We start from the raw sequence: 144,179 nt of genomic DNA, 5'->3' as shown, positions 1-144,179 counted from the left end.
GGGGAGGGCAGAGCAGGGGGAGAGCAAGGGGAGGGGAGGGGAGGAGAGGGCAGGGTTGGTTGGTTTATGAGTTTTAGGCTCAAAAGCCAAGCACTGGAGCATCAAGGGCTATTCAGCGCTATAAATGCTAAAAGGCAGATGAAAGCTAAAAGTTCAGTGATTTCATTAAAAAGATAATAATATTAAAATTGAAAATTACAGTGAGTTATAAGAGGTGATAAAACTTGATAAGCTTTAAAAATCTGACCACACAGGCTACTCCACAGATATCATCAAGCAAGTCCATCATGAACTTGCCTGTGATTGAACATGCTCGTCGTTCACGTTGACAACATATGCACTCTGTTAAAAAGTGCTGTACTGTAATGTGAGCCTGACATGTACGGCAGAATGGTACCTGCCGCTCGTCGCCACCTGTCATTAAAAAACTGTGTGTCAGATGTGTATGTCTGATTCGCAATCTGGTCAAGATGATGCTGTTCCTTCTATTTGGGCAATTGGATGATTCCCATTTCTTTATGAAGGGACAGATCTTTTTTAGCTTCAAGTTATCAGTTAAGGTATTCCATCTATGCTGCCACTTATTTTGTATATGAGTATGTATAATCTCCTTAAGGTCGCCATGGGGGTATATGGACGGCAGTAGTCGGCTGTAGATCAGCTACTGCCGACTTTGAAGCTTTATCTGCCGTTTCATTCCCCATGACACCGGTGTGACCAGGTACCCAACAAAAGTTCACCTTGGTATGTTTTCGTGAGTGCAGGAGGACCAGCCAATCTTGCACTTCTTGCACCAGTGGGTGAGTGAGCAAAAGTTGCCGAAGAGAAGCTAAAACACTGTTGGAATCTGTATAAATAATTAAACTTTGCTCATTTGAGCAACTGTAGTAGATCTCTTTCACTGCCAGGAGTATTGAATAAGCTTCTGCTGTGAAATTTGAGCAAAGAGAGGGTAATTTACGTTTAATCATTTTTCCATTAAAAACTGCAGCAGAGCCTACACCTTGCTTAGACTTAGAGCCATCGGTATAGACAGAGATAGAGGTGTTGTGTTTAGAGGAGTGTTCTAAGAATTGCACCTTGACAGCCTGAGGGTCGTGGTGTTGTTTACCACCGGTACAAATGCAAATCTCCACAGGGGGTTTACACCAAGGAGGATACTTTGTTGGGCCTAATTTGGCTATAGTAGAGTCATAGAGACCGATCTCTCTAGATTCCTTCTCCAATCGAACCTCCAGTGGCTTAGGGATACGGGGCCTATTTGGAGAGACGTCGTAAGGGTTCATAACAAATTTAAAGCTGGAGTTATCCTTTGATGTCAAACATTTGGCCAAATATTGTAGTCCCAGCTCCTCTCTGCGTAAGGAAAGAGGTGGCACACCTGAGTCCACATATAGGCTGTCCACAGGGGAGGTACGATAGGCACCCGTGCAGATTCTCAAACCCAGATTGTGCACAACATCTAATTTTTGCCTCCTTTACCTTTTGCTTTACTTTTCTTTTCTTTTCTTTGTACCTCTCATATGACTCCCTCGTCCTACTTTGTAACCAATCTGTGAAAGCTCGCTTCTTCTCTTCTACAACCTTCTTTGTTTCCTCATCCCACCATTCACTACCCTTCCTTCTATTTCCTCCTGTCCTTGTTCCACACACCATCCTTGCACACTTTGTGACTCCCTCCTTGAACCATCCCCATTCCTCCTCCACACCTAGCACTACTCTATCCTTCACTCCCTCCCACTCCTCCTTCAGCTTCTTCTTGTACTCCTTCTCCTTTTCCTTTTCATTTAAAGAGTTCACTCTAAGCACCTCCCTACCTTTTGTCCCTTCCCTCTTTCTCCATCTATCCTCCACTCTCAACATACCTTCCACCAAAAAATGATCTGATATTCCCCCACCGCAGAAATTGATTACCGAAATAAAGCAAACAATTTTTACATTTTGAATTAAACTTCTATATTTTTTTGATTTACAGAAATAAATAATACATGTACATAATTTTGAAAATTATTCTTACAAAACTTGGTGCACCCTTAGCATGGCTTCAAAACATAAATCTACCGTATTTGAACATTTTACATTAACCAGCGATTTCAAGCATTATGTATGTCAGTGCATAACAGGCCGAGATGATGAACAACAACTTCGTGTTAAAATTAGTGCTTCTAACTTAAAAAGACATTTGGAGTGCTGCCATCCTGACATCTTTAAACTTGTACAACAGAAAGACAAAGGCTCATCTGGGACACTAACAGGAGCATCAAAATCTAAAACTTTGAATACTGAAAAGAAACCTGCTACAGCATCTCTGACAAGTTTTTTTTGTTAGTGATAAAGTAACTATATCAATGACTCCAGATCCATTCAAAAGGAACATTGTTAAGATTACTGTTCTCAACGGCATTTCCTCGAGATTCTTTTCTCGGCCTGAAGTATTAGCACGGATTGGTGAACTGGCACGAAAACTAGGAGTGGCTCTAAACAGAGATAACATAAGGAAACTAGTAATTGATGAATATGAAAGCCAAAGGGAACAGCTAAAGAGAAAACTAAGCAACAAGTTTGTATACTTGAAAATGGATGCATGCACATGCCATCGTGTTAATTATTTTGCTGTTAATGTTAGATATGTGGATGAAGGGAAAAATATGTCCAAAACATTAAAGACACTGAAGCCCAACATTCCAGTAACTTCTTAAAACAATTGGTAAATGGAGTGTTGCAAGACTTTGGCATTCTGAAAGACCATGTATTATGCATTGTCACAGATAATGCGTCCAACATGCTGAGTATGGTCAAACGACTGAATGAAAGAGAAGATTCAAGTATTACAGAAGAATGTGCAAAAGAAATTGAGGAAGAACAACCTGGGCCTAGTCACAGTAGGCAGCCAATTGACTGGGATGACTTAACAGAGAAGAAAGAAGATTTAAATTTTTTTGAAGGGTTTGAGGAAGTACCAAGTTGCATAGACGAGTTTGCTGATGTAGCAGACTTTAAAGAGCATCGTTCCAGTAATCTTATAGCCAAAGTCAGAAAAGTTGCTACTGCAGCAAGAACACCAAAGCTTGATGCCATTCATAAAAGAGCTGGAAAAGGAGCTATAATAGACCAGGTTACTCGATGGGGTAGCACTTAACATGGTAAAACGGGTCCTGGAGCTGCAGCGTCTACGTCGTGGGACCACCCCCCAACCCCAAGAGTTGGGGGCCAAACGGCAGCAACTACCCCTGGCCACCGGCTCTACGCAGGTGGCACCGATCCCCAAGAGGAGCTACGCCTACCTTGGGGAGTACCACAATCCTTTTTCCCAACATGCAATATTACATTTTTTCTGCACCAAGGGGTGATTTTCCGGCGATCACCCCTCTTCTTCTACTTTTAGCTGGAGATGTAGAGAGCAATCCTGGGCCCACCACAAAATACACATGCCCAACATGCTCTAAACCCATTACTTCGAGCAGACAGACAAAGGGCTCAGTTCAGTGCAATATGTGCAAAAACTGGGCCCACCTCACTTGTACAACACTTGCTGACACAAACCAATACACAAACACTTGGACATGTTCTACCTGCCCTCCAGTAACTCCACTCCCACCTCCCCAACCACAGCCAGCACCCTCATCCACTCACAATTTCCCTCTGCCCTTACCCCCGATTAGTACTCCCCTTCCTTTGTCCCCGATCTCTCCTTTCCCCCCCCTCTGACCCAGATCCTACACCTTCCCCACTACCACCCCAACCTCAACCCCAAACGGCAACATACAACACATACAAAACTCACAACATCAACATATTACAACACAACATTGACGGTATTAACACGAAAAAAACTTGAACACTTTCTTTAACAACACAACATACACATTGCGATTTTACAAGAAACAAAACTAAGACACTCACACAAAACACCATCATTTCATAATTACACCACCATCAGACAAGACCGGACTGACGGCTATGGCGGTGGACTCATCACCCTGATCCACCACTCCATCTGTTTTGTGGACACTAGTGCCACAACCAAAATTCTCCTCCCTACCACAGATAACACAACAGAAATCCAATCCATTCGAATCCGCACAGGCAACAAATCAACACTGACAATAGTTAACATGTACATTCCCCCCAATCATCCCCCACAGTTCCAGACACCTTCAGGCCTCATTTTAGCCAACTAGCCTCAATCCCCAACCTGATCATGGGTGGAGACTTCAACGCCAAGTCGTCTGCCTGGTATGTCGACAACCCTGACACAGACAGAGGGCTTGATATACAGACTCAGTTTGACTCATTGACTATCATGAACAACACACATAATCATACACATATCCCACACCAAGCCCTCTACACTCCCTCCTCTCCTGATATCACCTTTTGCTCCCCCTGCCTAACCCCAACAACATCATGGAGAGTGGTCGGAACCTTTGGCTCTGACCACCTTCCAATCATCATCACCACCAAAACAAGATGCACCCCAGTCGCCCACAGACACACTTACACCAATTACAAGAGAGCTAACTGGGAAGCTTTTACTGAAGAGACAGAACATTTTGAAACACTTAACAGTACACCAATCACAAACATAAACAATGCTGTGCACACTTTTAATACAATCATACAAAATGCAGACAAGAGATACATCCCTAAAGGCAACAGAAAATCACACAACCCCAACTTCACACCAGAAATCCAAAGCCTCATCAGACAACATGACACACTTAAACACGGTACCCCCACACCTATCCCTCAAAACATAGCAGACCAACTACAAACACTAAACACTGTGATTGCCAATAAAATACATGAACAAAAAACACAAAATTGGCAAAACTTTATCAATACACTTGATCACTAAACAAACACCAGCAAATTGTACAAAACACTCAACAGCATTACACTATCCAACAGTAACACTACACGCTCTCACGCAGCAATAATCACAACAACAGATAATCTACTCTCAAACAGACAACAAGCAAACGCAGCCATACGTCATTTTGCACAGACAAGCCATCTCACTTCTCACCCTAACGACCGACGCACCATTCGACGTAAGAAAGAGTTTCCCACAGACTCAGACTATATACCCTTCATAGACAGTCAGACAAAACTCATAATACATAGTCTCAAGCACTCATCTGCCTGTGGGCCTGATAACATAAGCAACATCCACCTAAAACACATTGGACCACAAGGTATACACGCACTCACAAACATTGCAAACTACAGCTATTCACACAACACTATACCCGACATCTGGAAGCATGGTAAAATAATCACCATTCCAAAACCGAACAAAGACCCAACAATCCCAACATCGCACCATCCAATCACACTTCTCTGCACCCCCTCTAAAGTCATTGAACGCCTAATACTTAAACTTGTCACACCACATATTCCCCTTGCTGACTCACAACACGGTTTTAGGCCACTACACTCCACAAACACTCTTCTGACAAACCTCACACAAAGAATTTTAGATGGCATCAATTCAGATAGGCCCCACCAAAGAACACTTCTTATAACATTAGACATTAGTAAAGCTTTTGATGCTATCCCCCGCCACAACCTAACAAATAAAATATATAACACAGACATGCACAATAACACCAAAAGATGGCTGGCCAATTATCTGGCAGGTAGGAATGCTTACGTATCATATAATGGCCAATCATCGCACATCAGAAACATTAAGAACGGAGTACCACAGGGCTCGGTTCTATCCCCCACACTATTTAATCTATACATGCATGACTTACCCACACCAGACACCTCAGAAATACAAATCTCTTCCTACGCAGACGACATAACAATCACATGCACACATCGTAACACAGACAAAGCTGCAGAAATAATCCAGCCATACCTTGACACACTCAACACATGGTTCACCACAAACAGACTCAAAATAGCTCCAACCAAATCTACAGCAACACTTCTCACCAACTGGACAAAAGAACACAAATACATACCTCATCTCTACATCAACAACACTCTAATACCACACACAAACACACCAAAAATTCTTGGTGTAACATACGATACATCCATGTCTTTCAAACAACACATCACAAACATAAAAAACAAATGCACACCCAGACTTAACGCACTTAAGTCAATCACTGGAACAACATTTGGACAAAACAAAGAAACTAATATAACAATATACAAACAATGCATACGCTCAGTGTTGAATTATGCGAGTCCTGCATGGGCTCCTAATCTCAGTGAGACACACCACAACACCCTTCAAATCATACAAAACAAAGCCCTAAAAACAATTACAGGCTGCACAAATACAACACCTACAGACCATTTACACCATGAAACAAAAGTCCTCAAAGTCAAGGACCACCTCGACATGCGAGGCACACAAACACTTGCCGCAGCCACCACAAACACATTACACCCGTTACACTACATAGCAGAACACCCACACACACCAAGAAACATTAAAACAACACCCAAAGACCTTTATCACGCACAGATACTCTCTTCTCTTCCTCCACAACCACCAAATACCAGCCTCCGGAAACATATTCATAATCATATCACTCACCGCTCCATTAACACACTGAAAGACAACACACTGCTGCATGCCAGACCCCCTGATATCCACCCTTCTGAATCCTCTCTCCCACGAAAGGACAGAGTCCACTTGGCCAGACTGCGGTGCGGTCACCACCCAGCACTTCTAAGCTACCAGAAGAGGCTGGATGACCGCGTTGTGAACAGCTGCCCAGGATGTAACACTTCACCCCATACCATACAACACATAATGGAAGACTGCATTATACACAATCATGCACGCAAACAACACAACATAAGCTCTATAAAGGATTTGTGGGAAAACCCAGTTTCAGCTATGGCATTCCTTGGGGAGACGGGACTGCTCAGACAGACAGTCTAGGGAACGACAACAACAACAACAACAACAACATGGTAAAACGGCTTGTTGAATTAAAGCCTGTTCTTATCGATATGGCAAGCACAATGGATGGAACTTGAAGAACTGGAGGACCTTCTTAACCTTCCTTTTCAAGTGACAAAAAAAATTCAAGAAGAGGATCTCTGTGCCACCCCTCTTTTGTCACCTCTGATTCTTTTCTCTTTGCTGTCTTGTCCTTCTTTCAGTAATTTTCTAGTTAATTCGTAAGTTCAATCACTTCTTAGAAAGTAGGCCCCATGCCTAGTTCTCTTGAGTTTTTTGGGTGAAATAAAAAGGGGTGTAAATTTCCTGCTTCTTGATCTAACGGAATACACCCAGAGAATCCCCCATTTGAAGTTCTCTCCATTATGTCAAACCCAGATGTCAGTCTTTCAGAAGCGCAATGGATGCAACTTGAAGAACTGGAGGACCTTCTTAACCTTCCTTTTCAAGTGACAAAAAAAATTCAAGAAGAGGATCTCACTCCTGGAATGTTCTTGAAAGAGTGGAAAATGTTAGAGCATTCCTTATCCAGGCGTGGTTGTTTGCTTGCAGAAACAATGTGCGAGTCAATGCATAAAAGAGAAGTACAACTGCTTAGTAATAAAATTCTACTGGCTGGAGTATATGTAGACCCAATGAATAGTGTTGTTATCTGAAATCCAGAAAGATGAAGCAAAATCGGCACTTTGTGACCATGCCGTGAGGATTTTGGGCTTAAATGCAAAGGCATCTACTAAAGATCCAGACACTATTTCAAGTTCCACAGACTCAGAGGGAACCTGCAATGAAGAAGATTTTGAAAAGTTACTGGATCAACAAGATCATAAAGCAAGGTCAAAGTGGCGTAAGCTAGAGGAAACAGCTAAAACTCCACCTTCAGTGAATAAAGGCTTAGCAATAGCAAGTTTCAAGCTAGACTTCCATGATGCATTACAGCAAGTAGAACAAATAGATAGAAAGTCAAAGTTGAATGTCCATGAAGCTATAAAGCAATACCCTGAGATGGTGAAAGAGTCTGCTCTGTTGGCAGCAGCACTTCCTCCAACACAAGTGAACGTTGAACGTCTGTTTTCAGCGCTAAGGCTAATTAGGACAGACCAAAGGGCTTCAATGAAAGAGAAACTCACTGACGCCATCTTGTTTTTGAGAGCAAATTATTAAATTTTTATTTGTAAATTTCAATTGAGTAGTCTACAAGTTCAATAATTATGAATGAAGCCTATTTTTTTAATGTTTACAAATAAGAAATTTGTATAGATTTTAGCTTTAACCTCGTTATTAACTTAATAATACTGGTAGATTCAAATTGAATTTTTAACCTAGTTATCAACGTAATAATACGGGTGTATTCAAGGTACAGTACATATTGTTATATTCTTGAAAGCTTTGTCTGCATTTTTACCATTACAGTAATTGGCAAGCCAACAATAGCTGTAAAATACTGTCTATAGATGTGCACTGTGAAATAATTTGTTGCTATTGCACAAATAGAAAGCAGGTCTCATTATTCCAAGTTTAAAAATCTAAAAAATTTGATATGTTTTGTGTTGAGAAAATTTAATAACTTTCACCTCCCTTGTAGCCACTGTCACCACTGTCAGACCTCTCCCTCTATTCTGTTAGTAGTCACTTAATTTCCCCTTACGTCTTTTCTTATAAGTTTTCCAGTAGTAGGCCCCATGCCAAGTTTCCTTTAGTCTCGCTAGTTTCCAAGTTCATTAGGCCCCATGCCTAGTTCTTGTCATGTACTTCAAATCAGTCCTGGGGTAAAGAAATTGTACTTTTCTTCTTTCACTGTAATTTCACAGTCTTGTTACACTCAGGATCTCTCTCTCTCGTCTGCTCAGACCGTCCCCTGAGATGCCAGTATCCTATGCTAAGCTACCTTCGTCTGACGTCACTAATTTTTCTAATCCAATCTCCTCTGACTTCTCAAATAAATGTCACTCCTTATGGGCGTGACTTTGAATTCATGCACCAATAGTTTTTTCCTCCTTCTCCACCTTTTCTCCAATCTGGAAAGCCGTTACAATGTCACTAGCAATATCGTTTACCTCAGCATTGTCAAACGAAGAATAACTTGCACTTACAGTTTTGATTACATCATCGATTATAAAACAGTCACCACCGTCGGCGTGTTTACATAGACATAACGTCGCCTTCGATGTTATCAAACAGCAGGCGAGCAGGCGTCGAGTCTGAATTGTTGACTCAGCATGTATTTCACCTGATTACCATTCGTACAACTACCGGCCTCTTACAGGGCTCGGCAGCTACCGTTGGTCGTCCCGACCAATTTCTTATTTCCCTCTTACAGGGCTTGCTAATATATTTCTAGAATAAGCTAATCTACCCTTGCGTAATTGTTAAGCTACCCTCCAAAATACATCATTCATGCAATAAATTGGGAATAATACATAAACATAATACCTAAAATTGTGAATAACATGCATGTCAATATATAAGGCACTAAAATCGTACATATAATGAATTAAGCGGTTACATGGTTGATTTGCCTTGACAGAGCCAACCTCCGGAATACAACAAAGGCAATCAGTGCTGCCACTAACACTGAAAGCAAAGGTATGATAAGGATTGGTAGTATATGTAAATCATTTGAGGGAGATCTTGACAATGGTCTTCTCTTAATTTTCAAGGGAGGAGAGTTTTCAGGCAATGTGAAGTTGAAGGTTGAAATGTAGGTGTCATCAGTTAAATGCATTGTATTAAGGGTATTAGAAATGGTGGAAATAGTGTCTGCATGCAATTCGCAGTTATCTTGAATAGAGACAAGACCTTCAACCAAATCCAATTTAGGACTCAACCCGGAAAAAACAGGTAATGAGATCCTTGTATGTTACAATGAGGGATCTGGTCTACCAAAATTCGTTGGTAATGACAATTGTTCATAACAGACACATTCCTAACCAGAGAAGCCTCACATGAATTTTTCAAAGCTTGACGGAACACAAACATGGAAGAATGACAGAGGTAAAGATTCCTATTAAATCTTCTACACTCCTTCAACTTGTCTAGAGACTCTGCTCTCCTTCAGATTGTCTACAGAAAGGATATAATTGATTGGGTCCACAATTGGAATATCTACTTCATAAAATGAACCATTTACCTTCAATGGGAAGGGTTTCAATTTGAATAAGTTAAATCTTAGGTTGGAAGAGAACGGGATTTCAATAATAACTGAAGTAACATTTAAATAAGAATTAAGCAATGGATAATATAATGCTACATTAGCTTCCTCAAAGAAAGGTTCAAAGTTCCAATCCTTCTTTGCTGACTTAATTACCTTTATAAGTTGAGGTATTGGAAGGAGAGAAGAAGTTACTTGACCCGAATTTGCCATAACTAAATCCTGTACAAAAGATTCCAACTGAACTTGCATCTCAGATAATTTCAAATGCATAGTATTGAGTAACAAGAAAAGTTGCATTGTATTCTCTTGTTCACTTTGTTTCTTTGGAGATAGGGTTGATGAAAGAATATTAGGATGGTTTGGACACATGGAAAGAATGAGTGAAGAAAGACTAGTAAAAGAGGTATGGAAGGCAGATGTGGAGGGAGTGAACATGAGGGGACGTCCTAGGATGAGGTGGATGGATGGGGTGAAGGGGGCTTTGGGGAAGAGGGGAATGTCTGTTGAGGAAGGAAGGGAGAGGACGGAAGACAGAGGTAAGTGGAGAATGGTTGTATATGGATGATGTTGTGATTGCATGAGGAGGAATGGGCGGGGGGGTGGGGTAGTATGTGTGAGTAAATTTTGACGCAGCCCGAAGGGATTTCTCCCCGTCCTCGCCTTATATGCAAAGGGGGACGGAGAGGGGGGGTCGCCGATTAAATGAAGCGGCCTTGCTGTGGATGTACTGTGTCTTGCGACACTGCTTCTGACCCAGGGCGGTGGGCAGGGTGCAGGGATGACCCGTCATCCAGGAGGTGCTCAGATGAGAGGGAGGGTGGGAGGGGTGTGGAGTGTATTTAGGGATGAAATGGGTGGGAGTGTTTTTTATGCCTTTCCCTTTTTGGCTACCTCACTTGGAAGGGGGAAAAAGCCTTGGTATATGTATGTATGTGTACTTTGTTTCAAGCTGAGATTCTCTAAGTTATCTGAAATATCAGAGATCATTTCCTCAATGTTTTTAATGCTTGTTTGTAATTCATCAATTTTTCCAACTTTCTCCTTAAATGTATTTATTGAAAATTTCAAGTCAGCAAGGAAGGCAACATTGGCAATTCCTAATCCAGCAAGAGCTCCTAAAGCCACTTCTATTGCACTTCTCTTTTGTCTAACATTGCTTTTGAAATTTGAACCTATGATGTGCAATTTATCCTATATTTCCTTTATTTTGTTTTCAAGTCTATCCTTAACATCTTTATTGGAAATATTCTGTTTTAATATTTGCAAACTATTATTAATGGAGTCCACATTTTCTTTAATTTTGGTTACATTTTTATAATCAAGAACTACTCTTACTACCTTATCCACCAAGATTAGGTTACCTTGATGATGTACCAATGCTCCAGGACGAATCGGATTCCAGTCCATGGCACTCACCAAACTTAATATTATTAATAAGGCAGTTTTCATCTGTAAAATACATCAAGATTAATTTTCAACTCTTGAAAAATATCATTATAATATTCTCCATATTCTCCAAGGTTATTAATATTTATGCACAAAGTATTACTATAATCATCTTCATAGATCTGCAAGCTAATTTTCCTTATGTCATCTAAATGTCCTATCAATTCTTCTCTTGATTCTAAATGTTTAAGTTTAAACTTGTTTCCACCTGCAGAATCAATTACCCTATATGGACCAGTGTACCTTGGTGAAAGTTTATTATTGGGTGAAGTTAGTTTGACCATTACTGAATCTCCAATTTTCAATTCTAGTTTATGAGCTATTTTGTGTTGTTGTTCCTTCATCTATTGTGAATAGACCTGCATATGTTTCCGAACTCTTTGGTGAATACTTTGAAGAGTATTTATCCTATTTGATATATAATCATCCATATTATATATGGGTTTTTGCTCTGCAGTCAACATTTCATATGGCAGAGTTTTGTCCTCCCCAAAAATGATAAAATGAGGTGTATCACCAGTTGCTACATTAATTTGATTGTTCAGGGTACACTTAACACAAGGAATCCAAGTATCCCAAGTTACACTATGAGGACTTATTAGGGTTCTACGACATATAATTATCTTTTTGTTTAAGGGACTGTGGGAAGTGCTTATAGGTGAACGTGTCATAAAAGTTGTTCAATTTCTTTGGTGAACTTATGTATACTTACTCTATCGGAAAGAGTATTATTGCATACTAAATTGTTTTAGTAACATGTATATATTACGTGTAGTTAATTTTTTTCTTTCTTTTTTTTATGATAGTATCTGTAATCATTGAAGTATCCACAGGCATAGGTAATCAGCCTACTATGTAGGAAATGAAAGATTAGAGTCTTGGAAACAACTTCATTGAGTTAGATTTTTTCCTACTCTCTTTTATTCTTTTTTATGATTTTTTTATTTTGAATAGTAGAAACTTCAGTGAAAATCTGCTATGATAAATTAAACAAAAAAATTAAGTTACAGTTTCCTTTGTTTTTTTCTGATCAAATTAAAGAATTACTCTTTCTCTTTACAAATTCGAAAGAATGAATGAAATCGGACAAAAAGAAACAGAGATATGGCTATTTAAATATAAAAAACATAAACTTTTCAGGAGAGGCATTTAAAGTTTAAAGGAGCGCACCGGCATTTAAAATCCTCCGGCCGCGTACTCACTCGTGACATTGTCTATTTTTTTACGTTTCTGTTTAAAACTTTAAACAAAACTGAACTGGCTATCGAAAATTTGACTTAATTTCAATATACAGAATGTTTTTTCATGCAATGGGGTTGCCAGATGTCGCCAATAATTTATCTATTTCATTTTATATATAAGAACAGAAACGGAATTGAGCTGTAATATTTGGTCGAAGTGTTACAGCCATCATAGAGAATCTTTTGAATACCTGTTGGTAGAATAAAAGATAATACGATCGCATGCATGACTGGTAGGCTAACAGATACGCGACAGGGCGACATCCTTTCTCCTTTAGCTTTGAAGAGATACTGAGATCCTTGTGGTGATTGACGATTAGTGTTGGGCAAGTTGCCAGATATCTCCATATATATTAATTATAGTAAACAAAACAGAACTGGGTATCAAAATTTTGACTTTATTTCAATATACAGAATGTTTTTTCATGCAATGGGGTTGCCAGAGGTTGCCAAAAATTTATCTATTTTATTTTATATATAAGAAAAGAAACGGAATTGAGCTGTAATATTTGGCTAAAGTGTTACCACCATCATAGAGAATCTTTTGAAATGTTTACCTAAAATTCGTTGATTTTCCAGAATTTTTCGTGTTTTCGCGCCCTACAGTCCCTTAACCTTTCTACTACTCCATTACTTTGGGGATGGTTAACGAGTATATTGACTTTCTTGATGTGGAATACACTACATAAATTTTCCAAGATTTTGTTATTAAATTCTGTCCCATTATCTGAAACTAAGATATTAGGTGTAGTAAAATTACAGATTATCTGATCATAGATTACGGAAGCAATAGTTTCAGCTTTCTTATTGATAATGGGTTGCAATATACAAAATCTTGAAAAATAATCAATAGCAACAAATAGGTATTTAAAGCCGTTCTTGGACATAGGTAATTCTAATGTATCAATGTGAACTCTTTCCCAAGGTTTCTGTGGAATGGGATAGGTGAGTATAGGAGCAGGTTTTGGTGTATTTCCCTTCACCTTTACACATTTTACACACTTTTCTATATAATCATATATAGTTTTCTTCATACCTGGCCAAAAGTATTTAAGTTGTGCTTGTCTATATGTTTTATCCTTTCCAGGATGTGAACTACAATCACTATCATGAAGTAACTTCAATATCTCATTTACCAGAGTTCGTGGTATAACCAACTGATTTACTTGACCTCTAGAAATGACTTTCCCATTTACAAATGTTTTCCTATACAAAATTCCATTAATCAAATGAAATTCCTCTATCTTCCCCCTTTGGTAGCTTTGGAGGATCTCCTCTTGGGTTCATCAAATACTTGATTATTGAATCACATGTCTCATCATCTCTCTGTTCTCTTATTAGCATTTCTTCATCTAAAGTTACTAATTCTTCTATACTACAAACAAAATTAATCAACCCAGTCCCAGTCATTGGTTGACTAATGTTTCTAGAAAGTGGATCTGCTACATTCCTTCTATCCGGAATATATTCAAATTGAACCTCATAGCACTGGAGTATCGCAAACCATCTAGCAAGTCTGCCTCTAAGATTCTTATGCTTAAATAAGTTCTGAATAGCTGTGTGATCAGTCCAAACTCTGATGGGATACCCTAGTATCATATCCCTAAAACTTTCTAAAGAATAAATTACTGCTAAAGTTTCTCTTTCTGTTATAGAATAGTTTCTCTCCGCACTATTACAAAGTCTGGATGTGTAAGCTATGGGTTTCAAAGTTCCATTTCTCTCTTGCATTAGTATGCCTCCTAATCATATGTCAGACGCATCTGTACAAAGAATGAATTCTTTTTCATAGTCGGGAAAAATTAAAATAGGTGAACTCGTGAGTTTATCTTTCAACTTGTCAAAAGCTTGCTGTTGTGCAGGTCCCCACATGAACTTTGAGTCCTTTCTTAACAATGAACTTAGTGGATTAGCAATGTCAGCATAACTTTGAATGAATTTTCTATAATATCCTGTTAATCCCAAAAAGCTCCTAACCTTGTCTACGTTGGTCGGAACTGGAAAATTCTTGACAGCGTCAACCTTTGAATTTACTGTACTAAGTCCGTGTCTGTCTATCTTATGTCCTAAGTAAATGACACTGTCTTGCAAGAACTTACATTTTTCAAGTTTTACTTTTAACCCTGCTTCTCCTAGTCTTGAGAATATCAAATCTAATTTCTTAAAGTGCTCCACTGCAGACTGAGAAACTATTAAAATGTCATCTAGAAATACACTGGCAGTGTTTCCTAACAATCCATCTAGAATAGTATTCATTAATCTCATGTAAGTTAATGGACTATTACATAACCCAAATGGCATTCTCTTGAACTCATAATGTCCTGTTGTAGTAGAAAATGCTGTAAACTCTCTTGAATCTTCATGCAACTCTATTTGCCAAAAAGCTGATTTGATATCTATAGTACTAAAACATCTATTCTCAGTTCCCAAACTTCTCAAAATGTCACCGATAATGGGTAATGGTAACCTATCACGAATGGTGTGCTTATTCAATTCCCTGTAATCAATAACTGGGCGCATAGTCCCATCAGACTTTGGTACTAAGATCAACGGAAAATTCCACTCACTTTTACTATGTTCAATCATATCCTGTGATAACATTTCAGTGATGAGTTTATCTACTACAGCTAATTTAGAGTGAGGAACTCTGTAGGCTGGTATGTAGATAGATTGTTCCTGGTTTTAACTTAATGTGATGTTTTAAAACAGTTGTTTTGCCTAAGGCGTCCCCCGGCAAAGCAATTGCTTTTTTATGTTTCATAAGCAAAGCAAATAAAGCTTCATCCTACTCAGAGCAATTAGTTGATTGTAATAATTCTTTATATCTATTTCTTAAGTCTATTCCTTCTTGAACTGAACAAACTGATGAAGTTGGTAATTCCATCTTCTCACTAGTCTTATTTAAAATCTTCATAGGTTTAGTACACACCTGAATACATCCTATTTGTGTAACTTTCTTTAAAACTATCTCTTTATTCATAGTAATTACTAATACTTCTACTCTGTTCTTATTTGTCTTATAAATCCCTGAGTCCCACTTCAATCCTTTAATTTTAACTGATTCTGGGACTGTAATTATTTCAGAGTCTACATTGATTCCTTTCAAACACACTTCAACCTTATTAATTGACATGGGATGTAACAATGTCGACCTTGTTACTCCGCAATCTGCAATTCTCAAGGCTTCTGTGGTTGATAATTTAGTAATCTCTGGGATTTCCTGAACTTCTGAGTTGGGTTTACAAATTGTTTTACCTTATGTAGGGTTGGACCGCTCGGTAACGCTATCTAAGGATTCATTGATTCCTGTCACTGGTCTTAAGTCTGGTTGATTTAAGAATGGGATTAACTGTGACTTCACTAAAATTCCTAAGTCAGCAGGACAAATTACCATGTTTTCTTTTCTCATAGTTGCAAATCCTATCAATAAATCTCCTGGAAAAACAGACTCTTCTACCACTATCACTGGTATGTACAAATGTTCATTTGTATATAAGGCAACTTCTAGTTCCACCTTACCTAATGTTTTTAACTGATTTCCAGTTACACCTTGCAATGTGTAACGGATTGGTTCCAACATTTTCACTCCAGGGTTCAACTGGTTTAAAACTTTACTAGTAATTACATTAACTACAGACCCTGTATCAATAAAAATTTGAATAGGCTTATTGAACACTTTACCCGCAATGAGAGGTCCTACAGAAGTTTTACCAACAGTAATTATCAGTTTGTCAGTTTCTTTCATCTCTCTTGCATTCCCATATTTAACACAATACCGCCTATCGGTATATATATGGGGAGGTCTGAAATTGTTTATTCTGTGTCTGGGGGTTTTCCTCTTAGACCTGGGGGTACCCGAAAATTCCGGCACTCATGAGTCCTATGACCTATTCTATTATGATAAATACAGAATGGAGGGTTCCTACATTGATACTCATGGTGTCCTTCGTATTTACAATTTCTGCAAATAATCCCATAAAAACATTCTTGTGCTTTGTGTCCCCATGCATTACAATTAAAACATAGGATTCTGGTATCCCTAGACGGACTTCTAGCATGCCGCCTATGTCCTACTTCTGTTTTATTAAACTCTCTAGAGTTCCTATATTGGCTTTGTTGATTTATAGGCATTACATATGGGTTTATAGTTCTGGTCTCACTGTATCCTTGAAGATAATCTACTTCTCCTAAACTTATATTTGATTTTAGATCCTTGTACAGCCTTTCTGCTGTTAAGTCATCAGAATTCTTTGCCAATAAGCTAAATGTAATCAATTTGATTACCTGTGAGATTTTCATCTTCTCACTAGATCTTTCTATCCAGTCTGAATCTTTCAAGATAGAATTCATGTCTTTTGACCATCTATCTAATCTAGCTAAGTACTCTGTGTCAGTTTCACTTGTCATAACTTCCTTAATCATTTTTACCAATGACCTAATAGGATCCTGATCACATTTGGACATGAAATGTTTGAGGAGGGCCTTTTTGTAATTCTCATATTGATTAATTTTTTCCATTTGCTGGAAGTTAATGACAAACCTCGCCCTTCCATGCTCTGGATCTATATTCTCCTTGAGAATCTCTATCTTACGGTTCTCATTAGTAATGTTTTTACTCACTATAAGAGTGTCTATTAAATTAAGAAATTTGTTTACACCATATGTGTTAGACACTCCTGTGAATTTTGGAATAGAGACATTGGAGGTATGGATTTCGTGTCTCAACACGTTAGAATTCTGAGGGGTACTCATACTAATACCTTGCTTTATCCTGGCTGCTTGCGATGTCACTTCGTAATGTCAACTTCTATCTTGACGTCCTTCTACGGCCTTGTCATTCGTCAGCGACGTTGTTCCTCAGCTCCATCACACACTGCCTTGAAGACCGCCTTGTAGATGATCACCTTGAAGAATCTTGAAGAATGCTTGTTCCAATCGTAGCAGTTACTTGTAGATTTCTCTCGTAGTCGACCGTCCTGGAACCAATACACTCTTGGTTGTGGTTGCCTTATTCCCGTAGACTTCCTCGCACCAGTTCTTTGTTCACCAGTTTATCTAGCACCACTTCTCTTCGGAGGTGTTTAACACTCAGTTCGTTGCACCGCTGTTCACCACTTTCACCTCCCTTGTAGCCACTGTCACCACTGTCAGACCTCTCCCTCTATTCTGTTAGTAGTCACTTAATTTCCCCTCACGTCTTTTCTTATAAGTTTTCCAGTACTTTTTAAGCAGTAGGCCCCATGCCTAGTTTCCTTTAGTCTCACTAGTTTCACAGTTCATTAGGCCCCATGCCTAGTTCTTGTCATGTACTTCAAATCAGTCCTGGGGTAAAGAAATTGTACTTTTCTTCTTTCACTGTAATTTCACAGTCTTGTTACACTCAGGATCTCTCTCTCTCGTCTGCTCAGACCGTCCCCCGAGATGACGTATCCTACGCTAAGCTACCTTCGTCTGACGTCACTAATTTTTCTAATCCAATCTCCTCTGACTTCTCAAATAAATGTCACTCCTTATGGGCGTGACTTTGAATTCATGCACCAATAGTTTTTTCCTCCTTCTCCACCTTTTCTCCAATCCGGAAAGCCGTTACAATGTCACTAGCAATATCGTTTACCTCAGCATTGTCAAACGAAGAATAACTTGCGCTTACAGTTTTGATTACATCATCGATTATGAAACAGTCACCACCGTCGGCGTGTTTACATAGACATAACGTCGCCTTCGATGTTATCAAACAGCAGGCGAGCAGGCGTCGAGTCTGAATTGTTGACTCAGCATGTATTTCACCTGATTACCATTCGTACAACTACCGGCCTCTTACAATAACCATCCAGTATAGAATAGTTTTATAGCTAGTTACAGGATATATACCATTTATAGAAGTTTCCAGAATGTAGTTTGCATTAATGTTTCATTCATTCTATACTATGGGAGTTATAGCCAGTGGAATGTATTTCTATTTTTAATAAATATTCAATATATATAATTATTAATTCAAATTCCTGAATAATTTGTCAACTGTCAAGTGACAGATGATCCTTATCTTTAAATAATTTAACTAGCCACTTTACCTTTGTTGACAGCCTAATTAATTCAAATTATGTTAACATAATGGTGGATAAAATTGGCAAGGGAAATTCAAGGATTTGCTGATACAGGTAACTAGCAAGAGTTTTATATTGCCATAAAAAGAGCATATGGGCCACAAAGAAACTCAACTTGCTCTGTTAGAAGTGTAGACGGAGCCAGATTTATTATAGACAAAAAAGAAATACTGGACCGATGGGCCGAGCATTACCAACACCTCCTAAACATGGGCGATCCCACAGACCCCACTGTGTTTGACACTCTCCCAGACATTCCCTCACTACCAGAATTAGACAACATACCCACTCACTGGGAAGTGCATAAAGCAGTAACAAGCCTTAAAAACAACAAGGCAGCTGGTCCAGATGGCATCCCTGCAGAAATTCTCAAATACTGTGGGCGTGCTATTACCGACTGCCTGCACAACATCTTCCAGAAAGTCTGGACCTCTAATTCCTGTCCACAACAATGGAAAGACACCAACATTATTAGCATATTCAAGAAGAAAGGCAACAGGGCTGTGTGTGGCAACAGCAGAGGCATCTCCCTCCTTGCAACATCTGGCAAGGTGCTAAGACCAGGATTCTTCTCTTCAGGCTCCTCGATCACATTGTTAAAGAGGTTCTACCAGAATCACAGAGTGGCTTCAGAAAAGAAAGAAGCACTGTAGACGTGGTGTTTGTTGCTAGACAACTCCAAGAAAAGGGCCATTGAACAACAGCAAGATCTCCACATGATCTTTGTTGATCTAGCCAAAGCATTTGACAGTCAACAGAACCCTGCTGTGGGAAATACTGAGGAAGTTTGGCTGCCCCCCTACCTTCCTGGCAGTACTTAGATCCTTCCACGATGGATCAATGGCCAGAGTAATAAACTCAGGTTCAACATCAGATCCGTTTTTTGTAGGAACTGGCGTAAAGCAGGGATGTGTCATTGCGCCCATCCTTTTCAATCTCTTTGTGGCAGCAGTCATGACAATTGCTAAGCAGAACATCTGTCCTGCAGAAGGTGTCCACATCTCTTACTGTTTAGATGGCAGTCTATTTAACCTACGTAGATTGCAATCCAAGACACTTGTCACCGCGGAGGCAATACATGAACTGCAATATGCAGATGACACAGCTTTTGTTAGCTCTTCTCCAAATGGGTTACAATGAACTATCACTGCTGTAGCTGAAGCATATTCTCGATCAGGACTAGTCATTAATGTTCAGAAAATGTTAGTCCTCAATGTGTGTCAATCACCTGCTCCCGAATTCCTTATTAACAACCAGCCTCTGAGAAACGTAGAAGAGTTCACTTACTTGGGATCTGTCCTAAGCAGCACAAATGATCTCACAAGTGAAGTGCAATGGCAGATCGGACTAGCTTCTGCATCTTTTAGGAAGCTATCTCAGAGTTTTCATGAACAGAGACCTCACTATCACCACCAAGATCTCTGTATATAAAGCAGTCTGCCTATCCATATTGTTGTACGGAAGCGAGTCATGGGTGCTGTACTGAAGTCACCTGAAAAAACTGGAGGTTTTTCACATTAACTGCCTCCAACGTATACTGGGTGTGAAGTGGTGGCATACAGTTCCACACAGAGAAATTCGTGGCAGAGCACGCATTGACCCAATTGAAAATATTATATCTCAGTGTCAACTTAGATGGTTGGGTCACACCATCCGAATGCCTGCAGACAGACTCCCCTGCATGATACTTTATATTGTGGTAATTGTTGTTACGGGAATGGCATTGTTTATCTTGAGCTACGGCAATTTCCCGAAAGCTTGTTTATTTTCGAATCGGGAATCTTTCCTGTAACTTCGTACCACACTATCGTAATTTTAATTATTATTAAACTCCCCTCCCTCTTTATTATTTATTTAAGCCTATGTTGTAATTTGATTAACAAATCGGGAACTTGAGAACTTACTTGAAGTATCAGTTGTCCCGTGGCTTCGAAGCCGTTTTGAAGGCTCGTTAGAACTCCAGCCGAACGAGACTAAGTTTTAGTCACTGAACGCCAGACAAGCTTTAACCCTGTCACCAGAAGGACAATCAAATCTCGGCTATGGATTTCTACAGACATCGAAGCCTCAAGAATTCTATTAATTTCCAATGATTAGTTAGAGAACTCAAACAGGTAAGTTCTCTAATGTTCTCAGTTTGGATCAATTAATTGATACAATAGCAAAGTAGCTGAAGGTACTCGCAGAGTAGGAAAACCCCGAAAACGATATAAAGATCACATGAAAACTACTTTGAAAAAAATGTGCTATCACTCCTTCAAATCTTGAAGACCTGGCCTCCAACAGACAAGGTTGGCGTAACATCTGCCACCAAGGAAGTGAACAACTGACCACCAATATAAACAGGACTGCAGAACAACGACGTCTTCGGCATCATGCTCCACAAAATGCAGAAGGACACTTCCCTTGTAACATTTGTGGTTGTACCTACAAGTCAAAATTGGACTAATTAGCCATCAAAAGTCCACTGACCATAATAAGCCACAAACCAAATTCGAATGAAATCACCAAAACATTGATATATCTCTACTCATCTACCATCAATCAAGACATGGAGTGAGGTCATCGTCGTCTATGGACTTCTATAAGCAAGCAAACATGTTAACATCTAGAACTCCATGTACACACGTACATGACAGTGTAGACAATAGTAAATATCCACTATGTATGCACTAGAAAAGAGAAGTAAAGCAAAAGGTAAAGGAGGCAAAGAGGAGAGCAGATGTGAAATGGGGTAGGAGTATGACAGAAAATTTTGAAAGTAATAAAAAGATGTTTTGGAAAGAAATTAAGAGAGGAAGAGGAGGCGAATCAAGTAGGGAAGAAAAGGTAAAAGGTACAGATGGAGAGTTGATAATAGAAGAGATGGCAGTGAGGGGAAGATGGGCAGAATATTTTAGGGAGTTGCTGAATGTGAAGGAGGATAGGGAAGGAAAGATAGCTGCAGTGGGAAATGCGAAGAAAATGAGAGTGATGAGTGAGGAGAATGGAGGAGAAATAAGGAAGGATAAGGTGAAGGCAGTTGTAAAGATGATGAAAGCAGGTAAGGCACCTGGTCTGGATGGATGTCATGCAGAATGTCTGAAAAAGGGAGGTTCAGTGATGGTGGACTGGTTGGTGAGGTTATTTAATGTTTGCTGGAGAGAGGGTAGAGTACCGGAGGACTGGAGTAGTGCCTGTATAGTTCCTCTTTACAAGGGAAAAGGGGACAAGTGTGAATGTAGTAATTTCAGAGGGATTAGCCTGTTGAGTGTAGTAGGGAAGGCTTATGGGAGGATCTTAATTGAGAGGATTAGGAGAGGAACAGAAGGAGTAATTGGTGAGGAACAGTGTAGATTTAGGACGGGTAGAGGTTGTGTAGATCAGATCTTTGTGGTAAGACAGATATGTGAGAAAGCTATGGGAAAGGGGAAGGATGTTTTTTGGGCTTTTATGGATCTGGAAAAGGCTTATGATAGGGTAGACAGAAAGGCACTGTGGGAGGTTATGCAGATTTATGGGATAGGAGGAAAGCTTTTGGGAGCTGTTAAGAGTTTTTATGAGAGTAGTAGAGCATGTGTTAGGATTAGAAATGGAGAGAGTGAGTGGTTTGAAGTAAAGGTGGGACTTCGTCAAGGATGCGTTATGTCGCCCTGGCTGTTCAACTTATACATGGATGGGGTGGTGCGAGAGGTGAATGCTAGGGTAGTGAGTCAGGGATTGGAGATGGTTAAAGAAAATGGAGAAAAGTGGGAGGTGAGCCAGCTGTTGTTTGCGGACGACACTGCGCTTGTGGCAGGGTCAGAGGAGGGATTGAGGAAGCTGGTGGCAGAGTTTGGGAGAGTATGTGATAGAAAAAAGCTAAAGATAAATGTGGGTAAAAGTAAGGTGATGAGATGTACAAGGGGTGAAAGTGGCAGTAGACTGGAAGTGAACATTAAGGGAGAGCGACTGGAGGAAGTGGATAGTTTTAGATACTTGGGTGCAAGTGTAGCAGGAAAAGGTGGAGTGAAGGTGGAGGTAGAATGTAGATTGAGAGAAGCGAGTAAATGTCTTGGTGGTTTAAAGAGTGTAATGAGGAATAGACATTTGGGAATGGATGCGAAGAGGAGACTGTATGAAGGAGTGATTGTGCCAACAGCACTGTATGGGGCAGAAACGTGGAACATAAGAGAAGAAGAGAGAAGGAGTTTGAATGTGTTTGAGATGAGGTGTCTGAGAAGTATGGTGGGGGTTACTAGGCTGGATAGAGTGAGAAATGAGGAGGTGAGGAGGAGAACAGGGGTGAAAAAGGATTTGGGAGATAGGGTTGATGAAAGAATATTAGGATGGTTTGGACACATGGAAAGAATGAGTGAAGAAAGACTAGTAAAAGAGGTATGGAAGGCAGATGTGTAGGGAGTGAACATGTCAGGTATGTTACATGCTGCAAGGGGAGGGGGAGGGGGAGGGGGAGAGCAAGGGGAGGGGGATGAATGAATGAATGAATAATTGGGATTTATCTAGCGTCGCAACATCAATAGTCATTGACGCCGGAGTATTTATGATTAAGAAAAGGAAGTGGTAAAAAGCTTAAGAAATAAATAAAATAAGAAAAGATTGAAATCTAAAGATTATTGAAAAGATCAATAGCACTAAGAAAATTAAAAGTAGAATTTATATTGCAGTTACATCCCAGAACATTTCGAAGGGACAGATCTCCTTCATCTCTGTGTTTTGACAAATATTGTTGTCTTTCTGCATCATAACTGGGGCATTCCACCATAATGTGTCTAATGGTCATAGGAACAAGACAATCATTACAAAATGCAGGAGGACTGCCCTCCATAAGAAAGCCATGGGATAATCTAGAGTGACCGATCCTCAACCAGCAAAGGGTTACTTCCTGTTTTCTGTTCAGCAATGTATACTGTAAGACCAAGGATGAATAGTATCAGTAATCTCTCTCATCTTGTTACCAGCCTCAAGATCCCATTGGAACTGCCAAAGAGATGAGATCTCGGCTTTGATTAGAGGGATATAATCTTCATAAGGTATAGGCCGTAAGCGAGGTAAGGGTGAGAGAGCGGCTTCCTTGGCCAATTTATCGGCCTGTTCATTTCCTGGTACTCCGACATGTGCTGGAACCCAGCAGAAGTTTATTTCATTGCCTCGACTCTCGATTAAAAAAAGCCATTCTAAGATCTTTAAAACTATTGGGTGCCTTGAGTCGAATTGTTCTAGAGACTGCAAGACACTCTTTGAGTCACTAAAAATTGTAAAACATTTGGCTCTCTTTTTCCCGTCAGTTCGGCAGTGAAATTAGATGCTGTATTAGGCAAGGAGCTTCCTCCCCTAAAATTTCTTTAAAAGATAAATCTGTTAAAAAATTTGCCCTGCACTTATTAGAGAATGCAGGGCACTGAATTAAAATGTGTCTTATTGTCAAAACTACTTGGCAAGTGGGACATTGGGGGGCCAGCCGTTCTGCTCCACTTGCCATTAAAAACTTATGAGTAATGTAGGAATGACCAATTCTCAGTCTTGTCAAAACAATGCTTGCCCTTCTGTCCAAAGGAGGACACTTCCAAGGGTTCACTAAGGAGTGAATCTCTTTTAAGTTATAACTACCGTCCAGCCTTGTCCATTGCTCTTGCCACTTCTCCATTGTATAACAATGGATCACTTGTTTCAAGTCCGTATGTGGGACTTTTTGGTCTGTTATATGGCTGAGCATAGTGGCGGCTTTGGCTGCAGCATCGGCCTTTTCATTTCCAGCGATACCCACATGGAACGGCATCCAGCAAAAGTTTACTTTTATCTTCTTTCTGTTGTTGATGAGAATCAACCATTCCTGTATTTCTTGGACTAAAAAATGATGAGGCAACAAATTATTCATAGAGGATAGAACGCTCATGGAATCCGTAAAAACAACAACGTTCCTACCACACGGAACAGAATTAAAAACAAACTGGAGGGCATTGCAGACTGCCTGCAGTTCAGCAGTAAAAACAGAGCTAAAATCAGGCCACTTTCTCTTTAAAACTGTGCTATTAGATACAACAGCACAACCAACACCATCTTGGGATTTTGATCCATCTGTATAAATAAAAATTGCATCAGTATGTACTGATAAATGTTCTAAAAATTCACTTTTTAGCTCTACAGCAGTTCTATTTTTCTTCTTTTCAAAAGGACATATTTCAGTGGGGCATTGGATCCAAGGAGGGAATTTGGGAGGCGTGATCTCAGCAATTGTGTTAGGAACAAGTCCTACCTTCTCTGTCCCAACTTCACATCTCACTTCTAAAGGTTTTGGCTGAGTACTTTTCCTTGGAGCTCTGTCTACCGGCTGCTTTACAAATTTGAAGTTTGGATTCTGTTTGGATGTCAAGACACGAGATATATATCTAAGGCTTAATTCCTCCCTGCGAATATACAGGGGAGGAATTCCTGCGTCCACATACAAGCTATCCACTGGAGATGTTCTATAGGCTCCCGAACAGATCCGTAAAACCATATTGTGGACTATATCAAGCTTCTTCAGTGAACTTTTACATGCCGATCCATAAATTTGACATCCGTAATCCATTTTACTAAGGCACAATGTTTGGTAAAGCCTTATTAAAGTTACACAATCTGCTCCCCAGTTGAAACCAGACACTACCTTTAGTATATTAAGTCGTTGTTTAACAGTGTATACAACCTCGTTTATGTGATTTGTGAATGTCAACCTTTTATCCAAAACCAGACCCAAGTATTTTACTTCATCTTCATACGGTAATATGACACCCTCTAAGAATAGTGTTGGTATTTCTTCCTTGCGTCTTAGTCTGGAAAACCTTATGGCTTTGGTTTTTTCAGCAGAGAATCTGAAGCCCCTGCAATTAGCCCATGCTGTTGCTAAGTTAATAACCTCTTGAATCTTTTGGCCCGTTTCTAATGTTGTCGATTTGCTGCACACAATAGCGAAGTCATCAGCATAAGCCAATCCATGAACTCCTGTGGGAACTTGTTCTAATAAACTATTAATGGCTATGCTGAAGAGTGTAGGACTCAGAACATTTCCTTGGGGAATCCCTTCCTCTTGAAGATATGCACAAGAGAAAGAAGAGCCCACTCCGACTTTTAGATAACGGTCAGACAAGAAGTCCTTTAAACAATTGAACATATTACCCCCGATACCCCACTCTGCAACTTACTTCAGAATGCCTCCCCGCCAGGTAGTATCGTAGGCATTTTTCAAGTCAAAAAACACACCAATGCTAGAGTTCTCAATTGCGAAGCCATTCTCAATCTCACGAGTGATAAAAAGTACGGGGTCCAGAGTGCACTTATTTCTTCTAAATCCAAACTGTCTGTTATATAGCAGATTTTTAGATTCCAAAAACCAAAATAAACGTGTATTAACCATTCTTTCATAGATCTTACAAATGCAGCTAGTGAGAGCAATAGGTCTGTAGCTTTGTGGGTCATGAGAGTCTTTTCCTGCCTTTAAGATTCCTATGATGATTGAAGTCTTCCAAGATTTAGGAGAAGATCCAGAAGACCAAAAACCGTTCAGCACATTTAAAAGGAATTTCTTCGACGATATGGATAAGTGACCAACCATGGAATAAAGAATGTCATCCTCTCCAGGAGAGGTTGGGGAGGATAAAGATAAAGCATGATCCATTTCTTCCAAAGTGAAGAGAAGATTATATGCCTCTGAGTTCGTATTGGTAGGAGGAATAATCGTTGTCTTGGCTCTAATTCTTCTGAAATCATCTGAATAATGTAGTAGGCTTGAAATATCAGCATAATGTCTTCCAAAAGCCTCTGCTACTTCTCTTGTATCCGATATAAAAGAGTCATTTATCTTCAGAATGGGTAAAGGAGATGGAGTAAACTTTCCTTGTAATTTTCCAATCCTATTCCATACTAAGATAGGGGAAGAGTCATATTTCAATTCACTAATATATTTAATGAAGGATTCCCTCCTTGCTTTCTTGAAGATTTTCTTCTGCTTTGCTCGAGCTCTTCTGACGTTATCTTGTCGACTAAAAGGGTATCTCCGATATCTCTTATAGCAAGTTTCTGTAATCTTTCTGCTTAAAGCACATTCATCGCTCCACCAGGGGACTACTGGGCGTTGAGGTTTACCAGCTGTCCTAGGAATGGAAGAGAAAGCACCAGAGAGTATCATGTCTACCAGGTAGTCATATGCATCAGAGTTACTACCAAAATCGCTAGTCTTATAATTAATCTCTGTGGATCTCCTAAATAATTCCCAATTAGCCTCTCCTGTCTTCCATTTAGGTAAGCAAGAGGAGGGAGTGTTCTTTGAATATTTGATATGGATAGGCCAGTGGTCGCTACCATGTAATTCTTCATCTACTGACCAACTGTAGTCTAATCTTAAGGATGATGAACAAATAGTTAGGTCTATAGAAAAACTTGAGTTGTGAAAGACATCAAACCTAGTTTTGGAACAGTCATTCATCAAAATGACATCGTTATTATCAATAAATTCTTCAATTATATTGCCCCATGGGTCACACCTTGATTCACCCCATAGAGGATGCTTGGCATTAAAGTCACCCATTAGAATAAAAGGCTCAGGGAGCTGGTCAACCAAAGATTGTAGGTCATTTAACTCAAACCGACGGGGGTGGTTATATATGTCTACGAGTCGATCTTCCAGTTCAGGTTCCAAATACAAAGAACATAAAGTGATCCATTTAATGGTAAAGATTTGTACTGCACAAGCCTGCAACACCGAATGTAGGTGGACACTTCTGTGGTTTACACATTTCTTAACAATGATACCAGTACCTCCATGGGCACGGCCCCCAATCATAGGAGATCTGTAAAATTTATAATTAAGTCCAACATTAGGGGATAAATTGCCAAGCATAGTTTCTTGCAGAGAAAAAACAGACACATCATGTTCTTTAAAGAGAATCCCAACCTACTCTCGATGAGAATTAAAACCTTGAATATTCCATTGAATTATGGACATTATACTGTTTTCTTTTTCATTTTTGGGTCTACTGGTCTGGTAAGAGAAGTCTGGGAAAGAGAGGGTTTACAAGATGGGTTCTTTTCTAATTTCTTTGCTTTCACGGGTGGCATCCTCCTCTCTGACAATGGTGAGTCTGGGTTATTAGTTTCTTTCTTAGATTGCTTATCACGATTTGGGGAAGATGGAGATGAGGGTGGACTGTGGAGTCTTTTACTGCGCACAGCTTCAGACTCCATAGCTTCGCTTCTGTGTGCCTCAACTGAGTGAGGCACATCAGTCCGTGATCCCTTTATTGGGGAGCCCCTCGAGTTTGGAAGTTTGACTGATTGAGAGGAGGCTTTATTAGAGAAACCCTGTGGGGTTTCAGCAATGAGAACTTTAGGTGCCCCTCTAGATGGGGCAGGAGACATTCCCTCAACTGGGGATGGGAGAACCTCCGCAGAGGAGGGTTCAGGAGTACTGCATTTTCCAAGATGTGGAGAATGACGATTTGGTCTAGTAGTGACTCTTTCACGTTGAGGCTTGGGTTCAGCATTTAGTTGATCCTCATTGCTTCTGTGCACCTCTACTGAGTGAGGCACACTAGTCAGCAATCCCTCTACTGGGGAGTCCCCCAAGTCTGGAAGACAGATTGCCTGAGAGGAGGCTTCATTACAAGAAGCCTGTGAGGTTTCTACAATAGAAACCTTAGGTGCCCCTCCAGATGGGGCAGGGGACACCCCTTCAACAAGGGGTGAGGAAACCTCCGCACAGGAGGCTTCAGAAGTACTAGAAATTCCTACTTGACAAGAAAGACTATTAGGTTTCATAGTAACAGTTTTACACTGAGGCTTGGGTTCAGTGTCAACAGAAGAACTCATTTTGGCAATTTTATTTCTATTGCCTTCTACAGTTGGCTGATCCACTTTACTATTTGTTTTAACAACATCACTGTATCTTTTGGAATTACAGTCGTACCTCGGTACTCGACCGCCTTTATACTCGACCAAATCGGTGCTCGACCAAAAAATTCGAGTAGAAAATGCATCGGACCTCGAACAGATTTTCGGTACTCGACTAGCTCGAACAGCGGGTAAGCGTCAGTTCGACTCAGACCGCCAGCAGAGTAAGACGTACGCAGTTTGTTCGAGTATTTCTTCCCAGATTTAAACTTTTTCGTGTTGCTCTAGCCCTTAATAATGGGTCCAAAGAAAGACAGTGATAAGGGGAAAATTGGTTTCGGTGTTCGAACAAATCGGTGCTCGACCACCACCTCAGAACGGATTATGGTCGAGTACCGAGGTACGACTGTACTTAATAGTCTTTTAGCATGTCCTTCACTTATATGTTCTGCATGAGCTTTTAGTAGTATTTCCTGTTCCTTCTTATAAATTACACATTTCTTATTTCTGGCATCAGGCTCTTCTTTACAATTTATACAAACATTTGGGCGGGAACAATCCCCATGTTCAGGCTGAGCACATATCAAACACACTTTGTCCCTTGCACATCTGCGGGAAGGATGGACAAAACAATAGCAGTTAAAGCACTGAAGGGGACGGGGCTTAAACTGCTTCACATAAACAATCTCTTTTTCTATCTCTACATAATGAGGTAGATCTTCACCACAAAAACTTAGGATAATCATAGAAGAATGAGGGATTTTAGCAACCTTCCAAACATTAGTTGGGCACATTTCTAAAATTTCTTCTTCATCAAAGTCATACAGATCTCTATTAACTAAAGGTGTAGTGGGGTTCGACTTCCTTAATGTCCGATTTCTGTTTCAAGTTAAGCACCATGGCAGCTTGTTCATAAGATTTTACATGAATTAGGAGGGAATTTCTTCCAAATCGTGATACCTGGGAGTTATTGAAATTACCAGAGCCAAGGTGACTCTTCAAGAATCTTCTAAACTCGAACAAGTTAGCACATTCTTTTGCAAGAGTGACAATAGGCCACTTAGCTGGATTGGGAGGCCTCTGCACACTTTCCTTCCTTTCCTCCACCAGCTTTTCTGGATAAAAGATATCCAGGTTAGGTGGCGCTCTAGCAACAAGTTGGGCTGAAGATTCATTCTCATTACAATTATTATAATCCAAGCAGGCAGCAGCTGCATCCTGATTAGAAAGAAATGAGATCCACACTAGCCAAGCTTTAAAGTTGTCAGTTAGTTTAACTCTGATCTCTTTAATTTGTCCAAATTTACGGAACTTTTCATACAAGTCTGTATACCTCTTATCAAGAGAGACATGTTTTAAATGTAAGATTCTATGACTATTAGGGGCAGTATTTGATTGATTGATTTCACCGAAGTCCTTTTTCAAGCCCATGTCATCAACTGGGGTTTGTATTTTTGCTGAGTCAATAGCATCAACATTAGGATTGGCAATATTAGGAGAGGGGTCGGGGGGTTTAGGAGGAGGATCAGGTAGTGGTGGAGGTTTAGAATAGTCAGTTTGAACAGACGCCATGATCGTGTATATCTATGAGGCCACACCATATATTAAGAAAGATCAATGCATAGAAGGAGATACTGCATTGCCTGATGCCGCAAGCAATAAAAGAAAAGTCTCTGCAGAGTCGGGAGGTTCCAGAAACGACTATTTACACATTCAGGGCCTCGGTGGTGAGTTAGAGACTTTGTCAACCCGGGGTTTGTCCTCTTTTGTTTTGTCCCATTTAGGATGGGTCTGGTGTAGTCACTCTGCATGTGTACTGGATAGGGAGAAAGGAAGTCGGTAGCCTAGTACCTGCCCCGCAAACATGCATTCCCCAGTCGGTGAGCTTTCGGCCCTCGCAGGGAGTAGTGACCTCGCAGTATACATCCCCACTTGACTGGGTTCAGACATGTAGCTTGGGAGGCACCAAGATACCAGAACCTTCCTCAACAAGTATTAGAGAAAGATGGTGAAAAAGGAGAGTAGGGTAGCAAATATGAAGGATAGGGATAAGGGAGTTCACAAAGGAAAAGGGTGAGGGACCCCCTATCTATTCACTACCCAAAAAATCACTACCCCAAAATAAAAAGAAAGTTCTTTTGGCTCAGTTTTCATCTGGTAGTTCGGGGCTGACCTCTCCAGTATGGTTGCACCTGGCTGGCACAGCTCAGCCCGTCCTTACTACATGGAAGCCCCCCCACTACATCAAAGTACTGGGCCTCGGGGGGGAAAACAAACACAGAGGGTTGGTGGCTAAAAGAATGTTCTAAAAAAAAAAAAAAAGCATTGCGTAGTTCATAATCCTTGAAATCACGCTTACAACCGTTAAAATATTTACAGAAAGATACTGTGGGCAGTCTCCATGGGGGAACAACCGAATATTTAAAAGGGAGGATGGGAATCTTGGGAAGATTCATGTCCTCTAAAATCCTTTTCATCCGGTATCCAAAAGGCTTTGGAAGTCTGGGGTGATTGTTGAAACAAATGCTGTTAAAATCTGCTTGAGCTGTTCTAAAAGCGACAGTTGGGAAGCCTCTGCAATCTATGCCAGTATCTAATAGATGAGGTCTGGCGAATAAGATCTAACGACATTTCCCCTGCATCAACTAATAAACTTGGTATTGGGGAAGACTTGAAAGCACCTGTGGCCAAACGAACTCCACTGTGGTGTATCGTATCTAAACTTTTTAGTCTGGATGGAGTGGTCGATGAGTAAAACTCGCATCCATACGATAGTTTCGATAAAATAAGGGAATGATGTAACCGTAAAATTGTTCTGCGGTCAGCGCCCCATGAGGTATGTGCTAAAACTTTTAAAATTTGCATTCTCTCTAGAGATCGTGTCTTCAGGGTTTTCAGGTAGGGTACCCAAGAAAGGTGCTTATCGAAAATAAGTCCCAAAAACCTGGTTTCGTCAACACAAGGAATCTGGTCATCCTTTAACCAAATAATAGGGTCAGGATGCAGACTTCTTAGTTGGCAGAAATGTACGACGACAGTTTTGCTGGGTGAAAATTTAAAACCATTATTATCGGCCCATTTAACTATTTTATTGATGTAGAGTTGTAGTTTTCTTTCAGCTATTGCCATGTTACTAGCTCTAAAAGAAATGGAGAGGTCATGTACAAAAAGGGTGGCAAGTATATCAGGAGGAATCACAGATGTCACCCCATTTATAGCTAAACTAAAGAGTGACACTGAGAACACACCCCTGAGGTACACCTTCTTCCTGTTGTCTTATTTCAGATATGATGTTCCCAACTCTTACTCTAAAAACACGATTTGCTAAAAAGCTCTTGATGAAAAAGGCCATTTCTCCTCGAATGCCAATAGCATGTACAGCCTTAAGAATACCATGCTTCCATGTGGTATCATATGCTTTCTCTAAGTCAAAGAAAACACTGATATGATGTTGCTTAGAGACAAAGGCTTTACAAATCGAAGATTCTAGTCGAAGTAAGGCATCAGCAGTGGAGTGCATGCGACGGAAACCACATTGAATATCAGATATGATGTGGTTTCGTTCAAGATACCAGACTAGTCGTGCATTGACCATTTTTTCTAAAATTTTGCACATGCAGCATGTGAGGGCAATAGGACGGTAATTTGATGGAATTGAACCATCTTTATTAGGCTTAAGAAAAGGTAAAATTATACCCATTTCCCAAACACTGGGAAACGAATGTTCAAACCACATCCTATTAAGAAGTGCAAGAATAAAACCTTTAGTTACTGGAGATATATGTTTCAACATGGCATATGTAATGTCGTCAGGACCTGGAGAAGTATCACTGCAGGAGTTCAAAGCTGAATCATATTCCTTTTCAGTGAAAGGGAGGTTATAGGATTCTTCATGAGGGGCAGTGAAGTCAAGATTACGTTGTTGTTCTCTCATTCGGTATTGATATCCAGGAGAGCTGTTGTCTGGTTTAGATATATTAGCAAAATGATTTGCTAAGGCATTACCAACATCTTTAGGATCAAAAACCAAAGAGCCATCTCATTTTAAAACAGGTGGAGGACTAATGGTGTATTTCCCCGATATTTTTCTCAAGTATTTCCAAATGATCGATGCCGGTGTTCTATAGTTGAATGATGATACAAATTTAGCCCAAGACTGATGCTTCGCTTCTTTGATGGTACGTCGAAGTAATGCCCTGCTTTTACGATAAGCAACTAAATTCTCATCATTTCTATGGCGATGTAATCTAGTCAGAGCTCTTCGTGTTGCTCTATGTAGATTTCGTATGGTGTCAGACCACCATGGTACAGGGCGTCTCCTAAACTTTCCAGATTACTTTGGGATGGAATTAATACCAGCAGTGTAGAGTGTGTCATTTAAGTACTCCAGTGCAGCTTCTACTGAAGAAAAACTGTCAATACTGTTCTGGACAGTACTCAATTCTTCAAACTTGGTCCAGTCGGCTTTTTCAGTGCACCAGCGAGGAATACCATCTGTTGGAGCACCTTCCTGTGTATACAATACAGTGGGATAGTGATCACTGCTTCGTAAGTCATCAAGGACTTTCCATTCAAAGTCCAAAGCACAATTTGAGCTGCAGATCGATAAATCTATACATGATGTAGAGCCAGTCTGAATGTGATAATGAGTAGGTTCACCAGTATTTAAAACAGTAATGTCCTCCTGCTCCAAAATAGATGAAATTAGATTTCCTTTCTGATTTGAGGTAACATCACCCCATAATGGGTGATGAGCATTAAAGTCACCCATACTGACGAATGGCTGAGGTAACTGTTGAATAAGATTCAACAGACTATCTTTGGTTATATTAGTACTTGGTGGTATATATAGGGAGCAGACTGTATATCTGCAATTCAAGCCGGCTTGTATCGCGACAGCTTGCAATCAAGACTGAAGAGGGATGGGAACATGAGGTATATCTTTACGGATATACAACATGCTTCCCCCATGGATACCAATATCTGGATCATATGTAGTATGGTATGCTTTGAAGTCTTTAGGGTATGGGGTGAATGAGTCTAACATTATTTCTTGTAAGGAAATAATATTAGGTTGCTGGTCATGGATTAGCAGTTTCAATTCCTCATACTTGGCTCTTAGTCCCTGACAATTCCATTGGAGCAGAGTGAATTTATCTATGGTTCAGGGAATGTTGGGGGGTCTTGTTACCCGACTTCTTGGTCTTAGATTGTGGGATTGAATGGACCTCTGCTTTAATTGGAAGTTTTGGTGGTTTAGATGATTGAATTCCAGGTTTAATTTTAGTAGGACCTTCTTTAGGTCTACCAGAGGTGGTAGAACTTCCCTGTGGCCCTACAGGTACAGGGGGAGGGACTACTTTCTCTATAGGTACAGAAGGATCTCCTGTTGATCCTTCTAGGTTGAGGGAAAGGTTTCCCACTCCCCTCTCAGGGGTGGAAAGAGGGCCACTATCTGGGCCCTTGGGTGATGGTGTAGGGCCTCCCATGGCCCCAATATGGGAAGAGTTGTTAGATGGCATTTTGGATACAGCTGTTGTAGAATCTCTATTCTAAATTTTGCCACTTGGGCAATCTAAAGAGTCTGAACTCCATGTTCGCTTATTGCGAGTTAGTTGGTCAACTGATTGGTTGGTTGATTACTTGCACTTTATCTGGTGTGACTGATCGGTCTCCATTTTATCTGTATTAGGTTGTGTTTTAGTGGTGAGGTGGCCTGTAGGCTGTAATTTGTTGCCAAGGGCCTCTGAGTATGTCTTAGTATTAAGTTTTAATGGATCAATCACTTTTATTCTTGCTTCAGAGTAGCTAATATGTTCTCTGACCTTTATATTTAGGATTTGTTTTTCTAGTATATATTTTTCACAAGATCTAGAGGAAGTTGGGTGCTCTTCATGACAATAAAAACATTTTGATGTTTTCGTACATTCTCCATGTTCGCTTTCACTGCAATTGACACAAATCGGTGTTCCTGCTAATTTCTTGCGACATGTGGTGAATATATGACCAAACATTTGGCAGTGGTAACATCTTGGTGAAGGTATATATGGTCTAACCTTCAGTTTATACCAAGCAACAGATATTGATGATGAAAGATTAAGTAGGTCAAATGTTAAGATTATTAGAGGTTGGTCTACAAGAGTGCCATTTTCATTTCATTTCATCCGGCGAACACTTGAAACGTGCTGGGATTTCAACTCTGTTAAGAGCTTTTCTTCAGAAAACCTCAGCAGTTCCTTGGAGTAGACAACTCCTCTACACTGGTTGAGTGTCTTGTGGGGGGTACAATCTGCCTCATGCCCAGCAACTTTTCCAATGTTCTGCAATTTTGAGCTCTCTTCTGGAGAGTTAACCTCTATCAGAAGTGATCCATTACTTTGGGGGATGATTCTGGGTTCCCTGCCAATACATTGGATAATTTCTCTATGGACATCAAAAATGTCTAAAAAGTCAATGGGGTTGTCATTGGGCATGGATAAAGTTAAATATTTATTATAATGGGACTCAAAAATCCCAGGCAAAACTTCCAATTGTCCTCGTGGATTTGTTAGAGGGGGGAAAGACTTTTCTTTATTTTTATTTTTCCGCTGTGGTTTAGCAGAATAGGGTTCCAGCATGATGAAAGACTGTGGACTTTCATCTCTAGAACTATTAGAGGCCTTGCTCATATCCTTGGTCATGCATAGGTTAGGAGAGTTTTCTCTTAAGGGTTTGTCTTGACCGCAGTGAGGGTGACCTTACTGGGGGCGGTTCCCCAGTCAGGTGGTTATGAGGCAAACTATGTTTGGGGCACCTTTTCTAGCCCCCTCCCCATGTGGGGTGAGCAGAGTGGATCCTGAGTAGGGCTGCTCAGTCATGTGGGTAGCTACCGAACCGTGCTGTTGCCTCGGTCCCAATACGAGAGCGATTTATCTTGCCCACACCGCCTATGTGTAGTTCGTGACAAGAGGCTTCCAGAGATCACCCTCTCCTGGCCCCATCGTCACTAGCCATCGCCACAGGGCTTTCTTTTGCCGCTACTGAGAGGGGCGGCTGAAAATTAGGTTGGAGGGAGGGAACAGCAAGTGGAAGAGAAGAGAGGAGTGGAAAAGGAAGTTTAAGAGGAAGCCCTGTGCGGGGAAACAAGAGCCCCGCCCGGGGATCGGCATTAGTCGCCTCTTACGACACGCAGCCGACGTGGCGGGGGCTATATTCTATACTACACCCCCTAGCCCCAGGGGGCAAGGGGGAGGGGAGGGGAGGGGAGAGGAGGGCGAGAGGAAGGTGGAGGGGAGGGCGAGAGCAAGGGGGAGGGGAGGGCGAGAGCAAGGGGGAGGGGAGGGGAGGGCGAGAGCAAGAGGGAGGGGAGGGGAGGGCGAGAGCAAGAGGGAGGGGAGGGGAGGGCGAGAGTAAGGTGGAGGGGAGGGGAGGGGAAGGAGAGAGAGCAAGGGGAGGGAAGGGGAGGGCGAGAGCAAGGGGAGGGAAGGGGAGGGCGAGAGCAAGGGGAGGCAAGGGGAGGGCGAGAGCAAGGGGAGGCAAGGGGAGGGCGAGAGCAAGGGGAGGCAAGGGGAGGGCGAGAGCAAGGGGAGGCAAGGGGAGGGCGAGAGCGAGGGGAGGGGAGGCCGGGAGCAAGGGGAGGGGAGGGGAGGCCGCGAGCAGGGGGAGGGGAGAGGAGGCCGCGAGCAGGGGGAGAGGAGGCCGCGAGCAGGGGGAGGGGAGGGGAGGGGAGGGGAAGGCGAGAGGAAGGGGAGGGGAGGGCGAGAGGAAGGGGGTGAGGGCGAGAGGAAGGGGGAGGGGAGGGGAGGGGAGGGGAGGGCGAGAGCAGGGGGGAGGGGAGGGCGAGAGCAAGAGGGAGGGGAGGGGAGGGCGAGAGCAAGAGGGAGGGGAGGAGAGGGCGAGAGCAAGAGGGAGGGGAGGGCGAGAGTAAGGTGGAGGGGAGGGGAGGGCGAGAGTAAGGTGGAGGGGAGGGGAGGGCGAGAGCAGGGGGGAGGGGAGGGGAGGGCGAGAGCAGGGGGGAGGGGAGGGGAGGGCGAGAGCAAGGGGAGGGGAGGGGAGGGCGAGAGCAAGGGGAGGGCGAGAGCGAGGGGAGGCCGAGAGCAATGGGAGGGGAGGGGAGGCCGAGAGCAAATTGATGGGAGGGGAGGCCGGGAGCAAGGGGAGGGGAGGGGAGGCCGCGAGCAGGGGGAGGGGAGAGGAGGCCGCGAGCAGGGGGAGGGGAGGGGAGGGGAGGGGGAGGGGAAGGCGAGAGGAAGGGGAGGGGAGGGCGAGAGGAAGGGGAGGGGAGGGGAGGGCGAGTACAAGGGGAGGGAAGGGCGAGAGGAAGGGCAGGGGAGGGGAGGGCGAGAGCAAGGGGAGGGGAGGGCGAGAGCAAGGGGAGGGGAGGGCGAGAGCAAGGGGAGGGGAGGGCGAGAGCAAGGGGCGGGGAGGGGAGGGGAGGGAAGGGGAAGGAGGGCGAGAGCAAGGGGAGGGGAGGGACGGGGAAGGAGGGTAGGGGAGGGCGAGAGCAAGGGGAGGGGAGGGCGAGAGCATGGGGAGGGGAGGGCGAGAGCAAGGGGAGGGGAGGGCGAGAGCAAGGGGAGGGGAGGGCGAGAGCAAGGGGAGGGGAGGGGAGGCCGAGAGCAATGGGAGGGGAGGGGAGGCCGGGAGCAAGGGGAGGGGAGGCCGCGAGCAGGGGGAGGGGAGGCCGCGAGCAGGGGGAGGGGGAGGGGAGGGCGAGAGGAAGGGCAGGGGAGGGGAGGGCGAGAGGAAGGTCAGGGGAGGGGAGGGCGAGAGGAAGGTCAGGGGACGGGAGGGCGAGAGGAAGGTCAGGGGACGGGAGGGCGAGAGGAAGGGGAGGTGCGAGAGGAAGGGGAGGGGAGGTGCGAGAGGAAGGGGAGGGGAGGGGGAGGGCGAGAGCAAGGGGAGGGGAGGGCGAGAGCAAGGGGAGGGGAGGGCGAGAGCAAGGGGAGGGGAGGGCGAGAGCAAGGGGAGGGGAGGGCGAGAGCAAGGGGAGGGGAGGGCGAGAGCAAGGGGAGGGGAGGGCGAGAGCAAGGGGCGGGGAGGGGAGGGGAGGGCGAGAGCGAGGGGATGGAGGGGGAGAGCAAGGGGAGGGGAGGGAAGGGGAAGGAGGGCGAGAGCAAGGGGAGGGGAGGGACGGGGAAGGAGGGTAGGGGAGGGCGAGAGCAAGGGGAGGGGAGGGCGAGAGCAAGGGGAAGGGAGGGGAGGGCGAGAGCATGGGGAAGGGAGGGGAGGGCGAGAGCATGGGGAAGGGAGGAGAGAGGAGGAGGAGAGAGGAGGGGGAGGAGAGAGGAGGGGGAGGGCGAGAGCAAGGGGAGGGGAGGGCGAGAGCGAGAGCAAGGAGAGGGGAGGGGAGGGAAGGGCGAGAGCAAGGGGAGGGGAGGGCGAGAGCAAGGGGAGGGGAGGGCGAGAGCGAGGGGAGGGGAGGGCGAGAGCAAGGGGAGGGGAGGGCGATAGCAAGGTGAGGGGAGGGGGGAGAAGGGCAGGGGGAGGGCGATAGCAAGGTGAGGGGAGGGCGATAGCAAGGTGAGGGGAGGGCGAGAGCAAGGGGATGGAGGGCGAGAGCAAGGGGAGGGGAGGGAAGGGGAAGGAGGGCGAGAGCAAGGGGAGGGGAGGGAAGGGGAGGGGAGGGAAGGGGAAGGAGGGCGAGAGCAAGGGGAGGGGAGGGAAGGGGAAGGAGGGCGAGAGCAAGGGGAGGGGAGGGGAAGGAGGGCGAGAGCAAGTTGAGGGGAGGGGAAGGAGGGCGAGAGCAAATTGATGGGAGGGGAGGGCGAGAGCAAGTTGAGGGGAGGGGAGGGCGAGAGCAAGGGGAGAGGAGGGGAGGGCGAGAGCAAGGGGAGAGGAGGGGAGGGCGAGAGCAAGGGGAGAGGAGGGGAGGGCGAGAGCAAGGGGAGGGGAGGGGAGGGCGAGAGCAAGGGGGAGGGGAGGGGAGGGCGAGAGCAAGGGGTGGGGAGGGGAGGGCGAGAGCAAGGTGTAGGGGAGGGGAGGGCGAGAGCAAGGGGGAGGGGAGTGGAGGGCGAGAGCAAGGGGGAGGGGAGGGGAGGGCGAGAGCAAGGGGTAGGGGAGGGGAGGGGAGGGCGAGAGCAATGGGAGGGGAGGGGAGGGCGAGAGCAATGGGAGGGGAGGGGAGGGGAATGGAGGGGAGTGGAGGGGAGGGGAGGGCGAGAGCAAGGGTAGGGGAGGGTGAGAGCAAGGTTAGGGGAGTGGAGGGGAGGGCGAGAGCAAGGGGAGGGGAGTGGAGGGGAGGGCGAGAGCAAGGGGAGGGGAGTGGAGGGGAGGGCGAGAGCAAGGGGAGGGGAGTGGAGGGGAGGGCGAGAGCAAGGGGAGGGGAGTGGAGGGGAGGGCGAGAGCAAGGGGAGTGGGGTGGAGTGGAGGGGAGGGTGAGAGTAGGGGAGGGCAAGAGCAAGGGAAGGGCAAGGGGAGGGGAGTGGAGGGGAAGGGAGAAGAGGGGAGTGGAGGGGAAGGGAGACAAGGGGAGTGGAGGGGAGGGTGAGAGCAAGGGAAGGGGAGGGGAGGGAAGGGCGCGAGCAAGGGGGAGGGGAGGGGAGGGCGAGAGGAAGAGGGAGGGGAGGAGAGGGAAGGGCGAGAGCAAGGGGGAGGGGACGGGAGGGCGAGAGCAAGGGGGAGGGGAGGGGAGGGCCATTGTAGATTACTTTTGCAAAATTTCATGCATATCCATCAATTATTACTCTAAATATGCCTTTCTTTTACGTAAATTGCGCACAATAAGGGTTACATTAAAACTAAGCCTTTTTTTTAGTTTATAGTTACTAAATATAATTTTCTAAGGTTTTGTCATCATCTAGGATCATTGTAGATGACTTCTGGAAAATTTCATTCAGATTTAATAAATATTACTACTATAGATATAGCCTTCCTTTCACACCAAAAATTTTAGTGATTTTGTACATAAAAAAATTAACCGCCATTTTTTTTCTTTAAAGATTTTGCAGTTTTGCTTCAATCAACAATGTTTTTACATCAATCAACTCAGAAACTCTTCTACTTTCAAGAAAGCACTTATTATTAGTGGAATTTGGTATTATAAAGTGTAGTGCCTGTTCTTTGACCAAATGCCTATTTTTACAATATTTTTATATTCAGCGTTTTTTTCTCCTTCACCAGTAGAAAGTAGAGTCTTTATATTAGTAAACTATAAAAGAAATAAATAAAGAAGGGCATAATGGTACATACATACATATACCAAGGCTTTTTCCCCCTTCCAAGGGAGGTAGCCACAAAGGGAAAGGCATAAAAACACTCCCACCCATTTCATCCCTAAATACACTCCACACCCCTTCCACCCTTCCTCTCATCTGAGCACCTCCTGGATGACGGGTCATCCCTGAACCCTGCCCACCGCCTGGGTCAGAAGCAGTGTCGCAAGACACAGTACATCCACAGCAAGGCCGCTTCATTTAATCGGCGACCCCCCCTCTCCGTCCCCCTTTGCATATAAGGAGAGGACGGGGAGAAATCCCTTCGGGCTGCATCAAAATTTACTCACACATACTACCCCCCCCCACCCCCCGCCCATTCCTCCTCATGCAGTCACAACATCATCCATATACAACCATTCTCCACTCACCTCTGTCTTCCGTCCTCTCCCTTCCTTCCTCAACAGACATTCCCCTCTTCCCCAAAGCCCCCTTCACCCCATCCATCCACCTCATCCTAGGACGTCCCCTCATGTTCACTCCCTCCACATCTGCCTTCCATACCTCCTTTACTAGTCTTTCTTCACTCATTCTTTCCATGTGTCCAAACCATCCTAATATTCTTTCATCAACCCTCCCAAATCCTTTTTCACCCCTGTTCTCCTCCTCACCTCCTCATTTCTCACTCTATCTAGCCTAGATAGAGTGACATAAGGACATAATGGTAACTGGGTTAAAAGTGCCCAAAGTGAAAGTAACAGATATGACACCACGCTACCTGTACCGGGAGAGTTTGTCCACGCTACCTGTCCAGGGTTAAGAAGTCTATTAGTAGATGTAAATTTTGCCCCGCTTCCGACCATGCTAGTTCGAAGTGTACTTCATATAAATCCCTTGAGCACAGGAAAGCTAGAGCAGCTCAGTTAGGACTGTGCAATAGACGCCTAAATCATGGACATGGTTCTTTGGAATGCCCTGGGTTAAAGGCTGCTCTGCCTTACAAATGTTTTGTTTGCAACAAACCCGAGCACCATGGAGCCATGTGTCCTATGGCTTATAAGACACCACTTTCTGAAGGGAAAGTGTTTAATTTTCATAATTCAACAGATTCCATTGTTCCTTTGGTTTCCCTTCCTATTAGTAGAGGCAAGAGAACTGCCCAATGTCTCTTTTTACTGGACACTGGAGCCCATTTTTCTATCATTAACAATGAATTTGTAGAGGACAAAGTTGGACCTTGTTTAAGTCCTCCTATGGACAAGTTAGTTTCTTCCTTTGGTTTACCTCTAATGAATAAAAGAGGTTTTAACAACACTGCCAACTTAAAATTCCCTTCAGGAATGAATTTGTTTAGTTTGTTCTTTGCCATCCCAGGATTCAACTTGTCCTTACAAATTCCTTCCTTATCTTCTGTACTACTTAGTATGAATAATCACCAATTTTTTGTCTCGCCAAGTTTTCCAAAAGTGAAGGGAGACCAACTGAACGTTTTAGGGATCCTGGGTAATGATATTCTTCAAAACTTTTCAAACTTTTCAATTGAAAGTGCCCCCTTGTATGGTAGCCCGTCATGCAAGGTTATCAAACTTGCTGATGGTTACATTCCATACGGGACTGGGGCTCAATATATCCCTCCTAGTGAGAAGCCTTTCTACTTAAAGAGAATGATGAGGGGGATTCCTGAAATGCCCTCTAATGAAATCCAAGACGTTGATAGTTTCAAATGCAAGGAGAGGCCTTGGAGGATAAAACCAGACTCTGACCTTGGAGTGGATTCTTTTAATTGCTTAGAGGAATATCATGGAGATTCACTTGTTTTCTATAATTCTTCTTTCAAGACCAATGGAGTTTCTCTAAAGAAAACTGAGAAAGGCACTTCTCTTACTCAGTCTTATAAGACTTAAATATTTTCCTCCCAAAAGGTTAGGCAAAGAAAAGTTTCTTGTCAACTTCTGTTTAGAACCTGTAAGTTCTCAATTTGATCCTTTGCAGGAAGTCTTTATTAATTCTAATGTTGGGTATGGTCTTGACAATTTCTATTCTTTAGTCCATTGGTATTAAAGAGGAACAGACCCCGGATATTAATAATATACACATTGATGAATTCAAACAGTCCATTTCCTTCAAGAATGGACATTACTATGTGAAGATCCCGTGGAAAAAGGATTTGGTGGATCTTGTTCCCTCTAACCTTAAGATATCTCTAGCTGTGGCACAAAGGGTTTATGACAAACTTAAGCAAAAAGGGCTTAGAGAGGAATATGAAGCTGTGTTTAACCAGCAAGAGGCCTTGGGTATTATTGAGCCAGTAACTAAACGAGTCCCTGGACAAATCTTTATACCCCATAGACATGTGTTGAAAGATGATGATCTTGCCACTTCTAGAATAAGGCCAGTTTTCAATTGTTCTCTCAAAGTAGGAAAAGCTCCTTCCTTAAATGAAGCTGCATTCCCGGGAGCTGACTTGATGAACAACCTCCTCTCTCTTGTTGTATTTCAGGACCAATAATCATGTCATTTTGGCTGATGTTATGAAAGCCTTCTTGCAGATCCGTTTGAAGGATGAGGCTGATCGTAACAGGTTCTGTTTCTTCAGGAGGATTAACGACCAGTATATACCCTTCAGGTATAATACTGTCATTTTTGGCTTCATTTGCTCTCCTTTCATTCTAAATTTCATTATCCAACACCATCTTTCTTTGCTGGCTGACTCTCTGCCTCCTTAATCAAAGATAAATTTCATGTAGACAATTTGGTCTACACAACCAATGAGCTTTGTTCTCTCCCTGCAATGGTCGAGAAGATTAATGAGATCATGCTCAATGGAGGTTTACCTCTCAGGGAGTGGACATGCAATTCGACTTCTGTTCTTTCTGTTCTTGATCAAGAAGTAGTTTGCAATAAAGAGGAGGTTAAAGTCTTGGGTTATATTTATGATAAGGATCATGATACTTTGAGAATCAAGGATGTTTCCCTTGACAAGAATGCCTCGACCAAAAGACAAGTTTTGTCTTCCTTGTCTTCTGTATTTGATCCTTTAGGGTTTTTCTCTCCTGTGCTCTTCCAGGGAAAAATCCTTATTAGAGAGATGTGCCAAAAGATGGTGGATTGGAAATTAGATAGAGAGTTACTTGTTAGATGGAACAAGTTATGTGAAAATTTTAGGGAGGTTAATAACCTATCCTTTAAAAGGAAAACCTTTTTGTACAGAAATTCCCATTAAATTGTTTGTATTTGCTGATGCTTCCAAGGAAGCCTATGGATGTGCCATATATGTAGGGCAAGAAGGAAGAGAATTAAAGGAGTCTAATACCTCTCTTCTATTTGCCAAGGTCAAGATGGCTCCTATTAAACACAGAACTTTACCGTCTTTGGAGCTTATGGCAACTTTTCTATCTTTGAAATGCCTTAAGGGTCCGTCAGGGGCAATTATTCGAAAAAATCTGGTACATGAACGAATTTTAGGGACATTTAAGAAGAATCTCTATGATGTTGGCAACACTCCTACAAAGTTATAGAGCTGTATTTCGTTTCTATCTTTTTATACAGAATAAAATAGATAAATTATTGGCAACCTCTGGCAACCCCATTGCGTATCAAATATTCTGTATATTTGAATAGCGTTAATTTTTTCTATAGCTATTTTGTTTTTTGCTACGGAATTGTGTTTATGGAGGTATTTAGCAACTCCTCCACAATCCAGAAATAGCACACATCAGGGCATCAGTACCCATCCAAACGTCAAAGTGAGGTCACGTTCTTTTGAAGCTCTCACCGTGCTTCATATTTTTGATTCTCACTGTAATTTCTTGCGGTAATCATGGCAAGATTGACGAAAAGCCAGCGAGCAAGGAGGAGGAGAATGCAGTGAAGGCCCTTGCGTGCCAGATGAAGAAACGAGAAGGAAAAAAACAAACAAACGAAGAGAACAGCATCCAACAATGTTGGTTATAAAGAAGGATTTGTTGTTCCTCTTCTTGAAAACCCTACACCCATATTCATAAGTCTGCCCTCGAAAGAAGAGACAAGAAACGAGAGGAGAAAAAAAGTGAAAAGTAAAAGTGGTAAAGTGACCAAAAGCGGGGACTATGGGGCTGGGGCCTTTTAAAAATGTCGCGCAAAATTTAAATGCCTTCTCATGTACATTTAATGTTTTTGTTCTTTTTGTTGTTATTTCTTCGGTTGTTCTTGATGGATTTTTGTCATTTTTGTTTCATTTGAAAGATAAAATTATGCTCTTTATTTCCTATATTAAAAAATAAAAGAAATTTTATTTTATTATTTTTTTTCTATTTATGAAACCTGAATTTTGCAGCATCTTTGAAATGTTCAGAAAAGAAAATTCACAAAAAATCAGAGGTATAAGTTTGGTCAAATGTACAATATAACAAATATTCCCCAGAATCTAAGCTTGCAATATACCAAGTTTAATTATGTGGAAGGATTTCCATATGATTAATTACAGCTTCATTAAACTTCATTATAACTTCATTATATCTTCACTACACTTTTATACATGTGAGGAATACAATACCCAGGGGAATTATAGACAAATGTAAATGGTAATTATACCTAAGTTCATCAAAGAGATTCAAAAAGTTATAGGACATGCTCCCTTATAAAGCAACCTGACGGTCCCTTAACACTATTTTTGAAGAAGGACTGGTGTCTGCCACACTGGTTGAACCAGTGGTTCTTTTTGTTGATAGTCAAGTTGTCATTTCTTGGATCCTGACCAACAAGGCTCCTAAGAAAAATATATTTGTCAATAATAGATTAAAAGAAATTTCCAATCTCTTGGAAATTTTCAAGGCCAAGTTCACACCATTTCCTTTACTTATGTTCCTTCTGAACATAATATGGCTGATTTCCTAACTAAACCTTGTAGTGCTAAGGTGTTCAAGGAAAAATTTAATCGGTGGGTTTATGGACCTGAATGGTTGTTGTGGCCTATCCATACTTGGCCAAAGGGTCACTTGGGATGTATTCCCTCCTGTTTCAATGCTTGACCTTCTGTCCAAAGGAGGACACTTCCAAGGGTTCACCAAGGGGTGAATTTCTTTTAGTTTATATCTGCTGTCCAGCCTTGTCCATTCTTCCTGCCACTTCCCCATTGTGTAACAATGAATCACTTCTTTGAAGTCCGTATGTGGGACTTTTCGGTCTGTTACTTGGTTGAGCTTAGTGGCGGCTTTGGCTGCAGCATCGGCCTGCTCATTTCCAGAGACACCCACATGGGACGGCACCCAGCAAAAGTTTACTTTTATTTTTTTTCTGTTGTTGATTAGGATTAACCAGTCCTGTATTTCTTGGACTAAAAAGTGAAGAGGCAAAAATGTATTTACAGAGGTTAAAATGCTCATGGAGTCTGTAAAAATAACAATGTTCTTATTAGATGGAACAGAATTAAAAACAAATTTGAGGGCGTTGCCGACTGCCTGCAGTTCAGCCGTAAAAACAGAGCTAAAATGGGGCAATTTTCTCTTTAAAACTGTGCTATCACATACAACAGCACAACCAACACCATCTTGGGATTTTGATCCATCTGTATAAATAAAAATTGAATCAGCATGTACTGATGTTCTAAAAATTCACTTTTAAGCTCTACAGCAGTTCTATTTTTCTTCTTTTTAAGAGGACATATTTCAGTGGGGCATCGGTTCCAAGGAGGTAATTTGGGAGGCGTGATCTCAGCAACTGTGTTAGGAACAAGTCCTACCTTCTCTGTCCCAATTTCACATCTCACTTCTAAAGGTTTTGGCAGAGTACTTTTCCTTGGAGCTCTGTCTACCGGCTGCTTTACAAATTTGAAGTTTGGATTCTGTTTTGATGTCAAGACATGAGATATATATCTAAGGCTTCCTCCCTGCGAATATAGAGGGGAGGAATTCCCATTCCTGTTTATGCTGCTTGGTATGGTGCCACTTGGGAAAGGTTAATACAGACAGTGAAACAATGTTTACATAAGGTATTGGGTAGGTCTGTTCCTTCCCTGGCAGAGATTACCACTCTTTTGTCAAATGTTCAAAAATTTTTAAACAATAGACCACTAACTTATCGTTCTTGTGAAAATGAGGTAGATGTTATTACCCCAAATCATTTTCTTATTGGAAGGACCATTCCTTCCTTGATGTTTGGAGACTTGGAACAAGTCCCTGAATGGGAATCAGGAGAAGACTACCCTTCTCTTCTCAACTTGGTTATGGACTGTAGGGATTATTTTTATGAAGAGTTCAAGAAACGATGGTTGACAGAGTACTTGGTCAGCTTAAGGTAAAGGGATAGAGCTGCATATCACAGTTCTAGAAGCTGGGAAAAAGGAGATATTGCCTTTTTGAAACTCCCCTTCAAGATCAGACCCTTCTGGCCCTTAGTTCGTATTGTGGAAACTTTTCTTGACCAAGACAAGGTGATACGTACAGTCTCTGTCGTGAAGCCTGATGGAAACTCTATTAAAGTGAACATCAAACTTTTAATCCCTCTAGAGCTCCATGCTGAGTTGAGTTCCAGTCTTGAGGATGAATCCCCTGGGGATCCTAATGTTCAGGCTAGAGAGTTTGAAACCCTTTGAAGAGGTCTCAGACGCAGAGGAGGTTAACTCTTTACAAGACAATTGTGTCTCTCTGGAACCTACCTCTGTGAGGCCAACTCGTGGGACTCCACTGGCCTCTAGAGACCTAGTAAGGTCTCTAGCAAGCAAAAACCTGTTATAAATTTTGTTCGAAAGTGTTATATTTTTTAAACACTTTCTTTTTGTTGTTGGGGAGGCTGTGGTAATTGTTGTCACGGGAATGGCATTGTTTATCTTGAGCTACGGCAATTTCCCGAAAGCTTGTTTAATTTTTGAATCTGGAATCTTTCCTGTAACTTCGTACCACACTGTCGTAATTTTAATTAATATTATTAAACTCCCCTCCCTCTTTATCATTTATTTAAGCCTATGTTCTAATTTAATTTACAAATCGGGAACTTGAGAACTTACTTGAAGTATCAGTTGTCCCGTGGCTTCGAGGCCGTTTTGAAGGCTCGTTAGAACTCCAGCCGAACGAGACTAAGTTTTAGTCACTGAACACCAGACAAGATTTAACCCTGTCACCAGAAGGACAATCAAACCTCGGCTAAGGATTTCTACAGACATCGAAGCCTCAAGAATTTTATTCATTTCCAACGATTAGTTACAGAACTCAAACAGGTAAGTTCTCTAACATTCTCAGTTTGGATCAATTAATTACTACAATAGCAAATTAGCTGTAGGTACTCGCAGAGTAGGAAAACCCCGAAAACGATATAAAGATCACATGAAAACTACTTTGAAAAAATGTGCTATCACTCCTTCAAATCTTGAAGACCTGGCCTCCAACAGACAAGGTTGGCGTAACATCTGCCACCAAGGAAGTGAACAACTAACCACCAATATAAACAGGACTTCAGAACAACGACGTCTTCAGTGTCATGCTCAACAAAATGCAGAAGGACACTTCCCTTGTAATATTTGTGGTCATACCTGTAAGTCCAAAATTGGACTAATTAAGCCATCAAAAAGTCCACTGACCATAAGCCACAAACCAAATTCGAATGAAATCACCAAAACATTGACATATCTCTACTCATCTACCATCAATCAAGACATGGAGTGAGGTCATCCTCGTCTGCGATGGACTTCTATAAGCAAGCAAGCATGTTAACATCTAGAATTCCATGTACACACGTACATGACAGTGTAGACAATAGTAAATATCCACTATGTATGCACTATGCACATACATCTTCATATATGTAAAAGTCAATGGAAGTGTTTTTGTGTGGTTTACTGTTTTGTAAGAGCAGTACCTTTCTTCTGAAGGATCATCGCCTGCCAGTCTTCTGGAAACTACACAACCTCTCTCACCCTGGCATCCGAGTGACCCAAAAGATGACGTCACAATTTATCTGTCCTAACATCAATAAGGACGTCAGACAGTGGGCACACATGCATACAGTGTCAATGTTCAAAGGTACATCACAAGCCTTCTCCAGCTGCAACCTTCACTCCAGTCTCTTCAAGATTTGAAGATGTGCATACTGATCTTCTTGGTCCACTGCCCATCTCAAATGGTTATATAGAGCCCCAGCAGGCCGTAGCTAGCACGAGTGTAGGGAAGGAGCAAGTGATAGGAAATAGGATGTCTGAGCAGTTAGGACACCTGCACTTAGTTAGGAACCATTTCCAGGAAAAGGTGAGAACTTGTAGGTTGTGCTACCATCATCTCAGAGGAAACTGAGGATAATGTTGGACCTCAAACAGTGCATGGGAGGACGTGGCATTAAGCGACTGTGACAAGCATGTAAAAGGACGAAGCCGTGTCCTTATGCAGGGAATTTGCCCACATTTTTAGCGACAAGTAGAGTTTTCATCAAGAAACTGAAGATTTCTACTTACTAATGTATAAAAGCCGACCAGTTGGCATGCCCCAAGGTCTAATGAAAAAGGAGGCTCTACAACCACATGATACAAGGGGCTTTAGTACGACCTTGTGATAAAACATGAATTGGTTCGAGTGCAAGTGGTCATTACAAAGTACCAGTTATGAAACTAAAGTATAAAACCATAGTACCACAACGTGGAGCACTCTCAGATTACAAGACTATCAATAAATATTATAAATACTGACAAGCAAGACAGGATTTGGTCCACATAGGTGCCACAATGTGAAGTACTCTGGTTACAAGACTTTATACTTTTTCAACTAAACATTTAAGAGCAAGAAGGGCCTCAATCTTCTCCAAACTTTATCCATCAAGACTCATCACCCTGCCTATGATTTTACTTCATATCAGTCACTCAAAGTGATTATGTGAAACTAGGCCCAATGCACCTAGATACAAGGGCTTTTGTATGACCTTATGATAAAATGCATGAATTGGTTCAAGTGGGAATGGTCATTATAATGAACCAGTTATGAAACTAAAGTATAAAACCTTTGTACCACAGCGTGGAGCACTCTCAGATTACAAGACTGCCTTCAACTCAAATTCAACATCTAGAAACTGAAGTTTCAAACTTATACTGACAAGAACATTGACCTCAAATACAAGGTTGTGAACTCCCTTTTGTCCAAATCCCATCACATGACTATATTTTTTGCTCATTGCCAAGTAATGTACATGGGACTGCAAGCTATTCTTAATTTCCTTTGCATGCATGGATTCTGGAACTTTAAGGCCAGGCAAGTAGTTTTAAACATTGAAGGATTGTGCTTTGTAAGAAATAATTCCGGTGCTGTTAATTATCCTTCTCCTTCCTCTTTACCTGCCTCGAGTAAATTTAAGTGTGCCTTTTGCCCATACTGTTGTCGATTACATGGGGCATTTATGGGTTAGAGACAGGAATGGAGATAAGGTCAAGGCTTACTTTTAGATATTAACTCCTTTTAATACAAGCCGTCAATTTGGAGGTCGTGGATTCTATGTCCACTGCAGAGTTTATTTTTGCTTGTTCGATTTACTAGTAGATATGGAATTCCTACAGTGGTTTATTTGGATAATGCCAAATCATTTATACAAGCAGAAAGTATTATTGGACAACTTCTACAATCTTCTGAATTTGAAGACGACTATGTTGATTCAGAATCTCTTTGATAAGTTTTCTTAAGACTGCACTAGCCTCTAGAGACCAAGTTCGAGCTGTCGTGCCGCTCACACCTACTCTTTAATGCTTCCTACGTGTAACTAATAACAGCACAATGGCCACCAGGAACAGCAACAAGAAACTGTTAGATATGGTGGAAACTTTACTCAAGGCCAAAGAAGAAAATATCCAATGAGCAAGCCAGAAAAGACCGACAGTTCCCGAGATCGACTATCATCGAGTTAAAAGACTATCACCCAACAACAGGAGATATCGGACTTTAGATAGACAGTGGAAACCCTTCAAGCTTGAGTGGACAATTTGAACAATACATGAGAAAGAGGACATCATTATTAATAGATTAAAGGTTGTGAAGTCGTATTCAGATAGTGAAAGGTGATTCTGACTTTAGTGTGGTCAACAGTGGATGAAATATTCTGGAGAATCAAGTGATTGAAACTGAGTAACAAAGGAATACAGATCACACACATTTTGGCTTGTCACACACTAGGAAAACTACGACAGGACGGTACCCAGAATGCGATTGTCATTTTTAAATCAAGGAAGACTAAAGTACATGTAATGAAGAACGCCAAGAAACTGAAGAGGACCGGCATTTACGTGTTTTGGCGTTTTATGATTTTTTTGTTTTATTTGACCAAATTACAAGAATCTTGTCATCGGAGTTTAATGGGTTAAGTGATCACCTGCCTGTATTCACAATTAACCCAATAGAAACACATCGCAAATCAAAACCAGAAATTAAAATAAAGCGTAAAATAGATGACAAAAATATTGCAAAATCAAGTGCTTGAATGATGAAAACTGTAATCTGGTTTACAACTCGGAAAATGACCATCAATCATACACCAAGAGAGAAGTGGAGAGAAGAACAAGAAAAAAAAAAAAAAAAAAAAAAAAAATTACCAACAGCCTTAAGAATGCATGTCGAAAGAAAAACCAACTCAACAAGAAATTAATTAAAAGCAAGTCCACGACTGACAAAATCAAAATGTACAAAAACAGACAGTAATCCTACAGAATTGTGAGAAAAAACACCAAGATACTCTGAAAATAATTAAGGTAATATAAAAAAGATGGGAAGTGATAACTTAGCTAGGCCAAAAAGTAGAAATCACAATGAATACAAAGACCTTATCAAAAAAGGCAAAACAAAAAAAGATACAGCAAATTAATTGGATATCCTCTCCCACATAGGACCTAAACTTGCAAAGCAAACAAAAACTAATCAAACTTGAGACTTATGAAACAACGAATCAGTAACATTTTTAAAACCAGTCACCGACAATGAGCTTATGAATACCATTAAACCAATGCAAAGCAAGAAATCGCTTGATTATCTAAGAATCAATGAGCCTCGTAGAGCAAATCATGCCAAACATAAAAAATTATTTTTAAGCAATATGCAACTAGTCATTTAAGCAAGGATTATTCTCAGATGCTATGAAATCAGCAAAAGTAGTTCCAGTATCTAAATCAGGCAACAAATCTAGCTATAACAACTACTGACCAATTCCACTATTACCAGTTTTCTAAACTGCGGGAGAAGTTATTGTTGGAGAACTTCTAGAACAATGCAGTGTCCTTTCTACCTACATCTACCGACTCTCACCCACAAGACTAGTATGTGCATATGCATTCCACCACATTGGTTAGGGACACAGTGGATAAAAAAAGATGCATTGGTGTACCTAGGTATCCGAGGGAAAAGGAGAAACATCGCCAAGGAAATTCTGAAAGAATTACAAGTGGAAGGACATGGCTTGGATAGGAAAATCGAGAGACCTATAGGATGGACAGATACTCTTAAGAAAAACAATAAAGGCCACTGAAAGTAAAGCTTCTCAAACAATTCCAGAGGAAGTACTATCCAGAACGAGTTTAGCAAATACTTGAAGTCTTAAAGTTTTCTTCTTACAGCAAACTTTTACATCATACTTCCTTCATCTTTAAAGCTGTCTTTTAGAAGTGAATGCTGACCTTTTAAAGCCACTTTTAATTATTCAATGGGCATAATGCAAAGGGATGCATTCCCTCAATGAATTGACATTTAGAGAACCCCAATACTAATGATAAACCCTCTTTGGTAAGTCAAATAAACTTTTTCTTGGACAAAATAGTTAATATCATGAAACTGTCAAATTGTGTATCACAGTAGTAATCGCAATCTTTTGTTAACTTTGAGTAAAAATTTACTTCAGGATCAATTGCGGTGTTACTGTGATTAAATACTGTAAATTCTTTGTTATTTTGACTATATCTTTGTACTAGTTAATAGTGGTGTTTACATCTGGCACCAACTCTTTCCAAAATGACATATGAACAAAGACTGTCCAAATTAGAATTACCAACTCTGGAACAAAGGGAAAGAGGAGACTTACTACCTATAGAATTATGAAGGGAATGGAAATCTTAGATAAGAATAATTTATTGAATGGGTCAATGGAGAAACAAGGGAAATAGAAACTAAAAGATAATTACAGAAGAGATCATAAGAAAGAAAAATCTTCCCACACAGTGATAGGTACTTGGAACAAATTAGAAAGGGTGCAAACACTACAAGATTAAAAAAAAACTATGCCAAGAGATACAAAGACGGGTCACCAGAAGCATAGCTCCCTTCCCGTATAATACAACTAGGTAAATCCGAGTCACCTCAATTTGTCCTCTTTGGCTCTGACAAAAAGACTACATGGCCTGGTTTCAGAATTAACTTCCATCTACAATTTCAAGGATTATGTCAAGGTCAAAGTAGCAAATTTAAAGTCTTAAAAAAAAAAAAAAAATCCAAAATACAGTAAAACCCCGATTATCCGAAACGAAAGGGGGGAAGCTTCTTTCGGATAAGCCAATTTTTCGGATAATCCAGATTTATCAGAAATATATTTCGTGTTGACATACTTTGTGTGTGTGTGTGTGTGTCCTGTGCCTTCCTCCCCTCCCCCCTCTCTAACTCTCCATCAGTCTCAAGTCATGGATGGAACACAATTTTTTTTTCGTGTTGACGTACATACCTTATACGTAACAGAGATCAAGAATTATTCCATACATATATCTTCCACTATCCTGACGAACACAATAAAGCAACTCCGCCACTCCCCGCCTCCGTCACCATCACTCCACAACCCTTCCACTCCCCACCTCCTGGTGGTGGAGTCAGAAGGAAGGGTTGTCCATTGCTCCATCTTCACTGTCCAAATCAAAGGTAGACAAGGAGGATGAGGCACTTGATGAAGGGCGAGAAGACTGGGTGGACGAAGGTGTTCTTGGCCGAAAAAACGAGGTGAGAGAAGTCTGTTTGGTGCAAGACAGCTGTTTCTCGATGACGTCACTCAGTGCTGCTCGCATCATCGGATACAGTTGATTGCTACTTGAAATGTCCCTGGGTCGCTGGTCAAGAAACTGAAGCACTCCTTCGATGTGGGACCGGACTGTTGCCAAAGACATGGAAGGATCAGAAGGATCATCGTCGTCATCATCATCATCGTTGTCATGGCCGTGCATCACTTCCTCAGCTATTTCTTTGGTTGATTGGAGAGCGTAACCTGGGTCCCCCTCATCCACAGTGAGCCACTCCTGGACGTCCTCCTCTGTAACTGTCTCGTAATCACCCAGGGCCTCCTTCACCTCTCGCATCTCCCGGTCGAATCCTTCAAACACTTCTCGCATATCCTCATGGCCTCATAGCAGGGGATTCCAGGCATTGGCCAATGTAGAAGGGGGCACCTGTTTCCAAGCTTTCTCAAGGTTGTAGATTGCTGTCTTCAGGTTATACCTCTTGAGGTTTGCTATTGTCCTCTGGGCTCTGGTGTCTCCTTCTTCTTCCCCCTTGAGCGTCACACACAGAATTTCCTGCATAAAGTGGCGGCGGAAGCGCATCTTTACTGCTTGTATGACGCCCTGATCCATTGGCTGGATGATTGAGGTGGTGTTGGCGGGCAAAAACATGCAACGGATCCTGCTTTCTCGTGACACTAAATCCTCCTTGGCAGGGTGGGCAGGGGCATTGTCGAGGAGGATTAAAGCCTTCACGTTGTGTGGTGTCGTCTTCAGTTCGGTGATCTGGTGCTTGGTGATGGAAGGGACAATGATCTTGTGAAACACGTCCTTGAAAATGCCAGAGGTGAACCAAGCCTTTGCTGAAGAAAAATAGTGGACAGGCAGGTGGTCCATGCAGTCCTTCAGTACACGGGGCCTCCTTGATTTCCCAACCACAACTGGTGTAACCCGGTGTGTACCGTGAGCATTAGCGCCAAACAAGACAGAAATGCGGCCCTTGTCCAGCTTCCTTCCTGGCGTGTCCTTAACAGCTGTGCTTGCCTGTGTGTTGTTGGGCAGTGCTTTCCAGAATAGTCGGGTCTCGTCAAAATTGTAGAGTTGATGGGGTAGCAGTCCTTCGTCACTCACTAATTTCCAAAAATCGTTAATGAAAGGCTCCACAACATCGATAGCAGCACTAGCAGTCTCTCCACAGACCCTCTTGTTTCCTAAAAGATGACGCTTTCTGAACCTAACGAGCCACCCAGAAGAAGCTCTGAAGTCATTAATACCTAAATCGTTTGCCAGGGTTTCCGCCGCAGACTGTAGATCTACACCCCGCACTGGCAATCCGGAAGATACGTGCTGTTGCTGCCACTTGAACAACACCTCGTCTAGGTTTTGGTATTTACACAGCTTTATGGTCCTCGGTCCTGAATCTTTGTTCTTGTGGTGGAAGACTGCTGGGAGATACCTCTGAGTGAACTGCCTTAACTGTGGCCCTGCCTTTTTGATGTCCGTAACGATAGCATTCCCAATGCCATATTCGTGGGCGATGGACATTCCCGATTGACCCGCCTTCAGCTTGTCCAATATCTCAAGCTTCTGCTGTATGGTAAGGACGACTTTCTTCCTTTTCCCGGTTTCTTTCGGCATGGTGATGTAGAAAGAAGTGAGGTAGAAACGCGACTGCCCAGTGTGAACTCTGTGATGCGACTGCCGCCGACTGACGATGTAAACAATGAAACCAAACAAACACACGCTACGCTAAACAAAGTAGTACGCTTAAAACGTATTCATTTTAATGGTTCTTATCAATTCTAAATATGTTAATATAGAACATATGTAGTTACTTTTATTTATTTTCATATTTTTGATGTTTTATAATGTTTTAGTATAAAAAAAAAAAAAAAAATTAATTCCATTATCCAAATCAATTTCGGATAATCCCGTTTTTCGGATAATCCGCTTTCGGATAATCGGGGTTTTACTGTATTCACTCTCACCAAGGATATGGTGCATCTGCACAACCATTTAGTGAGAAATTGTACTTTAGAACTTTGAGACGTTGTTTACACACTACCACACCCCCACCTCAAAGCTCTACCCTAATTTCACTGGACCTTTTCATATCATTGGACAGGAGTAATAATAAAATCAAAGCACTCAAGTTGCATGATCTTATGAGTGATGCAGATATCAAGAGTTCCTCATGGCCTTAACATGACTTTGTAAAAGCTTTTGATACCGTCCCACACGAAAGACTACTTACTAAATTAGCTTTGCATGGAATAAGTGGTAGCCTAATAGGTTGGACTAGTAATTGGTTGAAAGGTCGAAAACAGAGAGTTGTTTTAAATGGAAAAACTTCTGGATGGAAAAGTGTTGCAAGTGGAGTTCCTCAGGGTTCCGTTCTTGGGCCACTTCTATTCATACATACATACATATACCAAGGCTTTTTCCCCCTTCCAAGGGAGGTAGCCAAAAAGGGAAAGGCATAAAAACACTCCCACCCATTTCATCCCTAGATACACTCCACACCCCTCCCACCCTCCCTCTCATCTGAGCACCTCCTGGATGACGGGTCATCCCTGCACCCTGCCCACCGCCCTGGGTCAGAAGCAGTGTCGCAAGACACAGTACATCCACAGCAAGGCCGCTTCATTTAATCGGCGACCCCCCCCTCTCCGTCCCCCTCTGCATATAAGTCGAGGACGGGGAGAAATCCCTTCGGGCTGCATCAAAATTTACTCACACATACTACCCCGCCCCCCCCCCCCCCGCCTATTCCTCCTCATGCAGTCACAACATCATCCATATACAACCATTCTCCACTCACCTCTGTCTTCCGTCCTCTCCCTTCCTTCCTCAACAGACATTCCCCTCTTCCCCAAAGCCCCCTTCACCCCATCCATCCACCTCATCCTAGGACGTCCCCTCATGTTCACTCCCTCCACATCTGCCTTCCATACCTCTTTTACTAGTCTTTCTTCACTCATTCTTTCCATGTGTCCAAACCATCCTAATATTCTTTCATCAACCCTATCTCCCAAATCCTTTTTCACCCCTGTTCTCCTCCTCACCTCCTCATTTCTCACTCTATCCAGCCTAGTAACCCCCACCATACTTCTCAGACACCTCATCTCAAACACATTCAAACTCCTTCTCTCTTCTTCTCTTATGTTCCACGTTTCTGCCCCATACAGTGCTGTTGGCACAATCACTCCTTCATACAGTCTCCTCTTCGCATCCATTCCTAAATGTCTATTCCTCATTACACTCTTTAATCCACCAAGGCATTTACTCGCTTCTCTCAATCTACATTCTACCTCCACCTTCACTCCACCTTTTCCTGCTACACTTGCACCCAAGTATCTAAAACTATCCACTTCCTCCAGTCGCTCTCCCTTAATGTTCACTTCCAGTCTACTGCCACTTTCACCCCTTGTACATCTCATCACCTTACTTTTACCCACATTTATCTTTAGCTTTCTTCTATCACATACTCTCCCAAACTCTGCCACCAGCTTCCTCAATCCCTCCTCTGACCCTGCCACAAGCGCATGGACTAAAATCTACTGTTTCCAAATTTGCTGATGATACAAAACTGTGCGGAGTGGCAAATGATCACTCAAACCAATTAGATATTCAAGAAGATTTAGATCAATTACAGCAATGGTCTGAAAAGTGGCTAATGAAATTTAACACAAGTAAATGCAAGGTAATGCACATAGGTAAAAATAACAGTAAGTACGATTACAAGTTATTTGGAAATTCGTTAACAAAAGTGGATAGTGAAAAAGATCTCGGCGTAATTATCAGTAACGACCTCAAATCATCCAAGCAGTGTATTTCAGCCTCTGAGAAAGCAAATAAGATTCTGGGATTGATTGCGCGATCTTTTGATTTCAAAAGTCCATCACTCATTAACAAGCTATATAAATCGTTAGTTCGTCCACATTTGGAATATGCTGTTTCCGTATGGTCACCGAATCTCATTAAAGACATTGACAGACTGGAAAAAGTACAACAGCGAGCCACAAAACTGATTCCAAATATCAAAAATAAATCATACGAAAATCGACTTAAGCACACGAATCTGTTTTCCCTAAAAAAGCGTAGAGTCAGAGGTGACTTGATACAGGTCTTTAAGATTTTAAAGGGAATTGACATCAAAAGTGACAAAATTTTCACATTGAATGAGAATCAGACAAGAAACAATGGTCTCAAACTGTCCGGAAATAGATTCAATTTGGAAGTAGGTAGAAACAACTTTGCCAACCGTGTAGTTAATGAATGGAATAAACTTCCTGCACAGGTAGTGCAATGTAGTTCAGTTCGAAGCTTTAAGAATCATTTAGATAAATACCTAAGTAAGATGCTGTAATGATTATAATTTATGTTATATTACAGGTAAACGTCGACTTACGATGGCATTAGGTTTCGATAGAGCCATCGTAAGACGATTTCATCGTAAGCCGATCCCCAATTTGTGTATCACTGTTCCGTGGTCACTGTACCTAGCCTACCTGTATATTAACCACCAGAGATACTGAATATAGCCTATTAAACATGTACAGTAGTTTATTTAATTATTTTTATCCTTTTTACCATATTCAAACACTATAATATGTATTTTCAGTACGGAACTTAAATCTCGCGGGCAGCAGCCAATGCCAGCCGTACGACGTGACGTAATAATACTCGCATCATAAAATATAGTCACCGCTTATATCGATCGTTCTCTCTTTCACCCGCGAATTTTGAAAACCACAGAGAATGGGATTTAGGGCACATTTGAGAGAATGTAAAAACACAGGGGCGACTACAATAAATATAATCAAGACGCCGATATGGCAGCGTCGCGAATCCACTTGCTCCTCATGACGCCTACGTGTGCGGCACCGTATGGAAGGGGTTAAATTATCATATCGTCGTTGTCGTCGTCGTCATCGTAAAGTCGAACAATCGTAAGTCGACGTTTACCTGTATTTGTTTTGTTATAATTTGTCTGTCCGATTTTCATTTATTATTAGTTATATGTCAATTTATTATCATTTACTATTTACCTGTTTGTTTGTTATTCAACTATACCTATGCATTTATTTATGTATTTTATTTGTTATTTACATTATTATAGTTTTTATTTATTATTATTATTATTATTATTATTATTTTTTTTTTTTTTTTTCATCCGACCTAGATATGGATCAAAAGGTCTCCTGTCGGCATGCTCCGCCTTTGTAATCCTTTGGTACTACCCCTACTATAGAAAGACTTTACCATCACAACTTCCCTCTACTCCTCTCCCCTATCACAACCTTTGCAGGCGAACCACCCTTTCACAAGATTGCATCTTGCCCAGGTGAATGAATACATCTACTTCTCCATGTTCTTATGATTAAGTCAATTTTACAGTATTTTCCTATGATGAAACTGCTCAAATCCATGTTTATTTATCTTGTTGCAAGAAAGATATATACTTTTGTGCTTGCATACACTCATGCATTAGCCACCTTACATCAGATCCTGGTAGTAGTGGCAAGCCTTCAACAGAACCTACTGTTATGTGACCTGCCAAATTGCCTTGACCTGCGAGTCCAACCGCCAAGACACTTGCATCTCAAACTGGCAGATTCAACCATACAATATTGTCTACTTTGTGTAGAGATGTATAGAGCTAAAATAAGTATTGACCATGCTGTTCCATAATGTAATAATTTGAAAGAAACTTTACCCATTTATGCCGCTCGTTGCGTCAACGCAACGTGAAACAAGCTACATGATGTCGAGCTACACCGATAGAACGGCATGTTGTATCCTGTAGCTGCTTCCGATACCAGTAGACACCCAGAACTCCCAGTGGAAGGTTCATATGATGTCACACGTCTCATCATTTGAGGGGAAAAGCAAGTGAAAGAAGCTCCATTTTCTGAAATACAATGTCTTCATCAAAAAGGAGGTGAGTAAGGAAAACTATCATCGGGGATTTGTTCATATGTATTTCATAAGAATCTTCTATGTTTCTTTTCATGACAGAACACTTTTGAACCATATTTTCTTTGATAGTATACTGATGGCAGTTGTGTAAAAACTTTATAAAGAAAAAGTTGCGCTAACGCAACCATCGGCACCGGCCTCTTCATTGAAGTAGTTATTTTGTAATGCATATTTTTTTTGTGCATATAATTGCAGTGAATGAATACATCTGTGTAGCCTAACTTGTTTGTTGAAAGCATACATATCGCCTACAAACATTTTACGATATATAAATTCCATTATTATTATTTTTTCAGAAAAATGAATTTGAACGAGATCTTAGACGAGCTAGAGAGACCTACTATGTCTGACGAGAGTGAAATTAGTGATGAAGATGAATCCAATGGAATGGTAAAACAAACTGAAACACATGACGTTTACATCATGCCTGCAAATGATGGTGCTGTGACAGATGAAGATTCTGGCGAAGAAGAAAGCGTGGATATCTCTAATCTTCCCGGAACACAGCTAACTGCTTTTGCAGTGTTAGATTCCACAGTGTCGCAAGATGATGTAGATGAAAATGCTGAAAGACAAGCATCCCAGAAAAAGAAAATCATAAAACTCAGAAAATGGAAAGCACAGGATCTCCCAGAAAAGACAAATGTTCCATGTTACCCATATAAACCATCAATTGCTGATATTCCACGTAAGCCTAGTGAGACCCTTGAGCTCTATTGATCACCTTGTGAAACAAACTGTAAACTATGCAGTACAGAATGGTAAACATTCATTTACGCTGAAAGTGATGAAATGAAAACCTTCATAGGAATTTTGTTAGTGTCAGGCTACTGTTGCGTTCCACGTCGCAGACTGTATTGGCAGAGACAACCAGACGTGTATAATGAGCTTATTGCTGACTCCATGCACCGCGATCGCTTTGATGAGATCATGAAATATTTTCATGCTGCAGACAACACAAAGCTTCCCAAAAATGACAAGTATGGCAAAGTTTCTCCCCTCATGGAAATCCTGAATGGCAACTTTCTCAAGTACGGGGAAGTATTTGGGCCAATAAATATATCCATTGATGAGTCAATGATACCTTATTTTGGTCGGTATCCCACAAAACAGTTCATCAGGGGAAAACCTGTACGATGGGGTTATAAAGCATGGGTTGCAGCTGATCCAAATGGCTATGTTTTTTATATATCTGTTTACCAAGGCAAAGATGGTGCAAAGGATAAGGCTAATGCATCTTATGGACTTGGTGGAAAAGTTGTACTTGATGTTTTGGATGTGATAGAAAAACGTTATCCAACAAAGAAGTTATCCCTTTACTTTGATAACTTCTTTACATCCCTCAAACTTGTAGAAAAAATCAAGAGCATGGGTCATGATGCTACTGGCACACTAAGAAAAAACCGAATCGAAAAATGCCCATTTACAAATCCTGCAAAGTTTATGAAATTACCTAGGGGAACTGAAGAACATTTTTGTGATGCTGAATCAGGGATAATTGCAGCACGCTGGCAAGATAATGGCATTGTAACAATTGCATCATCTGAGTATGGAGTATCACCACTAGTGAAGGCTGAACGCTATGTTGCTTCTCAGAAGAAACGTATGAATGTTTTGATGCCAAATGCCATCCATCAGTATAATCGGAAAATGGGTGGTGTTGATAGGGTAGATCAAAATATTGCTCAGTACAGGCCTTCAATTCGTGGGAAAAAGTGGTACTTTCCAATTGTCACATTCTTGTTTACAGTATGTGTAAACAATGCCTGGATTTTTGCAAGAGAAGGTTACAAAGAGGATATGTTGTCATTCATACGTTCTGCTGCTACTGAATGGCTACAGAATCAAGGCAAAAAGCCATATAATCCAGGAAGATCACAACCAGTTCTCAGTGTTGCAGGTGTATCGGCACAAATGCGCTATGATAATGTTGGGCATCACATCGTGAAATCGGATCCTCCAAAATGCTGTCGTTGCAGGTTGTGTAACAGTCAGACTGTATTCATATGCCAGAAATGTAAAGTATACCTGCATCAAAAGTGTTCAGTGCAATACCATACCATGTAGGCCAGGAGAATCCTGTGAAAATATATCTAAGATAGGTTGTACTATTTCTTTATCATGATTTTTCTTTTTTATTATCACATGCACCTCATTTCTCCACTTCGAGAGCTGTATTATCTCTAAGGGCTGTATTCTTTGGTTTCCTTTAGTTTATAATAAAGAAATTCAAGGTTTCCTTTTTAGTCAGGAAATTCTAATTATGTATCAAAAGTGAGTTTTATACATCATTTTTAAAATTCTTCTTACGCAACATGTATTGCGGTCGAAACGCCGCACGTTATGTTTGCGCAACAACACATTTTCGTCAATAAAATGAGAACCATTGTACATATGGAGCAATTTTCATCATATGTTTGCAGTTTAGGTTCACATTATGCATATATCAAAGCGGCAACATCAAATTCTTACTTTCATTTTTTTTCGGCTTAAATGGGTTAATATGTATACAACTGTAAAGTAATTATACTGTTGGCAACTGCCACACACCATCACTGGCTTTGGTGGAAAGCACCAGTGACTGAGGCAACAGAATAAAGAGAAGAACCCACAGTTTTTCTCCACCTCCAACTAATGTAGATCCAAACACTTGTCTACATTAACTAAATTCCAATTGTAACCAGTTAATACTGATGTACCTTTAGGGTTTGCATTTTTGCGAGAAATTTCCAGAAAAAATAATACCTTTCATTTATAAATGCATAATAAATGCACCACAAAAGTCAAAACTTTACATAGCATAAACCAATTCAAGGTGGTCATAACTGTAAATGCACTTTACCTGTGAACTACAGCCTCCTCTCAATCTTCTGTAAATGCACACTGGTAACCTCCACTCGTTCAGAAGATCGAGGCACTCTCCTTACCTGCAATAAATGCAATTGTGGTTACTTACATTTACTTACAAAGAGCATCATGCAACTGTTAAATCTACCGAATCCATGCAATGCAAGCTAGGAATCTTCATACAATTCTTGCAATCAATGACCAGTCATTCTTAGTCCTATGTAATTTCTATGATAAAGATTCCCGGGCAAACCCTAGGTCAGGGATCACATTGGCAAATGTGCAAAGCCTGGCACACTACTTTTCCAGGATGTGAAACCCATAGCTCACAATAATATAACTACAGTAATAAATTAGTACAAGGGAATCATACGAGAGGTACAAAGTAAAAAGTAAAACAAGATAAAGGAGGCTGATGTGAAATGGGATAAGAGTATGATCAAATCTTTTTAAGTAATAAAAAATGTTTTGGAATGAAACTGAAGAAAGGCAAATTAAGTAGAGAAAATGTAAAAGGTGTAGATATAGAGATGATAATGGAAGAGAAGGCAGCAAGAGGAAGGTGGGCAGAGTATTTTAAGGGGCTGCTAAATCTGAAGGAGGATAGATAGGGAAAGGTAGTTGTAGTGGGAAGCGCTAAGAAAATGACCATGATGAGCAAGGAAAATGGAGAAATAAGGAAAAATGAAGTGAAGGCAGTTAAGATGAGAGCAGGTAAGGCACCTGGGTTGGATTGATGCCATGCAGAATGTCTGAAAAAAGGAAGTACAGTGATGGACTGGCTGGTGAGGTTAATGTTTAGGAAAGGGTAGTGTGCTGGAGGATTGGAGGAGTGCCTGTATAGTTCCACTTTACAAGGTGAAAAGTGTGAGTAATAGTTTCAGAGGGATCAGCTTTTTAAGTAGTTGGCAAGGCTTATGGGAGGGTCTTGATCGAGAGGATTAGTAGAGTAACAGAGTAACTGGTGAGGAAGTGTTTAGGACAGGTAGGGGGTTGCGTAGATCAGATTTTTGTGGTAAGATATGTGAGAAAGCTATAGGAAAAGGTAAGGATGTATTATGGGCTTTTATGGATTTGGAAAAGGCTTATGACAGGGTAGACAGGAAGGCACTGTGGGATGTATTGCAGATATATGGGATACGAGGAAAGCTAGAGCAGGAAAAAGCAGGAAACAGCAGTCCAGAGTTTTTACAATAGTAGAGCTTGTGTTAGGATTAGAAATTGAGTGGTTTGAGGTAAAGGTGGGACTTCATCAGGGATGTGTTAAGTTGCCCTGGCTCTTCAATTTATGGTATGGATGGGGTAGTGCGAGAGCAAGGGTCGTGGGTCAGGGATTGGAGATGGTTAAAGAAAATTGAGAAAAGTGGGAGATAAACCAGTTGTTTGCCAACGACTGCTTGTACCAAGATCAGGAAGTATTGAGGAAGTTAGTGACAGTTTGGGAAGGTGTGCGAAAGAAGTGCAAGAAAAATGTGGATAAAAGTAAGGTGATGATATGTACAAGGAGTGGAAGCAGACTGGGAGAGAGTACCGAGTAAGACTGGAAGTGGATAGTTCTAGATACTTCAGTGCGAATGTGGTGGGAAAGCGAGAAGTGGAGGTATAATGTAGATTGAAAGTAGCGAGTAAATGCCTTGGGGGGATTAAAAAGTGGAACGAGAAATAGACATTTGGGAATGGATGCTAAGAGGAGTATATGATGACTGACTGATTGCTAACAGCACTGTATGGGACAAGCTTGGAACATAAGAGGAAGAGGAGTTTGAATGCGAGATGAAATGCCCGGTAAGTATGATAGGGGTTACTAAGCTAGATAGAGAAATGAGGCAAGAAGAACAGGGGTGGAAAGGGAATTGGGAGATAGGGTTGATGAAAGTATTGAGATGGTTTGGAAACATGCAAAGCATAAGTGAAAAAAGACTAGTAAAAGGTGTGGAAGGCAGAGGTGGAAGAAGTAAACAAAGGGTTGACTTAGGATGAGATGGATGGATGGGGTAAAAGGGGCACTGAGAAAGGGTAACATCTATTGAAGAAAGACAGGAGAGGACAGATAGGGGTGAATGAAGAATGGTTGTATGGATGATGCTAAGATGCACAAGGGGGAGTGTGGTGGGGGATGGAGGGTGAGGGATTATGAAAAATAAACTGATGCAGCCTGGAGGGATTTCTCCCACTATTTTCTGCATGAGGGGATGAGAGGGGTTTGCAGATTTAATAAAGCGGCCTTGCTGTGGATGTGCTGCGTCTTGCGACACTGCTTCTGACCCAGGGCAGTGGACAAGATGCAGGGATGACCTGTCATCCAGGAGGTCCACAAATAAGAGGGAGGGAAGAGGGTAGAGGGGAGTGGAGTATGTAGGGGTTGGAATGGGTGGGAGTGATTTCTATGCCTTCGTTTTCTGGCAACCTCCCATGTAAGGGGGGGTGGGGAGCCTTTGGTGTATGCAGGACCCTTATATGCCTAAGTGCCACCCCTAGGCAAAGTTTTCAGTGACGGCCCCCCCTCCCCTATAACCATTTCCCAACTCTTTCCCTTACAGCCTGTTTTGGTTATTGGCTTGCAAAATAATGAAATGGATTTTAAAATTTGTATTTAATGTCCCTACTGCAGAAAGGATAAGGGAAAAAATTCACTGTTTATTCCAATGCAAAATTTGTATAATACGGTCAAATATTCAGGGCTCCTTTGACCTTTTTTTATCATAATTGTCAGCCTTGTAGGCAGGATGTACAGACTAAATTGCCCCCCCCCCATGCGAGGGCCCTGGGTGTATATATGCAATATCCAACTTCTGTACGACTATAGGTAACCACATGCTGTGCCGAGCAGTGGACAGGGGCCCTAGGAGGTTATATTATATATATACATATACATATATATATATATATATATATATATATATATATATACATTTATATATATATATATATATATATACATATACATATATATATATATATATATACATATATATATATATACATTTATATATATAATTGCAGGCGAGCAAATACTCCTAAATTTTCTTCGTCACTGCTAAGCGATTACTTTTTTCATACTGTTGGAATTGAATCACGATATTAATCAGAAGTCTTTTCATTAACATGTGAATATTGAAAGACCTACCCGTCTCCTTAACAGGTGGGAGAAAACAGTTTCCACCTTTTTATGCAGTTGCCCTGGAATGAGGTTTGCTTGCTCGATGAACACCATGTTTGGCTTCATTTTGTGGTAAACATTGTCACTGAGACGAGCGAAACTTGAACTTCGATTTTTCGTAAGTGCACGTTTTTAGCAATCCTCATTTCGAATTTAGGCTCGTTCGCAAAAATGCACAACTTAAAAAACAAGCCCTAGCAGGTGAAGTTGAGAAGACCATACTACTATACAAGACTATAAATTTAGTATAAAAAAATTAGCCAATTTTGGAAGTGTCGAGGCCGCAAGGCGCATGCGCGCCCATAGCGTCCACCAAGTTATCCGATGTCCACGATTTAATAAAGCGGTGAGTAACCTTGATCAGTTATCAGACTTTTAAATTGTAACTAGTTTTTCATGATTATCTTCTTGATCTGCAATTCTTCAAGTCTTACCATAACCATGATCACTTCTACCAACACAAAACTAAAAACAAATACCTGTTCTTCCTGCGAAAGCTTTGTCCCAAAGAGTCACCTAAAATGTTCAACCTATCATCGTTTACTTCACTTTGTGTGTGCAAATGTTCCAGCACTGTCAAAAATAACCATAATAAATTCAAAAACTGGATCTGCTTAGATTGTTCAAAAATGTTTCCCTTTCATGCATTGTCCAACACAGAAATTGAAATATTGTATTCCTCAATGCAAAAAAACACAGATGTATAACACCGCTATTAATAAGTACAAAGACAAAATAACAAAGAATTTACAATATTTAATCAAAGTAACACCCCAATTGATCCTGAAACTAAATTTTTACTCAAAGCTAACAAAAGACTGCAATTACTACTGTGATACACAATTTGACAGTTTCATGAGATTAATGGTTTCACTTTGATTCACTTTAATGCCAGGAGCCTAAATGCCAATTACCAGAAAATTGATTGTTCTCAAGTTACTCAATAAAAATTTTGACAGTGATAAGCGAGACATGGATTGACCCCAGGTGTCTAGTTAATTTCTTACCAGATTATACTTCATACAGCGTTAATCGTCAGCTCCACAAAGGCGGTGGAGTCTCTATGTCAAAAACACCCTGTCGTGCAAATTATTAATTCAATCCTCTAATTCATATGAAAACTTATTTGATTGCATATCCGTTGAGATTAACAGTCAAACAAAAAGAAATACCGTAACAAGTATCTACAGAAATACTTGTTCTAATATTAACGAGTTTACTAATATGCTTGAAGAAATCTTAATCCCCCCTAAAAAATAAGAACCTATATATCTATGTGGTGACTTTAACATTGATTTACTTATTAAAACACATGAACAAGCCAGGCATTTTACCAATATGATTTTTTTCATTAGGTTTGTTTCCTTTTATAAATAAACTAACCCGAATCCCGAATAACAAAAACCAGCGAGACACTAATAGATAAAATTTTCACCAACATTATAAGTTCTGAGAATTATAGTGGTGTTTTATTAAGTGATAAGTGATCACCTGCCTGTATTCGCAATTAACCCAATAGAAACCCATTGCAAATCAAAACCAGAAATTATAATAAAGCGTAAAATTGATGACATATGTATTGCAAAATCAAGTGCTTGAATGAAGAAAACTGTAATCTGGTTTACAAGTTAGAAAATGCCAATCAATCACACACTGAGAGAGAAGTGGAGGGAAAAAAAAAATTTACTAAAAGCCTTAAGAATGCATGTCGAAAGAAAAACCAACTCTACAAGAAATTAATTAAAAGCAAGTCTACGACTGACGAAATCAAAATGTACAAAAACAGACAACAATCCTACACAATTGCGAGAAAAAACACCAAGATACTCTGAAAATAATTAAGGTAATATAAAAAAGATGGGAAGTGATAACTTAGCTAGGCCAAAAAGTAGAAATCACAACGAATACAAAGACCTTATCAAAAAGGGCAAAAAAAACAACAACAAAAAACAGCAAATTAATTGGATTTCCTTTCCCACATAGGACCTAAACTTGCGAAGCAAACAAAAACTAATCAAACTTGAGACTTAAGAAATAACGAATCAGTACAGGTTGACATTCAAAAATCCAGCAACCATAAATCCGGAACCTTCAGAAATCTGGGACAGATTTCGGGAGCGCATTTTGATTTTCATATTTCCCACGTTGGTGCGCCACTGTTTTCTGTCGCTGCCGCTTACGCCAGAATCAGCTGTTGGTTCATGCTTCCACCTGCTAACAAGTAATCCTGCTAATTTTTCTCATTATTCTCCTCATTATAGCATTTATTTTTTGTTGTATTATCGCGGCGAAACGCGACAGACATATCAATATATCAAAATACCATAGGTTCCGATCAACACTGCTTCAGTTGATAGAGATTGCAACGCTCCCTCCGGGTAAGCGATCATTTTTCCGCTGCTCCTTGTGTCAATGACACACAAACCGAAGGATGAGGGTTGGTACTTGACCGCAGATTAGTCGTCTGGTAGGACATGGAGATTGGGTAAGCGGGTCCTAGTCCACTTTTCCATTCTTGGTTGAAAGGAAACTCGATCTTTTCTCTGTATTTATTCTTCCAGAACTTCCATAAACTTCCCACACCAGGGAAGGGGGGGTTGCAAACTTGTGTTCCCTTTCAATAGTACATTTTACTCCAGGACTGGTTCCCTGTAAAATTTTATAACCCGTCTTCAGAAACACTACTACATCAATAAGAAACGGCGTAGGGTAGCTGAAAGATTCGTGAGGCAGAATAAATCCTTACGAGACTATAGGGAGGTAACAAGAGGTTAATATGCCTCTTCCTGTAATATAACATAGGAAACGCCTCTTCAGAAATCTTTAAATTACCCTACTTAAAGTTTACAAATTATTTTATGTTAGGCTAGGTAGGTTAGGGCTAACCCCCTATACTGTAGTTATGTCATGACACCTTAAGACCTCAAAACTGACTATAAATGAGAATTGGGTTTGATACATATTTAAAAAATTATATAACCTAGTTATGAGAACGTAAAGGGGTATTCAAATACGTAGCAACACTCCAAGGGAGTTATTGCTAGCATTCGACTTGCATTCCCCTCTATCGTCTCATTCCCCTCACTCTTCTATTGGACAAGGGCTTCCCAATTAAATTCCTTTAAATGTTAATTAATGGTTCTGACTAACTCTTACCTTCGTGAAGGGATTATTTCGGATTATGATTTAGCAGCCTGGGTCGGCTGTCTCGAAGAGCTTTCGTGGCTTTTCTAATATGCCACGTAGCTAGACTAGTTCAAACAATGAGCCCTTTCTTTACCCTTCGTCCGATAGCGAGATTAGGACTTAATGTTTACGTAGTAACATTTTTTTTTTCATCATTTGTTAACGAATCCAGTTCTTTTTATGGATTTCTTTATAATTAATTCTAATCATTACAATAGTAAATTAAAAATATTAGAGCTGGATGATGAATCAATTTCTAAGTATTTCCAAAATTTTAAAGGGGTAACTTTTACCACTGACATAGCTTTTCCCTTGGGGAAAAATTGATTCATGTCCACTCTAATATCAAGTCACTCTCCATCATGGGCTGGCCTAACCCTTACTATGTGTCTGCTCCAGTGGAATATAGATCTTTGTCTAACAAACTCAGTCTAGCACACAAAAAAAATTTACTCTTGTAACAACATAAAACATGGATATATTGGAGCACTTAAATGGGGACACTACCCTATAGGTGTGCATTCAAACTGCTTTCCTAGTAGCTTTGCCTGGCCTAATGCTGGGGTTGGATTGACTCCACTTACACAGGAGATCACGGCACTCTACCTCAAAAGAGCTTCTCCATTTAAGAAGACAAACTTGGCTCTTATCTAGTCGTCGTAATGACTATCCGTCCAGACTTCCTTGCCAGAAACAACTCGTAAAAATTGAGTTTCAAAGGGGTTTGGAAAGGGGCGCACTCCATCCTAAGAAATGTACCAACCAGGTACCACAAGAGTAAGACTTAAGACGAGATCCATAATACCACTAAAACATTCACATTTATGACAAGTCTCTGTGACACATTACAAAATTTCCATTACAAACTTATTTCCTTCCAACTTAAACCTAGAGGAATATCTACTTTGACTAATTCTATGGTACTACACAAAAGTTACAAGCAAGTACAAAAGTATAAAAGTATAAAAATAGTATGTCCTTACAACTAGGGACAGATTAATTCACCATCCTGCTGAGGGATGGTCCTTCACTTCAGTAATATTCATCACCAGAGTCTAGATCTCTTCTATTAAACGGGAAGGAGGCACAATATTTCTAGCACCTCTTGTGCGAATTCCTTCACTCACTATGTCAGGCACTGTTTCTGCGTGCTCCTGTAGGTTAAGTAAGTACTGTTCATCACCATGGAACGGCTTAAGTTTATCAGCAGCACGTTCTAGGAAAGTTTCATCAAACAGATTTTGTAGTACATAAGTTGACCCATCACAGACACTTTCAATAACTTTGTAAGGCCCAAGCCATTTCACATTTAGTTTGCGACTTGTTCCAGGTAACTGGGTTTCATTTTTCACCCAAACTAAAGAGTTTAGTTCAACACTCTTGTTCCGTCTTTTTCTATTTGCATAATGGATAAATGTTTTCGACATTTTTGCATGGGTCTTTTGGATGATGTCGTGAGCTCGAGCAATATCAGAGTCCATCACTTCATCATCTATTGAGGGTAATTCACTAAGTATCTGTCTAAAAGGCCTCCTACTAAAAAATACGTAATGAGGTTGTTCACCTGTTGTTGCATGTATAGCACAATTAAGGGTCCTCTGAGTCTCTCCTAAATATTTTGGCCATTGATGTGGATGACCCTGGCACATGACATTTAGCAAAGTTTTCATGGTTCCGTGCATCCTTTCAGAGATACTATTACCCTCGGGATGGTAGGGAGTAATGAAACCAGTGCTTATGCTGTGTGACTTGCAAAGGTCTCTAAACTGCTGGGACGTGAATTCAGCGCCATTGTCAAGAATTACACACTTTGGAACTCCAAAATCATTCAAATATTTCTCAAAGTTTTTACTGACAATATCTGTAGTCTTGTTCCTAAGTGGGTAAAACTTCACATAGCGTGAGTAGTGATCAATGATAGTAAGAACGTATCTGTATCCATTTGCCCCAGACACCATGTCGGTCAAATCAATACTGATACGCTCCAAGGGTTTGTTTACTGGAGGTAGTTCTTGGAACCTCTGCTGTAAGGAGGGACTGCCTTTGTGGGCTTGGCAGGTGATGCATTCTTTGACATATTTAACTACATCTGATCTAATTGAAGGCCAATAGAAGTATGTCTCCAAAGCATCAATAGTCTTCCTCCTACCTAAGTGACTTGCAACATGTTCATGACCAAATTTTAGTGCTGTTTTCCTAAGCTCTTGAGGTACTACAAGCCTTAACTGTATACTATTATCTTGCCTGTCCGCACTCAGGTACAGCAAACCTTCATATAGTATGAACTGATGAATTAAAACTCGGGGAAACCTCTTTCTAGGCAATTTTCCTCCTCCTAAATAAGCAATCAGGTCACCCCATCTTGGTTCACTTAGCTGGCTATCCTTATATTCTTCCTTACTCAATCCAAGATAATTGTCTTGATTATTGTGAAAGATGGCTCTAACTGGTCTACTTAGCTGATTTGCTACTTCATTGTGTTTTCCTGGCCTATACACAACTTTGAAACGGTAGTCTTGCATTTCAATAACCCATCTATTCATTCTAGGAGATTTTGTCTTTCGCTTGAATACTGATACAAGTGGCTGATGGTCTGTCTGTATTGTGAACATGTTACCCCAAAGGAAATGATGGAAGTGTCTACAGGCCAGTACTATGGCTAGAGCTTCTCGATCGGTAGTGGAATATCTCTGTTCTACCGGCTTTAATTTCTTTGAAAAATACCCAACTGGCTTCAGAAGACCATCACTCTCTTGCATCAATACTGCACCTATATGATCTAAACTAGCATCTGTAAATAGCTGAAAAGGCTTTGCTGTATCTGCTTTAATAAGTATCGGAGCTGTCATCAAAAGTTGCTTTAGCTGTTCAAAACTAGATTGACACTGGTGTCCAACTAAATGGTTCTTTCCCTCTCAGAAGATTGGTTAAGGGGACAGCAACTTTTGCAAAATTGCGTATGTGTTTACGGTAAAATCCACACATACCTAAAAACCTTCTAATTTCCTTGATATTGGTAGGAGCTTTCATATCTCTGATTGCACTCAGGTTGTCAGGACAAGGTCTGCATCCTTCCTTGGATATGATGTGGCCAAGGAATTTGATCTCAATTTCACACCCTTTTCACCAAATAATTGGAACAACTCTCCCAATCTCTCAATTAATTCTTCTAAGCTAGGAGCCCATACTACAATGTCATCTAAGTAATTCTTGACCCAGCCCTTCTTTAATAAGGGGGCTAAGATATTTCCAATTACTCTTGAGAAAATGGCTGGACTACAACTCAGGCCAAAGGGGAGTCTCCTGAATCGATATAATGTAATTCCATCACTAAAAGTAGTCAAATCTCTACTGTCTTCATCTAACTCCACCTGGTAATAAGCATCCTTCATGTCTAAAGAGGCATAAAAATGATTTCCAGATGCAGTTTCAACTAATTCTTCCAATCTAGGTAATGGATGAATATCAGTCTGAAGGTGAGTGTTAACTTTTCTATAGTCCAGACACATTCTTTGAGAGTTATTGGGTTTTCTGACGAGCACTATAGGACTCAACCAAGCAGCTGTGGATGGCTCAATCATATCTTTGGCCTCCATATCCTCTAACAGATCGGAGATAATCTGCTTAGCCTTCTCGGGATATCTGTACATTGGGTTCCTAACGGGCTGTGGATCACTAACATTAATATGCCCTTGAACTCCCTGGAATTTCCCTAATTCATTACTTTCTACTATGAAAATCTGGTGGTTCTCCATTACTAGGTCCTTTAATTGGGCTTGTTGCCCCCTATCTAGATGTGACCAATCCTGTTGTTCAATCAGATTCTCTAATTTCTCCTCTCTAGTGCTTCCTCGTCCTGGTGCAACACGCATGCTTTCAGGGATAAGATCATTCTTAATATCAATCTTTCTACAGATGGGAGTTACTGAACTGAAGTCCCTTTCATCAATCTTATTATAAGTACCTATTAATGTTCCTATCTTTAACTTAACTATACCCTTTGTACTGTTTATTAGAGGTAGGGGGACTTCCTGATCCTTATTGACTTTAAGGCATAAAGCTTTCATAGCACCACTATGTTTCAATCCCGACTCAAATTCAAGTACACTATCTATATCTTCCTTAACTTTAATGGCATATATCCTTGCCGAGGAAGGAGGTAGGATAATTGGTTTCTTCAACCTAATCTCCCTTACATCAGGGTCTGATGGTTGAACTATCCTGAGACTCTTAATTCTCCTTGTGGAAGGTCTCCGTTTAAGAAGCCGCACCTTGTAGGTAATACTATCCCAAACTAGTATACCCTTCTTATGATCCCAGGTTAGACGGGCACTTCCCAGTAAATCTGCACCCAAAAGGACTTCTGTATCTAAAAGAGGGTCTGGCACAACATAAAATAAGTGAGTAACTACTCGATGGCCAATACTAACACCCAAATAAACAGATCCTAATACCGGTACAACTGTGTCTGTGACTCCCGTTAAACTAGGTAAATTTCTCATCTTATCAGGCTTCAAACCTAAACTGTCCACAAAGGATTTCTTGGCTATACTGGCACAACTACCCGTATCAACTAAAGCTGTAACTATGGAATCATTAACCATTAAACTTATACTTGGAGATCTTGCTAGACCTCGCAGTCATTGTGTGTTATTCTTATTTGCCTGTCCTGGGCATCCTGTGTGCCCTCTTCGACTATTGGGTCTATTGCAATCAAAACATACTCCCCTAGGTGGATTACGAGGACAAGCTGACAGGTTATGGTCAGTTACTCTGCAAAAGGCACAGTAAGTGTTACTACTCTGTGGTGTCCTCATGGATATTTTCTCAACCCTTTTGCCTAATTCCCTTACTTCCTTTGTCAGTTTATCCATTTCACTACTTGGAGTTCCCACTTGAGGAGTACCTGTTACTGGGGTTGGTGACTGGGAACTCCCAGCACCTGAAATGGGCATGGTCCTGTTTCTATTACCTCGGCTCATCCCTTGAGCTCGATAGTATTCCTCTTCAGCATATAGCATAAATTTTTCCAAGGGAATATGATCTGCTAGGAAGTCAACTAATCTAGCTTGAGCTTCTGAACTCAATCCCTCATATATCTTTGTCTTAAGGAATTTATCTGATGTTGGGATTTGTTCATTGGGGAACTTCAGTGTTAATGCTGCAATTCTACACTGTAGTTTAGTGACAAAAGAGCTAGGAGGTTCATCAAAATAATAAGCCAGGGCATTTACCTCTTGCCATGCCTGCACCAGTGTAGCCGAACCTAAAAACTGACGTTTCATGATCCTCTTCATCTCATCCCAAGCTAGATTGTTACCCTTCGTGGCTAGCTCCGCTGTTAAGAGCGCAGCTATATCTGGCTCAGATTTTGTTAATGCTACTTCCTTCCTCTCTTCATCTGAGCTGGTACATGACTCCACCTGCCTGAAGAAAGTATTCAACCTATTATCGGCGCTAACTCCCCTTAGCTCACTAAGTTTGAGCAGACCAACATCCTTTAGCTTGAATACCCTTTCCTGAGGGATTGGCATTGGGATAATGTTTGAATAAAGGAAGGGGTTTGTGTTATTAAGGGGACTATTAGGTGATCCACCAGAAGGACTGGCTATAACAGTCTGATTGCTTTGGTATAGATTGGGAGGGTTTGTCTGATTAACAGGAGGTTGCGGAGGTGGATAGGCTGGGGGTGGATTAGGGAAGGGTGTAGGGATGGTAAGGTTACGTGATGCTGGCCAGGCTCTTATAGGTGATAGGGATTCTGTACCAATGAATGCAGGTGCACCTTGTGGTGTGTTTTGTGCAATATTACGTGGTGGTACTGGGGGTCTGGATTGTGGTGAACACTTGCGGAGGGGTTGTATGGACTGTGAGGTGTATGAGGTGTTGGTGTTACTGGTGGTTGTGTGTTATTATGCATTTGCATTAAGTGTCGTATTGTCCCCTGTAGATGAGACATTTCCCTGTTCATTTCGCCAATCTGTTGTTCTAAATCCCTTACTTGTGCACAAGCTTCCTGATGGGACTGTGTAAAATTTTGTGTTTCTGTTTCTGTTTGTTGGACTTCCTTTTCCAATTGACTGAACTCCACAAAGGAGTCATCCACATCATTAGGCATCATGTTTCCAAGTGTGCTTTAACCACTAAAAAAAATCTTAGAAAGGTGAACATCTAACATAAGACATATCTGTTCAATAACAATACTTGAGACATGCAAAGTATAAATCATGACAAAGATCAAGCTTAAAAAAAATTAAAGAAGTTTCTACTACTACACTATGTGACCTTCTTCACTGTAATTAGGTCTCGTGGGTAAGAGGAATCAATAGCATAAGCTAAAGAATCCAAACACGCTGCCACCATTCTATCGTGGCGAAACGCGACAGACATATCAATACATCAAAATACCATAGGTTCCGATCAACACTGCTTCAGTTGATAGAGATTGCAACGCTCCCTCCGGGTAAGCGATCATTTTTCCGCTGCTCCTTGTGTCAATGACACACAAACCGAAGGATGAGGGTTGGTACTTGACCGCAGATTAGTCGTCTGGTAGGACATGGAGATTGGGTAAGCGGGTCCTAGTCCACTTTTCCATTCTTGGTTGAAAGGAAACTCGATCTTTTCTCTGTATTTATTCTTCCAGAACTTCCATAAACTTCCCACACCATGGAAGGGGGGGGGGGGGTTGCAAACTTGTGTTCCCTTTCAATAGTACATTTTACTCCAGGACTGGTTCCCTGCAAAATTTTATAACCCGTCTTCAGAAACACTACTACATCAATAAGAAACGGCGTAGGGTAGCTGAAAGATTCGTGAGGCAGAATAAATCCTTACGAGACTATAGGGAGGTAACAAGAGGTTAATATGCCTCTTCCTGTAATATAACATAGGAAACGCCTCTTCAGAAATCTTTAAATTACCCTACTTAAAGTTTACAAATTATTTTATGTTAGGCTAGGTAGGTTAGGGCTAACCCCCTATACCGTAGTTATGTCATGACACCTTAAGACCTCAAAACTGACTATAAATGAGAATTGGGTTTGATACATATTTAAAAAATTATATAACCTAGTTATGAGAACATAAAGGGGTATTCAAATACGTAGCAACACTCCAAGGGAGTTATTGCTAGCATTCGACTTGCATTCCCCTCTATCGTCTCATTCCCCTCACTCTTCTATTGGACAAGGGCTTCCCAATTAAATTCCTTTAAATGTTAATTAATGGTTCTGACTAACTCTTACCTTCGTGAAGGGATTATTTCGGATTATGATTTAGCAGCCTGGGTCGGCTGTCTCGAAGAGCTTTCGTGGCTTTTCTAATATGCCACGTAGCTAGACTAGTTCAAACAATGAGCCCTTTCTTTAGCCTTCGTCCGATAGCAAGATTAGGACTTAATGTTTACGTAGTAACATTTTTTTTTCATCATTTGTTAACGAATCCAGTTCTTTTTATGGATTTCTTTATAATTAATTCTAATCATTACAATAGTAAATTAAAAATATTAGAGCTGGATGATGAATCAATTTCTAAGTATTTCCAAAATTTTAAAGGGGTAACTTTTACCCCTGACAGTATAGCCCCAATATGGAATCAATAAAGAAGAAAGGTGGCATAAAACGCAAACATCATGCGTTATCGATCGCAGAGAAAGTGGAAATATAAGAAAACTTGGTAATAATGTGTCTGTGCAAACCATTTGTGAAACGACATTATGTGTACAAAGCCCATCTGCTATTTAGCTTCCTTCCTAAGAAGTACAGCACGGAGTATTTTATTTAGTTTAGTTAAAATTCTTCGGAGGATCAGTTTTATATATTTTATTAGAATTGAATTAAAATTCTGTATAACTATCTTTACTGTATTTTATTTAGTTCGTGAATAATAAAATTTCATTTGCTTTTCACTTAGTGTTTATTTTTTCCATTAAACGACTGTACAAGTGGTAATTTTCTTTAAATATATACGGGGTACACCATACAAAATTATAAACTTCAAAAATCCGGCAGTCCTCAGGTCCCGAAGTTGCCGGATTTTTGAATGTCAACCTGTAACATTTTTAAAACCATTCACCGACAACGAGCTTATGAATACCATTAAACCAATGCAAAGCAAGAAATCGCTTGATTATCTAGGAATCAATGAGCCTCATAGAGCAAATCATGCCAAACATAAAAAATAATTTTTTAGCAATATGCAACTAGTCATTTGAGCAAGGATTATTCTCAGATGCTATGAAATCAGCAAAAGTAGTTCCAGTATCTAAATCAGGCAACAAATCTAGCTATAACAACTACTGACCAATTCCACTATTACCAGTTTTCTAAACTGCGGGAGAAGTTATTGTTGGAGAACTTCTAGAACAATGCAGTGTCCTTTCTACCTACATCTACTGACTCTCACCCACAAGACTAGTATGTGCATATGCATTGCACCACATTAGTTAGGGACACAGTGGATAAAAAAAGATGCATTGGTATACCTAGGTATCCAAGGGAAAAGGAGAAACATCGCCAAGGAAATTCTGAAAGAATTACAAGCGGAAGGACATGGCTTGGATAGGAAAATCGAGAGACCTATAGGATGGACAGATACTCTAAAGAAAAACAATACAGGCCACTGAAAGTAAAGCTTCTCAAACAATTCCAGAGGAAGTACTATCCAGAACAAGTTTAGCAAATACTTGAAGTCTTACAGCAAACTTTTACATCATACTTCCTTCATCTTTAAAGCTGTCTTTAAGAAGTTAATGCTGACCTTTTAAAGCCACTTTTAACAATTCAATGGGCATAATGCAAAGGGATGCATTCCCTCACGGAATTGACATTTAGAGAACCCCAATACTAATGATAGACTCTCTTTGGTAAGTCAAATAAATTTTTCTTGGACAAAACAGTTAATATCATGAAACTGTCAAATTGTGTATCACAGTAGTAATTGCAATCTTTTGTTAACTTTGAGTAAAAGTTTACTTCAGGATCAATTGGGGTGTTACTGTGATTAAATACTGTAAATTCTTTGTTATTTTGACTATATCTTTGTACTAGTTAATAGTGGTGTTTACATCTGGCACCAACTCTTTCCAAAATGACATATGAACAAAGACTGTCCAAATTAGAATTACCAACTCTGGAACAAAGGGAGACTTACTACCTATAGAATTATGAAGGGAATGGAAATCTTAGATAAGAATAATTTATTGAATAGGTCAATGGAGAAACAAGAGAAATAGAAACTAAAAGATAATTACAGAAGAGATCTTAAGAAAGAAGAAAGAAAAAAAAATCTTCTCACACAGTGATAGGTACTTGGAACAAATTAGACAGTGTGCAAACACTACAACATTAAGAAAAAACTATGCCAAGAGATACAAAGACGGGTCACCACGAGCATAGCTCCCTTCCCGTATAATACAACTAGGTAAATCCGAGTCACCTCAATTTGTCCTCTTTGGCTCTGACAAAAAGACTACATAACCTGGTTTCAGAATTAACTTCCATCTATAATTTCAAGGTCAAAGTAGCAAATTTAGTCTTCAAAAAAATCCAAAATATTCACTCTCACCAAGGATATGGTGCATCTGCACAACCAATTAGTGAGAAATTGTACTTTAGAACTTTGAGACGTTGTTTACACACTACCACACCCCCACCTCAAAGCTCTACCCTAATTTCACTGGACCTTTTCATATCATTGGACAGGAGTAATAATAAAATCAAAGCACTCAAGTTGCATGATCTTATGAGTGATGCACAAAGATATCAAGAGTTCCTCATGGCCTTAACATAAAACGTTCCATCATCAGTTGGTACTACCCCTACTATAGAAAGACTTTACCAACACAACTTCCCTCTACTCCTCTCCCCTATCACAACCTTTGCAGGCGAACCACCCTTTCACAAGATTGCATCTTGCCCAGGTGAATGAATACATCTACTTCTCCATGTTCTTATGATTAAGTCAATTTTACAGTATTTTCCTATGATGAAACTGCTCAAATCCATGTTTATTTATCTTGTTGCAAGAAAGATATATACTTTTGTGCTTGCATACACTCATGCATTAGCTACTTTACATCAGATCCTGGTAGTAGTGGCAAGCCTTCAACAGAACCTACTGTTATGTGACCTGCCAAATTGCCTTGACCTGCGAGTCCAACCGCCAAGACACTTGCATCTCAAACTGGCAGATTCAACCATACAATATTGCCATATAACAGTTAATGCAATTCACTACATTGTGTAGAGATGTATAGAGCTAAAATAAGTATTGACCATGCTGTTCCATAATGTAATAATTTGAAAGAAACTGAATATGTATACAACTGTAAAGTAATTATACTGTTGGCAACTGCCACACACCATCACTGGCTTTGGTGGAAAGCACCAGTGACTGAGGCAACAGAATAAAGAGAAGAACCCACAGTTTTTCTCCACCTCCAACTAATGTAGATCCAAACACTTGTCTACATTAACTAAATTCCAATTGTAACCAGTTAATACTGATGTACCTTTAGGGTTTGCATTTTTGCGAGAAATTTCCAGAAAAAATAATACCTTTCATTTATAAATGCATAATAAATGCACCACAAAAGTCAAAACTTTACATAGCATAAACCAATTCAAGGTGGTCATAACTGTAAATGCACTTTACCTGTGAACTACAGCCTCCTCTCAATCTTCTGTAAATGCACACTGGTAACCTCCACTCGTTCAGAAGATCGAGGCACTCTCCTTACCTGCAATAAATGCAATTGTGGTTACTTACATTTACTTAAAAAAAGTATCATGCAACTGTTAAATCTAATTCATGCAATGCAAGCTAGGAATCTTCATACAATTCTTGCAATCAATGACCAGTCATTCTTAGTCCTATGTAATTTCTATGATAAAGATTCCCGGGCAAACCCTAGGTCAGGGATCACTTTGGCAAATGTGCAAAGCCTGGCACACTACTTTTCCAGGATGTGAAACCCATAGCTCACCATAATATAACTACAGTAATAAATTAGTACAAGGGAATCATACGAGAGGTACAAAGTAAAAAGTAAAACAAGATAAAGGAGGCTGATGTGAAATGGGATAAGAGTATGATCAAATCTTTTAAGTAATAAAAAATGTTTTGGAATGAAACTGAAGAAAGGCAAATTAAGTAGAGAAAATGTAAAAGGTGTAGATGTAGAGATGATAATGGAAGAGAAGGCAGCAAGAGGAAGGTGGGCAGAGTATTTTAGGGGGCTGCTAAATGTGAAGGAGGATAGATAGGGAAAGTTAGTTGTAGTGGGAAGCGCTGAGAAAATGATCATGATGAGCAAGGGAAATGGAGAAATAAGGAAAGATGAAGTGAAGGCAGTTAAGATGAGAGCAGGTAAGGCACCTGGGTTGGATTGATGCCATGCAGAATGTCTGAAAAAAAGGAAGTACAGTGATGGACTGGCTGGCGAGGTTAATGTTTAGGAGAGGGTAGTGTGCTGGAGGACTGGAGGAGTGCCTGTATAGTTCCACTTTACAAGGTGAAAAGTGCGAGTAATAGTTTTCAGAGGGATCAGCTTTTTTAAGTAGTTGGGAAGGCTTATGGGAGGGTCTTGATCGAGAGGATTAGTAGAGTAACAGAGTAACTGGTGAGGAAGTGTTTAGGACAGGTAGGGGGTTGCGTAGATCAGATTTTTTAATTCACCTAGTTGTAATATACGGGAGGGGAGCTATGCTCGTGGTGACCCGTCTTTGTATCTCTCCTCGTCAAGTTTTATCTTAAAATCTTGTATAGTGTTAGCACATATTGTTTTGTTGTCTAATTTGTTCCATGTATTTATCGCTCTGTGTGGGAAACTGCTCCTTTTCAAGTTTTTTCTATAACTATCCTTTTTCAATTTTTTTCCGTGTCCTCTTTTTCTACCATTTTCCCACACTAATAGGTCGTTCCTGTCTAAAACTTCCATTCCTTTCATTATTCTGTAGATAGTTAGCAAATCTCCTCTTTCTCTTCTTTGTTCCAGAGTTGGTAGGTTCAATTTGGATAGTCTTTGCTCATATGTTAGTTCGGCGAGTGTCGGTGCTAGTTTGTAATCTTTCTAGTTTCTTAATATTCTTTTTGGTACTGGGCGTCCAAAGTGATGCTGCGTACTCAAGTTTTAGTCTTATTAGTGTAGTTAGTATTTTCCTTATCATTTCTTCGTCCATATAAGTAAATGCCACTTTGATTGCTCTCAATAAGTTGTAGGTTTCTCCGAACATCTTATTTATATGCTTATCTGGTTTCATGTCCTTTCCAATCATCACTCCAAAATCTTTTTCATAGTTTTTTTTTCTTCCCCAATTCTGTAATCTTTTGATATTCTGTTTCTACTCTTTCCAAATTCCATTATACTGCATTTCTTAATATTGAATTTTACTTCCCACTTTTGAGTCCAATTCCATATTGTGTCCAGATCTTGTTGCAATGAGTTGCAGTCTTCTTCCGTTTTTACCTTAAGTAATTTTGCATCATCTGCAAAAAAAATTATATTGCACTCCACACCTTCATTCATGTCATTAATGTATACAGCGAACATGATCGGGGCCAGTACCGATCCTTGCGGGACACCGCTTTTTACTTCTTCCCAGTTGGAGAATTTTTCTCTAATTACAACTCTCATTTTCCTCCCAATCATTAAGTCTTTCATCCATTCCAATAATTTTCCTCTGATGCCACCTTTTGACTCTATCTTATTTATTAGTTTCCTATGAGGTACCTTATCGAATGCCTTTTGCAGGTCCAAAAAATCACAGTCTGCCCATCCATCTCTTTCTTGTATTATGTCTACTACTGTGGTAAGATATGTGAGAAAGCTATAGGAAAAGGTAAGATGTATTATGGGCTTTTATGGATTTGGAAAAGGTTTATGACAGGGTAGACAGGAGGGCACTGTGGGATGTGTTGCAGATATATGGGATACGAGGAAAGCTAGAGCAGGAAAAAGCAGGAAAGAGCAGTCAAGAGTTTTTACAATAGTAGAGCTAGGAATCTTTTCATACAATTCTTGCAATCAATGACCAGTCATTCTTAGTCCTATGTAATTTCTATGATAATGATTCCCGGGCAAACCCTAGGTCAGGGATCACTTTGGCAAATGTGCAAAGCCTGGCACACTACTTTTCCAGGATGTGAAACCCATAGCTCACCATAAAAGTATGACTACAGTAATAAATTAGGACAAGGGAATCATATAAGAGGTACAAAGTAAAAAAAGATAAAGGAGGCCGATATGAAATGAGGTAAGAGTGATGAAATAAGTAATAACAAATGTTTTGGAATGAAATTGGAGAAAGGCAAATTAGGTAGAGAAAATGTTAAAGGTGTAGATGGAGAGATTATATAGGAAGAGAAGGCAGTGAGAGGAAGGTGGGCAGAATATTTTAGGGAGTGCTAAATGTGAAGGAGGATTGCTAGGGAAAGGTAGTTGTAGTGGGAACCTCCAAGAAAATGACCATGATGAGCAAGGGAAATGGAGGAGAAATAAGGGAAGACAAAGTGAAGGTAGTTAAGATGAGAGCAGGTAAGGCACTTGGGTTGGATTGATGCCATGCAGAATGTCTGAAAAAAGGAGGCACAGTGATGGACTGGCTGGCAAGGTTATTCAATGTTTAGGACAGGGTAGTGTGCTGGAGAACTGGAGTTGTGCCTGTATAGTTCCACTTTACAAGGTTAAAGGTGACAAGTGTGATTAATACTTTCAGAGGGATCAGCTTTTTAAGTAGTTGGGAAGGCTTATGGGAGGGTCTTGATTGAGAGGATTAGGAGAGGAACATAGGGAGTAACTGGAGAGGAACAGTGTGGGTTTAGGACAGGTAGGTGGTTGTGTAGATCAGATTTGTGGTAAGATGTGAGAAAGCTGTAGGAAAAGGTAAGGATGTATTATGGGCTTATGGATTTGGAAAAGGCTTATGACAGGGTAGACAGGAAGGCACTGTAGGAGGCATTGCAGATTTATGGGATAGGAGGAAAGTTGTTAAGAGCAGTCAAGGGTTTTTACAATAGTAGAGGTTGTGTTGGGATTAGAAATTGAGAGTGGTTTGAGGTAAAGGTGGGACTTAATCAGGGATGTGTTATGTTGCCCTGGCTCTTCAATTTATAACATGGATGGGGTGGTGCGAGAGGTGAATGCAAGGGTCGTGGGTCAGGGATTGGAGATGGTTAAAGAAAATTGAGAAAGGTGGGAGATAAACCAGTTGTTTGCCAATGACTGCTTGTACCAAGATCAGAGGAGGTATTGAGGAAGTTAGTGACAGTTTGGGAAGGTGTGCAAAAGAAGTGCAAGAAAAAAGTGGATAAAAGTAAGGTGATATGTACAAGGGGAGTGGCAGCAGACTGGGAGAGAGTACCGAGTAAGACTGGTGGAAATGGATAGTTTTAGATGCTTTAGTGCGAATGTGGCGGGAAAGCAAGATGTGGAGGTATAATGTAGACTGAGAGGTGGGTAAATGACTTGGGGGGGGGGTGTTAAAAAGTGTAATGAGAAAGACATTTGGGAATGGATGCTAAGAGTTGTGTACAATGACTGTGCCAACAGCACTGTATTGGACAAACTTGGAACATAAGAGGAAGAGGAGCTTGAATATGAGATGAAATGCCTGAGAAGTATGATGGGGGTTACTAAGCTAGATAGAGAAACGAGGCAAGGAGAACTGGGGTGGAAAGGGAGTTGGGAGATAGGGTTGATGAAAGAGTATTGGGATGGTTTGGAAACATGAAAAGCACGAGTAAAGGAAGACTGGCAAAAGAGGTGTGGAAGGCAGAGGTTGAAAGAGTGATAAGGGGTTGACTTAGGATGAGATGGATGGATGGGGAAAAGGGGCACTGAGAAAGGGTAACATATGTTTAAGACAGGAGAGGACAGTAGATAGGGGTGAATGGAGAATGGTTGTGTATGGATGATGCTGTGATGCATGAAGGGGAGTGTGGTGGGGGATGGGGGCGAGGGATTTGAGAAATAAATTGATGCAGGCCCAAAGGGATTTCTCCCAGTATTTTTTGCATGAGGGGATGAGAGGGGTTTGCCGATTTAATGAAGCAGCCTTGCTGTGGATGTGCTGCGTCTTGCGCCACCGCTTCTGACCCAGATGCAGGGATAACCCATCATCCAGGAGGTGCCAAGGTAAGAGGGAGGGAAGAGGATAGAGGTGTGGCGAACAAGCCCCCACATATGCTATGTCGGCTTATGACATCGCAACCCCAGCAGTGGGAGCAACCGTGAAGTGATAGACGGTGTAGAAATAGTTGGCCTTCGGCCTCATATTAAGTATGTGTAGAATAAGTCTTTAGTTCTCCTATATTGTATGTATTTGTATCCTCGTAGAAACACACTGCAGGCCTATGCCCGGCAACCCTGCTCCAGCCAGAGGTAGGCTACTTTTCGGTACTCAAGGAGAGTACTTAAAGGGTTGCCGGGGTCAGGTCGCGGTCAGTCTCCTTTTAGGCCTAGTCTGGGCCGGGTGTGTTAGTGTATATACATAGTGACGTCAATAAACCCAGAAGCTAAAACCGACTGTCAATCTTCCCGGCCGTCACTAGCCCAGTAACGGCAATTAGTTACATTGGTGAACCCGGAGTTTTGACGCGACACCCAGCCCGGTTGGTTTTTGTTTTTCTGGCGTTTTCGACACCACCCACCCCCCAATGGCGGTGCAACTTCCACCATTCAACTACGACATCGACCTCTGGCTCGCGCACATCGACGCTTGTTGGCCCACGGACGATGACACAGTCACCGACCACTACAAATTCAGACTGACAGTTGCGGCCCTCCCTGCACAGATTGCAGCGCGCATCTCTACACTCCTCACAGATCCCCCAGCGACTGCCCAGTACGACGCCCTCAAGGTTGCCCTCAAACAGGCGTGCGGGAGAACGACGGAGCTTGCCATGGAGGAACTCCATACCATCACCTACGACGGTGGCAGGCCCTCCGTCTTCCTTGAACGCCTGAAGGACCTCAATCGGGCCGCCGGATCACCGATGTCCGATGCATTAGTGATGTTTCGGCATAAACAATCACTCCCGCCGCACGTACGGGCGCCCCTTACGTTGTTAGACATTACTGATATCAATGAATATAAAAAAAAGGCCGACAGGTTGTTCCACGCGCTCGCTCCGCAGGATATGGCAGCAGGATTAGTGCCCCCTGGATCAGTGAACAGTAACATTTCTAACCAGAGTGCTCGTGTATATAACGTCGACAACAGTGCGCCGATTCGTGTGTGTAGTGATACTGCCGGTGCTTCTACTGACGCTATCGCGCGCGCCAGTACGGCGCGGCCTGCACCAGCGGACACCTTGTCGAAGGCATGCTGGAACAACTAGTCGGTGCAGGGGGCGTGCGCGACCCACCTCCAAGTCGACGCGCGTATTGTTTCTACCACACTACGTTTGGCCCCAGGGCTAGAACCTGCAGCCCTCCATGCACTTGGTTTGAGCATCAGCCTTGGTCACGGGGGTCGGGAAACGCAGCAAGCGGGAGGCGATAGTCCCTCCCGCTTCCACGCAGGATATGCCGACGGCCTGTCCTCCACGCCCCCGTCACAACCCCCCTCGCCCGGCCCGGGTACACAGTCGCGCCCTATTGCGCGTCACGGATACGGTGACTGGATGTCACTTCCTCGTCGACACGGGTGCCGTCATTAGCGTTGTCCCCCCCGCCGCTAAGGACAGGACGCATGCACATACGGCGTACGACCTCTTAGCTGCCAACGGCACTCCAATTGCCACATACGGCACCAGGCACTGGCGCGTCTCCTTTGCCCCCGAGCTATCATTCCCGTGGACTTTCGTGGTGGCGGACGTAGGACAACCCATCTTGGGACTGGACTTCTTGCGGGAACATGACATTTTGGTGGATGCACGGCGCCAACGGTTGATACACAGGCCTTCCAACGCCTCTATCCGCACTTTCCTCTGGACGTCCCCAGCGCCGGTGCTTACGCACGTTCAGGGGCCTTCACCGTACAACGACATCGTCCGAGAATTCCCCTCCATCACGTCCAGTATACCCCATCCACGAAAACTGAGTCACACCGTTGAGCATACCATTATCACGCAAGGACGGCCGTGCTTCGCCCGTCCCCGACGTCTCCCGCCGGAACGCTTGCAAGCAGCAAAGCAAGAGTTCGAACTTTTGCTGCAGGATGGTATTGCGCGCCCGTCGGCCAGCAGTTGGGCATCGCCCCTGCACTTAGTGCCGAAAGCCAAGGATGGTGAGTGGCGTGCATGTGGGGATTACAGAGCTCTTAACGCGATGACGCAACCGGACCGTTACCCGATACCTCATGTGATGGACTTCCATGACAGGCTGCACGGGAAGACTGTGTTCTCCAAAATCGACTTGATGCGCGCGTTCCATCAAATCCCCGTGGCAGAGGAGGACATCCCCAAGACGGCTGTCACCACCCCATTCGGCCTGTTTGAATTTCCGGTCATGAACTTTGGCCTCCGGAACGCCGCACAAACCTTCCAGCGTTTCATGAACCAGGTGGTGCAGGGACTAGACTTCGTCGTGGTATACATCGACGACATCCTCGTCGCTTCAGCATCCCATCATGAGCATTACCAACATCTCCGCCTTCTTTTCCAGCGACTCCATGATCACGGCTTGCGGATTCACCTTGCAAAATGCGTGTTCGGGACCGAGTCGGTCGACTTCCTCGGCCATAGAGTTTCGGCGTCGGGTATTTCGCCCCTTCCGCAAAAGGTGAAGGCGATCGACGACTTCCCACAGCCGACCACCATCCGTAAGTTGAGACAGTTCCTCGGTCTGGTAAATTATTACCACCGGTTCATCCCGGGGGCTGCGGGCCTCCTCGTGCCCCTGTACGATCTTCTTAAGGGAACAAAGAAACACTCGCCGAAGCCGCTACAATGGTCCGCGAGTGCAGAGCAGGCATTCCAGGATATTAAACACCGCCTTGCGCAGCTGTCCCTCCTCGCATATCCTGTGCCGGGAGCGACGGCGGTCCTCACGACAGACGCGTCGGCAGAGGCAGTGGGCGCCGTCCTCCAGCAGGAGGTGCAGGGCGTCCTCTCCCCGATGGCATTCTTCAGCAAGCGATTGAATGACGCCCAACGCCACTACAGCGCTTTTGATCGAGAACTTCTAGCCATATATGAAGCAGTGCGCCACTTCAGCCATTTCCTAGAGGCGAGGCCGTGTAGGGTGCTTACAGATCACAAGCCCCTTACGTATGTTATGGCAAGCCCAGGACACAAGCTAACAACGAGAGCCATACGCCACCTCGCATACATATCTGAATTCACAACGGAAATCGGGCATATACGGGGATCTCATAACACCGCGGCGGACGCATTGTCTCGTAGTACTAACGCAATTACGCGTTCCGCAACGCTGGACTATGCTGCAATCGCGCAAGCACAAGCGGAAGATGAGGAGTTACGGGAGCTAAAAGAAGGAACCACGTCGCTCCGGCTAGTACTGCAGCAGGCTGAGGGACTGGCGGCCCCATTGTGGTGTGACATCTCCACGGGGCACGCGCGCCCTTACATCCCGAAAGCATTCCGCCAATCTGTGTTCCGTCATTTCCACGATATGGCCCACCCCGGGATCCTCGCGACACAACGCCTAATTCAGAAACGGGCCGTGTGGCCAGGGATGAAGCGGGACCTAAATGCATGGGTGCGCACGTGCATTCCGTGCCAGACAGCGAAAATCCATCGGCATACCAAGCTCCCGCTCCAGCAGATACCAACACCAACCCAGAGATTTCATACGGTCCACATCGACATTGTGGGACCCCTACCCCCCTCCCGGGGGTACCGTTTCCTCCTCACCTGCGTTGACAGAGCAACTAGATGGATGCAGGCAATTCCCATGGTGGATAGTACTGCGGAGTGTACAGCCTTCCATTTCCTGCATGGCTGGGTGGCTAGTTTGGGAGCCCCTCACACAATCATCACGGACCAGGGCCCGCAGTGGGAATCGAAGGCGTGGACAGATCTTCTATTATTCCTGGGCACAAACAGGCAGCGTACCACCGCATACCATCCCCAATCCAACGGAATGGTAGAGCGTTTCCATAGGAGACTGAAAGAAGCCCTTCGCGCCCAACCACATCCAACGTCGTGGGCAGACGCACTCCCAATCGTTCTCTTGAACATCCGTGCTACCGTGAAGGAGGACCTCCAGCTCACGCCAGCGGAACTGGTCTACGGCGAAGACCTACGCCTGCCAGCACAGTACACGCCTCCACTTGACACGTACTCAGAACTGACATTCATGCCTGCCCTTCGCCAAGCCATGAGGTCTTTCACACCTCGGCCGCCGAGACCTCCTGTAGCATCCGCCACATACCACCACCCCACGCTCATGTCGGCAGACAAGGTATTTCTCCGTGTAGACGCGCGTGCTGGCTCTTTGGCGCCGAGGTACACAGGCCCTTACCAGGTGCTGGCACGCGCACAAAAGCACGTCACCGTACAGATAGGTGGCCGGCGCTCAGCGGTATCATGGGATAGGGTGAAACCCGCCCACGTGGATGCAAACGCCCAGTCTACCCTTACAGTACCTACCTACCCCTCCTCCCCCAAACCAACCCCCTCCTCCTCTCGTGCCGTCCTCCAACCCACCCCAGTCACATCGCCTTGCTAATACCACTCCTCCTCCTCCTCCTCGAGTACCTTCCCCCAACCCCCCCCATCCACATCACACTTCTACCACCCCTCCTCCAACTCATCACCTTCCTCCAATTCCCACTCCCCACACAATTGTCATACACCCGTTCCCTGAACAGAAAGAAACAGTCACACCCTCTTCCCCAAGTCGTTCCAATAGTCCTCCCCCTCCTCAACCCCTTCCTCTTCACCCCCCTCACGCGGTCCTCGTTCATCCCAGGTCAACCCAAGATGAAATGGTATACCCTTCCCTCCCGCCCCCCTCACCCTCTCAGCCTCGTCCGTCAACACCTCCTCATCGAAACCCAACTCCCCCCACCCCCTACTTCCCCCAGGCAGAGCCGACACCACACCCGCAGCCGCTCCATGGCAGTCAGGACTTGCCGCGCCCACCGACGCCCACACAGAATACACCAGAGGCCATCGCACTCCCCGCGCCGCTCAGTCCCCACCAGGGCCACCTCCACATAACCCCAGGAGACGGAGAATTCAACCCGGAGGGCACGATATTGCGGTCGGGCCGGGTGGTGCGTAGACCCCAAAGGTACCAGGACCAGATCAATAGTTTGACACCGGCGGGGGCCGGTACCTGGTACGGGGTCACCGGCACCCTTTTCCTGCCCATAGGCGCGGCGCCCCCGTGTCTCGTGTTTCCGAGCGCGCACCCAGTCGGACATCACGAATCCCGCGGCCACTGACGTCACTCATGGACGCCTCCACGATGGATACCGCCCACCGTCGCCGCCGCCCACGAGCAACTCTGCGCTTCTTCGCTCGACGTCACGACTGCCTCCCAGGTCGACGTCACAACGCTACCGCCGTCACCGCCACCGTCTGCGCCCCTGCGGAAGTCCGCGCTTCCACTGACATCGCAGACGGCCTATGCTCCCGCTGCCGCAGTCGTCGCCGCCGATGTCGCCGCCTCCACAGCTTCCTCCCTCCTTTGACGTCACCCACGCCCCGCCTCCCTGCTTGGACATCACGATTCCACGCTTCGCAGGGGAAGGGGGGTAAATGTGGCGAACAAGCCCCCACATATGCTATGTCGGCTTATGACATCGCAACCCCAGCAGTGGGAGCAACCGTGAAGTGATAGACGGTGTAGAAATAGTTGGCCTTCGGCCTCATATTAAGTATGTGTAGAATAAGTCTTTAGTTCTCCTATATTGTATGTATTTGTATCCTCGTAGAAACACACTGCAGGCCTATGCCCGGCAACCCTGCTCCAGCCAGAGGTAGGCTACTTTTCGGTACTCAAGGAGAGTACTTAAAGGGTTGCCGGGGTCAGGTCGCGGTCAGTCTCCTTTTAGGCCTAGTCTGGGCCGGGTGTGTTAGTGTATATACATAGTGACGTCAATAAACCCAGAAGCTAAAACCGACTGTCAATCTTCCCGGCCGTCACTAGCCCAGTAACGGCAATTAGTTACAGAGGGGAGTGGAGTATGTAGGGAATGGAATGGGTGGGAGCGATTTCTATGCCTTCGTTTTCTAGCTACCTCCCACGTAAGGGGGGGGGAGCCTTTGGTGTATGCAGAACCCTTACATGCCTAAGTGCAACCCCTGGGCAAAGTTTTCAGTGATACCCCCCCCTTCCCCATCCCCATCCCTTACAGCCTGTTCTATTGGCTTGCAAAATAATGAAAATTTAAAATTTGTATTTAATGTCCCTACTGCAGAAAGGGTAAGGGAAAACATGTTTCATATTCAGTTGATTCTAATGCAAAATTATTATATTACGGTCAAATATTCAGGCCTCCTTTGATCTCGTTTTATTACAATTATTTTGTCAGCCTTGTAGCAGGCGGCATGTCCAGACTAAATTGCCGCCCCAGGGCATATCCCCCCCCCCATGTGAGGGCCCTTGGTGTATATAATATACGCAATATCCAACTTCTGTATTATTGGTAACCACATGCTGTGCCAAGCAGTAGATAGGGGCCCTAGGAGGTTATATTAATATTATTATAATATATATATATATGTATATATATATATATATATATATATATATATATTTTTTTTTTTTTAGGCGAGCAAATACTCCTAAATTTTCTCCGTGACAGCTAGGCGATCACTTTTTTCATACTGTTGGAATTGAATCACGACACTAATCCATTTACATGTGCATATTGCAAGAGACCCATCTCCTTAAACAAGTGGAAGAAAAAATAGGTTCCGCCTTCTTATGCAGTTGCCCTGGAACGAGGTAGACTTGCTCGATGAATACCATGCTCAGCTTCAGTTTGTGGTAAACATCGTCACTGAGACGCGCGAAATTTGAACTTCGATTTTTCGTAGGTGCGTGTTTTTAGCGATCCTCATTTCGAATTTAGGCTCATTCGCGAAAATGCACAACTTAAAAAACAAGCCCTAGCAGGTAAAGTTGAAGAGCCCATACTCCTATACAAGACTATAAATTTCGTATTAAAAATTAGCAATTTTGGGAGTGTCGAGGCCGCGAAGCGCATGCGCGCCCGTAGCGTCCACCAAACTCACCTCCGGCGTCCACGATCAAAGCGTCGCCACGTGAACCCAGGACCATCTTTCGATTGTAACCAGTGGGCGGAAGGGGCGGTAGGGGCGGTCCGCCCCCGGCGGCACTTTTTTGAGGGGCGGAATTTTTGGTCCTTGTATGGTGAAATAAAGATCCTAATGAATAATCATTAGTATTAAATCATTCCTTTTAAAGGACATATTAACATCAACTGTCAATCACACACATATATATATATCCTTTAAGAAGTTAATGTGCATTTGTAATATTGAATTCCTTGCGAGAAGGGGCGGCAAACATGAGGGCAGCCCCGGGCGGCAAAAGCACTAGCTACGCCACTGATTTGTAACCATCATTAACAGCGTGGAAAATAATGGAGATACGACCAGAAACTATCACGTCTAGATAGCTCGCCGAGTCCTGCCGACCATTTGGAGTATACAGGTGGTAGAAAATATTCATTGGGTTACGGTCTCCACGGATCCTTCCCCTTACCGGCCGGAGGACAGAGGGGAGAGGGGAGAGAGACAAGAGGACAGAGGAGAAGAGAATTTATGTAACGTTAAGAGGCCATTTTGTTGTTTTTCCCTTGTTCATTTTTGTTGTTGCAATTATACCTTCTCGCTGGCCAGGCTGATGCGCACAAACATTTGTCCAGTTCATTTCTAATTAAGTCTCATACCGGCGCTACCTGGGGTTTCTCGCTTCCCACTTGGTTCGAGATGAATGCAGAGTTTCAGCACAGACTTGGCCAAATCCTTCCCGACGGAGGCCCACCGGACGAACACCACCACAGCATATCGCAGCCGCCTTGTGGAATACTCACGCACTAAATAGCTCTCCCTCTCCCTCCTCGCTATATTCAATCTCACGATTTCGTGAGAGTGTGCTGATGAACCTTGAAAGACAACCATGAAGCGTGTCAAAGACTACAACTGGTGAGAGCAAGGGGAGGGGAGGGGAGGGCTGGGCAAGGCGAGAGCAAGGGGAGGGGAGGGCTGGGCAAGGCGAGAGCAAGGGGAGGGGAGGGCAGGGCAGGACGAGAGCAAGGGGAGGGGAGGGCAGGGCAGGGCGAGAGCAAGGGGAGGGCAGGGCAGGGCAGGGCGAGAGCAAGGGGAGGGGAGGGCAGGGCAGGGCGAGAGCAAGGGGAAGGGAGGGGAGGGCAGGGCAGGGCGAGAGCAAGGGGAAGGGAGGGGAGGGCAGGGCAGGGCAGGGCGAGAGCAAGGGGAAGGGAGGGGAGGGCAGGGCAGGGCGAGAGCAGGGGGAAGGGAGGGCAGGGCAGGGCGAGAGGAAGAGAAGGGGAGGTCAAGAGGAAGGGGAGGGCGAGAGGAAGGGAAGGGGAGGGCGAGAGGAAGGGAAGGGGAGGGCGAGAGGAAGGGGAGGAGAGGGCGAGAGGAAGGGGAGGAGAGGGCGAGAGGAAGGGGAGGAGAGGGCGAGAGGAAGGGGAGGAGAGGGCGAGAGGAAGGGGAGGAGAGGGCGAGAGGAAGGGGAGGGGAGGGCGAGAGGAAGGGGAGGGGAGGGCGAGAGGAAGGGCGAGAGGAAGGGGAGGGAAGGGCGAGAGGAAGGGGAGGGAAGGGCGAGAGGAAGGGGAGGGAAGGGCGAGAGGAAGGGGAGGGGAGGGCGAGAGGAAGGGGAGGGGAGGGGGGAAGGGAGGGGAGGGGGGGAAGGGAGGGAAGGTGAGGGCGAGAGCAAGGGGAGGGGAGGGGAGAGAAGGGGAGGGGAGGGGAGAGAAGGGGTGGGAAGGAAAGGGGAGGGAAGGAAAGGGGAGGGGAGGGTGAGAGGAAGGGGAGGGGAGGGTGAGAGGAAGGGGAGGGAGAGCGAGAGCAAGGGGAGGGGAGGGCGAGAGCAAGGGGAAGGGAGGGGTGGGAGGGGAGAGCAAGGGGAAGGGAGGGGTGGGAGGGGAGAGCAAGGGGAAGGGAGGGGAGAGCAAGGGGAAGGGAGGGAACGGGAGGGAACGGGAGAGAGGGCGAGAGCAAGGAGAGGGAGAGGCGAGGGGAGCGACATGCGACGGGAGCGAGAGGCGAGGGGAGAAAGGGGAGGGAAAGGCGAGGGGAGCAAGGGGAGGGAGAGGCGAGGGGAGCAAGGGGAGGGAGAGGCGCTGGGAGCGAGAGGCGAGGGGAGAAAGGGGAGGGAGAGGCGAGGGGAGCAAGGGGAGGGAGAGGCGAGGGGAGCAAGGGGAGGGAGAGGCGAGGGGAGCAAGGGGAGGGAGAGGCGAGGGGAGCAAGGGGAGGGAGAGGCGAGGGGAGCAAGGGGAGGGAGAGGCGAGGGGAGCATGGGGAGGGAGAGGCGAGGGGAGGGAGAGGCGAGGGGAGGGAGGGGAGAGAAGGGGTGGGAAGGAAAGGGGAGGGAAGGAAAGAGGAGGGGAGGGTGAGAGGAAGGGGAGGGAGAGCGAGAGGAAGGGGAGGGAGAGCGAGAGGAAGGGGAGGGGAGAGCGAGAGCAAGGGGAGGGGAGGGATGGGGAGAGCAAGGGGAGGGGAGGGCGTGAGCAAGGGGAGGGGAGGGAAGGGGAGGTGAGGGGAGGGAACGGGAGGTGAGGGGAGGGAACGGGAGGGAACGGGAGAGAGGGCGAGAGCAAGGAGAGGGAGAGGCGAGGGGAGAAAGGGGAGCGAGAGGTGAGGGGAGAAAGGGGAGGGAGAGGCGAGGGGAGCAAGGGGAGGGAGAGGCGAGGGGAGCAAGGGGAGGGAGAGGCGAGGGGAGCAACGGGAGGGAGAGGCGAGGGGAGCAAGGGGAGGGAGAGGCGAGGGGAGCATGGGGAGGGAGAGGCGAGGGGAGGGAGGGGAGAGGCGAAGGGAGCGAGAGGCGAGGGGAGGGGAGCGAGAGGCGAGGGAGGGGAGCGAGAGGCGAGGGAAGGGAGCGAGAGGAGAGGCGAAGGAAGGGAGCGAGAGGCGAGGGAGGGGAGTGAGAGGCGAGGGAAGGGAGCGAGAGGCGAGGGGAGGGAGAGGCGAGGAGAGGGAGGAGGGAGAGGCGAGGTGACCGAGGGGAGGGAGAGGCGAGGTGACCGAGGGGAGCGAGGGGAGGGAGAGGCGAGGTGACCGAGGGGAGCGAGGGGAGGGAGAGGGGAGGGGAGGGAGAGGCGAGAGGCGAGGGGAGGGAGAGGCGAGGGGAGCAAGGGGACGGGGAGGCGAGGGGAGGGAGAGGCGAGGGGAGCGAGAGGCGAGGGAAGCGAGAGGCGAGGGGAGGGAGAGGCGAGGGGAGGGAGAGGCGAGGGGAGCAAGGGGAGGGGGAGGCGAGGGGAGGGAGAGGCGAGGGGAGCGAGGGGAGAGGCGACGTGAGCGAGGGGAGAGGCGAGAGGCGAGAGGAGGGAGAGGCGAGGGGAGGAGGGAGAGGCGAGGTGAGCGAGAGGCGAGGGGAGCGAGAGGCGAGGGGAGGGAGAGGCGAGGGGAGGGAGAGGCGAGGGGAGGGAGAGGCGAGGGGAGGGAGAGGCGAGGGGAGCGAGAGGCGAGGGGAGGGAGAGGAGAGGGGAGGGAGGGGAGGGAGAGGCGAGGGGAGGGAGGGGAGGGAGAGGCGAGGGGAGGGAGAGGCGAGGGGAGCGAGAGGCGAGGGGAGAGAGGGGAGGGAGAGGCGAGGGGGGGAGAGGCGAGGGGAGGGAAAGGCGAGGGGAGCGAGGGGAGGGAGAGGCGAGGGGAGGGAGAGGCGAGGGGAGCGAGGGGAGGGAGAGGCGAGGGGAGCGAGGGGAGGGAGAGGCGAGGGGAGCGAGGGGAGGGAGAGGCGAGGGGAGCGAGGGGAGGGAGAGGCGAGGGGAGCGAGGGGAGGGAGAGGCGAGGGGAGCGAGGGGAGCGAGAGGCGAGGGGAGCGAGGGGAGCGAGAGGCGAGGGGAGGGAGAGGCGAGGGGAGGGAGAGGCGAGGGGAGGGAGAGGCGAGGGGAGCGAGAGGCGAGGGAAGCGAAAGGCGAGGGGAGCGAGGGGAGGGAGAGGCGAGGGGAGGGAGGGGAATAGAATAGAATAATTGGGATTTATCTGGCGTCGCAACATCAATGGTCATTGACGCCGTAGTATTTATGATTAAGAAAAGGAAGTCGTAAAAAGCTTAAGAAATAAATAAAATAAAAAAAGATTGAAATCTAAAGATCATTGAGAAGATCAATAGCACTAAGAAAATCAAAAATATAATTTATATTGCAGTTACATCCCAGAACACTTCGAAGGGACAGATCTCCTTCATCTCTGTTTTGACAAATATTGTTGTCTTTCTCCATCATAAATGGGGCATTCCACCATAATGTGTCTAATGGTCATAGGAACAAGGCAATCATTACAAAATGGAGGACTGCTCTCCATAAGAAAGCCATGGGACAATCTAGAGTGACCAATCCTCAACCGGCAAAGGGTTACTTCCTGTTTTCTCTTCAGTAACGTACAAGACCAAGGATAAATAGTATCAGTAATCTCTCTCATATTGGTACCAGCCTCAAGATCCCATTGGAACTGCCAAAGAGATGAGATCTCGGCTTTGATTAGAGGGATATGATCTTCATAAGGTATAGGCCGTAAGCGAGGTAAGGGTGAGAGAGCGGCTTCCTTGGCCAATTTATCGGCCTGTTCATTTCCTGGTACTCCGACATGTGCTGGAACCCAGCAGAAGTTTATTTCATTACCTCGACGCTCGATTAAAAAAAGCCATTCTAAGATCTTTTAAAACTATTGGGTGCCTTGAGTCGAATTGTTCTAGAGACTGCATGACACTCTTTGAGTCACTAAAATTGTAAAACATTTAGCTCTGCTTTTCATGGAGGATATAATCTCCATGGCGGACAGTATTCCCGTCAGTTCGGCAGTGAAATTAGATGTTGTACCAGGCAAGGTATCCTTACGATTAAAATCATTTGAGAATATTCCAAAACCAACGCCAGCGCTAGTTTTGGAGCCATCAGTAAAAACAAACACAGAGGGTTGGTGACTAAAAGAATGTTCTAAAAAAGCATGGTGTAGTTCATAATCCTTAAAATCACGCTTACAACCGTTAAAATATTTACAGAAAGATACTGTGGGCAGCCTCCATGGGGGAACAACCGAATATTTAAAAGGAAGGATGGGAATCTTGGGAAGATTCATGTCCTCTAAAATCCTTTTCATCTGGTATCCAAAAGGCTTTGGAAGTCTGGGGTGATTGCTGAAACAAGTGCTGTTAAAATCTGCTTGAGCTGTTCTAAAAGCGAGAGAGTTGGAAGCCTCTGCAATCTATGCCAGTATCTAATGGATGAGGTCTGGTGAATAAGATCTAACGACATTTTCCCTGCATCAACTAATAAACTTGGTATTGGGGAAGACTTGAAAGCACCTGTGGCCAAACGAACTCCACTGTGGTGTATCGTATCTAAACTTTTCAGTTTGGATGAAGTGGTCAATGAGTAAAACTCGCATCCATACGATAGTTTTGATTGATTTGATTTATGAAATTTTTTGGCTCGAAGGCCAAGTGCCGGAGCCGGTAGGCCATTCAGCGCATATTTATCTCATATAGATAAAAATTCAAGTAAAACAGTAAAAACAATAAACATTCACAAAAACACATCACAACAACATACACTCACAAGCACTCATATACACAATCTTAAATTTCATAAAATAAACCAATGTCTTTCAAAAACTTTACAACATTCTTCACATGAGCTTCCTCCCCTAAAATTTGTTTAAAAGATAAATTTGTTAAAATATTTGCCTGGCACTTATTATAGAATGCAAGGCACTGAATTAGAATGTGTTTTATTGTAAAAACTACTTGGCAAGTGGGACATTGGGGGGCCAGCCTTTCTGCTCCACTTGCCATCAAAAATTTATGGGTAATGTAGGAATGGCCAATTCTCAATCTTGTTAGAACAATACTTGACCTTCTGTCCAAAGAAGGACACTTCCAAGGGTTCACCAAGGGGTGAATCTCTTTTAACTTGTAACTACCCTCCAGCCTTGTCCATTGTTCTTGCCACTTTTCCATTGTATAACGATGAATTACTTGTTTGAAGTCTGTATGTGGGATCTTTTGGTCTGTTGTATGGTTGAGCCTAGTGGCGGCTTTGGCTGCAGCATCGGCCTGTTCATTTCCAGTGATACCCACATGGGACGGCACCCAGCAAAAGTTTACTTTTATTTTCTTTCTGTTGTTAATGAGAATCAACCAGTCCTGTATTTCTTGGATTAAAAAGTGACAAGGTAAGAATGTATTTAGAGAGGATACAATGCTCATGGAGTCTGAAAATAATGACATTCTTATTACATGGAACAGAATTAAAAACAAATTTGAGGGCGTTGCTGACTGCCAGCAGTTCAGCAGTAAAAACAGCGCTAAAATGAGGCAACTTTCTCTTTAAAACTGTGCTATCAGATACAACAGCACAACCAACACCATCTTGGGATTTTGATCCATCTGTATAAATAAAAACTGAATCAACATGTACTGATAAATGTTCTAAAAATTCACTTTTTAGCTCTACAGCAGTTCTATTTATCTTGTTTTTAAAAGGACATCTTACAGTAGGGCATTGGTTCCAAGGAGGGAATTTGGGAGGCGTGATCTCGGCAATTGTATTAGGAACAAGTCTCACCTTCTCTGTCCCAACTTCACATCTCACTTCTAAAGGTTTTGGCAGAGTACTTTTCCTTGGAGCTCTGTCTACCGGCTGCTTTACAAATTTGAAGTTTGGATTCTGTTTGGATGTCAAGACACGAGATATATATCTAAGGCTTAATTCCTCCCTGCAAATATAGAGGGGAGGAACCCCTGCGTCTACATACAAGCTATCCATTGGAGATGTTCTATAAGCTCCCGAACAGATCCGCAGATCTTTAATGAAGTTTTACATGCCGATCCATAAATTTGACATCCATAATCCATTTTGCTAAGGCACAATGTTTGGTAAAGCCTTATTAAAGTTATACGATCTGCTCCCATGTTGAAACAAGACACTACCTTTAGTATATTAAGTCGCTGTTTAACGGTGTATACAACCTCGTTTATGTGACGAGTGAATGTCAACCTTTTGTCCAAAACCAGACCCAAGTATTTTACTTCATCTTCATATAGTAATATGACACCCTCTAAGAATAGTGTTGGTATCTCTTCCTTGCGTCTTAGTCTGGAAAACCTTATGGTTTTTGTTTTTTTAGCAGAGAATCTGAAGCCCCTGCTATTAGACCATGCTGTTGCTAAGTTAATAACCTCTTGAATCTTTTGGCCTGTTTCTAATGTTGTCGATTTGCTGCACAAAATAGCGAAGTCATCAGCATAAGCCAATACATGAACTCCTGCGGGAACTTGTTCTAGCAAACTATTAATGGCTATGCTGAAGAGTGTAGGACTCGGAACACTTCCTTGGGGAATCCCTTCCTCTTGAAGATATGCACAAGAGAAAGAAGAGCCCACTCTGACTTTTAGATAACGGTCAGACAAAAAATCCTTTAAACAATTGAACATATTACCCCCGATACCCCACTGCAACTTGCTTCAGAATGCCTCCCCGCCAGGTAGTATCGTAGGAATTTTTCAACTCAAAAAACACAGCAATGCTCGAGTTCTGAATTCCAAAGGCATTCTGAATCTCAGGAGTGATAAAAAGTAAGGGGTCCAGAGTGCACTTATTTCTTCTAAATCCAAACTGTCGGTTAGATAGGAGATTTTTAGATTACAAAAACCAAACTAAATGCATATTAACCATTCTTTCATAGATCTTACAAATGCAGCTAGTGAGAGCAATAGGTCTGTAGCTTTGTGGGTCATGAGAGTCTTTTCCTGCCTTTAAGATTCCTATGATAATTGAAGTCTTCCAAGATTTAGGAGAAGATCCACAAGACCAAAATTTGTTCAGCACATTTAAAAGGAATTTCTTCGACGATATGGATAAGTGAGCAACCATGGAATAAAGAATGTCATCCTCTCCAGGAGAGGTTGGGGAGGATAAAGATAAAGCATGATCCATTTCATCCAAGGTGAAAAGAAGATTATATGCCTCCGAGTCAAATTGGTAGGAGGAATAATCGTGGTCTTGGCTCTAATTCTTCTGAAATCACGTGAATAATGTAGTGGACTTGAAATATCAGCATAATGTCTTCCAAAAACCTCTGCTACTTCTCTTGTATCTGATATAAAAGAGTCATTTATCTTCAGAATGGGTAAAGGAGATGGAGTAAACTTTCCTTGCAATTTTCGAATCCTATTCCATACTAAGGTAGGGGAAGAGTCATATTTCAATTCGCTAATATATTTAATGAAGGATTCCCTCCTTGCTTTCTTGAAGATTTTCTTCTGCTTTGCTCGAGCTCTTCTGTATGTTATCTTATTGACTAAACAAGGATATCTCCAATATCTCTTATAGCAAGTTCTTGTAATCTTCCTACTTAAAGCACATTCATCGTTCCACCAGGGGACTACTGGGCATTGAGGTTTACCAGCTGTCCTAGGAATGGAAGAGAAAGCACCAGAAAGTATCATGTCTACCAGATAATCATATGCATTAGAGTTACTACCAAAATCACTAGTCTTATGATTAATCTCTGTGGATCTCCTAAATAATTCCCAATTAGCCTCTCCTGTCTTCCATTTAGGTAAGCAAGAGGAGGGAGTGTTCTTTAAATATTTGATATGGATAGGCCAGTGGTCGCTACAATGTAGATCTTCATCTATTGACCAACTGTAGTCTAATCTTAAGGATGATGAACAAATAGTTAGGTCTATAACAGAACTTGAGTTGTGAAAGACATCAAACCTAGTTTTGGAACAGTCATTCATCAAAATGACATAGTTATTATCAATAAATTCTTCAATTATATTGCCCCAGGGGTCACACCTTGATTCACATCATAGAGGATGCTTGGCATTAAAGTCACCCATTAAAATAAAAGGCTCAGGGAGCTGGTCAACCAAAGATTGTAGGTCATTTAACTCAAACTGACGGGGGTGGTTATATATGTCTACAAGTCGATCTTCCAGTTCAGGTTCCAAATACAAAGAACATAAAGTGATCCATTTAGTGGTAAAGATTTGTACTGCACAAGCCTGCAACACCGAATGTAGCTGGACACTTCTGTGGTTTACAGATTTCTTAACAATGATACCAGTACCTCCATGGGCACGGCCCCCAATCATAGGAGGAGATCTGTAAAATTTATAATTAAGTCCAACATTGGGGGATAAATTGCCAAGCATAGTTTCTTGGAGACAAATAGCAGACACATCACGTTCTTTAAAGATAATCCGAACCTGCTCTCGATGAGAATTAAAACCTTGAATATTCCATTGAATTATGGACATTATACTGTTTTCTTTTTCTTTTTTGGGTCTACTGGTCTGGCAAGAGAAGTCTGGGAGAGAGAGGGTCTACAAGATGGGTTCTTTTCTAATTTCTTTGCTTTCGCGGGTGGCATCCTCCTCTGACAATGGTCCGACCGATGATGTAGAGTCTGGGTTATTAGTTCCTTTCTTAGATTGCTTATCACGATTTGGGGAAGAAGATGGAGATGAGGGTGGACTGTGGAGTCTTTTACTGCGCACAGCTTCAGACTCCATAGCTTTGCTTCTGTGCGCCTCAACTAAGTGAGGCACATCAGTCCGTGATCCCTTTACTGGGGAGCCCCCCAAGTTTGGAAGGTTGACTGATTCAGAGGAGGCTTTATTAGAGGAACCCTGTGGGGTTTCAGCAATGGGAACTTTAGTTGTCCCTCTAGATGGGGGCAGGAGACATTCCCTCAACTGGGGATGGGAGAACCTCCGCAGAGGAGGGTTCAGGAGTATTACAATTTCCAAGTTGTGGAGAAGAACGATTAGGTCTAGTAGTGACTCTTTCACGTTGAGGTTTGGGTTCAGCATTTGGTTGATCCTCATTGCTTTTGTGCACCTCTACCGAGTGAGGCACATTAGTCAGCAATCCCTCTACTGGGGAGTCCCCCAGGTCTGGAAGAGAGATTGCCTGTGAGGAGGCTTCATTAGAAGAAGCCTGTGAGGTTTCTACAATAGAAACCTTAGGTGCCCCTCCAGATGGGGCAGGGGACACCCCTTCAACAAGGGGTGAGGAAACCTCCACAGAGGAGAGTTCAGAAGTATTAGAAATTCCTAGTTGAGAAGAAGAAAGACGGTTAGATTTCATGGTAACAATTTTACGCTGAGGCTTGGGTTCAGTGTTAACAGAAGAATTCATATTTGCATTTCTATTTCTATTGCCTTCTACAGTTGGCTGATCCACTTTACTATTTGTTTTAACATCACTGTATCTTTCGGAATTACTTAATAGTCTTTTAGCATGTCCTACACTTGTATGTTCTGCATGAGCTTTTAGTAGTATTTCCTGTTCCTTCTTATAAATTACACAGTTCTTATCTCTGGCATCATGCTCTTCTTTACAATTTATACAAACTGTTGGGCGGGAACAATCCCCATGTTCAGGCTGAGCACATATCATAGTTTGTCCCTTGCATATCTGCGGGAAGGATGGCCAAAACCATAGCAGTTAAAGCACTGAAGGGGACGGGGCTTAAACTGCTTCACATAAACAATCTCTTTTTCTATCTCTACATAATGAGGTAGATCTTCACCAGAAAAACTTATGATAATCATAGAAGAACGAGGGATTTTAGCAACCAGAGGAGAGTTCAGAAGTATTAGAAATTCCTAGTTGAGAAGAAGACGGTTAGATTTCATGGTAACAATTTTACGCTGAGGCTTGGGTTCAGTGTTAACAGAAGAATTCATATTTGCATTTCTATTTCTATTGCCTTCTACAGTTGGCTGATCCACTTTACTATTTGTTTTAACATCACTGTATCTTTCGGAATTACTTAATAGTCTTTTAGCATGTCCTACACTTGTATGTTCTGCATGAGCTTTTAGTAGTATTTCCTGTTCCTTCTTATAAATTACACAGTTCTTATCTCTGGCATCATGCTCTTCTTTACAATTTATACAAACTGTTGGGCAGGAACAATCCCCATGTTCAGGCTGAGCACATATCATAGTTTGTCCCTTGCATATCTGCGGGAAGGATGGCCAAAACCATAGCAGTTAAAGCACTGAAGGGGACGGGGCTTAAACTGCTTCACATAAACAATCTCTTTTTCTATCTCTACATAATGAGGTAGATCTTCACCAGAAAAACTTATGATAATCATAGAAGAACGAGGGATTTTAGCAACCTTCTAAACACAAGTTGGGCACATTTCCAAAATTTCTTCTTCATCAAAGTCGTACAGGTCTCTATTAAAAATTACCCCTTTGGCATAACTAAAGGTATAGTGGGGTTTAACTTCCTTAATGTCGGATTTCTGTTTCAAGTTAAGCACCATGGCAGCTTGTTCATAAGATTTTACATGAATTAAGAAGGAATTTCTTCCAAATTGTGATACCTGCGAGTTAGTCAAATTACCAGAGCCAAGGTGACTCTTCAAGAATCTTCTAAACTTGAACAAGTTGTTGTTGTTGTTGTCGTTCCCTAGACTGTCTGTCCGAGCAGTCCCGTCTCCCCAAGGAAGGCCACAGCCGAAACTGGGTTTTCCCACAAATCCTTTATAGAGTGTATGTTGTGTTGTTTGCGTGCATGATTGTGTATAATGCAGTCTTCCATTATGTGTTGTATGGTATGGGGTGAAGTGTTACATCCTGGGCAGCTGTTCACAACACGGTCGTCCAGCCTCTTCTGGTAGCTTAGAAGTGCTGGGTGGTGACCGCATCGCAGTCTGGCCAAGTGGACTCTGTCCTTTCGTGGGAGAGAGGATTCAGAAGGGTGGATATCAGGGGGTCTGGCATGCAGCAGTGTGTTGTCTTTCAGTGTGTTAATGGAGCGGTGAGTGATATGATTATGAATATGTTTCCGGAGGCTGGTATTTGGTGGTTGTGGAGGAAGAGAAGAGAGTATCTGTGCGTAATAAAGGTCTTTGGGTGTAGTTTTAATGTTTCTTGGTGTGTGTGGGTGTTCTGCTATGTAGTGTAGCGGGTGTGATGTGTTTGTGGTGGCTGCAGCAAGTGTTTGTGTGCCTCTCATGTCGAGGCGGTCCTTGACTTTGAGGACTTTTGTTTCATGGTGTAAATGGTCTGTAGGTGTTGTATTTGTGCAGCCTGTAATTGTTTTTAGGGCTTTGTTTTGTATGATTTGAAGGGTGTTGTGGCGTGTCTCACTAAGATTAGAAGCCCATGCAGGACTCGCATAATTCATCACTGAGCGTATGCATTGTTTGTATATTGTTATATTAGTTTCTTTGTTTTGTCCAAATGTTGTTCCAGTGATTGACTTAAGTGCGTTAAGTCTAGGTGTGCATTTCTTTTTTATGTTTGTGAGGTGTTGTTTGAAAGACATGGATGTATCGTATGTTACACCAAGAATTTTCGGTGTGTTTGTGTGTGGTATTAGAGTGTTGTTGATGTAGAGATGAGGTATGTATTTGTGTTCTTTTGTCCAGTTGGTGAGAAGTTTTGCTGTAGATTTGGTTGGAGCTATTTTGAGTCTGTTTGTGATGAACCATGTGTTGAGTGTGTCAAGGTAAGGCTGGATTATTTCTGCAGCTTTGTCTGTGTTACGATGTGTGCATGTGATTGTTATGTCGTCTGCGTAGGAAGAGATTTGTATTTCTGAGGTGTCTGGTGTGAGTAAGTCATGCATGTATAGATTAAATAATGTGGGGGATAGAACTGAGCCCTGTGGTACTCCGTTCTTAATGTTTTTGATGTGCGATGATTGGCCATTATATGACACATGAGCATTCCTGCCTGCCAGATAATTGGCCAGCCATCTTTTGGTGTTATTGTGCATGTCTGTGTTATATATTTTATTTGTTAGGTTGTGGCGGGGGATAGCATCAAAAGCTTTACTAATGTCCAATGTTATAAGAAGTGTTCTGTGGTGGGGCCTATCTGAATTGATGCCATCTAAAATTCTTTGTGTGAGGTTTGTCAGAAGAGTGTTTGTGGAGTGTAGTGGCCTAAAACCGTGTTGTGAGTCAGCAAGGGGAATATATGGTGTGACAAGTTTAAGTATTAGGCGTTCAATGACTTTAGAGGGGGTGCAGAGAAGTGTGATTGGGCGGTGCGATGTTGGGATTGTTGGGTCTTTGTTCGGTTTTGGGATGGTGATTATTTTACCATGCTTCCAGATGTCGGGTATAGTGTTGTGTGAATAGCTGTAGTTTGCAATGTTTGTGAGTGCGTGTATACCTTGTGGTCCAATGTGTTTTAGGTGGATGTTGCTTATGTTATCAGGGCCACAGGCAGATGAGTGCTTGAGATTATGCATTATGAGTTTTGTCTGACAGACTATGAAGGGTGTATAGTCTGAGTCTGTGGGGAAGTCTTTCTTACGTCGAATGGTGCGTCGGTCGTCAGGGTGAGATGTAAGATGGCTCGTCTGTGCAAAATGACGTGAGTGCGTTTGCTTGTTGTCTGTTTGAGGGTAGATTATCTGTTGTTGTGATTATTGCTGCGTGAGTGCGTGTAGTGTTAGTGTTGGATAGTGTGATGCTGTTGAGTGTTTTGTACAATTTGCTGGTGTTTGTTTTGTGATCAAGTGTATTGATAAAGTTTTGCCAATTTTGTGTTTTTTGTTCATGTATTTTATTGGCAATCACAGTGTTTAGTGTTTGTATTTGGTCTGCTATGTTTTGAGGGATAGGTGTGGGGGTATCATGTTTAAGTGTGTCACGTTGTCTGATGAGGCCTTGGATTTCTGGTGTGAAGTTGGGGTTGTGTGATTTTCTGTTGCCTCTAGGGATGTATCTCTTGTCTGCGTTTTGTATGATTGTATTAAAAGCGTGCACAGCATTGTTTATGTTTGAGATTGGTGTACTGTTAAGTGTTTCAAAATGTTGTTCTGTCTCTTCAGTAAAGGCTTCCCAGTTAGCTTTCTTGTAATTGGTGTAAGTGTGTCTGTAGCCAGCTGGGGTGCATCTTGTTTTGTTGTTGATGATTGGAAGGTGGTCAGAGCCAAGGGCTCCGACCACTCTCCATGATGTTGTTGGGGTTAGGCAGGGGGAGCAAAAGGTGATATCAGGAGAGGAGGGAGTGTAGAGGGCTTGGTATGGGATATGTGTATGATTATGCGTGTTGTTCATGATAGTCAATGAGTCGAATTGAGTCTGTATATCAAGCCCTCTGTCTGTGTCAGGGTTGTCGACATACCAGGCAGACGACTTGGCGTTGAAGTCACCACCCATGATCAGGTTGGGGATTGAGGTTAGTTGGCTAAGTTGAGGTCTGAAGGTGTTTGGAACTGTGGGGGATGATTGGGGGGGAATGTACATGTTAACTATTGTTAGTGTTGAATTGTTGCCTGTGCGGATACGAATGGATTGGGTTTCTGTTGTGTTATCTGTGGTAGGGAGGAGAATTTTGGTTGTGGCACTTGTGTCCACAAAACAGATGGAGTGGTGGATCAGGGTGATGAGTCCACCGCCATTGCCGTCAGTCCGGTCTTGTCTGATGGTGATGTAATTACGAAATGATGGTGTTTTGTGCGAGTGTCTTAGTTTTGTTTCTTGTAAAATCGCAATGTGTATGTTGTGTTGTTTAAGAAAGTGTTCAAGTTCATGTTTTTTAGTGTTAATACCGTCAATGTTGTGTTGTAATATGTTGATGTTGTGTGTTTTGTATGTGTTGTATGTTGCCGTTTGGGGTTGAGGTTGGGGTGGTAGTGGGGAAGGTGTAGGATCTGGGTCAGAGGGGGGGAAAGGAGAGATCGGGGACAAAGGAAGGGGAGTACTAATCGGGGGTAAGGGCAAAGGGAAATTGGGAGTGGGTAAGGGTGTTGGCTGTGGTTGGGGAGGTGGGAGTGGGGTTACTGGAGGGCAGGTAGAACATGTCCAAGTGTTTGTGTATTGGTTTGTGTCAGCAAGTGTTGTACAAGTGAGGTGGGCCCAGTTTTTGCACATATTGCACTGAACTGAGCCCTTTGTCTGTCTGCTCGAAGTAATGGGTTTAGAGCATGTTGGGCATGTGTATTTTGTGGTGGGCCCAGGATTGCTCTCTACATCTCCGGCTAAAAGTAGAAGAAGAGGGGTGATCGCCGGAAAATCACCCCTCAGTGCAGAAAAAACGTAACATTGTGTGTTGGAAAAAAAGGATTGTGGTACTCCCCCAGGTAGGCATAGCTCCTCCTTGGGGATCGGTGCCATCTGCGTAGAGCTGATGGCCAGGGGTGGTTGCTGCTGATTGGCCCCCAACTCTTGGGGTTGGGGGGTGGTCCCACGACGTAAACGTTGCAGCTCCAGGACCACTTGAACAAGTTAGCACGTTCCTTTGCAAGAGTGATAATAAGCCACTTAGCTGGATTGGGAGGCCTCTGCACACTTTCCTTCCTTTCCTCTACTGGGTTTTCTGAATAAAAGATATCCAGGTTAAGTGGCACTCTGGGAACAAGTTGGGTCGAAGATTCATTTTCATTGCAATTATTATAATCCAAGCAGGCAGCAGCTGCATCCTGATTAGAGAGAAATGAGATCCAGACTAGCCAAGTTTTAAAGTTGTCAGTTAGTTTAACCCTGATCTCTTTAATTTGTCCAAATTTACGGAACTTTTCATACAAGTCTGTATAACTCTTATCAAGAGAGACATATTTTAGATGTAAGATTCTATGACTATTAGGGGCAGTATTTGAGCTATTTATTGGTTTCTGAGTATCTAAAGATGTTTTCATCACTTCAGAATCCAAATTGTAAGTTTCTGGGCTACAGAATTATCTGTCAATGAAGTCTTAGTATTTTTACCAAGTCCTTTTTCAAGCCGGAGTCATCAACTGGGGGTTTTACTTTTGCTGAGTCAATAGCGTCAACATTAGGATTGACAATATTAGGAGAGGGATCGGGGGGTTTAGGAGGAGGATCAGGTAGTGGTGGAGGTTTAGAATATTCAGTTTGAACAGCCGCCATGATCGTGTATATTTATGAGGCCACACCATATATTAGGAAAGAAAGATAAATGCATAGAAGATTCTGCAGTTGCTTGATGCCTCAAGCAATAAAAGAAAAGTCTCTGCAGAATCGGGAAGTTCCAGAAACGACTATTTACACATGCAGGGCCTCGGAGGTGAGTTAGAGACGTTGTCAACCCAGGTTTTGTTCTCTTTTGTTTTGTCCCATTTAGGATGGGTCTGGCGTAGTCACTCTGTAAGTGTACTGGATAGGGAGAAAGGAAGTCAGCAGCCTAGTACCTACCTCACAAACATGCATTCCCCAGTTGGTGGGCTTTCGGCCCTTGCAGGGAGTAGTGACCTCGCGGTATACATCCCCACTTGACTGGGTTCAGACCTGTAGCTTAGGAGGCACCAAGATACCAGAACCTTCCTTAACAAGTATTAGAGAACAATGGTGAAAAAGGAGAGTAGGGTAGCAAATATGAAGGGTAGGGATAGGGGAATTCACAAAGGAAAAGGGCGAGGGACCCCCCTATCTATTCACTAACCCCCCCCACACACACACAAAAAAAAAGGCTCATTTCTCATCTGGTAGCTTAGGGCTGACCTCTCCAGTATGGTTGCACCGAGCTGGCACAGCTCAGCCTGTCCTTGCTACATGGAAGCCTCCCCACTACATCAAAGTACTGGTCCTCGGGGGGGGTTGTAAGCAAATAGCAGAGACTTTATGTTCTTTAATAAGGATCCGAAGTTGTTCTAGGTTAGAGTTGAAACCACGTATGTTCCACTGGATAAGAGACATTATTTAGGTCGCTTCTTTACTGGGTCTCTAGTGGGGCTTGTTTTAGGTGTCTCTTTTTTTTTGGGGGGTTTCCAGGTTTTGTTTCCTGAGTGGGATGGTCCCGAGTTGGAGTGATTGGATCTCTTTTGGCGGGCACCTTCAGGTGTTACTTGGGTACGGGAGAGAGTTCGGGGTCTTTTCTTATAGGAGTTTTGCATCTCCTTGGATTTTGAGTTTTGTACTTTTGGTTGTACAAGGTTGTGACTTTTCTTGCTTAGGGTCCCACAGTCTGTTTTGTGGTTCTCAGAAGCAGATGGGGGGACCCTAGGGGGCTTTGAGGATGTTTTATGTGCCATCGCAGAAGCCAGTGGGGCCTCTGGTGTAGCCTGGGGGGCCTCCGAGGAAGCCTGGGGGGCCTCCGAGGAAGTCTGGGGGACCTCCGAGGAAGTCTGGGGGACCTCCGAGGAAGTCTGGGGGACCTCCGAGGAAGCCTGGGGGTTCTCTGTGGGAGTTTGGAGGGCTTCCGAGGAAGCTTGGAGGGTCTCTGAGGAAGCCCAGTGGGTCCTCCAGGGAGTCCGGTGATCCCCCAAAGGGGGGGGGATTAGAGGTTTCATCTGAAGGTCTGTGGTTTTTATCCTTGTTTGTCGAGAATGTTATAATGGTGTTGGGTTTGTTTGTTTGGAGAACTTCACTGTAGGTTGTTTTTAGTAACAGCCTCTTTGCATGTCCTATGCTTGTTTTTTTCTATGGAAGCTTTCAGGACAGCTTCTTGCTCCTTTTTATATGTAGGGCAGTTTCTGTTTTTAGCGTTGCGAGTTTCTTTACAATTTATACATAGTTCTTGTTGGTCACAGTTGCCGTGTTCATTTTGGGAGCAATTACCACAGACTTTGTTCCTTGTGCATTTCCTTGAGGGATGACCATAGCCATAACAATTGTAACACTGTAAGGGTCTTTGTTTATAAGGGCGAATATTCATTTTTTCCTTGTCGATTATATCATAAGGGAGGTTTTCATTGTTAAATGTGATAACAATCATGTGAGATCTTGGAATTTTATCAACTTTCCATATTGTTTCGGGACACATTTCAAGAATTTCTTCTTCGGGCAATTCATGTAGGTCTTGGTTGAAAATAACTCCCTTGGCATAGCTAAAATTGTAATAGGGTTTTATTTCTTTGATGATTCCATCAGGTTCGATTTTTAAGTTGGATATCATTGCTGCTTTTGTGGGAGACTTAGCATGTATTAAGAAACTTGTTCGTCCAAATCTTGTAATTCTGAAATTTTCCATATCTCCAGCTTTAACCTTCATTTCCTAAAAGTATACAAGTTTGCTCATTCACCCTTGGTTGTTGCAATGAGCCAAGTAGCTGGCTTAGGTGTTCTTGAGATGTTTCCGTGTTGTGAGCTTTCATTATGCACTGTAGGGTAATATACATCTAGATTGGGTGGTACCTTATTGACCAAGGAGCATTTGATATCTTTTGCTTTATTTTCTGAATAGGCCTTCTTTGCCTCATTGTGGTTAGAATATATTATCCACACTTGCCAATAGTTGGAAGTGTCTGACAGCCGTAGCCTAATTTCTTTTATGCATCCAAATTCACTGAATTGTGAAATATTTTCATAATTCATGTTTAAAGTTAGACTCAATATTTAAAGTCTTTTCATTGCCTTTAAAGCTTGGCATTTCAAATGGTTCTAGTGTGATCATTGTTGGTTTGGTGGTGCTAGTGGAAACTGCCTTTTCATTTGAATCTTTATCCATATTCAGTCCAGGGTCTTTGTTGTCGAGATTTTCCTTTGCCTTGCATGGGTCGTCAACTGGGTCAGAGGAGGGTTTATTTGAAAGGGTCAAATTTGTGGGAGTCTTTGTTAGTACTTTGGAAGGGTGATTAGGAGGAGGATCAGGAGGATCTGGAGGAATGGGAGGAGGTAAGAGTTTAGGGTCTGCTGTAATTGCAGGTAGTGGAGTCACCATTGTCAAGTTTATATATCTTGGGCGTCACCATATATTAAAAAATTTTAGTTAATGTACATGGAAGAAGATACTGCAGTTGCTTGATGCCTCAAGCAATGAAAGAAGTAGTCTCTGCAGAGTTGGAAGGATCCAGAATATGACTATTTACAAACGAGTATAAGCTTTCACAACCCGATTTGTCCTTTAGTTTTGTTCCATAGAGTATGGAGCTGGTGTTGCTACTCCCTGTGTGCACTGGAAGATGGATAGAGAGTTGGCAGTCAAAGGTAGCCCCTCTGTCCCTCCTCCACCAGCATACAGGGTTTTGCCCCTCACAATGAGTAGGAACTTCGCAGTATACCTCATCACCCTGCTGGTTTCTGGTAGGGTTTCAGGGAAACCTTTAACTGTCAGAACCTCTCGAGTAGTAAAAGAAAAAGTTGAGAAAAGGAGATTAGGGTAGCGTATAAGAAGAAAAGGGATAGGGGAGTTCACTGGGTAATGAGGGTGGAGGGTCCCCTATCTACTCATTACCCCTGATATCTCACTCTCTGACAACTGTCATGGGGTGAGGGCATCGAATCCAGAAAATAGTCCAGTTCATAATCAAGATCAGGCCGGGGTCGTCAATTTATATTTGTCTGTTTGGCACAGTTTTAGTCTGGAAGCTCAGGATTGACCTCTCCAGCATGGTTGGACTTGGTTGGCATAGCCCAGTCCTTCCTCGCAACACACAAGCCCCCCACTACTTCAAAGTACTGGGCCTCGTGGGGGGGTATATAAAATGTTGGTTCAAAAGATGTAGCGAGGCTAAAGCTTGGATAAAATGGAAAAAAAAAAGAGGAAAACATCTAAATGGCAAACAAAAACCTTAGAAATGAATATGTAAACATACGCAGGAAATATAAAAATATGAAAGTAATATAGACAAATGTGAGGATCAACCAACATTTTTTTTACAGATACATAAATGACAAACTAAAGGATAAGCATGATATAGTAAAATTGTGAAGGAAATAAAGAGTACACAGACGACACAGATGGCAGAAGTTATGATCAGACATTTCAGGTCTGTTTTTACAATTGAGAGCTCACAACCCCGGGAGGACAAACAACTAGAAAGTTCACCTATGATGAAGAAAATAAAAACAACACAGAAGGAAACAAGAAACCAAATAAAAAGCCTAGATGTCAGAAAATTGCAAATTGGATATTGAAAGTGAATAGACAAACTGACAAAATACACAAGATAATAGACTTCATTAAAAGAGGGAAAGGCACCGCAAGATTGCTAAGATGCAAAAGTAGTACCAATACACACAGGAGGAAAGAGGGAAGATCCTACAAACTTTAGACCGATGTCCCTCACTAGCATACTGTACATACATACATATACCAAAGGCTTTTTCCCCCCTACACAGGATGGGGGGTTAGCCAAAAAAAGAAAAATGCATAGAAACCACTCCCACCCCTTCCATTTCCTATATATTCCACTCCCTTTTCCACCCTCCCTCTTATCTTGGCACCTCCTGAATGACGGGTCATCCCTGCATACTGTCCGCTGCCCTGGGTCAGAAGTAGTGTCGCAAGACACAGCACATACACAGCAAGGCTGCTTCATAAATACAGCAACCCCCCCCCCTCTCGATCCCCCCATGCAGGAAAGGAGAAGACGGGGAGAAATCCCTTCGGGCTGCATCAAATTTTCTCTTACATACTTCCTCACCCCCCATCCCCCACCCACTCCCCCTCATGCATCACAGCATCATCTATACACAATCCCTCTCCATTCACCCCTATCTTCTGTCCTCTCCCGTCCTTCCTCCACAGACATTCCTCTTTTGTAATGCCCCTTTCACCCCATCCATCCATCTCATCCTAGGACGCCCCCTCATATTTACTCCTTCCACACTTTTACTAATCTTTCTTCACTCATTCTTTCCATGTGTCCAAACCATCCTAATACTTTCATCACCTCTATCTCCCAGTTCCCTTTCCACCCCTGTTCTCCTCCTCACCTCCTCATTTCTCTCTATCCAGCTTAGTAACCCCAATCATACTTCTCAGACATTTTATCTCATACATTCAAACTCCTCTTCCTCTCTCATGTTCCATGTTTCTGCCCAAAACAGTACTGTTGGCACAATCACTCCTTCATGTAACCTCCTCTTAGCATCCATTCCCAGACGTCTTTCTCATTACACTTTTTAATCCACCAAGGCATTTGCTCACTTCTCTCAATCTACATTCTACCTCCACCCCCACTCCTCCCTTTCCTGCCACATTCGCACCTAAATATCTAAAACTATCCACTTCTTCCAGTCTTTCACCCTTAATGCTCACTTCCAAACTGCTGTCACTCTCTCCCCTTGTACATCTCATCACCTTACTTTTGCCCAAATTTATCTTCAGTTTCCTTCTTTCACATACTTTCTCAAATTCTGTCACTAACTAGTCCCTTGCATGCACAGTAGCAAAAATATGCGAAAAGATTATCAGGAACAGATGGACCAAACACTTGAAAAACAAGATAACAAACCCCAAAACAATTTGATTTTAGAAGTGGAAGATCGTGCACCACAAATCTAATCTGCTTTTAATCGAGACTAATTGAGATAATACAAGAAAGATGGATGGGCAGACTGCACCTTCCTAGATTTGCAGAAAGCTTTTGACAAGGTACCACACAAAAAATTAATAAGTAAAATTTAAAGAATAGGAGGAATTCAAGGTAAACTGTTGGAATGGGTGACGGACTTTTTAACTGTGAGAAAAATGATTGTTGTACTTAAGAGACAAAAGTTCAAAATGGGAAGATGTAAAAAGTGGCATCCCACAAGGCTCTGTTTTGGCTCCTTTAACCACTTCCATACAGTGACGACTACATAGGCGTCATGAGGAGCAAGTGGGTACGCAATGATGCCGACATCGGCGTCTTGATTATATTTATTGTAGTCGCACCTACGTAACCTCTATTCTCTCTAAACTGGCTTCATCATATTTTCTATGGTTATCAAAATTCACGGGTGAAAGAACGAACAATTGAGCACTGACTTTATTTTTTATAATGCGATTATTATGACGCAACATCGCACGTCGGGCAGCTAATGCTGCCAGACATGCGATGTGCCCCGGAGTGAGGAGGTTAATGTTTGCCATATACATAAATGATATGGACAAAGGAGTAAATTGTTACATCGAAATTTTTTGCTGACAATGCAAAATTACTCAAGAGAGTGAAAACAGAAGAATATTGCAGATCGCTACAACATGACCTGGATAAAGCATGGGAATGGAGCCAGAAATATAAGATGAACTTCAACATCAAGAAATTTAGCACAATGGAATTTGGAAGAGGCAAAAATAGAGTTTTGGGAAAATATATGATTGGAAACAAAGTAGTAAAGAAAGTAAACTTAGAGAGGGACCTAGGACTAATCATCTTAAGGGGACCCCCCGCCCAAAATCTTTTTTTCTGAAGGATCTTGCTGATTTTTTCTGTGTGATATCTAGATCTGAGGAAACCTTCACAGCATGAGTTTTATTCAGATCTGACGAGTAGTTTTTTATCTTTTAATAAAAAACGTGAAAAATACCGTATTTTTGGGCTTCTTTCAAATCCTATCTCCTCTTACAATTTTTATTCGATGTCTTTCATTTTACAGCAAAAGAATCTTCTACATATACAAAAAAAACAAAATAGAGAGCTTTTTTTAATATCTTTGTTTAACGCCGAGGAAAAAAAATCTAAAAAAAAAAAAATAATCAAAAAAAAAAAAATTGACTTTGACACGTTATTAAAAAAAATTATTTAATATATGCAAAAAAAAAACCTCTCTATTTTATTTTTTGTCATTTATCTAGCTATTAATAGAGACCTCATATGCAAAAATCGGTTGAAAATTGAGGGAGGAGATAGACTTTGAGTATCAAAAACTTACATTTTTCAGAAATGAGTGTTAAAGTTTTTTTTTCCCTTAGTTTGACTAAATTTTACATTGGACCTCCTAAGACCCATTGAAAACAGGTTCCATTGTATTTTCATGATGATTTTGCATCTTTCAAGTAACTCAGGCACTTTGTACCCTCCTACAGTGTAGGATATTATTCACTCAAAGTGAGGGTCTCATAAGCCGCCACCTCACTCTTTGTCGCAAAGTTTGAGTTCTTGGTCTAGAATGACCCAGCAAGGTAGTCTGATTGCTGGGATTCAGCTCTCTTTCTTTTCTTGGGTTTCCTTTCTGGTGTTGGAACAGGCTCTTAGTGCATCAGGGACATCACTGTGAGGTTTGAGACTCTAAACCCAAGGTGTTGCAACAAGGAGGCATCCTTGTAGCCACTTGTTAGCAAACAGTTGTTTGCGTAGAGACAACTTGTCTGATATAGGTGTAGAGGACAGAGGATCAGGTGCTGAGGACGTGGATGTAGATGGAAGGGAGAGAGCTGCTGGAGGGAGTACTAGTGGTGGTGGCGGAGGTGGTGATAACAGAGTTGATGCTGGGGTTCTTTCTTTCTCCCCTTGAGTTGCTAATGTAGACGTTCTTATCTTCTGCAAGTGTGCCTTTTGTTTGGATAGCTTAGGCATGGCTAATATCTTCAAATATCTCTTCACTGAAAAATAGATGCAAATTTCACACGGCAAATTAGTGAATGCGGCAAGCTAATGTGTACATGTCCTTTACTTTGTAAGACTCAGGCCACTGCCAGTCGTGCAGGCTGAACTTCCTCACACCACATACTCACGTGCATGCCGGACGTAAGAGAAAACTTTGAGTGTATCAAACGCAAAAAAATAGGGTAAAATATGGTCAAAACGTATGTAAACAATGGTCGTGCGCAGCATGTGGCTGCCGGGGGGAGGGAGGGTAGGCCCTTTAAACCCTTTAAAAATGGCGGTACGATCAAAACACTTTACCAGCATCTAGAGCAAGATCCCTACTATGTATTTATGCAATTAAAAAAAAAATAGAATTTTTCTTAAATCTGGGGGCGGGGTCCCCTTTACCCTTTAACCTAAGATGACATGATGTGTTGTCATGGGATGGCATGTTTCTAAATTGGGTGGCATCAAAGTATGCCATGAGGAATTGGATCACTACCTCTGTGGCATCAAGGGATGACATGAGGGGATAAACATCGTAACTCAGATGGCATAATATCATGCGCACGATGGGTGGCATTTGTTTTTTCCTTAGTAAATGCTTGTTTTTATTTTTTGTTTTTTTATTCTTCAAATAGACGGTACTTGATACTTGCATGGGATTAATTTATAATTATGACTTGATAATGACATAAGGCCCACGGCACTCTCCTGTGGTGTATGGTTAGACATAAATTTCTCCAATTGATACCAAATGATACTTTCACAGGATTAATCGATAATTGTGATGTAATTATGACATAATAATGACGTAAGCCCCATGGGCAATCTCCTCTGGTGTATAATTATAAGTAAATTTCTTCAATTGATGCCAACTGATACTTTCCTGGGATTAGTCGATAATTATTATGTAATTATGATGGAAGCCGGGTGGGCAGTCTCCTGTGGTGCATAATTATGCTGGATTGGGTGGTCAGCGCAATGTCACGGGTTCAATGACCTCATCCATTATGATGAAAATAACTGATGACATTTCATCATGATTTGTGGTTTGCACTTGTCGGCTTTGACCTAATTGGCCCAAATTCAACAATGATTGTGATTGGGGGACAAGAACACGTAGAGTCCCCTTATTGGCCAGCAATAACTATAAAAGTTCGGTCAAGGCCTCCTTCCAGCATTAGGAACTGGCCAACTTACAAGATGAATACTGCACCTACTCGCTGTCACCAGAACCTCAGCCCTCAACCTCGAGGCAGGATTCTGACTACGAGGAAGATAGTCTGTTTGACTATACAGATTCGTCGCAGTGCGAATCCAGCAACGAACTTGAGATGGATTACATAAGTACCATGGATACGTCCATAGACAGTGAGGCCCTCTCAAGTGTGAGGGACAGGCACTGGACGAGGACTGCTCCAGGGAAAACAAGTTTTATGTGGTCCAAGAAAGAATTTCGTCAGGAGGAATGGATTCACGGGCAAGACCGGCATCACCGAGGACCTCGACGAATCCTCGTCTGTCATGACAGATGAACTTATTTCCCACATTGTCGAGGAGACCAACCGGTATGTAGAGTTGATATAGCCAACATTATTCATGTGTTTTCTTATACTCAAACAGAAAAGATGAGCACAGTATTTACTTGAGCTTTTTCCTTGTTCTTATTTGTTTATAGGTATGCCGGAATATCTCCCAAAGGGCGTGGTTCCAGGTGGCAGCCAGTCACATGTGCAGAACTGCACCTGTATCTTGCCTTGAGGCTCATGATGGGCCTCAACAAAGCCCAGGCTCCAAGACTACTGGTCAACGGACTGAATCTTTCACCAGACATTGTTCAGAGACACGATGCCCCGGTCGAGATTCGAGCAAATCTCGACCAATCTTCATTTTTGCAGAAGACGAGAATGAGGAGGATAGGCTTTGGAAGCTGAGGCCTGTCATAGACCTCCTCGGCCACAGGTTTTCATTGGTGTATGTATACAATACATAAATTGTAAATGTATACTTTCAGCATATGGCTACACTATACACATGACTACACTACACCATTAATTATTATTATTATTATTATTCTACAGGTGTACAAGCTGTCGGAGAGCTCGGGGCCTGCCGCCGGATACACTGCCACCTTCAGGATTTATTCAGGGAAGGACAAAGGTCAACTTCCCTCTTCACAGAAGGCGGTGGTGGACCTCATGGAGGCCGGGGACCTTTTCGACTTATAAGACGCACTTTTTTTCCTAAAAAATACTAGTGCTTCTTCCAAGACGAATGTTGTATTGTAAGGCAACACCCAGGCTCAAGTGAGCTTGGACACTTGACCGTTAGCGACCTGGATTTGTATGTTGATTCATTACACTATGATGTTAGCTTAAGTACTATTTAATTCAGTCTTTTATATGATGTAAACTCAGTACTTAGCTGTTACAAATATTTCCAATACCATAATCCTTCCTGGAGCCTACTCAGCATGTGGAGAAAATGTGCCGCTCCCTCGTCTCATAGCAACACACACACATACACATGAATGCACGCACATGCCCCTGTGCCTTTATACCTTTATTAATAGAACATCCAAATGGCTTACTCGTACAAGCAAGAGTCAAAACTGCACTTGTGAATTATATTCACATTGATAAAGCCTGTGAAGCACGATTGCAAAATAAAATAAATATGAACTGCAGCACTGATGTGTTCGGTTTTTTTGATTGGCGGATTCAGCTATTTTAATAACCTAAGTTATTCAGCCTCCCAAATTTCCGAAACTTTGGAATTTCCGAATGACAAACCTCCGAAATTGAGGACTTTTACTGTATAAAAGTTTGCCCACCCTCTTATGTTGTGAAATATATCAGTTACCACCAGGCTGTCACACATGTCACAAGCTTTTTTGTCCTGGAAATTATCACCCATGGCTAGTTCATCGAAACGGTTTAGTTATACTATCGCATACAAGCTACAAGTTGTACGATATGCCAAAGAACATGGTAACAGAGCAGCAGAAAGACACTTTGGACTACCGCCTACCAAAAAAATGATTCGGCAGTGGAGGAAACAAGAAGAAGAATTGAGTGAAGTTGGAAACAAGACAAAGCACAATTTACGTCAAGTACCAGCAAAATGGCCACAGTTAGAGAAAGACTTGTGTACATGGATAATGGAACACAGAAACTTGGGGGTTGCAGTTAGTACGAAAATTATAATCATAGAAGCAAGAAAACTTGCAACAAACATGGGAGTAGAAGACTTCAAAGGTACTGCATCTTAGTGTTTTCGCTTCATGAAGCAAAACGGGTTAAGCTTACAAACAAGAACTAAAATATCTCAAAAAATGCCAGAAGAATATGAACAGAAAATAATGACTTTCCATTGATTTATCATTAATGCTAGAAAGCAGAACTCGTTTGAACTTAACCAGATTGGGAATATGGATGAAGTTCCTTTAACATTTGATGTACCTTCTAATAAAAGCATAGATGTGAAAGGTACCAAAACAGTGACTATTAAAACCACAGGTCATGAAAAGACTCACTAAACTGCAGTTTTATCTTGTTGTGCTGATGGCACCAAACTACCACCATTGTTGATTTTCAAAAGAAAAACATTGCCCAAGGAGAAATTGCCAGATGGAATTCATGTTACTGCACAGCACAAAGGCTGGATGGATGAAGTGGGATTTATTAAAGTGTGGATGGAAAAAGTGTGGTCCAAACGGCCAGGTGGCCTGCTACGAAAAAAAGCATTGCTAGTTTGGGATCAATTCAGTTCACACAGGACAGACAACACTAAAGAACTAGCAAGAAGAATGAACACAACATTAGCTGTAATTCCTGGTGGCCTTACTTCCCAGCTACAGCCACTAGATGTGAGCATCAACAAACCATTCAAGAATAACATGCGTGAAGAATGGTCTAAATGGTTGGCAGAAGGAAGACATGAAATGACACCGCGTGGAAGAATGAAACGCCCATCAATAGCTCAAGTGTGTGAATGGGTGTTGAAATCTTGGAATGCTATTAATACTGAAGTTGTTGTAAAGTCTTTCAAAAAGTGTGGTATAAGTAATGCCATGGATGGTAGTGAGGCAGGCGCGGATCTAGGAACAAAGTTTGGGGGGGGCCCGACGGCAGGATTTTCGGTTGTTTAACGAGCATTAGCATTACCGTCTCTCCACTCACGGGATTCTTATTTGTTAATAACTGGCGGACTGACCTAAATGAATGGGCATAACCATCTGCTCTAGGTGCCAGTGTTTCTCTTCGGATTCAAATGAGAGAGGAATTTTGTATCTTATCAAAACTTTATTGAAAGTAAGAAATTAATAGCTAGAGACCTAGAGACATTAGACCTCAATTTAAATGTAGAATATATATATAAGACAGTAAGCATTATACTTTATAATATTACCTATAATAGTAGCCTTAAAAGTAACATGCAAAGGTTATTACACTGAAAGGATTATTCACACTGCAGCCTAAGCAAAGAGAAGACGGCGGTTCCATAAATGATACAATGATAATAAAAATGGATTATAACATGGATTATAAAAATGAAATAGTGAACTGAAATGAAATCGGGCCAAAGGGCCAAAGCCAAAAGGGGGGGCCCGGGCCCCCTGGGCCCCCCCCTTATATCCGCGCCTGTAGTGAGGATCATTTATTGTACATGACTGACAGTAGTGATAACTCTGCAGATGAGAGTTCAGAACATTTACATGAATCCAGTAGTGACGAGTTCTCGGGATTTGAGGATGAGTAAATTTCTTTCAAGTTTTATATTTTTACATGCATATCTTTGACAATTTTAGTTTATTTTTATGAAAATAAACCCACCCTTGGATAATGAAAAATGTTTAGTATATTTACTAACCACCAACTAGTATCATCACCATACAAACATAATCGGACAAGTGATTACGGTACATAATGTAAACAATACGTCCAATACGTGCCTTCGCCCGCCACTAAAACAAGAAGAGATGGACTGCTTCACTGTGTGTATGTATTTACCTATGATATTTTTAATTACATACAGGTTGTCGTCGACTTACGACCGAGTTCGGTTCCGACAGACAGGTCGTAAGTCGATCTGGATGCAAGTCGGTCTTAATATACAGTCAAACCTCGGTTTTCGAACATAATCCGTTCCAGAAGGCTGTTCGAAAAGCGATTTGTTCGAAAACCGAAACAATTTTTCCCATTATAATCAATGTAAATAATTTTAATCCGTTCCAAGTCTAAAAAAAAAAAAACTTTTTCTAATTTTTTTTTTACTATTTTACACCATAAACTGCACTTGCTGCTTCCCCATGACGAACAATGGAGTGTATCCCACTTCTTTTCTTAAACTTTTCAAACCACTCTCTGCTTGCTTTAAAATCAAACCCTTCCGGAATAATGCTAGGATCTTTTTTTTTATCAAATCTTCATACAATTGTCTTGCTTTGGCACAAATTGCATCTTCACTAAGAGTATCACCTGCTAACTGTTTCTCATTTACGAAAATCAGCAAAAGTTTCTCCACTTCCTCCAATACCTGTGGCCTTTGTTTGCTAAAAACACTTGATCCTTTAGCCACATCACTTGCTTTAACCTGGTCTTTATTTTTTAGGATGGTGCTTATCGTCGATTTCGCCAACGCAGACACACGCAGACACACGCAGACACACGAACGCCAGATTCATATTTCGCTATTAATTCTTTTTTAAATTCAATAGTTTTGCGCACTACTTTCCTCTTTTCTTCACCACTTGAACTTGCTTTCTTTGGACCCATGATTAGGGGCTAATACACGATGCAAAGATGAAAAAAAGTCAGATTTACGTAAATAAGAACGAACACGTCTGCTCGGAATGAACTTTGATCGCAAATGCGCTACGGAGGAAGCGTCCTTAGCGTTCGAGTTCTCTCGGCTCGCGAGTGAGCCGCGTTCGGGTACGCTCGGCTTCTTTCGGTTTGTTCGAGAGCCGAAATTTGGTCGAGTTCTGAGACGTAAAATTCTCGAACTTTTTGGTCGAAAACCGATTTGGTCGAGAACAGAAGCGTTCGATAACCGAGGTTTGACTGTATATACAGTATATATTACCCTTTATATATATATATTACCCTTTAAATATTATTTTTGTTACTGTATATATATATACCCTGTATATTGTATATTATACTTAGCATACTGAAATAATCTTAGCATCTTTGAACTATGTTGTATAGTATTTTTAACCTTTTTATAATCTTATCTGATTTTTTTCTGGGAAATGTAGCCTACATAAGCATACTGAATAAAATCCTATCATCTTTGACCTATGATATCTAATACTGTATTTTTTAACCTTTCTATTATTTTACCATCAGACTTTCTTTAGGAAACATGCATACTGAATAAAATCTTGTTATCTTTGAGCTACGTTGTTTGATATTTATTAACTTTTTTCTCATTTTTGTTAGGCCTACGCATGCTGAATAAAGTCCTGTCATCTTTGACCTACAAGTGCTTTTTGTTGGTTAAATTAAAATCATTGCCAAAATTAGTTAAAAAAAATTCAAACACATTCTTTTCGTTTACGTACTGTACCGAAAATATTATCGACAACAGACTAGGCATAAACAAAGTTTACTGTTCCACATTTTTAATCGCAAAACATAAAAATACAAAATGCTGTACCGAATATATTGTTATCGACAACAGACTAGGCATAAAAAGTTTTACTGCTACATTTTATTAATTACAAAACATATAAAAATACAAAATGCAAGGCAAAATTAGGAATTTTTTTATTTCAAAACACATTCTTTTCGTTTACGTACTATACCGAACATATTGTTATCAACAACAAACTAGCCTAGGCATAAAGAAAGTTTTACTGTTACATTTGATTAATTACAAAACATATAAAAATACATAAATACAAAATGAAAGGTAAATTAGGAAACATTTTACTTCAAACAAAATGAAAGTATATTTACCTAGCTGGGATGCTGACACTGCTAGCAGCCTGCCAAAACTATCATACTCGCGTCCCACGGCGTGCGGAGTAATTGTACTGCACTGCCAGGCATAACATTGCAATTCTATTACTCTATTAAATGTTAAATATTATTGCACTATCTCATGGTCGTAAAGTCAATCAGTCATAAGTCGCATAGGTCGTAAGTCGACGACTACCTGTAGTTGTAAATTTGTGGTGAGTGCTTCAGCAAATTTGTAATGAGTGCTGAGACAATAGTGTCTTGCAGACTCCTTGCTTCTTATGTGTTTGTGTTCAGTGGTCGGGTATATGGTGAATGTGTTCTTGTATGAGAATGACTTTTTTTTTCTTAGAAATTTCTTTCAAATATTAGGGTGCGTCTTCCAAGATGCAGCGTCTTGCAAGCCGTAAAATATGGTATATTGTCTACGTTGACAACTGGTACACATCTCCTTCCTTGTTCCACTATCTTCAGGCCCGGAGGACTGGAGCCGTCAGAACCATGAAGATAAACTGGCGCCATATGCCTGCAGACCTCAGCGTGGAAAAGAGAGGGGATGTGGACTATCAGTCAAATGCCACAGGGATGTTGTGCTCACAATGGAAAGACAAAAGGACGGTCACCATGCTAAGTACAGTCCATACATCTGGCATGGTTGATGTCCAGAGCCATGATAAGGTGATCCAGAAGGCCCAGTGTATTGCGGACTACACGAAGCATATGAAGGGTGTTGATCTGAGCGACCAGCTGGCCAGGTCATACCCTTCTGTCAGGTGATGGAGGAAGTGGTACAAGAAACTTTTTTTTTCCTGATGACATGACAATAGTCAATTGTCATGCCATATGGAAAAAAAACTGGGCCACATGGGGGATCATTACCACTTCCACCGGACCCTGGCAAATGCCATTGTAACGGGATGGGTGTAACAGTATCGTTACATGATCTCCATCGAGCATTACTTTGTAGACACAAGATGTAACGGGGTCGTTACATCATCTCAGAAAGGGGTTACTTGCACACACATTTTTAGTTTTGTTCTTTATTCTTCACACTTTAAGGAACTTAGTTACACTCTGTTACACAGTCTTAACACTAGGGCACGTCACAAGAACCGACGACGGTCCGCGTCTTGCCAGAGAGTTTTGCTCTCCGGAAGTGCTGAATAGACAAGTTCTTGAGTTGCCTTTAATCGTGATCTTAACATTTATCTCTAGTTTGTCTGTTGTCCCACATGGGTGGGGCAACTGCATTAATTACATATTGATGTCTATTACCATACATGTTAATTATATATCCAGGGGAGGACCGTCAGTATACGTAATATCGTATGTCAGTACTGGGTGGCTACTAGATTGATCGCGTGTGTTCGTGTGTGTGTGTGTGTGTCGTTTGGTGGTTGACAGTGCTGTTCACACGAGCACGAAATGTTGATTCGGCAAGTTTGAGAGGAGTGTTTAGGTCAGCGTTTGATGCTTGACTGTCTGCGGACAGTGAGTGAGGAAGTGGGTTATATGACTGGGCGATACTACTCGTCATGTATATGAGGCGTATACAGCCATACTCGGTGAGTATGTCGGGCTTCTGGAAACCTACAACCAGCGAGGCAGCCCATCTCCCATGCCCTTTCCCTCAAGACTGCATGGGAAGACTTCCCATGCAGTTACGAAGACAGAGGGGGGCAAATACCGAAGGTGTTTTTTATGCTACCGTGACGGTAAGAGGAAGACGACTCACACTACATGCGGGGTGTGCAAGAAGTGACTCTGCATGTATGGTCATTTTCAAAAGTACCACGAAGAAAAAAAAATTGTAAGTGTTTATTTATCGGGCCATCTTTCTCTCCCACCTCTATCTTGGGTCAGAAGCAATGCAGCAAGACACAGTATCCCCTATTCCCTGTGGCTGTGGCCATGATGGATCAGAAGCAATGCAGCAAGACACAGCAATATTTTTTGTGGTACTTGTAATGGTTCAGAAGCAATGCAGTAAGAACCTGCAAATTCTAATCGGGTCATCCCTCTCCTGATCTGGGTCAGAAGCAATGTAGCAAGACACAGCACACCTTAGTTTCATTTTGTGTGTATATATATATATTTTCTACATAGGTGTTGGATATGGTCAGAAGCAATGTGGCGAGACACAGCACACTTTATTTTCATTTTGTGTTTTTGTATATATGTTGTATGTTTGCATATATGTATATATTATATATATATGTATATTTTTATGTTTTCATATTAATGAGTTTACTAATATGCTTGAAGAAATCTTAATCTCCCTAAAAAATAAGAACCTATATTAAGGGGACCGGCTAGTCAAGAATCGATGAAAATTGGGAAAAAAATGAAAAACTGGAGAAAAAATTCTACATCTGCATATGGCAATCGACAGTCTGCATGCGGAGTATTTCATCAAAATTCCCCTTAGTTTCGTAGTTATGGGAAATAAACCCCCTCCTCCCCCAACTCGGCCCTATGATATGTATTGGTCAGTACAATATATATATTATTGCAATAAATAACAATAATTTGTAATGATTGAGTGCTATTGCTAGTGACTTCTGGTAACTCTGTCTCTGTACCAGAAGTTATATATAGACCCTAGCATGGGTAGATGCCTCAGCAAGCGATAAACAATAGACGGAGATTGAGTGATATGCTCCACTGCAAGCCACCATCACTCATCCTTTTGTCATTTGACAAGCTGTTTTACTATTTTTGAGATGCCACGTCCTCGCAAGCAAACCAAACACCTTCAGGAAGCTAGGAGGAGGCAAGAATTACGAAGTAAGCAAGCAGAAGATAAATGTGCACAGCCATCCACAAGCACAATCTCCCCGTCCCAGATATCCCTCCTCTACCACGCCTCCCACGCCTTCCTCCACCATGCGTCCCGTTTTTCTCTCCTCCACTTCTCCAACCTTCTCCACCACTCCAGCTGTTTCTGAAGAAGGTGACACAGCACGGAAATCTCGACGTATAAATATACGAAAGGAAATACCGAATGTTTCTGCAGATGCAGGAAGATCAAAGACAGCTGATGAGTCTGAGGAAGAAGAAACCCAAAACTGTGAAAAAACAAAGTAAAGTGTAAAAGAATATACTCCTGGAACATTCAACTGAAAACCTGGCAACAATGACATCCTAATGTAATAACCTGCCTAAAATGCAGGTGGGGACAGAAGATTATATGACTGGACATCAACATATGACTGAATATGAATAAATTTTATTCTAAATATTATCAACATTCAAGCCTAAAAAACTACATACATACATATCCCAAGGCTTTTTCCCCCTTACAAGGGAGGTAGCCAAAAAGGGAAAGGCATAAAAACACTCCCACCCATTTCATCCCTACATACACTCCACACCCCTTCCACCCTCCCTCTCATCTGAGCACCTCCTGGATGACGGGTCATCCCTGCACCCTGCCCACCGCCCTGGGTCAGAAGCAGTGTCGCAAGACACAGCACATCCACAGCAAGGCCGCTTCATTTAATCGGCGACCCCCCCTCTCCGTCCCCCCTTGCATATAAGGAGAGGACGGGGAGAAAATCCCTTCGGGCTGCGTCAAAATTTACTCACACATACTACCCCACCCCCCCGCCCATTCCTCCTCATGCAATCACAACATCATCCATATACAACCATTCTCCACTCACCTCTGTCTTCCGTCCTCTCCCTTCCTTCCTCAACAGACATTCCCCTCTTCCCCAAAGCCCCCTTCACCCCATCCATCCACCTCATCCTAGGACGTCCCCTCATGTTCACTCCCTCCACATCTGCCTTCCATACCTCTTTTACTAGTCTTTCTTCACTCATTCTTTCCATGTGTCCAAACCATCCTAATATTCTTTCATCAACCCTATCTCCCAAATCCTTTTTCACCCCTGTTCTCCTCCTCACCTCCTCATTTCTCACTCTATCCAGCCTAGTAACCCCCACCATACTTCTCAGACACCTCATCTCAAACACATTCAAACTCCTTCTCTCTTCTTCTCTTATGTTCCACGTTTCTGCCCCATACAGTGCTGTTGGCACAATCACTCCTTCATACAGTCTCCTCTTCGCATCCATTCCCAAATGTCTATTCCTCATTACACTCTTTAATCCACCAAGGCATTTACTCGCTTCTCTCAATCTACATTCTACCTCCACCTTCACTCCACCTTTTCCTGCTACACTTGCACCCAAGTATCTAAAACTATCCACTTCCTCCAGTCGCTCTCCCTTAATGTTCACTTCCAGTCTACTGCCACTTTCACCCCTTGTACATCTCATCACCTTACTTTTACCTACATTTATCTTTAGCTTTCTTTACCCTAAAAAACTAAATAAGGAAATGCCATGATATCCCTTATTTATATTAGTATGTAGGGGTTCAAAGTTAGTGAAAACTTTGATGGCCCATATCTCAAAACCTAAGTTTTATACCTTCAAACTTCTACTACTCCATAACATCTTAATCAATTTCACTGAAAATTCACACATATGTCTAAATCTACCTGATTGATGAAATAGAATTTTTTTTTTAACATCTGAAAGGGTTAATTTTTGCCAATTTTCCCCCCCTATTTGAAGGGGGACGGGGTGGGAAAAAATATAAAAAATTTAATTCCACAAACTAATTACTTTAACTAAAATTTCTCTCTATTAATTTGAAGGTCTGGATGAGGTCCTTCCACCATATTAATTTCATTCATGAAGAGCAATTATTATAGGAGTAGCCATTTCAAAATTATCATTTTTTTTTTAAAGGGAGGTTCAAAACATGAAAGGGTTACAGATTAGTTTTTTTAGGTTAGGAAAGATGTATATGGCGTCCCTAACTCCTGGCATAAATTTCTGTGCAATAACCCAATTAATAAAGATTTTCATCTTTTGATCAGCCGGTCCCCTTAATGTGGTTTACTTAAGTATGAAACAAACCAGGCACTTTACCAATATGATTTTTTCATTAGGTTTGTTTCCTTTAATAAACAAACCAACCCAAATCCCGAATAACAAAAACCAGTGAGACATTAATAGAAAACATTTTTACCAACATTATAAGTTCTAACAATTATAGTGGTATTTTATTAAGTGATATAAGTGATCACCTGCCTGTATTCACAATTAACCCAATAGAAATACATCGCAAATCAAAACCAGAAATTATAATAAAGCGTAAAATGATTTACAAAAGTATTGCAAAATTGAGGAAGGAAGGGAGAGGACGGAAGACAGAGGTGAGTGGAGAATGGTTGTATATGGATGATGATGTGACTGCATGGGGAGAAATGGGCGGGGGGGTGGGGGGTGGGGTAGTGTGTGTGAGTGAGTTTTGACGCAGCCCGAAGGGATTTCTATCCGTCCTCTCCTTATATGCAAGGGGGGACGGAGAGGGGGGGTCGCCGATTAAATGAAGCGGCCTTGCTGTGGATGTGCTGTGTCCTGCGACACTGCTTCTGACCCAGGGCGGTGGGCAGGGTGCAGGGATGACCCGTCATCCAGGAGGTGCTCAGATGAGAGGAAGGGTGGGAGGGGTGTGGAGTGTATTTAGGGATGAAATGGGTGGGAGTGTTTTTATGCCTTTCCCTTTTTGGCTACCTCCCTTGGAAGGGGGAAAAAGCCTTGGTATATGTATGTATGTATGTATTGCAAAATTAAAAGGGCTTGAAAGAAGAAAACTGGAATCTGGTTTATGAGTTTGAAAATGCCAATCAATCATACGGGAAAAGAATACTGCCACCAAGTTTCCCACTTGGATCGTAAGAGGCGAGAAAAAAGGGACAGGAAGAGGGACTAGGCATCCTTCGCCCTGTAGCCCCACGGGGCACACATCCTAAAGAGAAAAGTGAAGGCATAAGGGGTGCTGGAGGGCCAGCACCCTAAGGTTTGGGTCTTTTAATGTGCGTGGATGTGGTACAGATGAGAGTAAAAGGGAAGAGATAGGTAGTATGTTTGTGAGAAGAAAGATGGATGTGTTGGCTTTGAGTGAAACTAAGTTGAAAGGGAAGGGTGAGTGTAAGTTTGGGAGTGTAAGTGGGAGGTTATCAGGAGTGAAGAGAGGGCGAGGGAGGGAAGGGGTGGCTATTCTAGTAAGTGAGGAGATAGGTAAACAGGTAGTGGAGTGGAAGGAGGTTTCCTCAAGGATAATGTGGATGAATGTGAAACTGGGAAAGGAGATGTGGGTCTTTGTAAGTGCATATGGGCCTGGCAGTGAGAAGAGCGTGGAAGAAAGGGAGGCCTCTTGGATAGATTTAAATGAGTGCATAGAGGGTTTAGGAAGAAATGTCAATGTAATAGTACTGGGAGACCTTAATGCTAGGGTAGGAAATGGTCCAATCGATGGAGTGGTTGGGAAGTGTGGAGTTCCAGGAAAGAATCGTAGTGGAGAGTTGATGGTGGAAATGTGTCTAGAAAGAGAGTTGATGATAGCAAATACAGTGTTTTGGAAGAAAGTCAAGCATAAGTACACATGGGAGAGGGTGGTGGAGGGAGGGGTGGTAGATAGAGCGCTAATGGATTATGTAGTGGTAAATAGGATTATGATAGGAAGAGTTAAGGATGTACATGTGCTAAGGGGAGAGGGTGGGGGAATATCAGATCATTTTTTGGTGGAAGGTAAGCTGAGAGTGGAGGATAGATGGAGAAAGAGGAAAGGGACAAAAGGTAGGGAGGTTCTTAGAGTGAACTCCTTGAATGAAAAGGAAAAGGAGAAGGAGTACAAAAAGAAGCTGAAGGAGGAGTGGGAGGGAGTAAAGGATGGAGCAGAGATGGGTGTGGAGGAGGAATGGGGATGGTTCAAGGAGGGAGTCTTAAAGTGTGCAAGGATGGTGTGTGGAACAAGGACAGGGGGAAATAGAAGAAAGGGTAGTGAATGGTGGGATGAGGAAACAAAGAAGGTTGTAGAAGAGAAGAAGCGAGCATTCACAGATTGGTTACAAAAGAGGACGGGGGAGTCATATGAGACGTACAAAGAAAAGAAAAGAGAAGTAAAGCAAAAGGTAAAGGAGGCAAAGAGGAGAGCAGATGTGAAATGGGGTAGGAGTATGACAGAAAATTTTGAAAGTAATAAAAAGATGTTTTGGAAAGAAATAAAGAGAGGAAGAGGAGGCGAATCAAGTAGAGAAGAAAAGGTAAAAGGTACAGATGGAGAGATGATAATGGAAGAGATGGCAGTAAGGGGAAGATGGGCAGAATATTTTAGGGAGTTGCTAAATGTGAAGGAGGATAGGGAAGGAAAGATAGCTGCAGTGGGAAATGCGAAGAAAATGAGAGTGATGAGTGAGGAGAATGGAGGAGAAATAAGGAAGGATGAGGTGAAGGCAGTTGTAAAGATGATGAAAGCAGGTAAGGCACCTGGTCTGGATGGATGCCATGCAGAATGTCTGAAAAAGGGAGGTTCAGTGATGGTGGACTGGTTGGTGAGGTTATTTAATGTTTGCTGGAGAGAGGGTAGAGTACCGGAGGACTGGAGAAGTGCCTGTATAGTTCCTCTTTACAAGGGAAAAGGGGACAAGTGTGAATGTAGTAGTTTCAGAGGGATTAGCCTGTTAAGTGTAGTAGGGAAGGCTTATGGGAGGATCTTGAGAGGATTAGGAGAGGAACCAGAAGGAGTACTTGGTGAGGAACTGTGTGGATTTAGGACAGGTAGAGGTTGTGTAGATCAGATCTTTGTGGTAAGACAGATATGTGAGAAAGCTATAGGAAAGGGGAAGGATGTTTTTTGGGCTTTTATGGATCTGGAAAAGGCTTATGATAGGGTAGACAGAAAGGCACTGTGGGAGGTTATGCAGATTTATGGGATAGGAGGAAAGCTTCTGGGAGCTGTCAAGAGTTTTTATGAGAGTAGTAGAGCTTGTGTCAGGATTAGAAATGGAGAGAGAGAGTGGTTTGAAGTAAAGGTGGGACTTCGTCAAGGATGCGTTATGTCGCCCTGGATGTTCAACTTATACATGGATGGGGTGGTGCGAGAGGTGAATGCTAGGGTAGTGGGTCAGGGATTGGAGATGGTTAAAGAAAATGGAGAAAAGTGGGAGGTGAGCCAGCTGTTGTTTGCGGACGACACTGCGCTTGTGGCAGGGTCAGAGGAGGGATTGAGGAAGCTGGTGGCAGAGTTTGGGAGAGTATGTGATAGAAGAAAGCTAAAGATAAATGTAGGTAAAAGTAAGGTGATGAGATGTACAAGGGGTGAAAGTGGCAGTAGACTGGAAGTGAACATTAAGGGAGAGCGACTGGAGGAAGTGGATAGTTTTAGATACTTGGGTGCAAGTGTAGCAGGAAAAGGTGGAGTGAAGGTGGAGGTAGAATGTAGATTGAGAGAAGCGAGTAAATGCCTTGGTGGATTAAAGAGTGTAATGAGGAATAGACATTTGGGAATGGATGCGAAGAGGAGACTGTATGAAGGAGTGATTGTGCCAACAGCACTGTATGGGGCAGAAACGTGGAACATAAGAGAAGAAGAGAGAAGGAGTTTGAATGTGTTTGAGATGAGGTGTCTGAGAAGTATGGTGGGGGTTACTAGGCTGGATAGAGTGAGAAATGAGGAGGTGAGGAGGAGAACAGGGGTGAAAAAGGATTTGGGAGATAGGGTTGATGAAAGAATATTAGGATGGTTTGGACACATGGAAAGAATGAGTGAAGAAAGACTAGTAAAAGAGGTATGGAAGGCAGATGTGGAGGGAGTGAACATGAGGGGACGTCCTAGGATGAGGTGGATGGATGGGGTGAAGGGGGCTTTGGGGAAGAGGGGAATGTCTGTTGAGGAAGGAAGGGAGAGGACGGAAGACAGAGGTGAGTGGAGAATGGTTGTATATGGATGATGTTGTGATTGCATGAGGAGGAATGGGCGGGGGGGGTGGGGTAGTATGTGTGAGTAAATTTTGACGCAGCCCGAAGGGATTTCTCCCCATCCTCTCCTTATATGCAAGGGGGGACGGAGAGGGGGGGTCGCCGATTAAATGAAGCGGCCTTGCTGTGGATGTGCTGTGTCTTGCGACACTGCTTCTGACCCAGGGCGGTGGGCAGGGTGCAGGGATGACCCGTCATCCAGGAGGTGCTCAGATGAGAGGGAGGGTGGGAGGGGTGTGGAGTGTATGTAGGGATGAAATGGGTGGGAGTGTTTTTATGCCTTTCCCTTTTTGGCTACCTCCCTTGTAAGGGGGAAAAAGCCTTGGTATATGTATGTATGTATAAGTAATTTTAACAAATGTTGCCCTGAGAGCGAAGTAGAAATAAAATCATACAATAAAAATTCAAAACTTTTGTTTATTAACAGCCTTAAGAATGCATGTCAAGAAAAATCAACTCTACAAGAAATTCAATAAAAGCAAGTCCACGACTGACAAAATCAAATACTGTACAAAATGTACAAAACAGACAACAATCCTATGCAACTGCAAGAAAAAACACCATGATACTCTGAAAATAATAAAGGTAATACAAAAAAGACGATGGGAAGTGAAACAACTTATCTAGGCCAAAAAGTAAAAATCACAACTAATACAGACCTTATTAAAAAAGGCAAAACAAAAAAAGATATAGCAAATTAATTTAAAGATTTCCTCTCCAAATAAAAACTAATCAAACTCGAGACTTTTGAAACAACGAATTAGTAACTCCATGTTTTTAAAACCAGTCACCAAAGATGAGCTTATGAATACCATTAAATCAATGCAAAGCAAGAAATCACTTGATTATCTAGGAATCAATATGAGCCTCGTAAAGCAAAACATGCCAAACAAAAAAAAATTCAGCAATATGCAACAAGTCATTTGAGCAAGGATTATTCCCAGATGCTATGAAAATAGCAAAAGTAGTTCCAATATCTAAATCAGGCGATAAATCTAGCTATAACAACTATTGACCAATTTCACTATTACCACAGTTTTCTAAACTGCTGGAGAAGTTATTGGAGAATTTCTAAAACAATGCATTCTCCTTTTTACCTACATCTACCGGCTCTCACCCACAAGACTAAAATGCACATATGCATTGCACCACAGAAAACACAATGGAAATAGCAGAAAATTAAAAGTGTCTTACACATATATAGATGGCTTAATAACAGGCTTGAATGAACTGAATGACTACCAGAAGGAAAAACAGCTGGACATAATGGGAATTGTAGATAGAGACAATATTAAAAGGTCCACTACCACCCAACAGTGTAGGACATGGTGCATATAATTATTTGATAAGAAACAGAGGTAAAACAAGGGGATGAAGTTATGTTCCTGACTAAGAAGGATATAAATGTGAGGAATGTCACGTATGGAAAGAATAGAGATGATTATGATTGAAATGGAAGACAAGGATGGGAAGAGCAGGAAGTTTGTAGTAAATTATGTGCCTCCTAAAACTGCTTCGAGGGACGAGAAAGAACACAATATGTAGAAGACAAGGATAACACTAAACAAGATAATGGAAGATGGAATAGTTATAATGGGTGACTTTAATTGTAAAGAAATCTGCTGGGAAGAGATGACAGTGAAGGGTTGAGGCGACCTATGGTGAAATATACTACTTGATTATAGAACATACAATGACGCAATGGATTCAAGAGAATGCTAGGTATAGAAATGAGGAAGAACCATCTAGACTGGACCTAATAATCACATCAGAACCTGAAATAGTGGACAAGATTGAATATAAGACACCAATAAGTAAAAGTGACCACATATTGGTTGAACTGGAACTAAACGAGGAAAAATACATGAAAAAAAATGAACAATATAGAGAGGGAAAATTAATATAAAAAAAAAAAAAAAAAATTGATAGAATAAGAGAATTCTTTCAAAAAGCAGACGGGGAAAGAATACATAAGGAGGAAACAACAGTAGATGAGAAATGGAATATTTTGACAAATTTATAAAGTTGTGGAAAAGTATGTCCCAAGACAAAAGCAAGAAAAAGAATTTAATCTTTAATATTTGAAATTAACTTAATTTTCTTTTGCAGTCAATTTTGACTAAATTCCCCCTTATGTCGTAAGCTACAATCTAGCGATTTATTATCTGAAGTTACAATAGGTGGTTACAAAGGCCGGTTTCCTGATGTTCTTCCATACAAAGTTTGTTCGGATTTTGGTCATTTCCTCGTTTGAGGACCTTATTTCTTTTTGATGGATAGTAACCGGCACTGGGGGGGGCGCTATTATTCCCATATATTTTTCTAAGTTTATAAAAAAATTCTTTTGAACTTGGTCTATTGTTTATAATCATTGGTTCCCTTGCCTTGTCTACACTTTACTGTTTAAAAAATGTTGTATTTATATATTATCTTGATGAAATTTCTCTAAGATCAGTCGTATTAGTTGGTCTATAAGACAGTTTTCGGTATGACAGTCGTCGTACACTCTTGATTTGGGAACGAGTTTGTTTGCTGTTTCAAAATGGCTAGCGACGAAAGGTCATTTTCTGAGTCTGAGGACTTAAAAGTCCGAAGACAAAGAGCCCATAAAAAGGGTCTTATCTCAAAGGACTTAAAGGCTCTAAAAAATTCACAACTTGACTCACTTTCTCTTACCGTCCTTGACACCATGGTGTCACAAATGGAATGTTTCCTCTCGGAAATCCAAAAATTTAACTAAGTGATACTTCCAGCTCCCTTGCCTTCAAGGAAAATTCCTTGAAAAAACCTTTTGATTCTAGCAAGGGAGTTTTTGTCCCGCTTCTGACCATGCAAGTCCAAAGTGTTCTTCCTATAATTCCCTTGAACACAGGAAAGCTAGAGCAGTTCAATTAGGACTAACATATGTTTGAATCATGGACATGGCTCTTTGGAATGCCCTGGGTTAAAGGCCGCTCTGCCTTATAAACGTTTTGTTTGTAACAAACCCAAGCACCATGGAGCCATGTGGATTCTATGTCCACTCCTGAGTTCATTTTGGCTTTCGTTAGGTTTGCTAACAGATATGGAATTCCTTCTGTAGTTTATTCTGATAATGCTAAATCCTTCGTACAATCGGGAACAGTTATTGAACAACTTTGGTCATCTTCTGAATTTGAAGAGAAGTTTAAAACTTACCCTGTTCAGCATAGAACCATCCCTGTTTATGCTGCATGGTATGGTGCCACTTGGGAAAGGTTGATTCAGACTGTGAAACAATGTCTCTAAAAGGTATTGTGGTAAATTGATATTTATTGTATTATTGCTTTATTTTTATTTTACAGTAGGCTTTGTATTAGTGTATAAGAATTATATACTTATACCGTAGGGTGCCTACATACCATTCGATTCTCGTATGTTTGATACTCTATTATGTTTAAATGATCTATAACATCTGTTAGTATTATTCATATAATTAGATCCTTTATAGACATATTTTGTTTTTGTTTCAAGTACTGATACGATGACGTCAATCTTGTGTTTTTTTTTTACGATTGTCTACCAAGCGCTCCCAATAAAGAGCAAGATTGTTCTTGGTTTTTCCTTCGATTCCTCAGCCATATTGTTACAGTGGCGACGAGGATTTAGGATCTTACTTGTGGATGGACCAGTTACTGTTTTGGAAGACGGAAATAGCAGTACTTTATTTGATGCATGAGTAAAAGACCAATTATTTATGGCTGTGGATGCAGAGGTGTATTTCCCAAACTTAGTGGCCGAGAATTTAAATTTGCAAACCATGTCTTCCACTAAGACTTTTGAATGGATTTTAAATTTTGAAAAAGCTTTTGTTGGGGAAAAGTTCCCGGCTACTGAAGTCAAGAAAGTAGGGGTTAGTTCCGAGTTTTTCAAGGGTCAGAAAAAAGATTATAAGCATTGTGGGTATCCACATAAAAGTGAGAACTGTCGTTTTTCACATACATGTTCAATTTGTAACACTAAGGGACACCTCAAAAGAGTGTGCCATTTTTATAAAAAAAATTCTGGTAAATACACAGGTTCTCAAGGTAAGCCTAGTGATAGCAGTGCCCAGAAAGGATCTTTTCGAAAATTGAACAAGAATAAGAGGTTTGATAAAAAGAAAACTAATGCCGTTTTTGAGGAAATTTCTCAGGAAGAGATAATGGTAGTGATGATAATCAGTTGTTACATTTAATGGATAGGCCTAGCCTTCCAGAAGTGGTTGGTGTTGATTTTTTACATGTACCTGTACACAGTGTTGTAGGTAATGTTTTGCCAGTGAGAAATAAAATTTATATTATTGCAGGTCATAATGTGCCTTATGAGATTGACTGTGGGGCCAGTGTGTCTACCCTAGCCTTGCATTGGGTTAAGAAATTGAATTTAACTTTGGAGCCTAGTGATAGAATTTTAAAGGCTTATGGTGTTAATAATTTACATGTTTTGGGTAAGGTTTATGCAAATGTGTTTTATAATGGTCACAATGTATTTCAGAGTTTGTATGTAGTGGAGTCTAATAACTAACTTACGTGGAAGAGATTTAATGCCTAAAATTGGTATTGCACTCACAGGTATAGATTCACAGCTGATTCTAGATTGCCCATTTCATGTGTTGTAGCAAAGGTACACCTAAAGAGTGGTGCTGTGACTAGTTGGAAAAAGGCAAGGCCTGTGCCCTACCACTACAGAAAATTAGTGGAAGATGCTTTAGATAAGTTAGTTGATAACAATATCATTGAACCAGTAAATTCTAGTACTTGGGCAGCTCCAATTGTACCAGTGTTAAAAGCTGACAAAAAGTCAATGCATATTTGTGTGGATTTCAAGGAATTAAATAAAAGTATTTCCTGTGACCAGTACCCTCTTCCTAAGGTTGATGAAATCCTTGCTGTTGTTGGTAAATGCAAAATATTTTCTAAAATTGATTTAAAGGATGCTTATTTACAGGTGCCAGTAAATGATGAAAGTCAAGAATTGTTAGTTATTAATACTCATAAAGGTCTTTTTAAATATAAAAGGTAACCCTTTGGCTTTGCATCATCATCTGGAGTGGTGTTGTATGAATTTCTTTGCAGACGATGCAAAAATACTAGAGAAAGCAAAACTGGGGAGGATTACAACTCGTTACAACAAGACTTGGACAAGATCTGGAAATGGACTCAAAAGTGGGAAGTGAAATTCAATATCAAGAAATGTAGTATAATGGAATTTAGAAAAAGTAAAAACAGAATATCAAGAGATTATAAAATTGGCGAGGGTCAAAAAAGTAAACTCCGAAAAAGATCTAGGAGTCATGATCAAAGACATGACACCGGATAAATATATTAATAATAGTCAGAGAAACTTATAATTTATCGAGGTCAATAAAAGTGGCATTTGCCTATTTGGATGAGGAAATAATTTTTTTTTTTTTTAACTACACTAACAAGACCAAAACTGAAGTACACTGCAACACTGGCCACCCAGTACCAAAAAGAATATAAAGTTAGAATACAAAGAGCAACAACAAAATTGGCACCAACTCTTTCCAAAATGACATATGAACAAAGACGGTCCAAATTAGAATTACCAACTCTGGAACAAATGGAAAGAGGAGACTTACTACCTATAGAATTATGAAGAGAATGGAAATTTTAGACAAGAATGATTTATTGAATGGGACAATGGAGAAACAAGAGAAAAAGAAACTAAAAGATAATTACAGAAGAGATCTGAAGGAGAAAAAAAAAAAAAGCTTCCCACACAGTGATAGATACTTGGAACAAATTAGACAATGTGCAAACACTACAAGATTAAGAAAAAACTATGCTGAGAGATACAAAGATGGGTCACCACAGGCATAGCTCCCTTCCCGTACAATACAACTAGGTAAATCTGAATCACCTCAATTTGTCCTCTTTGGCTCTGACAAAAAGACTACATGACCTGGTTTCAGAATTAACTTCCATCTACAATTTCAAGGATTATATCAGTGTCAAAGTAGCAAATTTAAAGTCTTCAAAAAAATCCAAAATATTCACTCTCACCAAGGATATGGTGCATCTGCACAACCATTTAGTGAGAAATTGTACTTTAGAACTTTGAGACGTTTACACACTACCACACCCCCACCTCAAAGTTCTACCCTAATTTCACTGGACCTTTCCATATCATTGGACAGGAGTAATAATAAAATGAAAGCACTCAAGTTGCATGTTCTTATGAGTGATGCAGATATCACGAGTTCCTCATACATACATACATACATACACCAAGGCTTTTTCCCCCTTACAAGGTAGCCAAAAAGGAAAAGGCATAAAATCATTCCCACCCATTCCATCCCTGAATACACTCCACACCCCTCCATCCTCCCTCTTATCTTAGCACCTCCTGGAGTTCCTCATGGCCTTAACAAAACATTCCATCATCAGTTGGTACTACCCCTACTATAGAAAGACTTTACCAACACAACTTCCCTCTACTCCTCTCCCCTATTACAACCTTTGCAGGCGAACCACCCTTTCACACAATTGCATCTTACCTAGGTGAACAAATATATCTACTTCTCCATGTTCTTATGATTAAGTAAATTTTACAGTATTTTCCTATGATCAAACTGCTCAAATCCATATTTATTTATCTTGTTGCAAGAAAGAAGTATACTTTTGTGCTTGCATACACTCATGCATTAGCTACTCTACATCAGATCCTAGTAGTATTGGCTACATCAGATCCTGGTAGTAGTGGCAAGCCTTCAACAGAACCTACTGTTATGTGACCTGCCAAATTGGCTTGACCTGTGAGTCCAACCACCAAGACACTTGCATCTCAAACTGGCAGATTCAACCATACAATATTGCCATATAACAGTTAATGTAATTCACTACTTTGTGTAGAGATGTATAGAGCTAAAATAAGTATAGACCATGCTGTTCCATAATGTAACAATTTGAAAGAAACTTAATATGTATACAACTGTAAAGTTATTATAGTGTTGGCAACTGCCACACGCCATCACTGGCTTTGGTGGAAAGCACCAGTGACTGAGGCAACAGAATAAAGAGAAGAACCCACAGTTTTTCTCCACCTCCAACCAAAGTAGATCCAAACACTTGTCTACATTAACTAAATTCCAAATGTAACCAGTTAATACTAATGTACCTTTAGGGTTTGCATTTTTGGGAGGAATTTCCAGAAAAAATAATACGTTTAATTTAAAAATGCATGATAAATGCACCACAAAAGTGAAAACTTTACATAGCATAAACCAATTCAAGGTGGTCATAACTGTAAATGGACTTTACCTGTGAACTTCTACAGCCTCCTCTCAATCTTCTGTAAATGCACACTGGTAACCTCCACTCGTTCAGAAGATCGAGGCACTCTCCTTACCTGCAATAAATGCAATTTGTGGTTACTTACATTTACTTACAAAGAGCATCATGCAACTGTTAAATCTAATCCATGCAATGCAAGCTAAGAATCTTCATACAATTCTTGCAATCAATGACCAGTCATTCTTAGTCCTATGTAATTTCTATGATAATGATTCCCGGGCAAACCCTAGGTCAGGGATCACTTTGGCAAATGTGCAAAGCCTGGCACACTACTTTTCCAGGATGTGAAACCCATAGCTCACCATAAAAGTATGACTACAGTAATAAATTAGGACAAGGGAATTGTACGAGAGGTACAAAGTAAAAAAGTAAAACAAGATAAAGGAGGCTGATATCAAATGAAGTAAGAGTATGATAAAATCTTTTAAGTAATAAAAAATGGTTTGGAATGAAATTGGAGAAAGGCAAATTAAGTAGAGAAAATGTAAAAGGTGTAGATGTAGAGATGATAATGGAAGAGAAGGCAGCAAGAGGAAGGTGGGCAGAGTATTTTAGGCAGTTGTTAAATGTGAAGGAGGATAGATAGGGAAAGGTAGTTGTAGTGGGAAGCGCTAAGAAAATGACCATGATGAGCAAGGGAAATGGAGAAATAAGGAAAGATGAAGTAAAGGCAGTTAAAATGAGAGCAGGTAAGGCACCTGGGTTGGATTGATGCCATGCAGAATGTCTGAAAAAAGGAAGTACAGTGATGGACTGGCTGGTGAGGTTAGTGTTTTGGAGAGGGTAGTGTGCCAGAGGACTGAAGGAGTGCCTGTATGGTTTCACTTTACAAGGTTAAAAGTGAGTAATAGTTTCAGAGGGATCAGCTTTTTAAGTAGATGGGAAGGCTTATGGGAGGGTCTTGATTAAGAGGATTAGGAGAGGAACAGAGGGAGTAACTGATGAGGAACTGTGTTTAGGACAGGTTGCTTAGATCAGATTTTTGTGGTAAGATATGTGAGAAAGCTATAGGAAAAGGTACATACATACATACATACATATACCAAGGCTTTTTCCCCCTTCCAAGGGAGGTAGCCACAAAGGGAAAGGCATAAAAACACTCCCACCCATTTCATCCCTAAATACACTCCACACCCCTCCCACCCTTCCTCTCATCTGAGCACCATCTGGATGACGGGTCATCCCTGAACCCTGCCCACCGCCCTGGGTCAGAAGCAGTGTCGCAAGACACAGTACATCCACAGCAAGGCCGCTTCATTTAATCGGCGACCCCCCCTCTCCGTCCCCCTTTGCATATAAAGGGAGGACGGGGAGAAATCCCTTCGGGCTGCGTCAAAATTTACTCACACATACTCCCCCCCCCCCCCCCCCCCCCGCCCATTCCTCCTCATGCAGTCACAACAACATCCATATACAACCATTCTCCACTCACCTCTGTCTTCCGTCCTCTCCCTTCCTTCCTCAACAGACATTCCCCTCTTCCCCAAAGCCCCCTTCACCCCATCCATCCACCTCATCCTAGGACGTCCCCTCATGTTCACTCCCTCCACATCTGCCTTCCATACCTCTTTTACTAGTCTTTCTTCACTCATTCTTTCCATGTGTCCAAACCATCCTAATATTCTTTCATCAACCCTCTCTCCCAAATCCTTTTTCACCCCTGTTCTCCTCCTCACCTCCTCATTTCTCACTCTATCCAGCCTAGTAACCCCCACCATACTTCTCAGACACCTCATCTCAAACACATTCAAACTCCTTCTCTCTTCTTCTCTTATGTTCCACGTTTCTGCCCCATACAGTGCTGTTGGCACAATCACTCCTTCATACAGTCTCCTCTTCGCATCCATTCCTAAATGTCTATTTCTCATTACACTCTTTAAACCACCAAGGCATTTACTCGCTTCTCTCAATCTACATTCTACCTCCACCTTCACTCCACCTTTTCCTGCTACACTTGCACCCAAGTATCTAAAACTATCCACTTCCTCCAGTCGCTCTCCCCTTAATGTTCACTTCCAGTCTACTGCCACTTTCACCCCTTGTACATCTCATCACCTTACTTTTACCCACATTTATCTTTAGCTTTCTTCTATCACATACTCTCCCAAACTCTGCCACCAGCTTCCTCAATCCCTCCTCTGACCCTGCCACAAGCGCAGTGTCGTCCGCAAACAACAGCTGGCTCACCTCCCACTTTTCTCCATTTTCTTTAACCATCTCCAATCCCTGACTCACTACCCTAGCATTCACCTCTCGCACCACCCCATCCATGTATAAGTTGAACAGCCAGGGCGACATAACGCATCCTTGACGAAGTCCCACCTTTACTTCAAACCACTCACTCTCTCCATTTCCTCTGTGGGAGGTTATGCAGATTTATGGGATAGGAGGAAAGCTTTTGGGAGCTGTCAAGAGTTTTTATGTGAGTAGTAGAGCATGTGTTAGGATTGGAAATGGAGAGGAAAAGGTAAGGATCTATTATGGGCTTTTATGGATTTGGAAAAGGCTTATGACAGGGTAGACAGGAAGGCACTGTGGGATGTATTGCAGATATATGGGATACGAGGAAAGCTAGAGCAGGAAAGAGCAGTCAAGAGTTTTTACAATAGTAGAGCTTGTGTTAGGATTAGAAATTGAGTGGTTTGAGGTAAAGGTGGGACTTCATCAGGGATGTGTTATGTTGCCCTGGCTGTTCAATTTATACATGGATGGGGTGGTGCGACAGCAAGGGTCGTGGGTCAGGGATTGGAGATGGTTAAAGAAAATTGAGAAAAGTGGGAGATAAATCAGTTGTTTGCCAATGACTGCTTGTACCAAGATCAGAGGAGGTATTGAGGAAGTTAGTGACAGTTTGGGAAGGTGTGCGAAAGAAGTGCAAGAAAAATATGGATAAAATTAAGATGATATGTACAAGCAGTGGCAGCAGACTGGGAGAGAGTAGTAAGACTGGTGGAAGTGGATAGTTTTAGATACTTCAGTGCGAATGTGGTGGGAAATCGAGAAGTGGAGGTATAATGTAGATTGAAAGTAGTGAGTAAATGCCTTGGGGGGATTAAAAAAGTGTAACGAGAAATAGACATTTGGGAATGGATGCTAAGAGGGGTGTATGATGACTGATTGTGCTAACAGCACTGTATGGGACAAACTTGGAACATAAGAGGAAGAGGAGTTTGAATGAGAGATTAAATGCCCTTTAAGTGTGACAGGGGTTACTAAGCTAGATAGAGAAATGAGGCGAGGAGAACTGGGGTGGAAAGGGAATTGGGAGATAGGGTTGATGAATGAGTATTGGGATGGTTTGGAAACATGAAAAGCATGAGTGAAGAAAGACAAGTAAAAGGTGTGGAAGGCAGAGGTGGAAGGAGTAAACAAAGGGTTGACTTAGGATGAGATGGATGGATGGGGTAAAAGGGGCATTGAGAAAGGATAACATCTATTGAAGAAAGACAGGAGAGGACAAATAGGGGTGAATGGAGAATGGTTGTATGGATGATGCTGTAATGCATGAGGGGGAGTGTGGTGGGGGATGGGGGGTAAGGGATTATGAAAAATAAATTGACGCAGCCTGGAGGGATTTCTTCCACTATTTTCTGCATGAGGGGATGAGAGGGGTTTGCAGATTTAATGAAGTGGCCTTGCTGTGGATGTGCTGTGTCTCGTGACACCGCTTCTGACCCAGGGCAGTGGACAAGATGCAGGGATGACCCATCATCCTGGAGGTGCCAAAATAAGAGGGAGGGAAGAGGGTAGAAGGCAGTGGAGTATGTAGGGGATGGAATGGGTGGGAGTGATTTCTATGCCTTTGTTTTCTAGCTACCTCCCATGTAAGGGGTGGGGGGAGCCTTTGGTGTATGCAGAACCCTTACATGCCTAAGTGCCACCCCTGGGCAAAGTTTTCAATGATGCCCCCCCCCCTCCCCCATCACAACTTCCCATCTCCATCCTTCACAGCCTGTTTTGGCTATTAGCTTACATAATAATGAAATAGATGTTAAAATTTGTATTTAATGTCCCTACTGCAGAAAGGATAAGGGAAAAATTTCACTGTTTATTCCAATGCAAAATTCGTATATGGTCAAATATTCAGGGCTCCTTTGACCTTGTTTTATCATAATTGTCAGCCTTGTAGGCAGCATGTCCAGATTAAATTGCCCCCCCCCAAATTGTGCCGCCCCAGGGCATATGGCCCCCCTCCCCCCCATGCGAGGGCCCTGGGTGTATATATGCAATATCCCACTTCTGTACGACTATTGGTAACCACATGCTGTGCCGAGCAGTGGTTGGGGTCCTAGGAGGTTTTACATATATATATATATATATATATATATATATATATATATATATATATATATATATATATATATATATATATATATATATATATATAAAATATATATACATATCTATATATATTATATATATATATTATATATATGTATATATATTTATATATATATATTATGTAAATGGATATGTACTGTATATATTATATATATATATATATATATATTATATATATATATATGTATATATATATATACACATATATATCTATATATCTATCTATATACATCTCTATATCTGTATATATATATCTATCTATATATATATATATCTATATATCTATCTATATATATATCTATCTATATATATATATCTATATATACATATACATACATACATATACCAAGGCTTTTTCCCCCTTCCAAGGGAGGTAGCCAAAAAGGGAAAGGCATAAAAACACTCCCACCCATTTCATCCCTAAATACACTCCACACCCCTCCCACCCTTCCTCTCATCTGAGCACCTCCTGGATGACGGGTCATCCCTGCACCCTGCCCACCGCCCTGGGTCAGAAGCAGTGTCGCAGGACACAGCACATCCACAGCAAGGCCGCTTCATTTAATCGGCGACCCCCCCTCTCCGTCCCCCCTTGCATATAAGGAGAGGACGGGGAGAAATCCCTTCGGGCTGCGTCAAAACTTACTCACACACACTACCCCACCCCCCACCCCCCCACCCATTTCTCCTCATGCAGTCACATCATCATCCATATACAACCATTCTCCACTCACCACAGTCTTCCGTCCACTCCCTTCCTTCCTCAACAGACATTCCCCTCTTCCCCAAAGCCCCCTTCACCCCATCCATCCACCTCATCCTAGGACGTCCCCTCATGTTCATTCCCTCCACATCTGCCTTCCATACCTCTTTTACTAGTCTTTCTTCACTCATTCTTTCCATGTGTCCAAACCATCCTAATATTCTTTCATCAACCCTCTCTCCCAAATCCTTTTTCACCCCTGTTCTCCTCCTCACCTCCTCATTTCTCACTCTATCTAGCCTAGTAACCCCCACCATACTTCTTAGACACCTCATCTCAAACACATTCAAACTCCTTCTCTCTTCTTCTCTTATGTTCCACGTTTCTGCCCCATACAGTGCTGTTGGCACAATCACTCCTTCATACAGTCTCCTCTTCGCATCCATTCCCAAATGTCTATTTCTCATTACACTCTTTAAACCACCAAGGCATTTACTCGCTTCTCTCAATCTACATTCTACCTCCACCTTCACTCCACCTTTTCCTACTACACTTGCACCCATGTATCTAAAACTATCCACTTCCTCCAGTCGCTCTCCCTTAATGTTCACTTCCAGTCTACTGCCACTTTCACCCCTTGTACATCTCATCACCTTACTTTTACCTACATTTATCTTTAGCTTTCTTCTATCACATACTCTCCCAAACTCTGCCACCAGCTTCCTCAATCCCTCCTCTGACCCTGCCACAAGCGCAGTGTCGTCCGCAAACAACAGCTGGCTCACCTCCCACTTTTCTCCATTTTCTTTAACCATCTCCAATCCCTGACTCACTACCCTAGCATTCACCTCTCGCACCACCCCATCCATGTATAAGTTGAACAGCCAGGGCGACATAACGCATCCTTGACGAAGTCCCACCTTTACTTCAAACCACTCACTCTCCATTTCCAATCCTAACACATGCTCTACTACTCACATAAAAACTCTTGACAGCTCCCAAAAGCTTTCCTCCTATCCCATAAATCTGCATAACCTCCCACAGTGCCTTTCTGTCTACCCTATCATAAGCCTTTTCCAGATCCATAAAGCCCAAAAAACATCCTTCCCCTTTCCTATAGCTTTCTCACATATCTGTCTTACCACAAAGATCTGATCTACACAACCTCTACCCGTCCTAAATCCACACTGTTCCTCACCAATTACTCCTTCTGTTCCTCTCCTAATCCTCTCAATTAAGATTCTCCCATAAGCCTTCCCTACTACACTCAACAGGCTAATCCCTCTGAAATTACTACATTCACACTTGTCCCCTTTTCCCTTGTAAAGAGGAACTATACAGGCACTACTCCAGTCCTCCGGTACTCTACCCTCTCTCCAGCAAACATTAAATAACCTCACCAACCAGTCCACCATCACTGAACCTCCCTTTTTCAGACATTCTGCATGACATCCATCCAGACCAGGTGCCTTACCTGCTTTCATCATCTTTACAACTGCCTTCACCTCATCCTTCCTTATTTCTCCTCCATTCTCCTCACTCATCACTCTCATTATTTTGAAAGTAATAAAAAGATGTTTTGGAAAGAAATTAAGAGAGGAAGAGGAGGCGAATCAAGTAGGGAAGAAAAGGTAAAAGGTACAGATGGAGAGTTGATAATGGAAGAGATGGCAGTGAGGGGAAGATGGGCAGAATATTTTAGGGAGTTGCTGAATGTGAAGGAGGATAGGGAAGGAAAGATAGCTGCAGTGGGAAATACGAAGAAAATGAGAGTGATGAGTGAGGAGAATGGAGGAGAAATAAGGAAGGATATATACATATACCAAGGCTTTTTCCCCCTTCCAAGGGGGGTAGCCAAAAAGAAAAAGGCATAAAATCATTTCCACCCATTCCATCCCTGAATACACTCCACACCCCTCCACCCTCCCTCTTATCTTAGCAGCTCCTGAATGATGGGTCATCCCTGCACCTTGTCCACTGCCCTGGGTCAGAAGCAGTGTCGCAAGACACAGCACATCCACAGCAAGGCCGCTTCATTAAATCGGCGACCCCCCCTCTCCGTCCCCACATTGCATAAAATGAGAGGACGGGGAGATATCCCTTCGGGCTGCGTCAAATTTTGCTCACACATACTACCTCACCCCCCATCCACCTGCCCATTCCACCTCATGCAATCACAACATCATCCATATACAACCATTCTCCATTCACCCCTGTCTTCTGTCCTCTCCCATCCTTCCTCAACAGACATTCCCCTCTTCCCCAAAGCCCCCTTCACCCCATCCATCCACCTCATCCTAGGACGTCCCCTCATGTTCACTCCCTCCACATCTGCCTTCCACACCTCTTTTACTAGTCTTTCTTCACTCATTCTTTCTATATATATATTTGCTAAACAGAAATGTAGTAGCACATTTGTAAATGACACACAGGAAACCCACAGTTAGAGAAAATAAACTTCGAATAAAGAAGAATCCTATATTTCGGCTATCACCTGTAGCCCTCTTCAGGAAAGTACTTTCCTGAAAAGGGCTACAGTTGATAGCCGAAATATAGGATTCTTCTTTATTTGAAGTTTATTTTCTCCGAATGTGGGTTTCCTGTGTGCTATATATATATATATATATATATCTATATATATCTATACCTATATCTATATATATCTATATATATCGGAAAAATTTCGAAACACTGGACTCAGAGTATCAGAATTTATTACCGACGTTTCGAACCCTGTCCGGGGTTCGTCCTCAGGGTTATACATAGTAAGCA

At 42.4% G+C, this 144,179-nt stretch overlaps 1 long non-coding RNA gene across 1 annotated transcript; it reads right to left on the bottom strand.

The window, feature by feature from the left end:
- Window positions 1-61,161: 61,161 nt before the first annotated feature.
- LOC143033052 (uncharacterized) lies at window positions 61,162-136,421 on the bottom strand. The gene is made up of 3 exons (XR_012967159.1): window positions 136,331-136,421; window positions 78,587-78,671; window positions 61,162-61,664 (listed from the first exon to the last, which is right to left on the bottom strand). It is a non-coding gene; the product is annotated as an uncharacterized LOC143033052 (long non-coding RNA).
- Window positions 136,422-144,179: the final 7,758 nt, after the last annotated feature.

This window comes from Oratosquilla oratoria, chromosome 15, assembly GCF_046742065.1.
Source record: "Oratosquilla oratoria isolate Oo_2021 chromosome 15, ASM4674206v1, whole genome shotgun sequence".
Classification (NCBI taxonomy): Eukaryota; Metazoa; Arthropoda; class Malacostraca; order Stomatopoda; family Squillidae; genus Oratosquilla; species Oratosquilla oratoria.
Note: the sequence above shows the minus strand (reverse complement) of the source record. Positions and strands in the feature narration are given on the sequence as shown.